Source organism: Silurus meridionalis, chromosome 22 (assembly GCF_014805685.1).
Source record: "Silurus meridionalis isolate SWU-2019-XX chromosome 22, ASM1480568v1, whole genome shotgun sequence".
Taxonomy (NCBI): Eukaryota; Metazoa; Chordata; class Actinopteri; order Siluriformes; family Siluridae; genus Silurus; species Silurus meridionalis.
Window position 1 is genome coordinate 3,508,840 of NC_060905.1, and position 134,206 is coordinate 3,643,045.

General features: G+C 39.5%; 1 protein-coding gene across 5 annotated transcripts; it reads right to left on the bottom strand.

The window, feature by feature from the left end:
* Positions 1-29,324: 29,324 nt before the first annotated feature.
* On the bottom strand, positions 29,325-104,606 carry gcgra (glucagon receptor a). 5 transcript variants are annotated; one of them, XM_046835487.1, is made up of 15 exons: positions 76,639-76,657; positions 47,916-48,068; positions 47,418-47,689; positions 45,711-45,807; positions 44,925-45,032; positions 44,652-44,755; positions 44,434-44,540; positions 43,579-43,738; positions 41,297-41,465; positions 40,707-40,767; positions 35,766-35,835; positions 34,195-34,283; positions 33,309-33,456; positions 30,590-30,631; positions 29,325-30,366 (listed from the first exon to the last, which is right to left on the bottom strand). In XM_046835487.1, the coding sequence occupies exons 4-15, from the start codon at positions 45,787-45,789 to the stop codon at positions 30,034-30,036; spliced, it is 1,470 nt and encodes a 489-aa protein (XP_046691443.1). In that variant the 5' UTR covers positions 45,790-45,807; positions 47,418-47,689; positions 47,916-48,068; positions 76,639-76,657; the 3' UTR covers positions 29,325-30,033. The 5 variants fall into 5 exon arrangements, with proteins under 5 accessions (XP_046691443.1, XP_046691442.1, XP_046691438.1 ...); XM_046835486.1 differs by lacking the exons at positions 47,418-47,689; positions 76,639-76,657 and adding an exon at positions 104,228-104,606 and having other exon boundaries at positions 47,916-48,063; XM_046835482.1 differs by lacking the exons at positions 47,418-47,689; positions 76,639-76,657 and adding an exon at positions 104,228-104,606.
* Positions 104,607-134,206: the final 29,600 nt, after the last annotated feature.

The window sequence follows — 134,206 nt, forward strand, 5'->3', positions numbered from 1 at the left end:
ATGGTTTCATACCAAGGAAGAGCACCACAGACGCATTATTTGCTTTGAGAATGTTGATGGAGAAGTATAGAGAAGGTCAGAAGGAGTTGCACTGAGTGTTTATGGATTAAGAGAAAGTGTATGACAGGGTGCAGAGAGAGAAGTTGTGGTATTGTATGAGGAAGTCAGGTGTGTCAGAGAAGTATGTGAGAGTGATGCAGGACATGTATGAGGACAGTGTGAGAGTAGAAATGACAGACTGGTTCAAGGTGGAGGTTGAATTGCATCAAGGATCGCCTCTAAACCCTTTCCTGTTTGCAGTGGTGATGGACAGGTTGATGGACGAGGTCAGACAGGAGTCTCTGTGGACTATGATGTTTGCGGATGATATTGTGATTTGTGGTAAGAGTAGGGAGCAGGTTGAGAAGAAGCCTGGAGAGGTGGAGGTACATGCTAAAGAGAAGGGGAATGAAAGTCAGTAGGAGTAAGACAGAGTACATGTGTGTGAATGAGAGGGAGGGCAGTGGAGTGCTGCAGTTGCAGGGAGAAGAGGTGGAGAAGGTGGAGGAGTTCAGGTACCTGGGGTCAATAGTGCAAAGTAATGGAGAGTGTGTAATAGAATTGAAGAAAAGAGTGCAGGCAGGGTGGAGTGGGTGGAGAAGAGTGATAGCAGGAGTGATTTGTGATAGAAGAGTATCTGTGAGAGTGAAAGGGAAAGTTTATAGGACTGTGGTGAGACCTGAGATGTTGTATGGTTTAGAGACAGTGGCATTGAGTAAAAGGCAGGAGGTGGAGCTGGAGGTAGCAGAGCTGAAGATGTTGAGGTTTTCGTTGGGAGTGACAACGATGGACAGAATTAAAAATGAGTTTATTAGAGGGACAGCGCATGTGTTTTGGAGACAAGGTGAGGGAGGTGAGATTGAGATGGTTTGGACATGTGCAGAGGAGGGACATGGGGTATATCAGTAGGAGGATGCTGAGGATGGAGACACCAGGAAGGAGGAAAAGAGGAAGACCAAGGAGGAGGTTTATGGATGTGGTGAGGGAAGACATGCAGGTAGTTAGGGTGAAAGAGGCAGATGTAGCGGACAGGGTGGTATGGAGACTGATGATTCGCTGTGGTGCCCCCTAATGGGAGCAGCTGAAAGAAGAAGAAGAAGATTTCAAACTAAGTTTCAGATTGTTAAACCTATACATGCTCGAGTCAAGTTAAAATAATTTATGTTTTATTAGCAGATAATTATGGTCATTTCAGTCATACAGACAGACAGACAGACAGACAGACGGACGGACGGACGGACGGACGGACGGACAGACGGACAGACAGACGGACAGACAGGCAGACAAAAAATTTCAGTCTTGTTCGGATCATTTTAGAGATTATTTTAGAGAAAGAAGGACAATTTTTCTGCCAGTAGAATCAGAAAATTACATCCTGAATATAAACGATGAACAGTGTCTATAAATGAGTTGAATAATCCTATAAATTGTTTATTCTAATAGGAAATGCTTCATCTATTTTGACTATATGACCATATTTTTTTATATCATTACTTTTTTCCCCAGTGTATAGGACATGTTATATTAATAGAGATTGATTGTGTATGAAGTATGAATGTGCATGTTGGTAAAGGATGGAAATTTGGAGTCATGGAGCACTAAGAATACATTCCCTCCTCCGGCTCACATGCTCTGCCGCCTTGAAACTCATGATTCATTACTCTTCTTCAAAGCAGAACCATCATGCCTTTAATTCACTTCTGCCTCTTGATGAGGATGCACACATGAATGCAAACACACACACAAAACAGGACTCCATCTTCAAAGTGAAAAGGAATAAAATGCCCACTTTCTTGTAATCAGAGGGAAATGTTTCCCTCCCTTTATACCACAGAATATTGGCAACCATTACCTTTATGAATTTATATTATACAGTGACACACTTTTACATTTTATTCCTTAAAGTTACATTGAATTTTTATGGCCACCTTCGCATTATTACTACATTATAACAGTATGAGTGGTGAAATGAATAACACTTTGGATTTGAGTGAGTTTGACAAATAGTGATGTCTAGACGTCTGGGTCAGAGCATCTCCAAAACTGCAGCTCTTGTGGGATGTTCCTGGTCTGCAGTGGTCAGAATCTATCAAAGGTGCTCCAAGGAAGAAACAGTAGTAAACCGACGACAGGGACAGGTTGAATAGCGAAGGCTGATCCGTGTAGTTCGATCCAACAAACAAGCTCCTGTAGCTCAAACTGCTGGAGAAGTTCATGATGTTAATGATCAATGGGTCAGAACTGTTTCGGCAGCAAAAAGGGGAGCAAACACAATATTGGGCAGGTGATCATAATCTTATTCCTGATTGGTGCAATCACTCACATGGACCAAAATCCATCTGTGACGTGATGTTTCTTAATTCCTTCCCCTTTATATCCGTGTTTGTGTAAGAACAATTCAGTGTGTTTCTTCCTCAGTTGCTCGACTCTCCTGCTTTTTGAACGATTTTTACAGAATATCAGAAGATGCAGCGACCCTAAGATACACTATCTAAACAAACGTTTGTGAACAACGGACCATAAGTTTGGTATGAATATTTTTGGAACGTCCTATTTCTACAATTGCTGTTAAAATAATCTATATTTCTCTGAGAAGATGTTTCACTAGATTTTGTGGAGATGTGTTTAGCTACAAGGGTGTTAGTAAAGTCAGGTGCTGATGTAGGTGAGGTGAGGAGGCCTGGGGTGCAGTTAATATGTAGCTCTAAAGCAGGAGATCTTCCACTTCAAACCATGGATATATGGAATATTTTCATGTTGGAAGAGGTTTGGGTCTCCTATTTCAAGTAAGAGGGAAACTTTCATGCTAGCACATACAAAGGCGTCCTATACATTTGCTGTCCATCTTTGTGTTTGGCTGGAAAAGCCAGGTGTCCCAATTCATTTGCATATATGACTAACTGACAGACGTCTCAATTAGTTCCTGCTCATGTGAAAGAAATATCAAACTCAATTAAGGTTTTATGGCTCTTTTAATCATATTCAAATTTCATTGCCTAGCATTAGCCTAGCTTATTTCTTCCTCAAGTCATTGTTGATTCTTGGTAGTTTTTCCCATTTAATAATTCTTCATTTGTCTCTGCTTAAACATTAATATTAAAAAACGCCTATAAAACAAATGAGTTCCTGGTCTCAATTGCGCTACAGCAATATAAACAGCCGTTCCTTTGCCAGCCTTCCTCTGCTTTTTTCTCAAACACTGCAGCTTAAGAGCTAGCATTGTGTAATAGCGGTCATGCTATCTCAGTCAGCCTCTTCTGATAACACACTCGCTGTTGATTTTCCTGTGTCAAAGGTTGATTCCAGCTGAAAGCTGTAAAGGGCGTCTCATTAATCTCTCCGAGGTCAGAATACTGCGAGGGGGCTCTAGCCAGAGTCTGACACATTTTATTTCACAGTGCTCCATCAACCCGGCTTACTGCGGCTCAGCAAACGTTTTAGAGCATTGTCTAGTTTTCCAATTTAATCACCAGTAGCAATGAGAAACTTTAAAAGTCTCAATGATGCTCAAGAGTGACTCCTTTATGTCAGAATTATGGTCAAGAACCTGTTAGTCACTGCACCTCACAGGACCAGGTCACATGTTCGCCTGAGTTTCATTTACAAAAAATAGCACTTACATAAAGACCTTTCGCTCACCACACTTCATCATTCACGTTGTTTGGGTTTTGTGTGTTTATTTTAATTTTTTCCATGTAAGTATAGTTCATGTCTGCACTTTGAATGGAATTTTCTAGGCATTTGCAGCAACTTCCTGAATATTACTTGACTCTTCACACCATAAACCTGTCATGGCCTCTCTATTACAGTTTTTCTCAGCTGCTTTGGAGCATTTCTCAAATCAGCCTTAATATTTGTAAACCAGTCTCAAAACCATGTGTACAAACAGCACAATACATTGGATTTTTGCAAAGTCTGAACTTTTCTCAAAATCCTCAGTTCCTCTCTCAATAGTAAGTATTTGTGTCAATGAACATCTCATTCCCATCAGAATGAAAAGTCACTTTGTCATTGTTTACAAACAAAATCATCAAAATGTTTAGTCGTGTTGTCAGTATGATGCACAAGTTCAGGATTTCTTGATATAAACTACGGTTTGGATCACAGTGATTAAAAATGCACAAAATGTGACTTTCTTTTGTTTGGCATCTATAAACAACAGCAGCACAAATTCATTTATTTGGTGTATATTTGATTTATACTGATTGCATGAGACCAGACAGGATTACAGTTTTTTGTTTTTTGGAACATTTCTCGAATCATCCTTAAGATTTGCAAATCAGTAAGTGCATTCTCAAAACAATGTGAACAAACAGCACAATACATTGGATTTCTTGCAAAAGCCTGTTTTTTACCATCAAAATACCAAGTTCTTTTATCATTGTTTATGAACAAGATAGTCAGAATGTTTAGTCATTTTTTCAATATAACAATGCTTTATTTTAGTATTTCTTGATGTAAACTCTGTTTTGGATTACAAGTATTGAAAATGCATGAGGCTGAATTGGCAACTATGAATTTAAACAGCACAAATTTACACATTACTGTATGTGGGATATTGATTGTAAGAGACTGGACAGGATTCACACTTTTTTATTTTTCTTTACTAGTGGACTGACAAAAAAATGACAATATAATGTCATTGTGATAGAAAATAAAAAGACACAAATTAAAATTCCAAAAAGTAAACATATTAAACACTTCTTAGGCAGAACTGCACATGCTGCACTATACAGTGCAATCACTCTCTACCCCCTGACGTCCCAGTCTGTCAGGCCACAGATTTTCATCCACATCAAAACAGATATCATCCATTGCAATACCATTGTAAGGCCATGATTGACAACATGGTCCACAATAGTGGCTCTAATTTCATCTGAAACGTATCTATGTCTCTGGCCTCTTCTTCCTCTTCCTCTATTTTGCCTCCTGACCCTTCCAGCATGCATCCTTATTTTTGGCTCTTGACCATGTTCATTTCCTAGTTGTTTATCCGTTTTTACCTATTGTAAATTTGGTTTGCTCTTTTATATACACTCGCCGATTACAGTAAAGGTTCGCGAGATTCAGCCTTGACCTATTTTAGAGAACTAGTTGATTATTGGTTGATCTAAAAGTAAACATGCCCCTTAATTAGTGACATTCAAGGTTCATCTGCACAATTCATCAATTCAAGACACATTCACCAGTTTAATAGATCTGTGAAGAAGAAGAGCTTGACAAATTTTGACATCTGGTTTAACCATTCTGCATTCATTGACTTATGCAATGAACTGATGCCTAAATGTTTTGAGGGTTAAGACCATTTAGGTGAAACTAGTATAATACATTTTGATCAACATGACATAAACAACTGATAATGTAGGAAACAACAGACACTTGTACACAATCGATTGAATGATGTACAAAAGCATTCGCAATTTGATCAGAGTAATGAGAAATGTTCTTATGAAGAGCACAAATGACTAAATGATGTGGAGTTTGAACAAGTAGTTTTGAGAATTTCATTACTGATCTGAGAATTGCTCCAAAGCGACTAAGAAAAACTGTAACACTTCATGACTCTCTGCTCTCCCCTTCAGCCACTGCTCGTAACCTTGGGGTAACTATGGACAATGAACTGCCCTTCTTCCCACATGTCGCTAATGTGTCTCGTTCTTGTCGATTTCTTCTCTACAACATCCGAAGGATTTGACCATTTCTGTCCACACAGGCTGCTCAGGTGCTTGTTCAGTCTCTTGTCATTTCAAGACTTGACTACTGCAACTCTCTGCTGGCAGGTCTTCCCCTGAACGCTATTCATCCACTGCAAATGATCCAAAACACAGCTGCACGACTTGTGTTCAATCTGCCCAAGTTCTCCCACACCACCCCACTGCTGCGCTCCCTTCACTGGCTTCCGGTAGCTGCACGTATCAGATTCAAAACACTGATGCTTGCCTACAAGGCCAAAAATGGACCAGCACCATCTTACCTCAGTGACCTCATCACATCTCGCACTGCACCACGCTGTCTGAGATCCTCCAGCACTGCTCGACTGGTACCTCCTTCTCTCAGAATGAGAGGTAAGTACACTTAAGGCTCTTCCCTGTTCTGGCACCGAGGTGGTGGAATGAACTTCCCCTAGATGTCCGTACAGCAGAGTCCCTGACTATCTTCAAGCGACGACTGAAGTCCTACATCTTCCTGAAACACTTAAATTAGCACTTTTCAAGTTTGTAGAATTGAAGAGTTATATTTATATTAATTTTGTAATCTTGTGTACCAGTGTAGATTTATTCATTACTAGAGACTCAAAGCACTTTTGTACGTCGCTCTGGATAAGAGGTAAATGGCGCAAATGTAAATGTACTGTACTGTACACATGTTCGTTTGTTTCTTAGATGTTCATCCATTTTTAGAATGTATAATTCTGTTTTGTCTGTATTTACTCTCCAATTGAAGGTCACCAGATTCACCTTTGACCTGTTTTAAAGAACTAGTTGATCATTGGTTGATCTGATGTCGTTCACTCGCCTTCATTAGTGACATTCAAGATTCATCTGCACAATTCATCAATTCAACACATTTACAAAAAAAACAGTTTAATAGAAATTTTAGACGACTAAACTTCTGACAACTGGTTTAACTATTTTTCATAGAATGACGTACACAGTGAACTGATGCTGAGATGTTTTGGGGGTAAAACTATTCAGGTGAAACCAGTATAATATATTTTGATCAATATGAACATAAACAACTGATAATGTAGGAAACAGCAGACACTCGTACACAATCTAATCAATGAATGTACAAAAGCATTCGCAATTTGATCAAAGCAACAAGAAATGTTCTCATGAATTGCACAAGTGACTACAAGAGGTGAAGGTTGAACAAGTCATTTTGAGAATTTCATTTCTGATCTGAGAAACGTTTCGAAGCATCTGAGAAAAACTGTAAGAACTCTGTGTAATTGACTGTAACTTATACAGCTTTAATGTTAAAGTGTCTTTTTTTGTGTTATTGTTTATTCTGCATTATTCTGTTTATAATGCATTAAATGTATATGTATATTTTGAGCTTTGCCTGGGAATTTGTACTTTTCCCCAATAAAGCATGATTACATACACTTTTTAGTGACAATGTCCATAATTTAAAGCATTATATACAAATAAATAAAGCCCATAAAACTATAGTCATTTATCAGTTAAAGGACGAGATTAAGTTGTAACCAAGAGACCGAGAGTAATCAAACCCAATGAAATCCCATGCTAATGAAATCCCAACTGGAGGCTTAATCTAACTATTTGTTCTTGGCATGAAACAGTCAGTATGGCAGAAATCCAACACTTATGATGCAAGGCACTGCATCATGTCAACAAATAGCAATTAGCCTCCTAAAACTGAGCAGGAAATTTGCTCATTCTTCACTTCGAAATTGCACGTTTATTACGCCATTGCTGCTGCGACTCACACAGTGTGAAGAGTGTGTGTGTGTGTGTGTGTACTGCACGCTTCTGCAATGTAATTATAACCTTTTATATATAATTTTCCCCTATAATTAGTATTTCGTTATCACAAATAATAATACAAGTAATTATTGCTTTACACCACATTTACTCGTTAATCATTTGGCTCTTTCAGGTTCCGAAAAACAAAACAAAGGAGTGTTTTTTGTTGGGAACAGTCACGTCCTTAAAAAGACAAAGGTTTGTGGACACCTGATCATAAGATTTGGAGGTCCAGTTTGAACATTTAGTCTCCATTTGCTGGTATAATGACCTCCACTCTTCTGGAAAAATGTTCAACTAGCTTTTGTGAGGTTGGAGCTCTAGCTATAACAGGAGATCTTCCAACCCATGCAAAGCAGATCTTCATGGAGCTGGCTTTGTGATCTGAGGCATTGTCATGCTGGAACAGGTATGGGTTTCCTTGTTCTGAGAGAAAAATGTAATGTTAGTTTATTCATATACAATTGTGCACTTTTTACTTGAATGAATTCAAGGCTGAAAAAAAAACAGGTGTCCCAATACTTTTGTCTGTATCAGAATTTGAATCAGAATCAGGTTTATTGGCACACAAGGAATTTGGTTCCCACTGTTGGTGACTCTCAAATGTACAGATATAAATAACATCCTACATTTAAACAGTTTTTGCACAGACTCTTTTCTTGAATTTACCTTTAAATTTTTAGTATTTAGTATTTTGTTGTATTTATTGCATGCCTTATTGCCTATGTTTGTGGATACTGCTGGAAGCTGTGCATTTCCTATTGGGATGAATAAAGTGTCTGTCTGTCTCTCTGTCTGTCTGTATGTCTGTCCATCAGTTCGTCCGTCCGTCTGCCCGCCAGGCCATCCATCCGTCCGTCCATCTATCTACCTTATAGCTTATATGTACCTGTTTATTTTCCTGGCGGTTTTGGTGTATAAAGTTTCTTTTGCACCTGCCATTAGGGAGTATAGTACAAGACCTGGAGATTGGACAGGAGAGCAACAGTTTTTTTGTTGTTTCTGTTTTTACTGTTTGCTGCAGTCTGTTCCTGTTCTGTATTGTTGTTGTCCAAACCAGATGGTGATGTATGTGCAGAGGACTGATTCAATGCAATGTAGAACTGCATCAATAGCTCCTGTGGCAGACCATACTTCCCTAATTGGCATAGAAAATACATCCTCTGCTGACCCTTTTTATGCATGGAGTTTATGTTTAACTCCTATCTCAGGTCCTGGAAAATGGTATTTCCCAGAAACGTGAAGGTCTCCACAGATGACACAGGGCTGTTGGATATTGTGAGGGGGGAGTAGTGTTGAGGGGTGTTTCCTAAAGTCCACTATCATCTATACAGTTTTGAGCATGTTTAGCTCTAGGTTCTGATTGCACTATAGCACCAGATCCTTCACCTAGTGCTGATGTGCAGTCTAGTCCCTATCTCAGATGAATATCAATCAATAAGCGTAGTGTCATCTGCAAATTTAAGGTTTTTAACAGTTGGGTCAATGGATGTGCAGTCATTAGTACAGAGGGTGAATAGCAGTGGGGAGAGGACACATCCCTGAGGAGTGCCAGTGATGACTGAATACTGGAGGCAACCCCGTCCAGCCTCACCTGTTGTTTCCTGCCTGTCATTAAGCTGGTGATCCACTGACATATGGCAGGTAATTTCCGGAATTATTGTATTAAAAGCCGAACTGAAGTCGACAAACAGAATCCAGGCCAATGTCCCTGAGCAGTCAAGGTGCTGCAGAATGTAGTGCAGCCCATGAGTGCAGCCCCCATGTTAACTGCATCAACTGATCCATTTGCTCGGTAGGCAAACTGTAGGGGATCCAGAGCTGTTCTGGATGATTCAGGTGGGCCAATACCAGCTGCTCAAATGTCTCTACGACGACGGATGTCAGAGCAACAGGCCTGTAGTCATTCAGTCCTGTGATTTAGGGCTTCTTGGGGCCTGGGATGATGGTAGAGAGTTTAAAGCAGGATCAGACTTCACACAGCTCCAATGATCTTTTAAAGATATGGGTAAAGATATGAGCCAGTTGGTCAGCACATGCTTTGATACAGGAGGGGAAGACACCGTCTGGCTGGGGTGCTTTCCCGGTATTCTCTCTCTGGAAGAGCTGATTCACATCCTTTTCACGAATTATAAGTGCAACTTGAGGGCTGGGTGGAATTGTTAGAAGGGTTCAAAGAAGTTTGATGGGAGCAGTCATTGAGCTGGGGTGGATGGGAGGTGTGAAGATATTGTTCTTAAACTGCAGTAAAAGATGTTGAGGTTGTCAGGCAAGTCTTTGTTTGCTTTAGTGGCAAGGGTCTCCTGTCTTGCAGGCCTTTCCAAACTTATCCGGGATCGTTAGCCGAAAACCTGCTTTTCAGCTTTTCAGAGTAACTTTTTTTTTGGCTATTCTGATCTCCTTTGTCAGTAGCTTCCTGGCCTGCTTATACAGGCCTTTGTCCTCCCCTCTGAAGGCATCCGCCTTGGCATGTCAAAGTTGTTTAGGTTTGTCTGTGAACCATAGCTTGTTGTGACTGAATGTGCAGAAGGTTTTGGTTGGCACACACACGTCTTCACAACAACTGATGTAAGACTGTCAGTTTCAGCTTCAAAGACACTCCAATCAGTGCAGTCAACGCAGTCTTGTAGTTCCTGCTTTGCCTCACTAGTCCATCTCTTCACTGTTTTGACTACAGGTTTAGCAGATTTTAGTTTCTGCCTGTATGTTGGAATAAGATGAACCAAGCAGTGATTGGAGTTCCCCAAGGCTGCCTGGGGTACAGAGTGATATGCATTCTTAAGAATTGTGTAGCAGTGATCCAGCGTGTTATTTTCTCTGGTGGGACAATTAATACGCTGCCTCTATTTTGAAAGTTCAAGTGTTAGTTTTGCTCTGTTAAAGTCTCCAAGGATAATAAAAAGAGAATCCGGATTTTTTGCTCCAAGCCGAATATTTGATTTGCCAGGTTTTGCAGTGCATCACTCACGTTGGCCTGCAGGGGCATGTGAACTCCTGTCAGAACGATTGAGGAAAATTCCCACTATGAATAAAAAGGTTTATGAACAGTGTTTCCATGTTTGGGCTGCAGCATGTATTTAACACTGTGACATCTGTAACATTCGTTAATGAAGAAGCAGATTCTTCCGCGGCTTTTTATTTTACACAATAGTTCAGTTACACAATTTTTTTGGTGTAAGCGGAAGCCCAAAAGTCGTAATCCGCTGTCCGTGATTGAATGACTGAGCCAAGTTTCGGTAAAACAGAAAACAGCGGAGCATGCAAAGTCTTTGTTTGTTCCGTTAAGAAGAAGCACTTCATCCTTTCAGTTCGGCAATGAGCAGAGATTCGCCAGGTGAATCTTAATCCCTACTTCAATCCTGTAGCTTTATTAGCAGACTTCTTATATATAGTGCATTTCTATTCTTGTGGGGACGTTTGCTTGCCGTCAAGATACAAGAACAAACACACTGATAAATACATCACTAATTAAAATGCTAATTGACATCCAGGCCTCAATCAAAGCAAGCTTTAATTGCCCCTAAAATGACATCAGTAGCAGACTGATTGTGTATGTGTGGATGTGTCTGTTTGTTTATGTATGTAAGATCTCAGTTCATCAGTCGTTTGAGACTCTGATGCTGCTTCGATCCTCTCAGTAATTGAGCAGTCTGTAAACTCCTGTATGCAAAACACACAGAGTGTATCTATGATGAAGACTGCCGGAATCCGCTAAAGTAAATGGACAGCAAGCTCGTATATCCCATTATGTACACATAAAACGTACATTAATAGTTTTTCTTAAGTAGTCACTCATTCTGCATAAACGTGTACGACAAAGAAGTCAGTGTAAATGGAAAGAAATAGCAGCTGTTGTCTTGTAGGCTAACATTAGACTAAGTATTATTTCTACTTCAAGAAAACATTTTAAGCACTTAAATATTTGGTATATAACGTTATTGATAGTGTATCTTGTAATTATAATAATGTATTACACTTCCATGCAGTATAATGCTGTGACAAACAACAATGAAGAGAGTCTAATCTGATCTATCTTTGGCTGCATTCACATTTGGCATGTATAATGTATTTTATGTTCCTTTATTTTGAAATAATTTCAAATACACAGTGAATATATTCAGCTACGGAACTTAATGATGAATTTTTAAGGGTTTTAATACACATTTAGAGAAAAACACTTGACTATGATTTTGGGGTGATACCATGACGGCTGTTTCTGTTTCTGTTTTTGCTGGAAACAGAGACATAGTGGGCAAGTAAAAGAATGGATGCTCTTTAAACGAATACATCGACTTCATGTGTCGCAGAGAAGAGCGAGCTTTCACCTAATAGTGAATAGTAACATTTTAGAATTTTTTAGAAATATTTCTGACCCAGTTTTGGCCAACTAGTAGTCCTATAATGCTCTCCAGTCTAAGCTGTAGAACGGACAGAGATACAGTGGAAGCGCCGGCCTTAAATAGGAGATGATCTGTCAGGTGCGGGTAGTTAGTACGATAGAGAATCACTGGGAGTGATAGGTGGTTCTAGGGAAGGTGTGGCTGGTGGATCCCTGACAGTGCCATATCAAAAAGTTTTGTGACTAGTTCTGCAACAGGCCAAATGAGGGCAGCACAAGGCTGCATGCACAGCCACAGGAAGCACCAAACTTCATAAGTCAGTGTGCCAAAAGACATGGTTGTGTGTACATCAGGAGCTGTGCAACTTGTGCTAATCTGACCACATGCGTTACCATGTCTATGATTTCATCATGGACAACAAGTTAGAACAAAGAGCAAACATAAAATGTTGCATGAAACTGAGCAAATCTGCCACAGAGATGTTTAACATGACTTGGATAGTTAACGGTGATGCTGCAATGTGTCATTCGAGGTGTTTCATATGGCATGCGCACTTGGCAAGAAAACCACCGAAAATGTCGAAACCATTCGCCAACTTGTGCACGATGATCGTCGGAGACCAATCCACAACATTGCTGCCATTGTTAGTGTAGCATATGAAACAGTCCAGGCAATCTTCACGTGCGATTTGAACGTGTGCCGTGTTGCCGGGTTTGTCCCAGGCTTCTGCCCCAGGAGTAGAATTGCATCAAAGTCATTAGCGGGTTCTACCACCAGGTTAGGGTAGGACATTAAGTGAAAAAGACAAAGCTAGAACAGAACTTCTCAAACCCTTTTGATATTACCTTATATGTTGTCTTCCTTCAAATCAAGTCAAGTCAAGAAGCTCAGGTTGTAGTTCAGGTTGTAACAGTTCAGTAAAACACAGTTGAGTGTGTATGTGTGTGTGTGTGTGTGTGTGTATGTGAGTTTAGTTCAGTTCTGTGTTGAGGAACCTGATGGCTTGAGGGAAGAAACTGTTGCACAGTCTGGATGTGTGGTCCAAATGCTGATGGTATTCTGGTGGTAAGAGAGTGAAAAGTGTGTGTGAGGTGGGTGTGTGGTCGTCCACACTGCTGTTGGCTTTGCGGATACAGTGTTTGGTGTAATTGTTCATGGAGGTGAGAGAGACTCTGAAGATCTTTTCGCCTGTCCTCACTATCCTCTGTATGGTCTTGCGATCTGAGACGGTGCAGTTCCCAAACCGGGCATTGATGTAGCTGCTCAGGAAAATTCTTCTTCTTTAGAACATGGTTAGGGTGGGGGAGGAAGATGGGCTTTCCTGGCCTTCTCAGGAAGTAAATGCGCTGCTGGGCTTTCTTAGTGATTGAGCTGGTGTTGAGTGACCAGGTGAAGTTCTCCGCCAGATGAACAGCAAGAAATTTGGTGCTCTTGACGATCTCCAAGGAGGACCCATCGATGATCAGTGGAGAATGGCCGCTCTGTGCTCTTCTGAAGTCGGTTGTTGGCTCTACACGGGGCTGTTAACTGTTTCACCTCCTCTTTGTATGCTGACTTGTCGTTCTTGCTAAAAAAGACCCACCACGGTCGTGTCATCGCCAAACTTAATGATGTGTTTTGAGCTACACATTGCTACACAGTCATGAGTGAGTAGAGTAAACAGCAGTAGGCTGAGCACACAGCCCTGAGGGGCCCCAGTGCTCAGTGTGGTGGTGCTGGAGATACTGTTCCCGATATGGACTGACGGAGGTCTTCCACTCAGGAAGTGCAGAATCCAGTTGCAGAGGGAGGTGTTCAGGCCCAGTAGGCTCAGCTTCTCAATCAGGTGCTGAGGGACGATTGTGTTGAATAGAAGACTATGAACAGCGTATGTATGTGTGTATCCTTCCTTCCTTTCTTCCTTCCTTCCTTCCTTCCTTCCACAGATATATGTATGTATTCTTCCTTCTGAGTGAATCTGATATCAGACAATGGTCCAGTCTGTACAAGTCAACTACAACCTGTTCTTATTAGAAATATGAATAGAAGAAGCTTCTGCATTATTAACTGGATATTCATTCATCTATTCGGTCATCAAGTAAGCATTTTACTCCGGTTGTGATGGTGGTGGAGTCGGAGTCTTTCTCTGTCATGCTGGGTGTAAAGTGGAATAAACCAGGGATGAGACACGTTTTCATCTCAGGGCACAATTCTAAAACACATTTAAACACTTAAACACACCTAATAAAAATGACTACTGATGCAAGGAAAACCATACACAAACATTAACCCGAGTTTAGAAATGACGTGGGAGCTGGGAGATTTTAACACTACTGGATTTAACTCTATACTGCCCGGATACGACTGATTTCCAATAATTCCCATAATAATTAACCAAACAACGGTGTCTTGAGTTCCTCCAGATCTCCAGTTTTTCAGAATGCATTTTGGCTAGACAACAAGAATGCTTCAGAACCGAAACAAGGATTTTAGAAGGCAGCGTAAGAAAGAAAGTAAGAAAAAAAGAGAGATGAGGTATGCGCTACTTCATGTCCTAAGACGTGCAATTCCACCTTTTTCCCCAACTTTTAAAGTTAGCTCATGGCTGCTGTTTTTCAGCTCGCTGACTCAAAAGCGCACCCGTGAACTTTGACTCAGCTTTCCCGAATTGTTCTTCTTATCTGTCCCAGACCACCCAGTATGCTACACTTTCTGTGGAACCCTGGTGACTCGCCCAGCTGCTGTGTGCAACTCCACAGCCAAATGCGTCCTCCCACACAGCGCTGCAGATAATGAGGTCAGTCTGTTTAACAAGCACATTCATTCAAGCTTCATTTAGCCTTAGACCCACTCTATTTCACTGGACAGCCTGGAAAAAAAACAGGTCAATCATTAAGCTGAAAATATCTTTCTAAAAAGTGTCTATTCATGTCATTGATGGATTTGGTTGGTTTCAAGTGATTACCGTAATTTCCGGACTATTAAGCGCACCCAAATATAAGCCACACCCACTGAATTTGACAAAGACGTTTATTTTGAACATAAATGTCTACACTGAAACTAATGAACTTTACACAGGCTTTAATGAAAGACAGTGTCTGTTACATGGCTTGTATCTAAACAGTAGCCTACCAAGAAAGTCATTGTTCACTGTCTTCCTCCTTCCTTTCACAACTATTTCTCTCGGGAGTTTATCTTTTGACATCGTCGTGCGTTTAAAAATCACCATCGGTGAAGCTTTTCTCCCGATGCCGTGCAGCTCAGAACACAGGTGAAGTGTGTTTTCATGCCTGGTTGTTTTCAGTGTGACGAATGATTCTCATTTCCTGTAGACAGTCCGAGTGAGCGGCAGGTCAAACGTCAGAGTAACATCATCCATATTTATGATGTAGTGCGGCCCGATTCAGTGGGAGCGCATCTGATTTAATATTAAGAGTTTCATTGGTTCACCTGAACCCGTTCGTTAATTTCATTGGTCTGATGTTATGGGGCTCAGTTTTTTGGCTTGAAGTTTGTGAAACTGGGAAAAACCCAGGAAAAATCCATAAATTAGCCGATTCATTGTTTAAGCCGCGGGGTTCAAAGTGTGGGAAAAAAGTAGCGGCTTATAGTCGCTACGCTACATGGAACCGGCATGGTTTAGCTTACTACTGCGAAACTGAGAGCTGACCTCCAAACAAAAAGGAACAAGGGGGTATCTTTAGAAATGGCTCAGTTTGCGGAAGAATAATGGAGTAACATGATGCAACATGATATCTATCTATCTGTATCTGCTCATTATGAAGGAGTTCCTCTTTTTTCATGATCACGACTTAACAGAGTCGATGACAGAACTTGTTTTTTCTCGTGATCTCGCCATCACAAAAGTAATTTTTCTTGTTATCACGATTACATTTTCTCGTGATCTTGACATATTGAGTCATTTTCTCGTGATCACCACTTAATTTTCTCACCATAACAAACATTTTTTTCTCATAATCTCGACATAACGAGTCATTTTCTTGTGATCACGACTTCCATCACCACATCCATAAACCTCCTCCTTGGCCTTCCTCTTTTCCTCCTACATGGTGCCTCCATTATTCTTCTTGATCTTTCTGTGTTTGCTCACTCTCTTGCCTTCTGGATTTGTTTGTTGTTATAATCAAAGCTCTGAACTGCACTTGCACCTGCCTGTCTTCCTATTAAATGGCCCCTATATCTGTATTTGTATCTGTTCAGACAACATTCTAAATAACACATTTGTATTCATAACTTGTTACACCCCGATGGCAGAATGAGCAAGACGTTCACCCCGTATCATCGCGTTAATCAGGACCTTCGTACACGCTTAATAGTAAACGCAAATCGTACCAATTCTTCAGCGATGAGTAATGAGATTTTGTTTTAAAAACCCATTATAGTGTTTATCGTTCCCTTATTATGATGCACAGAACATTATAATCAATCAAGTTTGAAAAATGACGTGAGAGTAATTCGAGTTCGATTCAAGCCTTACACATGTAATTATATTGTATTATTAGGATTTTATTTTCACTATGAGATCTGACACATGAAATAACACAGCTGTCAAAGCCTAGAGCTCTCAACCTTTCTCTACCTTTTCCAATTATCTGGAGAAAATCCTGCATTTGACTTCTTTTCCGCCCGAAAAACACCGATCTGTGTCACTGTCCATTATTAGATAAGTATGACCTTCATAAGAGGCAGCAGGAGTCATAGTCATATATTCACATTAAGTGGTGAAATCTTTCCGAGCATTTTAACACAGTGTTTAACATAAAAACAATTTCATCTTATTGTTGTATAATTTGACTTAGCATTTTACTCCATTGTAACATTCTGTAATGTCGAGTGAGCATTAAAGATAAAACGACGTATGAGATTAGAGGTTTTGATTAACCGCTTTGGGCAGCACGCCTTCGAAAAAAACCCGAATGAGTCAGGCTGAGAGGGAGTGTTTGTGTGTGTGTGTGTGTGTGTGTGTGTGTGTGCTAGATGAGATATGACAGAATGGACACCAGCACACACACACACACACACACACACACAAACACATTCATTTCATTCCTGCATGACTCGGGTATCATGCTGCGTATCAGCTGCAAAACATTTATGATTTTTTTTGTGTGAGTCAAAGATGCTTTCATTTTCATTGACCAGTTTGAAAAGGACAAAGTTTTTAAGATTGGGATGCAGGTGTTTCAGTATTTTCCAGCTAATTTTCATTAATTTAGTTTAGATAGACTGAGCCACTTTTGTATATTTATTAAAATATGATGTATATTACTTATATTAATGAAATGTTTTAGAGATACTCAGGTTGTTGTCATTAATTAACTGAATAATCAAAAAATATTTTATAAAACGTTTACTGATGCGCCAAGTCTCAAATCGAGCACCTAAATCTGCCATGGTGCGCACATCTGGCAATTAAAACCGTCCATGGAAACACGGCAAAATTTCTGTTTAGTGTCCTGATGATTTACATCATTTAAAATACCATAATTATTTAAAACCATTTACAAGAATATTCTGTCTTCGTGCTCGAGGTTGAGTTTGGTTTTACTAGTAATAAACATACATTTGCATAAAGCATCAATATTTGATTAGAATATTTAAAAAACTATTAAAAGTTTGAATTTAAGGTACATTTAGTAGCAATTAAATCGATTAATTGCAACTTATTATTTGCAATTAAATATTTTAATCGAATGATAGCCCTAATATATATGTATTTATATATATTCTTCTTTTCCCATTAGGGGGCGCCACAGAGGATCATCCGTCTCCATACCTCCCTGTCCTCTACATCTGCCTCTTTTACACCAACTACCTGCATGTCTTCCCTCACCACATCCATAAACCTTCTTGGTCTTCCTCTTTTCTTCCTTCCTGGTAGCTCCATCCTCAGTATTCTCCTACAGATATACACCATGTCCCTCCTCTGCACATGTCCAAACCATCTCAATCCTTCCTCCATCACCTTGTCTTTAAAATGTTCTACATGCGCTGTCCCTCTAATAAACTCATTTCTAATCCTGTCCATCGTCACTCCCAATGAACATCTCAACATCTTCAGCATTGCATCTAGAGATGTACCAGTGCCAATTGGATCCCACTTCATGTGGAGTTTGGACATTGGACCTCTTTGAGTGTTTAAAGGCTCTGGCATGGAGAAGCTGGTGTTGGATCTGTGATGATCACAAATGTTGAGCTATTTTATGAGTTGCTCAGTAGCTCCTGGTTGCATAATCTCAAAAGACTGTATAAGACTGTAGAAAAAACATTACTCATTATCACACACTCCAGTGCTCATGTTAGTTCTCACTCTCCAGTGTTCAGTATTGATTAAAGACTATAATCAAACTCTTGATGTCACCCAAATGAGGATGAGTTCCCCTTTTGAGTCTGGTTCCTCTCAAGGTTTCTTCCTCATAACATCTAAGAGAGTTTTTCCTTGCCACAGTCGCCATGGCTGCTCATCAGGGATAAATACACGTTGTTCACCTTGACTGTTAAATTCTGTAAAGCTGCTTTGAGACAATGTCTGTTGTGAAAAGCGCTATACAAATAACCTTGACTTGACTTATTATTAGTATTAGCAGTAAATATGGCTGGGAAAATGAGGTGTCCCAATACTTTCGCACATATAGTGTAAAACAGCAAACCATCCTTGAAATATGGAACTGGAAAATATGCATCATGTATTCCTGTGAGGTTAGTATACAAGGTATATGAATTCCCTATTGGTTAAACATAATCGAGCTGATGTGTGGGTGCCAAACATTCCAGCAGAGTCAGAGCACTACACAGCGAAGTCTCTCCCTGCTGTAAAACACCTGTTTCGACTCACACGGGACGTGCTAATTACCTCGTGAGTCTAAACAGGCTTGTTGGAGGGGAAACGGTAAACTGTGTAGCGCTGTGGCCCTGCAGGAATGCAGCCTGACAGATGTGCTGTACACTTTGTATATAACAGAGCTTCTGTGGGGAGACTGACATTTGTGTCCGTAGGTTTTTATTTTGCTCTTAAACTCATTTACTCTCTCACTACGCTCATTAATTATCCACAATTCACAAAGCTATATATCAGTAATCCTTTGACCCTCCCCTCCTGGCTACTACAGAGCCTTTAAAAGGCTTTTTCTTCTAAGGAATGTGGTTGGAATCAATGGAATGTGCCATTCCTGTATACATGATGCATTTGACAATAATAAAATTAAACTAAGGGACTCAGATAATAAGAATGTTGATTAATACAACGTACAGTATAACACCCATGAGTGTCTTCTTCAAAAGTGGCTTTATATCATTGGCCTTCTCTGCTGGCCTAAACACTATCAGAAGCACTGAACTACATTTACAACCTAAATTCTAATATTTGTTCCATGAAATTGTATTAATTTATTCTCAACAGTTTATTCTCTTCATTTCGTAGCGTTTCTCTTGGCCTCACTGCTTCCAGTACGTGTATGTGGACGTTAGATTTTTTGTCCAATCAGATTTCAGCCTCTTTGTGCTGCCATGTGAATCTAATCTGCCCAGGACCGGAATATTACCAACAGGTCTGTTTCTTTAACCAATCAGATTTTATATTCTCCTCACAGGGCAGCTAGCTGGCCCAGAATAGTGTCAGCATTTTTCCGTCCCCTGATTGGTTGGTCAGAGGGAAACTGTTACAGCCAAGTTTGACTGGTAAAACACGTCTGTAGCGCTGCACACATTATTACATCTGAGTTAGACTTTTTTATACCTACAGAGGAAGAGAAATTTATTTGGTCTCAGACATACTTAAAAATCCATTTTCAAGTAAAGCTAGACATGGTGAGAAGGTCAGCCAACCCTGAAGATAGCTAGCGTGTCTCAGCCCAGGAAAGGGTTTGTTCTCCACTTCCAGACCAGTGAATACGAGCGGTACCACTGGATTACAGCCTCTGAGGAGCAGCGCACATTATGAGTCTGCATCTCATAACTTGATTCTGAACTGCTCCAGATGATGTAGGTGCACAGTTGAGGTTGTAGTGTAGAGGTTCGGAGTCTTAACTGGGTTTTTTTGCTTTAGTAAATAGTGGTGGTATTAGGAGGTGGATTAAGTCGGGTAAATCCCCACTGAAGGCCCAGGTACCAAATGAACGGCCCGCCACTGCTTTGTATATGTATATATAATAAATACAGTGCATCCGGAACGTTTTCACAGCGCATCACTTTTTTCACATTTTATTATGTTACAGCCTCATACCAAAATGAATTAAATTCATTATTTTTCTCAGCTGCTAAGATATATTTCAAAACAATACCCCATTATGGCAACATGAAATACGTTTGTTTGAAATCTTTTCACCGATCATCCTTAAGATGTTTCTACAAATTGATTGGAGACCACCTGTGGTAAATTCAGTTGATTGGACATGATTTGGAAAGACATACACCTGTCTAAAAGAGGTCCCACAGTTAACAGTGCATGTCAGAGCACAAACCAAGCTGTGATGTCCAGGGAATTGCTCGAAGACCTCTGAGACAGGATTGTATTGAGGCACAGATCTAAGGAAGTGGCCAGAAACATTTCTGCAGCATTGAAGATCAAAATTAGCTCAGTGGCCTCCATCATCCGCAAATGGAAGAAGTTTCCGACCACCAGGACTCTTTCTAGAGCAGGGCGTCCGGCCAAACTGAGCAATCGGAGGAGAAGGCCCTAACTGAGGGAGGTAACCAAGGACCCTATGGTCACTCTGAAAGAGCTCCAGTGTTTCTCTGTGGAGAGAGGTGAACCTTCTAGAAGAAAAACTCAATCAGGCCTGTATGGTAGAGTGGCCAGACAGAAGCCACTCCTCAGTAAAAGGCACATGACAGCCACCTGGAGAGAAAACTAAATTCTCTGGTCTGATGAAACAAAGATTGAACTCTTTGGCCTGAATGCCAATCGTCGTGTCTGGAGGAAACCAGGCAATGCTCATCATCTGGCCAATACCATCCCTACAGTGAAGCATGGTGGTGACAGCATCATGCTGTGGGGATGTTTTTTAGCAGCAGGAACTGGGAGACTGGTCAGGATTGAGGGAAAGATGAATGTAGCAATGCACAGAGACATCCTTGATGAAAACCAGCTCCAGAGCGCTCTGGACCTCAGACTAGGGTGATGGTTATGGGACGACTCTGTAAATGTCCTTGAGTAGCCCAGCCAGAGCCCAGACTTGAACCCAATTGAACATCTCTAGAAAAGATCTGAAAATGGCTGTGCACCAACGCTCCCCATCCAACCTAATGGAGCTTAAGAGGTTCTGCTATGAAGAATGAGAAAAACTGCCCAAAAGTAGGTGTGCCAAGTTTGTTGCATCAAACTCAAAAAGACTTGAGGATGTAATTGGTGCAAAAGGAGCTTCAGCAATGTATTGAGCAAAAGCTGTGAATACTTTTGTCAATGTGATTTTTCATTTGTTATTCCTAATAAATGTTCAAGGATTTCACGAAGGCATTATGGGGTTTTGTTGGTAGAAATTTGAGGAAAATAATGAATTTAATCCATTTTGGAATAACGCTGTAACATAACAAAATGTGAAAAAAGTGCAGGTAGGACGTTTTGGTAACAAATTTGATCGAGATGGTTTGGTCAAGTGCAGAGGAGGGACATGGAGTACATAAATCAGTAGAAGAATGCTGAGATTGAAGCCGCCAGTCAGGAGGAAAAGAGCAAGGTTAAGGAGAAGGTTTATGAATGTATTGAGAGAAAACATGCAGGTGGTTGGTTTGTAAGAGGCAGATGTCCATCCTCATTACTCCCAATGAAAATCAATGACACACTATTGGCAAAAATCCATTGAGTTTCTGAATCTGACTTGCATCATATGTAGATGTTGAGTTTGAACAGTTGTATGAGATGTGATCTTATGCAGGCCTTGAGTTTGAAACATGTGCTCTAGAGCCCAGTCTTTTCTTTGTGGCAGTGTTTAGATTTGAGCTCGCTTCTGCTTATTGGTGCTTTTACTATTTACCTGCTGGTGTGTATGTTGGCTCTGGTAAAATTGCTCCTAGGTGTAAATAAGTATCTAAATCTGTATCTGTTCTAATCCTGAATACCTTTCAGATGTTTTTTGGAAACACTGGCTCCGAACGAGGATTATCAATTACTCACAAATGCAGCAGGTGCCCAGACTACTTGCTTATTTACTTTATGACAGGAGGCCTACTGTCACAGGATTGAGTGTGAGGAAAACTGAATTATTTATGTCAGCTATCTCAGGGCCATTTTCCCTCTGATGAACACATTAAACAGAGAAAATTTCCACCACTTAGATTAATTTATGGCCTTTTATCCACAGGAGCATTCCACACTAGCATGAAATTTGTCTTAAATCAGTGTGGTATGGTGTAATAATAAGAACAAACATAACACAATAAAAGAAAGAGCCTGAGTCACTGAACATAATGCCCATTGCAGGTAAAGCCTCTCTCGGTCATATCGCATCAAGAACGAATCCATTAAGCCCTAATGGGTCCGGCTAGAAAAACCTGCACGGAAGCAATAGAGCAATTATTAGAAATATTTAGGCCGGTAACGGATGTAAAATTGCCTCCTGACGTCACCATCATTATGTGATTTCGAATCCATTAAATCTGGACGTCACTGAGGAGACGTAGCAAACGTGGCATTGTTGTTCTCCGGTTGAATTTTATTGTACAACCCCAGTTCCAGAAAAGTTAGGAGGCTGTGTAAAATGTAAATCAAAAAAGAATGCAATGATTTTCAAATCTTATAAACCTAAATTTAATTCACATTAGAACACATTAAAACAAATCAAATGTTGAAACTGAGGAAATGTATTTTAAATTTGATGGCTGCAACACGTCTCAAAACAGTTGGTATGGGGCAACAAAAGTCTGGAAAAGTAAATGTTACTACAGTTTACAGAAACAGTTTGAGGAACATTTTGCAACTAAATCAGTTCATTGGCAACAAGCCAGTAACATGACCTCATACCTTATTGACAGAGTCTCAGAATAAAAATTGGCAGAGCTTTAACAAACTGCAAAAAACTGTCTACAAATTGTGGAACACTTTCAAAAAAATGTTCCTTGACAATTGGTAAGACTGAATATTTTATCATCTACCGTACATAAAATAATTAAAAGGTTCTGCCAGTGGTGGGCGGTCAGGTCCAGCAAAGCCTTCTTTGTTGGCCTAAACACTATCAGTATCACTGACCTACATTTACATCCCAAATTCTAATATTTGTTTTAGTAAAAAGTATTAATTTATTCCCAACAGTTTATTCTCTTTATTTCATAGCGTTTCTCCTGGCTGCACTGCTTCCAGTACGTGTATGTGGATATTAGATTTTTTGTCCAATCAGATTTCAGCCTCTATGTGCTGCCATGTCAATCTAATCTGCCCAGGGCGTTCAGAATCAGTAGTGCTGGCCGATGTACCTTAGACTATATTAGCAATGGGTCTGTTTCTTTAACCAATTAGATTTCAATATTTGCCTCACAGCTAGCTGGCCCAGAATAGCGTCAGCATTTTTCCGTCCTCTGATTGGTTGGTCAGAGGGAAACTGTTACAGCCAAGTTTGACTAGCAAAACACGTATTGATGGTTTCTATAATTGCAACGTGATAGTGGTGGTATTTAGAGGTGGATTAAGCCGTGTAAGTCCCCACTGAAGGCTCGGATACCAAATGCATGGCTCGCCACTAAAAAATCTGGCAAAATATTTGTGCACATGGACAAGGACAAAAATCAATATTGGATGTTTTCGAGAATGAAAAACAGGCAAGATTCTGTTTCTCTGCATTGGCTCAGAAACACCTCCAAAAATCATTTCCTGTGAACACAGTTTGCAGTGTTATCTACAAATGCAGGTTAAAGCTCCATCATGCAGGAAAGAAGCCATATGTGAACATGATCCAGAAAGGCCATCATCTTCTCTAGGCCAAAGCTCATTTAAAATGTGCAGAGACAAAGTGAAAAACTGTTCCATTGTCAGACAAATAAAATTTTTGAATTCTTTTCGGAAACCATAGATCCTGCATCCCCCGGATTAAAGAGGAGAGGGACCATCCAGCCTGTTACCAGCATTCAGTTCAAAAGCCTGCATCTCTGATGAAAGCCAATGCCAATGTGCATAAAGCCAGCTTCATGAAGATATGCTTTAGATGGGTTGGAGTGGAAGATCTTGAGTGGCCTGGACGTTTCCTAAAGACTATTACACTTTTACGCACATGCCACTTCTTTGCTCCACTGTCATAGTTCAGAATATTAAATATTTTGTTTTTCTTGTTTGTGTTTACACTATATTCCATAAAATAAATTGCTTCCTGAATCCTTGTATTGATTATTACATGATGAAACCAAACTGCAATGGCAAATTTATCAGTTCATAAGGAACTAATTGAAAGTGCCTGGACTATGGAGCTGTTCTATTTGAATGAGCATTAAAATGATAATTGTGATGGTAAATTAGGCCTGCGCTGTCATGGTGATTAAAATGTGACCCACAAGGTATTTATGAAGATATTACGTCTGATTGCAGGCAACATTTTAGTCACATGGCAGACAAGTATTCAGTATTATTCAGTCAGCGTGATTCAGTATCATCAACCCGAAGCAGGCTGTAGCAGGAGGTTTAATTAATTCCCTAGGCTCAGAGAAGCTGAGTAACTAAATCTGTCGCCCTTCTCTGCCCAACTGTCTGTTATGAAAGAAATGATTCAGCCTCATGATATGCTTTTTATAGAGGCCAAGTCTTTTTTTATAAAGGCCAGGTCATTGACTTTGACAATGACTGCCTATCAAATCTGTAGAGCAAAAGACACTATAAGGACAAAAGCCATATGTGGTTCTTTCCCTAACTGTTATCACAAAGCAATTGTACAGGGTGTCTTTGGATGTACTAGCATAAAATCTTAACTTGAACTTGGAGACCCAAACCTGTTCCAGCATGCCAATGCCCCTTTGCACAACTCAATGAAGATCTGCTTTACATGGATTGGAGTTGAACAAAAATATCTACCCAAAAGTTATCAAATGTGTTGCACAGCATCAGAGAGAACGTCAATAGGATACGTATGTAACCCTAGTTCTCTGAGGGATAAGACGCTGCGTCGAAACCCTTAGAGAATGCACCTGACTGTTCACGCTCTGAAATAATGTGTGTAATCAGTCAAAAATTGGACGCTGGCCGTCACCGGTGAGCAGGTGTATAAAACGCATATGAGTGAGGGCAGCGGCAGCTTCTGTAAGGGAGAAGCGCTGCAGGGTCGCCGGAGGTGTGGCATAGAGATGCAGCATCTCGTTCCCTCAGGGAACAAGGGTCACCTAGAGACGTTCCCTTTCAGGAACTAGAGCTGCGTTGAAATGCTTTGGGAACAAGAGTCCAATCACGCCACACTGACCAAAAGCGTTCCCAAAGCGTTTAGACGCAGCTTGAGTTCCTGAAAGGGAACTGAATGCACCTGAGAGCAAGTGCAGGAAAACACAGCTTGGTTCTGATCTCCCATGAAACCTTACTCTGCTATGCAGGTTTCGATGTGACTGCTGCTAAGACCTTCTACAACAAAGAAACCTGATGTCTCTGCACATGATCCTCATAATCGCCACATTATTGTTCTTTGCTTGTTTTGAGCCTGCTGCCTCTTCCTTCCTTGTCCTCTGTCACATCCCCGGCACCTTATAAGACATCCACCCCTACTTCTCTTCTATATTTAATGACTCCACATTGGATATCTCAATCATCAGCACATTGTTGCTTCTGTCATTTCTTTCTAATATCCACGAGTACACTGTCTTCAAATATCTCTCACTTTTTCACCCAGTAAACCTCCATTCTCTAAGATCCTTTTCTAGTCTAGCTTCAAGGCAGCACACTTGTGGCCTTTACTGAGATGCTTCCCGCTGGTAGGTCAGTCAAACTGTCATCCCTACTTATTTTCCTCTACCTTCAAACAGCCTATGACATTTAGTCAGAAGACTGTCTAAAACCATCAGTTGTGGAACTCATGACACAGCATGATAGTAGACGGACGGTCTTATCAGACCGCTAAACTGACACGATTGTGCAGGTTTCTTCTGTACAACAATAAAAGGATGTTATTTCAAGACTGCAACTGGCTCCTGGGATGTCTGTCTCGACACACTATCTGACCTATTCAGAAGAAAAGCTCCATTACTTGTTTTCAACCTCCCCAGGTTCTCCTCCATAATCCTATTGCTTTCCTCCTTGCACTGGTGTTCTGTAGCTGCTCGCATGAAACGCGCATCAAACGCTGATGCCTGCCTACAAAGCCAAAAATGGCCTCCAAAGAACTCATCACAAATCGCTTTGCACCACTGAAACCTGCTCCAGTACACCCACTATCTCTCACGGTACAGGAAAGGATCTAGGAATGCACTCTCCCAGGCTGTCTGAACAGCTGAATCGCTGGCCGTCTTGAAACAAAGTCCAAGCAGATATTTTTTAAATCATGTTTTGTATTTCAGAAGAGTTCACCAGGATATAAGTGATCAGTTGTATTAAGTTGCTACTGATTCTTCTCACAAAAGGGACACGCAAACAAGCCGTCACATTTGTCTCTTTCGAAAGTGTAGTAATCACTTTTCATGATTGTACATGGGTGTGAACCATCGACCATTTTATTCCCTTCCAATTAAAAACAGCCAAAATTGTACAAATTATACAGCCCATTATACAATGAATGGAAATAACTTTTTTTTTATTTCGATTGGATTTCCATGATGCATCCTAGGACTCATATAAGCTCCATTGGCAGGTCAGTGAAGAAAGCTGACCGCCAGATGTGTAGATTCTACTACTGGTCTAAAAAACTTTCCTTCGACTTTCTCTACACATTTATTGTACGTTTGTATATACAATACATATACAATTTCACACAATTCTCCAAATCAATTGGGAATTAAGTGCAGGAAAGAGCTAAACTTGGAACTGAAGAAAAATCACACAATATAATAATAAATTAGATCTAATAACTTAAGTCAGTTTGGATTTGTCTGTCACCTAATTTGCTAATTTAGTAAGAAATCCAAAGAAGACCTATAATTGGCTGACAGTCGTTTCAGTATTGTTCTGAAATTGTGGCTCTGTATAGCAAATCACGAGTTTTCAGCAACAACCTACTTAAATTTACATTTGCGGCATTTGGTAGACGCCCTTATCCAGAGCGACTTACAACTGAGCAGGGGAGGGTTTTTAGGGCTTTGCTCAAGGGCCCAGCAGTGGCAGCTTGGTGGTGGTGGGATTTGAACCTGTGATCTTCTGAGCCAAAGCCCAATGCCTTAACCACTGAGCTACCACCTCCTCCTACTTACGGGTTTTCCATTAATTCGTCACCTGTCTCTAAATTAGTTACTATACAGACAATAATACAAACATTTTCGTAATAAAATAGCACCGGATCTTAAGATGGTATTATGGCTGAAGGTTCTGGTAGAATTTCAGAGGCCTTGAAAATTCCAGTTAAGTCTAAGAGGTAAAGAACATGCATGATTTATTCCCCCTCACGCCCTGCTAACTAAAATGGCGGAAATACATTTCATCCGCTTTTGATCTCCCGAAGGCATTAAAGATGTTCCCTGTTTTCCTGATTTTGCAATGTGTATATTGTGTGCATATGCTGGAAAATTCTCCACCCACACGGTTCATGAAATCTCGAAAAGAAAAATACACGGTTTCTTTAAATGTTTACTAGCGCACAATATAAATCTTTTCCTAAACACATCTGACACAAAGGTAAGCTCAAAAAAAAAAAAAAAATGGCAGCCTGTCCTTGTGGAGGCCCACACAGGTACAAAACACCCCACATGCATTGTGCAGAGAACAGACACAGACTTACACACATGCAAGAAATTTACATCTCAAGCAGGATGTTCAGATATCTACAATTTATCTTATTTTTCTTTTTAGCAATTATAAATTAACATTGTGCAAACAGCCTGAGAGGATCATCCTGCTCTTTATTCTCACTTCACACAACATGGAGTCGCGGCTGCAAGCTTTTCACGTTAAAACACACTAACACACATTTAATTCTATAGCGAGTTGACGTGTACTGTATATAACTGCAGGAAGCTTTTGAGAAGCAGGATAACGTCCGTCCCTGATAGCTGAAAGCGACAAAAAGTTTTGATCAAGTTGTATAGTTTGTTCAGGAGTTTAATAGCTGGTGAGCTTTCATGGCTTTGCAGTGAACCCATATTGGAAATCCAAGGACTTTATTGACGCTAAGCACCATGCTCTGCTAACAAGCGAGACGAAGGAGTCTCGTTCTGAATTTCTTTTTTAACCCGCGTGTGCACTAAAGTCAAGCTATTTTTATTTTTCACCGTTTCCTCGGTCGTGAAAGCTGCTCACGGCTCGCTGTAAAGATTCACGGTAATGCGCTAAGATAACAGTGCGTCTGGAGTTTTAGACTGTGCCCTTGTTAATGTGTGAGTAATCGGAGGACTAGCATTTGCGCTAGCAGATGTAATTTTTTCGCAACGGACTTCTTTTTATGCATGGCACACTTTCATACCTACTCTGTAGCCCGTTATAAAGGAACAGATGGAGCACATCATTTTCAACTAACTGTTAGCACAAACCTGGAGGCACACAATTGTATAGGATTTGAATTTTCCCTTCACTTGAACTAGGAGATTCAAACCTGTTCCACCATGAGTGCACAAACTCACCTCCATGAAGATACTGGAGTGAAAGATCTCCTGCTATAAAGCTATAAACCCTATTGGGGAATGAATTTTTCACACTGACTGCTCTCCAAGCCTCCGCACCTCACCTACATCAGTTGACTAACACTCTTGTGGCTGAAGGAATCTCACACAGATCTCCAGAAGATCTAGTGAATAATCTTTCCAGAATAGTAGAAGTTATTCTAACAGTAAACGTGGAATGGGATGTTAAAAAAAGACCAAACGTATGGTCAGGTGTCCACAAACTCCAGATAATCTTTTGGAAAATCAGGAGATTTATAAGTACATTATATGGGTTATTATCATCTGGGGCAAAAAAGGCAAACCTGCTTGATTAGATCATTGAACTGATCTTTGTCTGATTGACACCTTATATAATATATAACTATATGGACAAAATTATTGGGACACCAGACTTTTCCAGCAAAATGTGGTTCTTCCTCAAAATCTTACCACAAAGTTTGAGGCACACAATCGTGTATGATGTCATCATTAACTTTAGGAGACCCAAACCTGTTCATGCACAACAATAGCTCAATGCCAGCTCCATGAAGATCTGCTTTTACATTGGTTGAAGTGGAAATTTTTAAGCAGCCTGTTTTTGAGCTCTAAACCCTACTGAACACTTTCAGGATGAATTGGAACTTTGACTGCACCCCAGATCTCCTCACCTACATCACTTTACTAACATCCTTGTGTCTGAACGAATCTCACACAAATCTCCACAAAATCTTGAAGAACATCTTCTCAGAAGAGTGTGAGGGAATTATAAGAGCAAATTGGGACTAATTGTGGAATGCGATGCTCAAAAAGCACATATCACACTTATGACCAGGTGTCCACAGACTTTTGGCAATATAATGTATATATTAAAAAAAAAAACAACAGCAATAATTAAACCTGACAAGTTACAGTGCACAAATAACTAAAAGCGGCTTTCGGAAAAAATAAAAATGTACCCCAAGACATCGTTAAAGAATTTAGAGACAGTCATTAGATTTTTTAGGTTCTTGGTCACAAATAAATTTTCTTTAACTTATTTTCATTATTGTGATTTGGCTTTCACGATCATTGCACTGTCAGAATGGACCCTGAAAAGGTTGAGGACTTGGCGATCCACAGGCATCCGAACTGTCGACCCCTTTACAGAGATAAAAGGTATGCTCCAGGTTCCTGTGTCCATCTGAGGTTCATGTTGTTGAAGTCTTTTTTTCAGCATGTCTTCATTCAGGTCCGTGCGCTGAGGGTGCAGTGGTGGTGTGATGATGTGCCGTGTGAACATGTTACAACCACTTGTTTTCTTTTTTTCCCCACATGAGATGGAAAGCTCACATGACTGAGGTGCTCAAACACTCGTCCACATGACATGCGCACACACACACACACACACACACACACACACACACACACATCTTGGTGCTGCTCGCTCGGACTGCGGGCTCGTGTGCCTACAGCGCATCTCTGACACACGTGTCCTCACGTGTTCACATGTTCATCTCGATGCTCCCTCGTGGATCCTGATGGCACACCATCGGCTCCTCGGCTGGCGTGCTGTTGCTGCTGCTGGTTCCCTCGGGCGATTTAGAAGTCGTATGCGTGCCGACCGTGCCGTTGTGGCAGCCGAGCGCTAGGAGCTGCTTCTCCTCGGAGCAGCAGACGGCCGAACTCATGCACGTGACGTCCCGCAGCTTGAGCTTGCTGGAAGCGACGGGTTTGTTGTTGGTCACCTGGGCCGTGTTGCTGTATGTGTGACGGTAGTCCTCGTCGATATCCTTCCCCCTCCAGCGCTTCCAGAACTTCAGGATCTCGGACTGAACCTGGAGGAGAAAATGGACAAACGGTGACGTGTGCAGATATTTTTTATGTCGCACATGTCGCAGCCATCGTTGTTTATACTAATAATTAAAATATACAAAAATTGCCCAAAATTCTGTTTTGCACCCCCCTGAAACCGTTAATGGTGTCCCCAGGCGGTATGATGATTTGGGAGCACTAGCTAGCTAGGAGTGAGACTAGTTAGGAGAAAGGTGTTATTCTCACCTCTTTGTTGACAAAGCAGTACAGGATGGCCACCAGCAGCCCCTGCAAACACAACACACCACTGATTAGTGGCTAAATGCTGCATTGGGATGAGCCAAAGTAAACATTTATGAAACAATGAGAATGCTTAACAATCTTTTGTCTCCCTCCCTGAAGACCACTCCATACTGCTGTAGATGGTTCCACCTCAACAGCCTAAAGATCCCTAAAGTTACTGAGCCACTCAAGAACTTTGAGAAAGGATTTAGACTGTAATGCAATCAACAGTCTACTAAAATGGCGCTGGACCACAGGTTGTATGAACAGTTTTGCATTAAAGCGCCCATCACTGCACAGCAATATTGGAAACATTGAATAGAGATTCGGTGTTAAGGATGAGGACAGGTTTCTTTTAAATCTGCTTCCTCTTCTTCCTCATGCCAACTCAGGGAGTTTTTCCTCAGCACTGGCTCACTCATTAGGGACAAACTTTTCATTATAAGGAAAAAACATATACATTGTTTTATACAACTTTATAACTGCTTTATCTCTGTAAAGCTACTTTGAGACAATGTCCACTGTTAAACACGCTCTATAAAGAAAATGTATTTAAAATGAAATCTCAAGGATAATTCAATATACAGGTAGTCCCTGAGTTTGACATTTTGATCATACGATGACGATTCGACAAAATTGTAAAAAATGTTTTGTGCGACAGGCAAACATAAGAGCGTATACGCGGTACGATACATTGGGACGCTGCCAGGATGTACACATCTACTGCCTTGTGAGATGCCTTACTCTTACCAGTGACAATCGACAGAGTTCAGTCTCTATGCTATTTTTTTTTTCCATTAAAAAAAAAACTTTTTAAACAGGGCGTGTCTGACTCCGCCCTCCACTCTCGATTCGTAATTTTCGGACTATTAAGCGCACCGAAATATAAGCCGCACCCACTGAATTGTACAAAGATGTTTATTTTGAACATAAATAAGCCGCACCTGTCTATAAGCCGTGTCTACACTGAAACTAATGAACTTTACACAGGCTTTAACAAAAGACAGTGTCTATTACACGGCTTGTATCTAAACAGTAGCCTACCAAGAAAGTCATTGTTCACTGTCTTCTGTCATTGTTCACTGTCTTCTGTCATTGTTCACTGTCTTCTGTCATTGTTCACTTTTCTCCCGATGCCGTGCAGCTCAGAACACAGGTGAAGTGCGGTTTTTCATGCCCGGTTGTTTTCAGTGTGACGAATGATTCTCATTTCCTGTAGACAGTCCGAGTGAGCGGCAGGTCAAACGTCAGAGGAACCTCATCCATATTTATGATGTGGTGCGGCCCGATTCAGTGGGAGCGCATCTGATTTAATATAAAGAGTTTCATTGGTTCACCTGAACCCGTTCTGCAATTTCATTGGTCTAATGTTATGGGCTTATAGTCCGGAAAATACGGTACTGTAATTTGATTAACAAAGACAAATGACAGTATACTACCCCATACTGATCAGCATTCTAGGTTATGCCATGTCTCGACTTGTGATATTTTCAAGTTACAATGGTTTCATCGGAAACGCAATAATTTATCTAATCGTCCACAAGAGAAACCCCTCTCTACGTCATGCCCTCATCCGATTTGTCCGACGACCCAAGCTTTGTTAGGACGATGTGGCTTCGACAGGGCCGACAGCTGCACTCCATGTGAGTGTTACGCTCAGTTTATCACAAGGTGAATCACCACGACTGTGACGCCTCCAAAACGCACTGTTTTCCCCAGTATTAAAGACTGTTTTTTTAGTTCAATCTGAACACACCTAATAATCCCAAACGGCCTTATTTTGTTTTGTGAAACAGGAAGTATCCGGGGGAGGGTAATCAAAACGTGCGCTATGAGACTAAATATAGCAAGTAGCAGCAGACAAACATTATTTATCTGCATAGAAAATCAGTGACATGAATCCAGACAGGGCTAATGTGATCAGCAAGTTTGGTGAAAAAACGGTACGCAAATTAGCCTGTAGTTTCCTTTAAAGGACAAAAAAAAATAACAGCGGATGCAAAAAAAAAAAAAAAAAAAGAGTCGCACCTGGAAATTTTTGAATGGATCCCGGACCTCATGCAAATGTATTACTGACGGGATAAAGCTTTCAATTTGTTGTTTTTTTGTTTTTCTTCCTATGCCGATGCGACGCGTAGAATTTATGTCGCACTCAAATGGATTTTCGTCCAAAACATGAATCTGTGTGTAAAATATTACTATGTGGATAAATGTTTGTGATAAGCAAACGTTTGCTTCTGTTTTGAACCTTCTTGCTCCACATTTGCTGTTCTGGGAAGATGTTCCACAAGAGTCTGTGGAGACTTGTGTGAGATTCATTCAGCCATAAGGGTTTTAGTAAAGTCGGTGAAAAATTCATCCCAATAGGGTTGAGGTCAGAGCTCTCTAGCAGGAGATCTTCCACTCACTTCCACTGGTTTGGGTCTCTTAGTTCAATAAAGGAACATTTCTAGCAAAAATATCCTGTCCAAAATTGTCTGAGGAAGAGTCACATAGGTTGGAAAAGTCAGGTGTTCCAATACTTTTGCCCTAATAGTGCGCTCAGGTTCTTACTGCACCAGAAAAAGTGGATAATTGAAACATATCTGATGAGCATCCAGTAGTCCAGAAATACAACATGGTCTGAAGTTAATATCTTGTTACATCCTCTGTCTTGTGTGGGAACATGTCAATCCCGGCTCACCTGGATGGAGTTGAAGACGAGGTCGATGAAGAGTTTGGTGAGCCGCAGGGTGATGGCACCGTTTGAGGTAGACTCATCAGTGACGAAGGAAAACAGGACCAGATGACACCCGAGCAGAGGGATGAGGGTGAGGGTGGACTTTGCAAGCCTGAGTGACAAAACACAGCGAGTTACACAGGAAGAAAGCAGTACTTTCCTGAGAAATATGTTCACAGTGTGAAATACTTTTTTAATATTCCATTACATTTACCACATTTCCTCATAGGAATATGAACTCATGACCTCTGGCTCCAAAGGCCAATGCCTTAACTACTAAGCTACCACATCCCCCAAGATATTAGAAATTTGATCTACTGAAATTTTAGACTTATAATATTAAATGTTGAATTCTTTTTATTTATATTATTTAAATTGATAACAGCATTTTGCCTGTTAATTTGAGCAATAGAGCTTTAAAAGATCAAACAGGATCAAAAACTAAATTGCAGATCAAATTTGAGACCAGTTGAAATCACGGTTATGTTTTTTGTCAATTTCTTGGAGCATGGTGTTAAAATACGGCATGAGATCCATGTTGGTTCAGGATTCCTTTCCAACCTTCCCTGCTCCAAAACAACTCCAAACCATTAAGCTTCTACCTCCAAGTGTGATGGTGGGGGTGAGGAAGTCTGATCACATCTTCTCTCCTGTTCTTCAGAAGTAAAAAATGTCTTCACAGAACTTTCACTGTCCAATTATATTGTGTTTTTGCCTCTTACCAAGTTTGTTTGCATTGAAACAAAAGGAACATGTATGTGTTTCACAGTACATACAAAATGACAAAATAAAAAACTGAATAAAAAAAAACAACAACATGGACTCAGTTTTGGTAGACGTGGACACCCACCGGAATTTGTAATCCGAGTATCTCATTTGGTGAGCCCTCAGCTTGGACACCAGGATCTTAATGATGCGTATAAAGATGAAGAAGTTGATCTGAGTACAGGAGAAAGCAGACAAGTGGTTAAACATCGCCCCGGACCTACTCAGCACCATTATGTCACGTTAAGACAACGCAAGCGTGACGTGTGTTTGCTCAGACGGCGCGTGCGATCGTTCACACGGGTTAAGCCGCGCGAGCCTGACACGGACGTCTGCGACGGTTTGTTTAATGTCTGAAAACAAAACATCGCTACATTATTGCAAACGCTTAAGCACAGCCGCTTCTGTCAGAATCTGAGGCGGAGACACAACAGCTGTGCACGAGAAGAAATTGAGATTAGAGTTCAAAACCTTTGGCATGAGAATTGCTTGCCACTCAGGAAAGCCTTTTCGTCAAAGTATAACAAATCGTTGAGTTTCTTGGCGGCTGAATAATGATGAATACCTGTACGAATTTCGGGTATCAGTCTGACACTGTGATGCTACGTGACGTAGCTTAGTGTACACTGTTATGCTAGCAAACAGACGGCGGAATCCTCTAATCCGCTTATGACATCTGGGCATACGTAATCCTCAATTAATGAAGCGTTCAATGCAAAGTCTTCTCTAAAAATATACACTATTTGGACAAAAGTTTGTGAACACCTGACCATAAGATTTCTATGTGCTACTTTTTGAACGTCCCATTCCACATCCCTATTTGCTGCTATAACACGCTCCACTCTTCTTGGAAGATGTTTCACTGGAATTGGTTTAGATTGTGGAGATACATTCATCCACAAGGGTGGTGGTAATATCAGATACTGATGTAGGTGAGATGAGGAGGCCTGGGTTGTTCAATAGGGTGGAGGTCAGAGCTCTATAGCTGGAGATCGTCCACTCCAACCCTTAAAAGTATATCTTCAAAGATCAGGCTTTTTAGGTTGGGGACTCCTAGTTCAAATAAGAGGTGAATAAGACATCTTAGACATTTGTGCGCCCCTAACTTTGCGCTAACGGTTTAAAGAGGAACCATATTGCTGGGAAAGTCAGGTGCTGCAAAAGTATTGGAACAGCTGAGCAATCTTCACACAATCTATCAAAAAAAATGGTTAAATTGCCAAAACAAATTGAATGCAAAACCTAAATTAAGGGGGCTCATGGCTAGCAATAGACAGCAGCAAACATCATGTACAGATTCAAGATAACAAACTGACTGATTAATAATAAGTAGGCAACTCATTTAATTATCAAAATCAACCAAACGTATGCACTTGTATTTAAAACAAAAATGCATTGATGTGTCAATAATAAAGACAATCAGTGAATGGATTAGACGTAATGGACTAAACGCTAGTAGTCCATTAAATAAGGGCCAGGACGACATAATGGCACGTTTCCTGCGGTGACCCTTTTATGTGCAGTCGCTTCACATGATAATCATGTTTGAGCGACTTTCTATTCAAAATCAACAGGTTTGATCTTCACATGACACTCAGAAAGCAAAAGACTGCGAGCTAATAAAAAAGAATGTGACAGAGGCAGACGAAATCTCACCAAAACTGCCAGGAGGATGGGAGAACGGATAATCCACCAGTACCCCATGTTGATGTTCTGTTCCCAGCAACTGATGAAGAGAGAAAACATTATACACATTAGACACATAAACAGTACACACTGTAAAGACAAAAAAAAAGGGTGGACACCAGACCATACGATTGGTATGTGCTTTTTGAATATCCTATTCCGCATTTAGTCTCCAATTATTGCTATAATAAGCTCCACTCTTCTGAGAAAGTGTTCCACTCGATTTTATGAAGGTTATGGAAAGTGAGATTTATTCAAAGGTGTTAGTGAAGTCCGGTGGTGATGTAGGTGATGTGAGGAGGCCTGGGGTTAAGTCAGTGTTCCAATTTATTCCTGTTAAATATATAGCAGGAGATCTTCCACTCCAACCAATGTAAAGCAGATCTTCAGAGAGATGGTTTTGTGCACATGGGTATTCGTCACGGTGGAAAAGTCAAAGTTGTTCAACGTGTCACTGAATTCTGTATTTTTCATTTGCGATTTCTCTCATTATCATAAATGATTAGTGTTTTGAAAAAGTGTTCATTCAATTAAAAACAACTACCGTAATTTTCGGACTATAAAGCGCACCCATATATAACCATATATGAATTTGACAAAGATTTTTTTATTTTGAAAATAAATAAGCCGCACCTGTGTATAAGCCGCAGTCTACACAACCTAATGAACTGTACACAGGCTTTAATGAAAGACAGTGTCTGTTACACGGTGTAACGGGTGAAATATGTTGTGGCTCCTTTAAGACCAGAGCGGCATTTTGGGAATAGCCTGCCACCGCATTTTTTCCGGTATTACTGCATGTGTGCAACACCGAGGAATATGTCCTTATTATTTTCTGGTGCTCAGTTCTAAGTTTCTTTGACTAACCTGTAACGCTGTTGCCAAGAAAAATAAAAAAGCACAAGTTTTTGGATACCTGTCTGTGCTTATATGATTTCTGTTGCAACTGGAGTTAGTGAATGAGCGGCAGGTCAAACGTCAGAGGAACATCATCCATATTTACGATGTGGTGAGGTCCGATTCAGTGGGAGCACGTCTGATTTAATATAAAGAGTTTCATTGGTTCACCTGAACCCGTTCCGCAATTTCATTGGTCTAATGTTATGTCGCTCAGTTTTTTGTCGTTGAAGTTTGTGAAACTGGGAAAAACCCAGGAAAAATCCATAAATTAGCCGATTCGTTGTTTAAGCCACGGGGTTCAAAGCGTGGGAAAATAGTCCGGAAAATACGGTAGTTTGAGATTTATATTGCCTTGTCCTTTTTGACCTACATTAGAACCCCCCAGCCCACCCCCATGCTGTTAAAAAAACTTTAAAAAACTTTACTTGTACTTGAACAACTCAGTTACAAGTACAACAACTTTGGTTTCAGTTGCTCAGAAAGTGAATAGGAGCCATGTTATAATGCTAACATGCTGAAAACTAACTGTAGGAAGAAGAAAGAACCGAAGGCAGCATCATATAATTCGCTTTAATTGATGATATCCAGAGGTCAGGATCGAACTGGAGGCTGTGAAGCCCCTAATGCACCCCCCCATGCTGCTTAATACTGAGTTTCTGTTTCTCAACGATCGTTTTTAGTCCCAGTGTTTATTTTTAACGGTAGTCATGTAAAAAAAAATACTCTGTGCATCTTGAGTGGTTGCAGGCCCCGGTCCTGTGGACAAGCCCCTTCATCAGTTTATAGTTTCTGATAAGCAGGAATTTTTAGTGCTGGAAATTAGTTGAGCGCTAAGTTTGTGGTGAAGTAACAACGAAGACAAATCATAATCCCATGCCCAACCGAGTGCATCCTATCCCTAGGACATTCTTTATCTGCAAAGGTGACTTTGCCAGAATGAACCTGCACCACCCCATCCTTGATAGAAGGTCTTTTTTTTTTTTGGAAAGACCAAGCTGAAAGTGCACCACGGCCGGTCTCATCCCCACAGGGACAACGTTATTAAAACAGCAGGTTCTGAAAGCAGGGAACACGAGCGGTGCCACATGCCAGCTCGTCGTCGTCCGCACGAGAACAGATCACGGAGAAGCACAGAGACGAACCGCGGCCGAGAGAGAATCCCCCTTGACATTTACAGAACTTACATAACAGCTGAATACACTCCAAAACTACTTCCAGTGAGCTTTTCTTTTTTTAAATTTTATAGCGACAGATGAGATTCGGGCTCATTTTCCAGTAATGATGATTACCATGCAGACCAGGACTTTTATACTTCTGGAGCCAGGGACATGCTTGAGATGTAAAAACCTCCCTGAATTTCCAAGAACCACTTAAGAGAATAGAACAGATTTATTTATTTATCTAAATGGCTGTATTGAATGAATTAGATTGTGTGTCAAAAGTTTGGAAACACAGAGTCTTTTATGGTTTTTGAGACATGCATGTGTGTTCCTTTTGTTTCTATGCAACAAACTCAGTGAAAAGGCAAAAACACACAAGAATCAAACTCTTAATGACTAAAAGAAAATTCTGTGGAGTCTTATTCCAGAAAGTGAAGGAAACCAACATGGCTCCTATTCCACGCTTCAACACCATGCGACTCCATCTGGACTGCGGCTTATTGGAAGCGACATTGCCGAAGCAATAAACACGTCCGAGTTCTGTAAGCGTTATTTCGAGAGTAAACAGTCGTCTGGAGAAATATCAATCATGGAACGTCCTGCCCAGTCACTGCCCCCAAATCCTATTGAACTGCTCTGGGATGAACAAGAACTCTCCAAATTATAAAGAACATCTTGAGAAACATTTCCAAGAGCAAAGTATTTCAGATGAATGTTTATGAAATTATCTGTCTCTATAAAAGTCTAGGTGCCTCCATACTTTTGACAGGCTCTGTACTTTAAGAAGAACAATATGCCGGGACTATAAAGGATGAATAAACTGTGATCCTTTTGACCAGGCCACCACAAATTACTGTACCAGTGCAAGCTGTATCCGGATCAGTGGCACTTTTATATTACATCATAAAATAACAGACAGATCCTTATTTATACGGCTAATAAGTAAGCGAAGCGCATCGGCCATGGAGTGTAATTTACTTCTGAAAGCCGTCCAGAGCATAAGAGGCACTGTGTAATATATGTGCTTAGCTGCAGAAACTGTGAGAACGCAACACACTTTTTCCCAGCGAGTCCTTCAGAAGACAAGAAGCTCATCTGCGCAGCATCACTGTCACGGCCCGAGTAGTTGCCATGGCGTAGCTCACATTCCTGTACCTTGTACATCTCTTGTGTTTTTGTTTTGTTATAGCAGCTGCTTGTGAGGCGGAGTGACGGTCCTCTGACTTTGGGCTGGATCCAGACACAAAATCACACTGGATGGAGTTTTCAACATTCAACAGAGCTAATTCACCTGCAGAAGAACTGTTTACATATATACACTATTCAGGCAAAAATTTGTGGACACCTGACCATAAAAGATTGTGCTTTTTGTACATCCTATTCCATGTTTTGTCCCCATTTGCTGTTATAAAAACCTTCACCCTTCTGGGAAGATGTTTGAGTAGATTTCGGAGTGTGTGTGGAGATTTCTTCTCATTCAGACACAAGGGTGTTTGTAAAGCCAGGTACTTATGTAGATGAAATAAGGAGGCCTAGGAGGGCCAATTAATTCAAATAGGGTTGAGGGTCAGAGCTCTATAGCAGGAGATCTTCCACCCTAAAGCTTGTCTTGATGGACCAAACTTTGTGCACAGGGGCATTGTCATGCTGGAATAAGTTTGGTTCTCCCCAAACTCAAGTGAAGGGAAAATTAAATGCTACAGCATCCAGACACGTCCTATACAACATTGTGTGCCTTCCAGTTTGAAATTCCGAATCTTATTTTCCTCAAAGATTTATGTTTGTTTTTCTGAAATAGAGGGTTCATCTGTCCTAAACATTTCCCCTTATAGAAAAACATTGGTAGTGTGAGTGCACACATTATATATATAAATCATTAAAAAAAAGAAGAAAATCTTATGCGGCAGGCAAACGCAGCAGCGTACGCTCCACCGTCCACTCACGAACCGGCGCGAACCGTGATATAGTTTATATATTACAATAGTAATGAGAATTACAATTGCTCTGTTTGACTGAATTTAATTAATAACAGTATACTACCCCATACTTTCTTTAAGACTCCTAGGTAGGTTTATTCATGTCTCAACTTTTAAGATTGTCAAGTTACGATTAGCTCATCGGAAAACATGCAATCACAGATCACTATTTCTTAAAATGACTTATCACTGATCAATATTGCTTACAACAACCAATCACTGGTCACTATTGTTTATAACAACCCATCACTGATCAATATTGTTTATAACGACCAATCACTGGTCACTATTGTTTATAAAGACCAATCACTGATCACTGTTGTTTATAACGACCAATCACTGATCACTGTCGTTTATACCAACCAATAAATGATCACTATTGTTTATAATCACAAATCACTATTTCTTAAAAACGACCAATCACTGATCAATATTGCTTACAACAACCAATTACTGATCACTACTGCTTATAACAACTAATCGATGATCACTATTGTTTATAACGACTAATCGCTGATCACTGTAGTTTATAAAGACCAATCATTGATCAATATTGCTTACAACAACCAATCACTGGTCACTATTGTTTATAACGACCAATCACTGGTCACTATTTTTTATAACGACCAAGCACTGATCACTGTTGTTTATAACGACCAATCACTGATCACTGTCGTTTATACCAACCAATAAATGATCACTATTGTTTATAATCACATATTCACTATTTCTTAAAAACGACCAATCACTGATCAATATTGCTTACAACAACCAATTACTGATCACTACTGCTTATAACGACTAATCAATGATCAACATTGTTTTGTCTCACATAAGTTTTAAAATAATTTTTCGAATACCTATTAAAAACCTACTTCTCGTTCTCGTAGATATACTTCACGATGATCCAGGGCAGAACAAAGATCAGCGGTGCTCCTGTAACCAAACAGAACACAAAACTCATTTGAATATTTTACACTTGAAGCGAGGAAACATTATTTCTGGACAGAGGGATAACATTATTTATTATTGAAAAAATGTACACTAGGGGTGTAAGTGTATATGAATACATTATTAAAATGTGCCAGATGCAGGTTTTTTCTTTTGTCAGCTTGGTTTCCTGGAGAAAAGTCACTGAAGGTGGTTTTATTTTTCATATGAAAATAAGGAAATGACCTGCAGACGTGTAGTTTGTCTAAATTTCGGGAACAAATTAATTTATTAGCAAATATCTCAGGCGTGTACTGACGTAATTATTCAAAATGGTCCCAAAAAACACTTTAGTTGAGAGGAATTATGAACTGGAATGATGTAGCTGAGGTTGAGGAACTGTCACAGGCAGAATTCTCAAATACTGCTGAACCTGAATAGCGATTTATTTGGAGCAGGAATGGCAAGGCTTCTAATTCAAGATCTGTCCATGTGTTAAAGTTGTGTTTTTGTTGTACAATAGTGAAGGCCTCACCCCAGCCGATGCACAGGTAGATGCTGAAGTGGTTCCCCTCAGTCAGCACAGTGACTGCTAGCAGGTTGTGCAGATAGATCCCTTCCACCAGCAGCCAGTGGCTGTTTGCTATGATACTGTACTGCATCATCACTACAGCAATCCTGCAGCCAACATCTGGCTGTAAAACCTGCAGGACACAAGAGATTAAACTAAAAGTACTTTTTACGTGTCATATGTACATTAAAGCAGAGTGAAATTCTTTCTTCGCATATTCTAGCAATGCCAGGAAACTGGGGTTAAATGATGCAGCCCCCCTGGAGCAGAGAGGGTTAAGGGCCTTGCTCAAGGGCCCAAGAGTGGCAGCTTGGCAATACTGAAACTTGATCTGTCGCCCTTCCAATCAGTAACCCAGAGCCCTTATCTCTTAGCTACCACTTCCCTTACTACTGATTCCACTAAGTGGTAGGTCATAGTTGTTGGACGTCTACTCAGACTGACGTGAGTTCCCAGCACCACCAAGCTGCCATTGTTGGGCCCTTGAGCAAGGCTCTTAACATTTAATTAATCAGTTGCATAAATAAAATAATTGTAAGTCACTCTGGATAGAGGCATGTCATAAATGTATAAGTTAGATATAAATGCTGTGTTTCTTAAAGGACTTGACAAGGTTCTGGAAAGAAAACAATTCATATTATGGCTACGTCCAAACTAATCTGGATCAATTTGAAAAACGGCGTTCTTGTCTAAAAACGCTCCGCACCCACATCGTATTTACTATCCCGGCTCTTAGAAACGTCGCAGCAATGACTACAAATTCGCCACCGTTTTTCTAAAACCTCCTTTTTCACAGTTCAGACTGCGATTTTGAGGGTTTTTTTAAAAAAAGCTTTTGTATGTCATTTTAGTTGACTGAAAACGCTGCCTTGGTGTGGACAAAAGGCCAAAAACGGAACTTACTTACTGGAGTCACACGGCTAAATTCTGTAACAGACTGTGTAATAATGTCTCCTCTATGCCAGAATACTCAGTGAAGGTCCTTCAGTAATTGTCTCAATGTTTGGCTAACATCATCAACATCATTGTTGTATTTGTTCATACAGAAAACACAAAACGAGGTAATAAGGGCTTTTTACTGTTAATTAGCATGTTTTATCCACTTCCACCAATTTTCACCAATGTACCTTCAGCTAGTTTGCCTTAATCCAGTGTCATTCTATCTTTGATTGCAATGGCAAGAATTTAACTACTAAAGCGCATTTATTATTTGTTTTATCCAATCACGAATTCAACATTTTCTGTGGTTCGTTATAACTATAAAAGGGAAAGTGAGGCTCAGTGGTTAGTGTTGGACCTCTGCTAGAAAAATAGTGAGTTTAAACACCAGCACTATCAAGCTGCTACTGATGGGCCCTGAAGCAAGGCCCCTAGCTGTCAACTGCTCAGTTTAACAAATGAGATAAATCAGATCGAGAAGTGGTATCTCACTGTAATGTAGATGAAGGAATTTTTTTGTCTGTAATAATTAACAAAGACTGTGAAAAAGTATTTGCCCCCTTCCTGATTTTTTAAAGTGTTTTCATATTTGACGTACTTTTTAACATTACATAAAGATAAAAAGATAAAGATAAAAAATGAAGAAAAAAGCTCTCCAAACCTGCCTGTCTCTATGTGAAAAAGTAATTGCCCCTAAACCTAATAACCGGTCGTGCCACCATTGCAGCAAGAACTGCTATCAAAAATTTGCCATAACTGGCAATGAGGCTTTCACATCTCTGTGGAGGAATTGTTTTATTTTAGTTACTCTGGAGGATTTTTGCCCATGAACAGCCTGTTTAAGGCCATGCCACAGCATCTCGACCGGATTTAAGTCCGCACTTTTACTACAAAACCTTAATTTTAATTAAAAATCATGAAGGTGACAAATATTTTTTTCACAGCACTGCATAGAGAAAAGTTTCTTTCCCCAATTAATCTTCTCACAATGTGACTAACAATTAAAGCCAATTATCCAGGACTACAAAAGATGTTGTTTTGACCTCTCCCTCAGACCAAGACAGGCTAATTATGACAAATTAAATGGATTAGGCAGCTAAAATGGTGGTAGGAAATCAGGGGACATACAGTTACAGTGTCTAGAAATACAGATTAAACAGCCATAACCCCTTAGCGCCATGCATGTAATGTTATAAAATATTTAGATGATGTGACTCTTTAAACCCAAAAGATTAAAAATTTTGACTGTATGATCGTATTGACATGGGACATGGTACTGTAAAGAACCAAAGTGAGTGATTTCTGACTTCGTTCTTGACGAACAGGTCCATCTCGAGGTCCGTGGTGGTGCCGGGGTTGATGTTGGGTTTCTCCAGCAATGCATCTTTGATAAAAATGGCTGCAGCTCGCAGGATGAAGGAGGCAAACAGGTTCATGTGAATGTTGTTCCTCATACAGTGCAGCTTCCTGAAAATATCACAGCACCATGGATAATAAACAAATTGACACACATCGATTTGTTCACCTGAATTTAACCCTGGTGCATTTTAGCTTTTGGTTAGTTCTCTATTGAGTTGTGAACCCCCACAAGGTAACAAGTTCAAATCCCAGGACCACCAAGCTGCCACTGCTGGGTCCTTGAGCAAGGCCCTTAACCCTCAATTGCTCAATTGTAAGTCGCTCTGGATAAGGGCATTTACCAAATGCCATGAATGTAAATGTACACGTGGACCTTCTAAATAACTCCAGCTTGCTTTGTTTACAGTGAGAAGAAAATTTGACTCTGAATCAACTGAATTGCAGGAAACGGTCATGCATGCCATGAGTTTTGAGTTGTAGATTTCTAGTCAATGAGATGCTAAACTAAGCTGTAAGGCACAACTAAGCCAAAGGAGCTCCAGAAATGCCTAATTAAAAGCCTGATTTGGACTGATAAAAACAAAAAAAATGAACTGAAGTTGTCTATAGAATTGTGCAATGTAGCACAGGAACCATCTGGTGATTTTGTCACATTTAATTTTATTATCACAGGTGATAGTCAATTAAGGGCATGTAAAAGACACTAAGAGTGGGCCTTCTTTGCTGATATTTGGGGAATATCACAGCGTAGTATAGCTGCCTGTTTGCTTTATATAATAAATAGGCTTGGTTGTAGGACTTACCTGAAGGCCACCAGGATACCAAGTGCCAGCACCAGTGCTCCCAGTGAGAGGGAATATCCGACAGTGTATATGACCCTGAATTTACTAAGGATCTTGAAATAGTATTGCTGAAAAACATCGAATCAGAGATCCCCACACACATATAAATCAGTATTTCTTGTTTGTCCACAGCACAATGATGTTGTGAATTCACTTTTAGAGCTGTACAAGACAAGTACCGTTTCAATCTGTTCCAGGTCATTTCTTTCACATTCACTCGCGTTCTTCTGTTTGGCCCACTGGCCATCAGCTTTGCACTCCAGATAAACCAGGCCATTTTGGACTGTAATGGACAAATTATTATACACACACTGTTTTTGTTTGATGAAATTGGTTGCCTGTAGAATAACCTGTAGTATAGGTTTATAAAATGCTATTCTAAAATGTTCTACAAATGACCTTGACCTTCCCATTTTCGTAAACACAAAAAAGTGATGTGTATAGACTCTTACCTTTTGTGTGCCAGGGCAGGTACTTGGGGCAGGGGACGCTCACCGTGGTGTTTGGCAAACCATCTGGCCAACAGGCATATTTATCGAACGTCCTATTACACATAAGACCTGCATAACAGAGTCATGTATAGTCAGAAGAGTCATTGATAAATTATGGTTCTCATAAAAAACTCAGATTCAGTCCCTTTACATAATAAAACTCAACTACTGGAATCCACTAATGGCTGATGGGAGTCTTTGAAGCTCCTCAGTGGCTCACTTCCAGATGGGTCACTCTTGGCTGGTCATCTTGCACATGCTTTTACCTCCTAGGAACTAAGTGCAGAGCCTTGGCAATGGTCAAATTAGTCAAATTAGCTCAAAATGAACTTTTAAGATGGCCAACCAGCTTTGAAACAGATAGACAGCCATCAAGTCTAAATAAAAAATTTGAAGATTTTAATATTTAGGATATTCCTTGTTTTAAAAAATTTAACTTTAAGAAATTCCTAAATATTTTGTTTATTTTTATTTTTTTATATTTTTGTTTATGTTATTCTGACTTTTGACCAGCTGGTATATTTTAGCCAAAGTATATGAGCTAAGGACTTGCCTCTCTAGAAGTTGCTTTAAAAAAATCTGTTCTTCAATAGAGTCTGATCTCTAATCAGTGAGTGCTTTTATGGTGGTACAAAATACTAGTGGATAATATGTACCTTAAACAAGGTTAATGAGGCTTTGATCTATCTGATCAGCACTCCGGTTATACGAAGCTCTAATAAGAAAACACAGAAAAGAGAAGCTCACCCGTGGTTTGTGGTTCTCTGCTGTTATTCTTGAGACATTCATCTTCATAGTTCATCCACTCTCTCATTAAAAGTTTCATGGACAAGGCAGAGGACACCTGTGAGATAAACAGTAATAATAAAGCACTGATTTAAATGAGAAAAATTTAATTAAAATTGAAATAAATGTTTTTCTTTGTGTGGTTACAGAAAATGTTCTTCAGTAAGGGTTTTATAAAATTAAACTACAAGCAATACTTTGTCTCTTTAACCTAATACAATCTAGTGTACCCAGTCCAAAAATCCATACCACCTAAATCATTAGTTAGTAGGTGGTTGTAAGACATCATGAGGTTTGACAACTGTTGCCTTCCCCTGACTGGCTCACTCCTAATTTGCTGAGTTCTAGCTGGCTCACTTGATTCTAAATGATTCCTGGCGTTGTTCAATCCTAAATTACTGATTTCTGGTTGGCTCACTTGAGGCTGAACAACTCCTGGCTGGCTCACTTCTAAATTGCTGATTCCAGGCTGACTCAATTGAGTCTGAATTGTGTGTGTACATTTTTCTATATCTATATATACCTTACTGTACATCCTGCCTATTATTTCACATCCATGTATATTTAGTGTACTTGTTTATTTAGCTTGCACATTCTTCAATGTAAAAGCCTTATAACCTTTTTACTTGTGGTACCTTTACAACAGTGTCAGCACATTTTTTTACTGCCGTATCCTTATAACCATTGACTTGTACAAACAACAATGTTTACACATCTCCTTACTGCTATTGCCTTTATATTTATTCACTGTACATATGTTTACACACACATACGTATGTATACTTACATAGTTGATACTATTTGCACTTCTGTTAGATGCTAAACTGCAACTGTCTGTCTGTCTGTCTGTCTGTCTGTCTGTCTGTCTGTCTATCTATCTATCTATCTATCTATCTATCTATTCATTCATTTCTTGCCTGCTCACTCCTAACTTTCCTGGCTGGCTCAGTCTTAACTTACTGACTCCTGGGTGGCTCACTTTCGGAAGAATAATTCCTTGCTGGCTCACTTGACACTCAATAACTCTGGTTGCTCAACCTGCACATTCTATTATGTCCATGCTACTAATAATTTTCTATGGATTGCAAGGTTGACTTTGTACAAAGTAAGAGGTTTTGTTAATAAGAGTTAAAAAAAACTTTCACATGACTACAACATGCTTAGCTTGTTAGCTAAGATGAGATTTGATTGGTCCAGTAGTTCTGATTGCAAGGCAAATCATAGGCTTATATATAATCCACTAACTCTTACTCATGTTATTTAACAAAGACAAACCTCTGATAATTGACATGGTGATGCTTTCTGTAAGAAAAAATGCTTTTAACAGACTGTGATAAAAGAGTAAGATCGGTTTATACTTTTATTGTTTTGCCTTATTAAAGACAAAAAAGAAGGAAAAGGGAGGTTGGTGATGTATTGACTGTGGATAGCTGCTATAACGTAAGTGATAGCAGAACCTGGCTTGTTTTGCAGATGCTCCAAATGAGCAAAAAGAGGAATGTGCAATTATTGAATAAACAGAATATATTTTAACTGTTAACATAAACACTTCAGGGTTCTCTGCTGTAGGATAAATAAACACTTCAGGGTTCGCTGCTATAGGATAAATAAACACTTCAGGGTGGTAACAGTAAGGTTTTGCTGGTAAATAAAACTCCACAAGCGTACCAAGCGTTCCTCTTATTACCCAGGCAGAGCTGGCTTTGTTCAGACTGCTGTGAATGCTCTTTAAATACCTCAGCAGGAACTCACAGGACATCTCATATATAATTCGACTTATATGTGTGTGTGTGTGTGTGTGTGTGTGTGTGTGTGTGTGTGTGTGTGTGTGTGTGTGTGTGTGTGTGTGTGTGTGTGTGTGTGTGTGTGTTTTATTCCTTTTATTAATAATTCATTCGATTTCTCTGTTAACTGAATCTGTTGTTGGTGTGCAGGAACACCTAAAAAATGAGAAGATGATGGTCTCAGGAGAGCTTCCAGTGCTGGTTAATAAAAGACACATAAAAGATGAAGGAGAGAGAGAGAGAGAGAGAGAGAGAGAGAGAGAGAGAGAGAGAGAGAGAGAGAGAGAGAGAGAGAGAGAGAGAGAGAGAGAGAGAGAGAGAGAGAGAGAGAGAGAGAGAGAGAGAGAGAGAGAGACAGAGAGAGAGAGATGTGTGAGCTGACCTGGGTGCAGGAGAAGAAAATGATCAGGCTCAGAAGAAATGCTTGTGACATCCCTTTGTCGTGCTGCTGCTGACGTTAGGTGGGGGGGCCTGAGGGTGGCTAAGGTGGGGATCACCTCATAGGAGTCCTTGAAGGGTCACCACACTGCCTAAGCTTAACACACACACACACACACACACACACACACAGTATTACCTCACGTTCTGCTTACTGTTTTCAAGAAGCATACATTTTATAGAAACGCCTATCTATCTATCTATCTATCTATCTATCTATCTATCTATCTATCTATCTATCTATCTATCTATCTATCTATCTATCTATCTATCTATCTATCTATCTATCTATCTATCTATCTATATATCTATCGCATTTTAGTAGGATTTTAATAAAATAAAGATTTAGGTTTAAGTTTTTCCAAAGATAGCATTTATTTTTTCTTATATATTTTGAAATAACAGGTATGAAGCTCAGACAGGTTCATTGGTTTGTTTTCCAGGTGATCTTAGTTAAAAAGGAAACCTACTTAAAGAGGTTCTTCCACATTATTAAGCAAGTTACAGTTCTGATGCAATATGGAGAAGAAGAAAGATCTTTCTGCAGATAAAAAACGTGAAATAGTGCAATGTCTTGCCAAAGGCATGCAAACACTTGAAATATCTCAGAAACTGAACAGAGACCATCAAAATATCAAAAGATTTGTGAGTGACACAGCACAGAAGAATGTGATGTGATGAGATAAGGGCTTACTAAGCAAGATTTCTGTCAGACAAATGAATAGTATTAAAAGAGTGACTATAAAAAAGCCACTATTGAGCTATTGTTTTGTTGGTGAATGGTGTGCTAAACTGGATGGTACAGAAGGATGGAGCTCTGGATGGCCACCCTGCTCCAACAAGACTGGGACGTCAGCAAGGAGGTCTTGGAGTGATGATATGGGCTGGAATATTGGGAATTGAGATGGTAGGACCCTTTAGGACCCTTTCACTTTCTGCAGGACAACGCATCATCACACCCTTCAATAAAACACCATTGAATTTTTAATTGCTATGGGCATAAAAAGAGAAACAAGTTATGGTGTATGGCCACCATCATCCACTGACTTCAATCCTATTGAGAACCCAACTGAGAACCTTTCCTCAAAGGGAAGCTCAGTATTGCATGCAGTATTGCTCTGAACAACAGTTCTGGGAGGAAATTCTGGCATCCTCAAATGAAATACAGGCAGAAACTATACATGGACTTACAATTATAATGCAAGAGAGTTGTTAAAGTCATCTCAAAGAAGGGTTTGTGTTATTTAATTGTGTAATTTGTATGAAAAATTTTCTGTCAATGCACCGTATGTGACCGAGTTCGAGTTTTGACATCACAATAACCTTCTAAATGGTTTCAAAGTGTATTTTTTTCAAAGCGAATTTATCACCAGCTAAAATTGCTTAAAAATGTAAAAAAACAGACTCCAACAAACCACCAATTCCACTGAAACTAAAAGAGAGCAACCAAATTTCTGCTTTGCTAAAATACAGTACATATGTATATTCATCCCACACACAACCATCCTATTCAGGGTGAGCAATAGATCCTGATGCTTCTCAGCAAAACACACAGCTTTTATTATAATCAAGGGAAGTCAATATCAGTTTGCTTTGCTTATGTTATAAAAAACTTTCCAATTATCCCATAATTGAGCTAGTTAGCAATTTCGCAGCATGGTAGGTTTTGCTGTCCTGCTGCTTGTGTATGTAGGTTTTTTGGTGCATTCATTTGTCAGTATCAATGAAAATCTAATAATCTTACTGAAGCAAAACTGTTTTGGAGCATTATCTCCTTCATATTGTTAGTTTCTACATTAGTTGAGCAGAGAAAGTCTACTGTATTTCATCAAAATGATCATTTGGAAGAAAAAAAGAAGAAATTAAACTGAGCTAAAGTCGCACCACCCAGAGTTAATTCTGTAATAAGAACGACGTCCTTTCTGAGGAACATCAGGCGTAAATCCAGGCGAGAATCTCTCTCTCTCTCTCTCTCTCTCTCTCTCTCTCTCTCTATATATATATATAGAGAGAGAGAGAAAATCTTGTGTATATATATATATATATATATATACAATATTCTCTCTCTCTCTCTCTCTCTCTCTCTCTCTCTCTCTATATATATATATATAGAGAGAGAAAATCTTGTGTATATATATATATATATATATATAATATTCTCTCTCTCTCTCGCTCTATAAATATATATATATATATATATATATATATATATATATATATATATATATATATATATATATATATATAGAAAGATAGAGAGAGAGAGAGAGAGAGAGAGAGAGATTTTATTATTATTAAATTTTATTTTCATTATTATAATTATCATTTATTGCTTTTTTCCCTTCTTTTTTATGTTGTTAATTTTACACAACACACGCTTACTTTGATCAACTTTATAAAAAATATAATTAAATAAATAATAAAAACTATATATATATATATATATATATATATATATATATATATATATATATATATATATATATATATATATATAGTTATTCATTTCGTTTGTTAGTTGGTTCTTTAGTTAACTCCATCGACCGTTCATATACGGACAGGCCGACATGTATGTGTGCAGCTAATGAAGTGGGCACTCACTCACCTGCAGTCGGAGAACCTCCGAGGTTGGAGAACAGAACGAAATCTGAAACGTTTCTGCAAAAATCACCTTTACCGTGGAAACATTTTTAGCTAAAACGTTTCAAATTCCATTCTGTTCCAGTCTGTGGGCGGAGTCAGGCTGTGTGCTGCTGCTGCTCAAATTACTGCACACATGCAGGTTTCGTTTTTTTATAAAGCAAATAAAAATCGAACAAAACAAGGCTATTGGTTCGAAGCTTATCTGAGGTTTATGTGGCGGTCACATTTGTATAAAGGCTCTTAGATTCGCAGCGCTGCAATGTGCTTGATCCCAATCATGCTTGTGTGCGGTTATTATTTATTTTCTTTGCAAGCAGTGAAACCATGGCCTAGTTTTGAAGCCCCAACACCACCAGGAAGCCATGATTTCTTACAGTGTACCTGTTTCAGATCTAACGCCTATATAAACCACAGTAAAAATCAGATACAAGGGAAAAAACTCTGCATGTACTACACGTGTAATGTAAACAAAACCAGACAGTGCAACCTGAAAACCACGGCAGGAAATGCAGCTTGGGAAACAGCAACAATCTGCATCTAACTAATATCACTGCACCACATCTACAGGGTATGTGTGATTATCACTGACAAGCATCAAAAACATTTCCATGACCTGAGAAAACAAGTCAAAACCTCCTCCTGACTTGTTATGTAACAGCAAACATTTAAAATGTGTTTATTTATTTATAAATGTATTTAATTATATTAGGGTACACTTACAACAACATTGTCTTAAGTGCTTGTTCATCTTATGGATGCACAATTAGGCCAAAAAAAAAAAAATGTTTTATATATATATATACAATATTCTCTCTCTCTCTCTCTCTCTCTCTCTCTCTCTCTCTATATATATATATAGTCATGAAAATAAAGAAAACTCTTTGAATGAGAAGGTGTGTCCAAACTTTTGGTCTGTACTGTATATATATATATATATATATATACAATATTCTCTCTCTCTCTCTCTCTCTCTCTCTCTCTCTCTCTATATATATATATATATATATATATATATATATATATATATATATATATATATACAATATTCTCTCTCTCTCTCGCTCTATAAATATATATATATATATATATATATATATATATATATATATATATATATATATATATATATATATATATATATATATAGAAAGATAGAGAGAGAGAGAGAGAGATTTTATTATTATTAAATTTTATTTTCATTATTATAATTATCATTTATTGCTTTTTTCCTTCTTTTTATGTTGTTAATTTTACACAACACACGCTTACTTTGATCAACTTTATAAAAAATATAATTAAATAAATAATAAAAACTATATATATATATATATATATATATATATATATATATATATATATATATATATATATATATATATATAGTTATTCATTTCGTTTGTTAGTTGGTTCTTTAGTTAACTCCATCGACCGTTCATATACGGACAGGCCGACATGTATGTGTGCAGCTAATGAAGTGGGCACTCACTCACCTGCAGTCGGAGAACCTCCGAGGTTGGAGAACAGAACGAAATCTGAAACGTTTCTGCAAAAATCACCTTTACCGTGGAAACATTTTTAGCTAAAACGTTTCAAATTCCATTCTGTTCCAGTCTGTGGGCGGAGTCAGGCTGTGTGCTGCTGCTCAAATTACTGCACACATGCAGGTTTCGTTTTTTTATAAAGCAAATAAAAATCGAACAAAACAAGGCTATTGGTTCGGAAGCTTATCTGAGGTTTATGTGGCGGTCACATTTGTATAAAGGCTCTTAGATTCGCAGCGCTGCAATGTGCTTGATCCCAATCATGCTTGTGTGCGGTTATTATTTATTTTCTTTGCAAGCAGTGAAACCATGGCCTAGTTTTGAAGCCCCAACACCACCAGGAAGCCATGATTTCTTACAGTGTACCTGTTTCAGATCTAACGCCTATATAAACCACAGTAAAAATCAGATACAAGGGAAAAAACTCTGCATGTACTACACGTGTAATGTAAACAAAACCAGACAGTGCAACCTGAAAACCACGGCAGGAAATGCAGCTTGGGAAACAGCAACAATCTGCATCTAACTAATATCACTGCACCACATCTACAGGGTATGTGTGATTATCACTGACAAGCATCAAAAACATTTCCATGACCTGAGAAAACAAGTCAAAACCTCCTCCTGACTTGTTATGTAACAGCAAACATTTAAAATGTGTTTATTTATTTATAAATGTATTTAATTATATTAGGGTACACTTACAACAACATTGTCTTAAGTGCTTGTTCATCTTATGGATGCACAATTAGGCCAAAAAAAAAAAATGTTTTATATATATATATATATATATATATATATATATATAAAATTTATTTATTTATTTTATTTTCCCCAGTTTTATCTCAAATTCAACAGCTGCTTCTGCATTTCTAACATCAAAGATGAATTTCCAAGTAAATTATTGTATATAGACAAAAGTTTGTGGACACCTGAGCAAAAGATTCATGTTTTCTGAGCATCCCATACCACAGTGAATCCTTATTAGCTGTTATAATAACCTCTACTCTTCTGAGAAGACGTTCTACTAGATTTTGTAGAAATTTCTGTGAGATTCATTTAGCCACAAAAGGTTTTCTGTAGGGTTAAGGGTCAGAGCTCTATAATAATAAATAAACAATTTGGTTGGAATATGGTTGGATATATAATAATGTAGTTTTATATATATATATATATATATATATATATATATATATATATATATATATATATATATATATATAGTCATGAAAATAAAGAAAACTCTTTGAATGAGAAGGTGTGTCCAAACTTTTGGTCTGTACTGTATATATATATATATATAGACATGGACTGAATCTGAAAGAAAAGATTTGAAGAACAACAGAAAGCTTGTTTTAATAGTAAAACAGAGCCCTAACAATGTTACTGATAAAAATGGATTAATGTGAATTATCTCTTAGGTACACATTTGACATAATCCCTAATCACTTAAAAACACTGTAGAGTAAAAGATGAATTTACTAGCATACACGTGATTCTGTAGCACGTGATATTGTAATGCAGCGCAGTAATCATATTAAAAGTTGTTTACAAGTCAGCCTGTTCTTCCTCCAAGACAAGTCGCTAGTCGCTTGCATGAACGAGGTCAGGAATGCTTACAAAGCTGAAACTGGGACTGTAAATAAAGCTAATCAGTTATTATCTGTAATGAGCTCATTATGAGATTTAAGCATGCATGTGCTCTATATAAACCCCAAACAGCTCTACAAGTATTAAGTGTTTAAATAAAAAAAATGAGAATGATGGATTACTCTGCTCCAAAATCATGCAATAGGGAAATATGTTTTATCAATTGATGTCCACGGTATGGGAAAAAGTATTGGGACACCTGGCATTTCTCCTAGCTGGCATTACTAGCAGATGTTCACTCAGTCTCAACAAATTTGAGTTCTGAGCTGATTAGCTGGATAAATAACTGAGTAAAATATAATAATAATAACTCATGTTTTTCCCCACCGTGATTAGAGAAGCCTTATAAAAAGAAGTATTAGGAGTGTCATGATCGTTGACTCATGCCTGAGACAGGATGCGCATTCTGCAAGGTGATGGAAAGTTCATCGTAGACAATCTGAGAACTTCCTCCATGTAGACCGCATGCTAAACTGGGTCACATCTCTCATGCGGCTGCTGCTTCTATCTGGTCGTCCATCCTGTGATTAGTAGTTGTCAGCTGCAGATACTTTTTAAAAATATATATAATTTTTTTTTACTCCACTGGCTTTTTTGCTCAAAGGAACTGAAGTTGTTCTGGTCTCTCTCACACACACACACACACACACACACACACACACACACACACACACACACACACACACTTATTCTGTAAGTGTGTACCTTAATTTAGCTTGCTTAAGCAGCTTCTTCCCAAAGCAGACAAAACAAAAGCAATGTTTAACCCAAAAACAGAGCATTGCCTACAGTCTGTGCTGATCACAACATTTCTAACCACAACCAAAGAAACAGTAGGTCAAGTGTGTTATTTTCTTACTGTAACTGAGATGTACAGCTTACTACAGCTAAAATATGGTGACTCTATGGCTCTATGGGCAGATTATAAATGAGAAAATCAGACACTATATAGATTAAAGTTTTGGGACACCTGACTTTTGCAGCCATGTGTGGTTCTTCCACAAACTGTTCTCACAAATCAAAACAAAACAATTGTATTGGACGTCTTTGAAAGCGCTAACATTCATTCATTCACTTGAATTAGGAAACCCAAACCTGTTAAAGCATGACACAAAGAGCACAAATGCCAGCTCCATGAAGATATAGATGGTGTGGAGTGGAAGATCTCCTGCTATCCCTACTGAAGAACTTTGGGATGAATTTTTCACACTGACTGCACCCTCAATCTTCCTCAGCAACCTGACTTTACTAACACCCTCGTGGCTAAATGAATGTCACCAAACAACACAGAATCTAGTAGAACATCTTCTAGTGGAACATCTTCCCAGAAAAGTTCAAAAAAACATACATAGGAATCTTACGCTGCGGTGTCCACAAATTTTTTGCCCCCCATTATATGGTCGATGGAGCGTTCTTAGAGATGAAAGTGTGCTCACGATGTTTTCACGTGGCATATGATTTTCATTTCGTTTCCTTCTCTGTTGAATGCTTCAGCATTAATAGGTCACATGACCAAGCCTATGCTAGGAACTTAATAAGTAAACACCAGTGAGCACTCCATGAAGTCTTTATCCTTATAAAAAAAAAGAGCAAATTGATTATTTTACCCTGATATAACCGAATCTTTATCAATATTTTAATTTACAGGTGTATTTATTACCTGTGGTTATTTCTATTCGTTGTTTTCTAGCAGGTCCAATGACGGCATAATGTCTGGAAACATGGTTACTAAGGAAATACTGACACGGTGGATTCAGAAATATGTCAGTAGTTTTTGCAGTATTTACATAATTGTTATGTAGATAAAATATTTTATGCAAAAATGCCTTCCCATGTATTAGCACACCCATATGCAAGTACGCAAATGCAAACGGGTTCCTATTCTACTGATTAACCCGGAGATGATAAGAGATTAGAATAATAATCTACACCTCATTTCTATATATGAGATTATCAGCTCCGTCGATACAATGTGTATACATGAGGCACAAACCATGGAGCGAGAAAGTGAAGAGATGGAGAAAGAGGAGAAGGTCCGTCAGGTTCAGCACCCAGAACACTAACGCACAGCCGATTCAATCCAATCTAATTAGATAATTTCTGAAACAAGCTCGTCGGAATTGGGCAACTGGTTCACCGAGCTCCTTTTCGAAAAGTGGATCAGACTCCCACTCTCGAATGGTGCTGATTTAGATCAGATCTCTTTCTGCATCGGACTAGAAACTGTTCCTTCTATACGTTTACATTAATGGTAAATATGGTTGGTAAATTCGGACCCCCACATCCAGACTGCGTCACGGTTTCTATCCAGAAAACGTTCGACTCCACAATATCGTGGACTCTCACACGTGTACTCCCATTTAGACAAATAACTGCTGCTGAACCACCACATGTTCACGTGTTTATTACTACATGACGATTTATTTGCACTAACACATCTCGCGTACTCTCAACACAGGTTACGCTTGTGTTCTTTTCATGTTTCAGCTTTAAAGGGCGAAGGCATGTTTCCTCCTGACATAAGTGATGTATTGATGTACACGTTGAAATGTACTAAAGCAAAAGTTTCCCAATTTGAAATAGATTTTTCTCTATTATATCATGATGCAAGGTTGCTTCCAGGCACAAGGAAGAACGATTACATCTCGCAAGTCTCGTTTCACTTCATCGTCTCCCAGTGAAGTTTTAAAGCTCTTTTATTTGTCTTTTTAAACTTTTAATGGTTTCTTTATATGGTTACTATTAACTTTGATTGTATTATATATTGTGCATTACAAAGCCATGACTGCAGGGGCTCTTAAGCCTGCTGGGAGGAATAAATCATATAATTGTAAGTCACTCTGAATAAAAGAGTCTGCAAATGCTGTATATACATACATTATATATGACTGTGCTCAATATCTGGCTGTGTTGTTTGCACTGAAATATGTTTGCACACTTTATGTAGTTTGCATCATCTTGTTAATTCATGTAGTTTGTTTTGTTTTACTGTGCACTGTACTGTATATGGTGGATACTTCCATTGTCATTATGGGGTTTTAGATTAGATTCGATTAGATTCAACTTTATTGTCATTACACATGTACAGGTACAAGGTAACGAAATGCAGTTTGGGTCTAAACAGAGTGCAACACCAGCAAGTGCAGGATATATACTGTTTTACATGATTTACATAAGTTAAATAGAATGGTAATATAGGACTATAAACAGTAATTTTCAGATGTTTATGTACTTTGAATATAATATACAGATGAATATATATGTACTATGAACATGATAATTACAAAATTAACTAATAATAATAATAATTTTGTTTGTAGAATTCTACGGAAAATAAGGAATTTAATCCATTTTGAAATAAGGCTGTAACATAACAAAATGTGGAAAAAGCTCTATGGATGGGGCGGAGTCAGCCTCAAAGAGACCACACCCATCCCATGATGATAGGAAGATGATCAGTCAGAGGGCATTTTGTATTGATTCTAGTGAAGATCAGATCAGATCATTTTAGTGACTTGGTTGTTTGAACGAATCTTTTTTTTTTTGACTCATTTGGTTCATTTCATACCTGCAATCAAAAAAATGTTACATTTCAAATAAGCAGATCCCACAACACATCTACATACACAAACTTTGGCTATAGTTTCATGGAAATATGACGATGCAGCTAAATGTCATGTCGTCTGTTCGTGTCGTTGATTCTTTTATCGTGTAACTCCCGTAATTATTGTAACAATAATGTCAAGATTCGGTAGTAAAAAAAAAAAAAGATCTATTGCATTGTGCGGCGTCTACGGAAATCACGTGATAAAAGAACAAACGACTCGGATCAGAGGACTCATGAGATTAACTAATCCATACTGTTTCCTGTTTCCTTACAGAGATTTTGTGATTTTTTCCTCTTTGAGACGACTCTCGCTTCTGAGTCACATCAAAGACTCGTTCGTAATGAATGAATCATTCATGAACGAAGCATCATTAATTGATTGGCAGTGATACTTCTAGCAAAGGGGATGAGTGAAACCAAGCATTAAGCATTCTTGAGAATGTAGTGAGGGATGACTCAGTAGAAAAGCGCCTGTGTGATTTATCTCCATCGGTGAAGCAGCAGAGGGTGGGGGTGGTGTTTGGGGATAAAATACCCCGGCGCTCCTTCTAAACAGGCTGGAATTTGTAAATTTGTGCAGTAAACTCCAGACTGGATTCTTCTTTAACGCAACACAGTGTCACTGATAAAGCCCAGAATGCTGTTTACAGACTCCCAAGCCACCGTGCTTTGCTACCAGTGGGAAATTAGCCATGTGTGTTTTTGGCAAGTGCTACACTTCTGTGTCTGAAACCTGATGTTCTGATAAACCTCAACTTCTACACCTACCTGCAAACTTTTTTTTTTTCTGAGTGTAGCATTCGTCTATCTAACGCTTGCCTTTTCATCAACATTTATATCCTGAATTGATGGATTTCCATGAAGATACTTGGTGGCAATGCAGGACGCAATAATTATGTACCTCAAAAGAATGTACGCAGTGATGAGTACTTTACTTTACCCTGTGAGAGCAGGGTGATGGTCGTTGACTACATTCATTCAAGGGCTCTCTTTTCCTTTATAGCCCTGAAGAGTAAATGAACTCAGAGTGGAAAACAAAGCTCTTCGCTTTGAGCACATTTATCGACTTATAAATGACAGCCATTAATATAGTCCTGCTATGAGTGGCCTTTAGTTGCGCTAATAACGGGTGAAAAATGCAAACTTCACTTCATCACACATGTTTGGTATAATGTTTGGTATAATGTTTGAGATCATGACATGCGTAGAATATACAAATCGAATGGTTTAAAACGTGTTATAGGGCTGTGTATCAGCAGGTATCCGGCTAGACGATACGGATCACGATACAGGGGGTTACAATATTTTGCAAAACGTTGAATACGGTAAGCAAAGTGATATATTAGGATAATTTTGGAATAGGATATTATTTTAGAAAAGCTGTCATTAAGAACACACCACCATGTGCAAATCTTAGCAAAAACTTTTTTGTTTTCAATCTTAAATGACACTGCTAACCCAGGATCAAAAAAAAAAACACTGAGTATTGAGAAATATTTTTGTTTACAAATTATTGCCCTGTTCGCTTTTCTAAAATATATACAGTCAACCAATAGGTTCCCTGGTGGTCTAGTGGTTAGGATGCGGCGCTCTCACCGCTGCGGCCCAGGTTCGATCCCCGGTCAGGGAACCGACCCCAGCCATTAGGGTTGCACAAGCCTTAGTGCCGGTCCCAAGCCCGGGTAAATGGGGAGGGTTGCGTTAGGAAGGGCATCCAGCGTAAAAACATGTGCCAAATCAAACATGCGAATGGTCCGCTGTGGCGCCCCTAATGGGAGAAGCCGAAAGATTATACAGTCAACCAATGATCATTCGTGGCTCGGAAAAATCGCGGGTTCTCAACATTCGCTGGAATCTGCAGCGGGAACGAATGTTCAGGAACGTTAGGAATAGCATTTTAAACTGTTTTCACTGAGAAATTCATAAAAAAAAAAAAAAAATCTTGTATTTAAGTGACAAATATCTAAGGTACCATAAGGACTGCGGGGTGCGTCCATAATTTTCTGAACTCGTAGGGGGTCTTAGAACGTAACCCCGCGAGTTCAGGGGGACCACTGTTATTACATTTTTTTAAAATATAATATATATGTACAGTATATATAGCATAATATAACAAAGGCAATTTTTACACTTATCCGGATACATTATAAAACGGTGTTTTTGTCTAAAAACTTTCCACCTTCACACTTTTGTTTTCAATCGTTTCCCAAAAGTTGCTTCTCCACGCTGAAAGGTCTGAAAACACTTACGTCGCTGTACTGCACACGAGCAAAACGATTCGACCCGCATCATTTCCGCCTGCTGTTTATTTACTTCGGCTCTTTGAAATGTCGCCACCAATGACTCAAAATGTGTCATTGTTTTCGAATGCTTCCATTTTCACAGTCTACACTGCAGTGCAAAAACGTTTTCAAAAAGTGGCACTTTCACTGACTAAAAAACGGCGGCTCAGTGCGAACTGAAGACCAGAACGGAGAGAAAAATATGCGTTTTCAAATGAAAACGTATCAGTGTGGACTCGGCCTAAAGGTGTTTTTTTTAAGAGTTAGGAGCAGACTCTTAGCGCTGCCAGAAGATCGCTGCTAGACCGGATCTGCACAGCTGTGATTGGTTGTTATGTTGTGAGGCAATAGTTGACATGACAGTACAGCGCCCCCTATTGTGCAACTAAACACATTGAAAAACACGTAAGAGATTCTGACTCTGACATTCATCAGAGATTGTAACGTAACACAGTTTAAATTTAAAATCATATATGTTAAATATGCTCTTAAAATTTTTCAGCAAGTCTGCATATTTGAGTCTGGAAAGGTATGGAAATTTAAAATGAAATATGTATAGGAATCCTGTAACCCTAACCCTTTAAACCTACTCATAACATGAAACCTGTGCCAGCCTTACCTGTATCACACCTCAGTGGCATCAAGTGTATAGACTTGACTATTATTTCTTCTGTAAAGGTGCAGAATGTGATTAGGCAACGGAAGACAGGCTGTAAGTATGTGGCAGCTGTGTGGTTTTATGTGTGTGGCAGCGTGAGTGCAAAAAAAAAGAGTGCAACAGCAATTTTTTTATATAATTTTAACATATTTCCCGCCTTATATATTAACTATAAACTATATATTATAATAAATACTGCATTCGGCACAAGTCAGTCAACGCAAAACAGCAGCACCCGAGGAAACAGGTGGACGTTAACGCTAACGCTAAGTTTAGAGATAAGTAGACTGCTATCTATTTAGCAGTCAGGATATACGGTCAAAATAAAACAACTGCCATTAATCTTGTAAAAGTTTTTTTTAAACATCGTTATTGCGTTTTTGGGAATCGATACAGTATCGCCAAACAAAATATAGCATTACTCACGTGTTTCGATATTGTTTTACACCTCTACTACATGTTATGTACATGTTATACCGCACATCTGGTCGATTTGTATATCAAAGAACTGCTTTGATGAATCATAAACTTGAGAATCGCTTTCTCAAACTCCCGCACCTGAAATTTGAGAGAAAAACAACCGTCCCTGAGGCTGATAACGTGAATGGTGTGCTGACCTCACTGCTCGTGCAGCCCATGATCTAATAAGGGGGTGAAGCAGAGTTCAGAGATGTTGAGCTGCCTGTTCCAGCATGCCAGCCGAGCACCTCTGAACGCTACAGAAAATAAATGACGACTCGCCTGAGGTAAACTGACTCAGGATCAGCGTCTTCCACACACTGAAAACAAGCCACGGCATGTGTCTGAACTGGGCGACGGTTAAAAAATGTTTTTATCTCCCTTACACATAACTATTTCGTCACAAAAACCTGTTCTAATTGCATGAAGATAATGCTGACCAGTGATATCTATAGTATAGCATCGCTTCTTGCAACATTACAACACCAAAATACAAAAACTTGATCTTACATCGCTTACACTTACATTTCTAAACAGTTCCTCAGCTAAATACAGCTACCTGATAATATACCATGTGTAGAAAGAAGTATTGGGACACCAGATTTTTCAGATATGTAGTTCTGCAACATTTAACAAGCCGCGTAATATTTAACCTCATACATTTTTTTACATAAACCATCTGAAAAAAGTTTTCCTGATTCAGGAAATTCTTAGCTAGCATTAGTGGAACCCAATGTGGCCTCCAACTGTATTTTATCTGTCTTTTATGCATTCTGAGTTCCTTTTCTGTCATATAAAGTGGTTATTTATGTTACCATAAACTTCTGGGTCACTCTTTTCTGACCTCTCTCCTCAGCAAGGAGTTTCTGCTCACAGACCTACCATACACCAAATGTTTGTATATGTTATTTTCACATAGCAGAAGCATTTTTAACTGGACTGATGCAACCAAAATTGAACAGTTTGGCCTCAATTCTAAATGTTATGTCTGGAGGAAACCAGGCAGTCCCTCATCACCTGCCTAAAACCATTTCAAAAGTGAAGCGTGATGGTGGCGTCCCATCTGAATAGGGTTATCAGATATTGCTATTTTATATGTCATAATCTGTAGACTTACAAACCCAAGACCTCACACAAACTTGTGCTTAATTACATAGATCGTGCCATAGACTTATGTATTAAGTGATTCTCATTTGAACTTTGCGAAGTTTGTCCTAATTCATCTGTCGATACTGAGTCTGTTTATTCTCTGATTGCTGGTCTGGTTCTGGCATTTTTTTCTTTATTGATGTCATGTATTAATTATCCTGTTTGCTGAAGTCCTGACCTCTGAGCCTGTTACTGATTCTGATTAGTGAGCCTGAATCATGTTTTGGAGTTGTTTGCCCTTTATTTATTGAAGCTGAAAAAATTATTCACAAAACTGTAAGTCATTTCCTAATTGTCTCATCAACACACTACAGTGTGTAGGCCTCCGTCGCTGCTCCACACTCTGAAACACTCAAAATGAACCAGTGCATGATTAAAAACAGGAAGCAACTCTCAGAGCTTTAGTCATGCCCGGCTTCTAAAGGTCCTTGAGCCAGGCTTAGGATTGCACATTGAGGACACTTGGAAGTTCACTGAACCGCACTTTGATTGTTATTGGTACATTAAGTCACATACAAATCGATCATTGGCAATATTGAAATCCCCCATTGGACATCAACATTTCTGAGAATTCTGTCAGTTCTTAGCCAGCTGGGAAGTCCAGTTCCAGCATCCACCACAAAAGGCAAATATGGCTGTCATAAATATAAATTCCAGCTGCACACCACACCACACCACACCACACCACACCACACACTTTGCCAACGCTAATTAAACACATTCTCACTATTATATGTCTGTTGGGCAAGTAAAATCTTACAGTGACTTCACCAAGCCTAATTACTTTTATCCCTGATCTGTTTTTGTTATTGTCTTCAATCTCATTTTGCCCTTTTAAAGTCTGCTTCAACATCACATGAACATAGACTGGTTCTTACCCACGCTATGCCCTCATCATTTGGATTTGTTTGTTGCTTTATTAAAGACCCTGAACTGCAGTTGTATTTACCTTCCTTAGTATTACATGACAGATTTCATATACTGTAGAATTATCTAGAGCAACCTTACGTCCAATTCACAGCCTTATGTCCAATTTACAGCCTTACTGTATGTCCAATTCACAGCCTTACATCCAATTTACAGCCTTACAACAAACCTAATAGTGGAGTTGTAAGCGACTCTATTTAAATAATCAACAAAAGAAGTCTCTAATGCTGGCTATTTCTGCAATCGTGATTAACAAAACACACAAATAATGTTTTTAACTGCTCGCATTACTTCCTGTTTTAAAACCATATACCCTTCCACAAGACTGCACATCACTATAGATTACCTGTTACTAACATGTATGCAAGTATCTGCTTTGGGCATAACCAATGCTGGACCGTAATGAAGTACATGTAATTTTTGCTGTACTTAAGTAGCTGTTTTAAATGTCTGTACTTTACTGAAGTATTTCCAAATATCTTTATATATATATATAATATTACATTTTTGCTTAACTACATTTTGCGAAACCGCGAGTGGCTAAAACGTAGCAAACACACAGCAAATCACCAATCAGGTTTGAGCGCACGCTCTGTTTCGAACATAGCTATAATAAATCATAGTACTTTGAATACTAAAAGACAATTGAAGTTGAATAATTTTGTGCACTTACTCATGTAAAAGTTTACAGGGAGCACTTTTACTTTTACTGGAATATAATTTTTCTCGAGTGTATCTCTTCTTTACCTACATGGTACTTCATCCACCACTGTACATAACCAATGGCCTCTTTGAAAGGGCTTTCCCAGCATCATGTTATAAATGTTGTAAATGACATGTTGTAAATAACTGGATAAGTAGATAAAAGTCTAACAGACAGAAAGTCTGACACGATTACTTTATGACCGCTGTGTAACAACAAGTGATCTCCCTCAAGGGTTCCCTCGAGATCTGAGTGTGTATCAATCAATCTAAAGTGAAAAAAAAAATGTCCTGAAAAAGTGCCATAACCATGTAGTTATCTTTCTAAAAACCTTTTTACTGGAGCTTTTGTACCTCAGCATGTTGAGACAGAATGAACACGATTGTCTCAGCGAGAAAATTAGGGTCGGAATGGTATGAAATTTTTGCATTTGGCTGCAACTACACCTGGCAGCTATTTGGGGTCATTTCATGCCACAGAATTTTAGTTCTCAGTGTGTTTTTAAAATTTTTTTTAGACACATGGCTGGATCATTAAGTCGAGCTGAATTCCAGAGTAGAAGAGCTGACGTTCAAGGGCAGACCCTTTTTGTTTCCGCATAATTACCCAAGTGTTTAAAGAAATTTTCTTGGCTTGTTAAATGAACTTGTTTATAAACAAGCTTTCATATTTTTCCACTCGGCTGATCGACAAAGACAAAATGGATGACTGAACACCCAGGACTGATTGAAGAACTCAGAATGCCCGGCTTATCATTTTCCTACGTTAAAAAAAAGTCTGTGTTGTTAAAAAGAAAGTGAAGAGTTTGACCGGAGAGCCAGTGTTTACCTTCATTAGCATATATAGAGACTGTGAAGACTTGCAGAAACATTACGGTGGAAATGTAACAGGCAAGGTATATGCGGACGAATGACGCAACTGGTTTGTTTCAACAGTAACGATCTCAGTAAGGTAAGCTGACATCCTGGACGGAAATAAATGTACTCTCAGGATAATAAGGTCACGCCGGCAACCTGGTTTACGTTTGATGTAAAGAGACATCATGACAGAATCCATTATAACAGCTCGACTGAATGCTGTCATAGCTGTAAGCACCACTCATTGCAAATCAATACGCAAGTCCTACAAAGCTACACTTGCACTATACGGAAAAACGAATTGGGACTCTTCACCTGCCCAGATGTGTTTGGGTCTTTGCCAATCTACCACACAATTGTATAGGAGATGAGATGCGCTAGCATGAGATTTTCCCTTTTGAATTTTATTTGAATTAGGGGAAAGTAGAAGTAGAAGGTCAGATACTCATGTTTTAAAAGACTCTGGGTAAAGTTGAAGTTCTGACTGCACTTTTTCACTCAAGTTAAAGTAAAGAAGTTTGGGCTCTGACATGAACTTAAGTAAAGGTTAACCATTACAACTACCTGTTTTTAAACCGCGGTAAAGCAGGGGATTACTGTATGTATGTATATATTATATATAAAAATGTGTGTGGACTAAAGTTTGTGGACACCCAAGCATAAAATCATGTGTTTTTTTAACATCTGATTTACATTTAGTCCCATTTGCAGTTATTATTGTTGATATTCTCCACTCTTCTGGAAAGATGTTCCACTAGATTTTTCTGGATTGTTGTGCTAGTTTAGCTACAAGGGTGTTAAGTGTAAAAAAGTGCAGCAATGATGAAATTTGTTTGAAATTCATTTAGCCACAAGAGCTTCAGCAAAGTCAGGAGGTTCAAGTTTATTTCTATAGCACTTTTCACTTTGGACATTGTCTCAAAGCAGCTTTGCAGAATGTTATTAGTAAAAAACAACAACAGCAAAAAATTATTTATATAAAAGAGAATTATGTGTATTTATTCCTCATTAAACCTGGAGTGACTAAGGTAAAGAAAAACTCCCTTAGATGGTATGAGGAAGAAACCTTGAAAGGAACCAGACTTAATAGAGGAACCCATCCTCATTTGGCTGATATCAAGAGTGTGATTATAAATCATTAAAACAATAAAAAACCTCAGAGGGGAGAAAAACCAAGAGCACGGGAGTGTGTGATGAGTAATACGTAATGAGTAATGTACAGAAATGTCATTTCTACAGTCTTTTACAGTCAATTGAAGTTGTGGAACCAGGAGCTCCTAAGTAGATGAGGTCAACTCATCAATTAATCAACTCAAAAGTGTTCGATAGGGCTGAGGATCAGAGCATCTCAAGCAGGAGATCTTCCATTCCAAACCATGTAAAGCATATCTTCATGGAGCTGGCTTTGTGCACAGGGGCTTTGTCATGCTGGAACAGGTTTAGGGTCTACTTGATCAATTGAAAGGGAAATTTCATACCAACAAATCCAGAGATGTCCTGTACAATTGTGTGGCTCCAACTGTTTGCTAGCAGTTTTGGGGAAGAACCAAAACAAATACAGTAGCAGGACACATTAAGCAGGTGTCCCAATACTTTTGTCTATAAATTATATATTGGAAGCTGGTTATTATCTCTAAAATCCTGTCAAGCTCTAGAGTTGTTTTCTAGCCTGTAACCATGTTAGCATGTGAGCGTGCTAGTCCAGGGTTCGTCCCACTGCTATAATGTCTCACTCTTACACAAGACGCGAAGCCTCCAGGGATTCCAGGGACCAAATCTTTCTCATTAAAGTTCTCCCCACACTCTTAACACTGTTAGCATGTTTTAAACCTAGTTAAACTAGCACACAAACAATCAATATTCTCTTGCTGTTTTTTTTTTTCTTTAAGGTTTAGTGCATATTAAAGGAACTCCATGCACTTAAAAAAAAAGAAGAAAAAAGCGTCTGGAGTTTACTCAGTCCGTATTCGTTTATCAACATTCGTGTTGGTCTTTCCATTAACCTCATTAAATCCTCGCTCTTCTTAAAGGTAAATTATGAACAACGGGCCTAGCGTGGATTAATTACATGAGCCAGTGTGTTTATGTGACAGTGAGCAAGCAACGAGCTGCAGAGCGACAGGGACTGAGAGGGGAACGTATTGTCTAAGCATGAATAAATATCACCTGCAAAACCTCCGAGCCAAGTGCAAAGCAAACCACGGCTGTTTATTCTCATCGTGCGGAGCGGCCTCGCTCAATATCCAGGTGCTCGAAAGTTAGTGCTCCTGTAGAGGCTGTCAAAAGTCATATCGTTTTGCCAAGCTTTTTTCAGGGGGAAAGTAGCTAATGTATGCGTTTTATATATATATATACATTTGAACTAGGAAACTCAAAACTGTTCCAGCATGACAACGCTTCTATACCCTGTACTTGGTTTAAAGTAGAAGGCCTGCTATAAAGCTTTGATCTCAACTCATTGGAATGAACTGTAGAACAATTGACCCCTCACCTCACCTACACCAATACCTGGAACATCTTCCCAGAAGGGTGGAGGTTATTATAACAGCAAATTGAGATTAATGTTGAATGGGATGTTTATAAAGGACATCTCATAGTCTGGTGTCCACATAATGTTTTTATTTATATAGTATTTCTTTCTTTTTTTAAGTTTACTACAAAAGAAATCACAAAGGTTGGATGTTTATTGAATGTTGATGATCATTTGCATGTGAAGATCTGGAGAATATGGAGTTTTGTTTCAATACCTTGAAAAGTTGAGAGATTTTTCACCATTTCAGCATCAAAACTGTTTCTTGACATGTTTAAGCTTTGCTAATAAACCTGAAAACATTGTTCAGTTTAACGCTGATAAGCTACTAAGAGCTGATGAGTACTTAGAATCATTATAAAGTGATCTTTGTGTACATCCGTGAATTTCCCGTTACTAGCTTTTCTCAGGAAAGAAAATTCTCAGGAGTCCATTTGTTTCAAAAGCTCATTTTTAAAACATTGATTGTTAATTCTTAGGAATGTACACAAAATTCAATCATTTCGATACAGAACTTCAGCAAAAATGAAGCAGAGGTACTGAAGAGTTGGAGAATAGACCAAGGAAACAGTTATGTGTGGGAAAACTCGCAGTTACTGTATTAGAGAAAATATGATCAAGAAATTATTTTAAAACAAGGAGCAAACAATCATGTGAGACAAAACAATAGTGATCATCGATTAGTCATTATAAGCAATAGTGATCAGTGACTGTTTGTTGTAAGCAATAGTGTTGAGTGATTGGTTGTTATAAACGATAGTGACCAGTGATTGGTTGTTGTAAGCAATTTTGATCAGTGATTGGTCGTTTTTAAGGAATAGTGATTTGTGATTGGTGATTATAAACAATAGTGATCATTTATTGGTTGTTATAAACGACAGTGATCAGCGATTGGTTGTTATAAACAATAGTGACTAGTGATTGGTTGTTGTAAGCAATATTGATCAGTGATTGGTCGTTTTTAAGAAATAGTGATTTGTGATTGGTGATTATAAACAATAGTGATCATTTATTGGTTGTTATAAACGACAGTGATCAGTGATTGGTTGTTATAAACAATAGTGACTAGTGGTTGGTTGTTGTAAGCAATATTGATCAGTGACTGGTCTTTATAAGCAATAGTGGTTGGTCGTTATAAACTACAGTGATCAGCAATTGGTCGTTATAAAAAATATTGATCAGTGATGGGTTGTTATAAACAATAGTGATCAGTGATTGGTTGTTGTAAGCAATATTGATCAGTGATTGGTCGCATTAAGAAATAGTGATCTGTGATTGGTCTTTATAAGCAATAGTGGTTGGTCGTTATAAACAATAGTGATCAGTGATTGGTTGTTGTAAGCAATAATGATCAGTGATTGGTCATTATAAGCAATTAGCAATAGTGATCTGTGATTGGTGATTATAAACAATAGTGATAATTTATTGGTTGTTGTAAACTACAGTGATCAGTGATTGGTCGTTAAAAAGCAATAATAATCAGTGATAAAGTGTTAAGAACAAAGGTGGCTAATGACAGTATGGAAAGAAATCTATGCAGGGTTTCCAAAACTACTGCTTTATAAATCTCTCTCTCTCTCTCTCTCTCTCTCTCTCTCTCTCTCACTCTCTGTCCACATGTCTTTGATGTGTTGTGATTTGCAGCTGAGAGGACAGGCCTGCTGTCTTTGCTCCACCGCACCACATCATTACGTTCGAGTGGCTCTCCTCCTGTTTCAGCCCTGGGAACTGAAAATAAGGCAGCCGCTTTGTGCCCAGAGGTGACGGTGATTACAGCGGTTCATCGTTTCATCATAACACTCAAATGAGAGAGACTGAGCATTTTTGTAGCATCGATAAAATCGTTGAAGTGCCGAAAAACCTCAAGAAAACTCCGTTTTGTAATATATCCATGATACAGGTGTCACTTGGATCTTAGTTTGAGGTTTTTTTATTTGCTATAAATGTAGCCGTTTCCTTATAAAGCCAGGTGCACACACTGTGCACAGTGTTTCTGCAGCGTCTTAAAATGTCTGACATTTAAAAATAAAATAAAATGAACTTTAAACAGGTCTTAATTTTCCAATGTCCCTGCAACGCTGCCTCTAATGCTCACAGAAATGATCCCACTGCCCTTTAGAATGTTTTTGTTTGTTAGTTTCCGTGGTGTTGTAGTTTTCACTTTCACAAGTCCAAATATAATTTGCTGTATTACGACTACAAACGAGACCAACATGCAACAGCCAATCAGCCTTCTGTTATTGGAGAGAATCTCTCTTGGATCGTACCACAGACATGAAAGGGATTTATTTTTCAGCTATGTGGAAGTGCAAGGTTAGTAATACCTAGCTTGAAAAAAATAGACTTAGGGCTCGGGTAAGGCCGGTTGCTAACAACGTATTTGTGTGTTTTTAATGTTGTGACATATATCTTACATTTCATTCTTAATGGTCGGATTTAATTCATGATATCGATCCTAAAAGATTCATAGAATCCAAGGCTAAAATCTGTAGTCTTTGATCACTGGTTTGTTTACCGACATCCGATTAACGCACATCGCTAGTATTCTCTTTCCTCCGATTAAATCCTGCCAAGTTTCAGACTCTTTCCCGCAGTGTGACTCCTCCTGCGACAACCGTCAAACCGAGAATCAACAGGAGCGCCGATCCTGATGAGGCGATTAGCGCGCTAACTTCAAACCAATTCAGGGAAAATGTGGAAATGAATCAGTACAGCAAGAAGAGAAACTTAATTATGGAGGGAGTTATGGAGAGAAAAGTAGTGTTTGTATGATGTATTTATAATTAGAGCATATGATTAACAACATTATTAATGCGACGTTCATTTATGCTATTACGCTGTTTTCTGCTAGCTACTTTGGACGAGATTTTTTTCTTGCATGCATCTGTTTTTTGACTGTTGTACAGTCTGACATTTTGACGACTGACATCCTACAGTGTCACACGGCAATCATGTTTGTACACTCTGACAAGCAAAAATCGCAAATGACTATTAAAAATCGCACAGTGTGCACCCGGAATTAGGACCAAAGTGGCTTAGCTCCGCCTTCTTTTACATTACATAAAGCATTAATTGTACAGTATGTACCCAGATTATAGAGGTTTTTCTTTTTCTTTTTGAATGTAAGAGGATAAACAGAGGCCAACATGATGCATGATGGGTAGCAGGCAACTTAGCTGGTTTTCTCCTCTATTTTATAAAACCTCCAATAGGCAAATACACATACGCTGCCTCCGGGACAGTAATGTTTTTTCCGTTTTGTTTTGTTTTGTTTTGTTTTTATTAAGCACATCTTTCTTTAGTTCTCTGAATTCCTCATCCTGTTTCCTTGGAGGCAGAAGGTACCTTATCTTTCGAGACAGGACACTGCCTGGTTATTCATGCGTAACAACAAAGTCTGCTAATGAAAAGTGAAAGGCGAAAGAGACGAGACCTGAGAACCGGAGAAACTGAGAGAACTCTCCGTTTCTAATCAGAGACAGACACCGAGTACGCGACAGCTGTTCATGACGTGTCGAGAGCCGGCGCGCATTAACAGTAAGTACAGGTTGGTGCACGTGAGGCAGCTCCTCTCCGAAGAAGTGATTGAAAACGCACCTGCTGTCACCTCTGGGATTTACTGATGTGCAGGGTGCAGTGTGTGCTGATCAGCGGTCTCTCATGTAACACCATATTGTATGACGTGACAGTCACCGTTAACACGTGAATTTAGGGTGCAGGCTGATTTAAAGTCTTAGCCTCCTTTTGCGATTGCTAGTCTGAGTGTTTTGTTTATTTCATACTACACAATGGTAAATTCAACAACAACAAAAAAACCTTATATACTACGTAGCCAGCGATAGAACGCATCCAAATTCATTATGTAACCAGCAAACTGAGGTTTTTGGATAAAATTTTTGCCCATAAAATCTGCAAACTACATCAGGTTTTCACTCTCGGGGCACTTTCAGGACTAGATCAGATCTTCAGTCTCAGGGTATATTTGGTGTAGACAAAACTGGTACATGAGCGATAAAGCAGATCCTCTACCTCAGAACAACTAAGGGCTAGAGAAGATCTCCAGGCTTGTGGTTCATCAGGGCAAGGTAGGATCTTTAACCTTAGAAAAATCAGATCCTCAACCTCAGAACAACTGAGGGCTAGAGCAGATCTCCAGGCTTGTGCTGCATGTGTGGGGATCTTCAACCTTAGAAGAACCACATCAGGATTTTAACCCCAGTGTACTTAAAGACTAGATCAGATCTTCAAACTCAGGATATTCTAAGGATATAGATCAGACATGTAACCTCAGGATGCCTGATAGCCCAGATATGATTTAGCCCCGAATTTTAGTGCATCATATGAAGCAAAATAACAAATGTTTACCTTTCAGAGACGCCCAACAAATGTGTTCACAGGAACTTTACCAGAGTGCATTTGATAGTGGTGGCTTTTAATCAAGCCCTCAGGGTATTAACACACACACACACACACGTGACACGTTATAATTATTATCGATTGATGAATTCAATGAACGTAATTATACTGTATTACATGGCTCAGGCATGCCAAAGCCTGGAGACGCCCATTGCACCGCATGAGCGGATTTTGCAAACCCCAGGCGGCACGAGGAATACAGAGGAATACATCACGGCTCAGCGTATGTTATTGGGTTTTTTAATGAAGGTCAGCAAGTCAACAGTGTAAATGGGCTTCCATCAACAAGGCTGCTCGTGAAGCAGCCGATCGTTTAAATCAGCTTTGGAATGTGCTGGAAAGCAGCTCGAGGACACGTTAATTACAAAATGACTCGAGGCAACGCTGGAGGACTTGTACTTCTCGACATGTTTCTGTAAAGGCTTCGCTTTTAAGGCAAAGAGAAAGCATACGTTCATAAAATGCCCTGAAAGGTGCAAAACGGCTTTCTTAGATAAATTCTATTCATTTTCAGACAGTTGGATAGGAGTGTCAGTATTAACAAGTGCCAAAAAACATAGGTTTATAGTCAGTTTGAATATAACTTTGAACCCCAGATCAGCACAGCTAAAGGCTAAATCAGATACCTAACCTCAAGACACTTGTGGACCACATCAGCTTTGAAGGCTAGGTCAGATCCTTAATCTCAGGGTACATTTTAGGTAGACCAGACTTTCACTTTGTGATACATGACTGATCAGATTTGCAACCTTCAGGGAACTTCAGGTATAGATTAGATTTTTAACTCTGAACACATGAATGATAGATCTTTATTCTTAGGGCTACTTGAGGGATAGATAAGATATGCAGCTGAATGATATATTTATTAGCCAGCCAACTGTGCATCTGAGAGCTTCATGACTTCTTCCATGTTTTTGTTTTTTTGCGCCAAACCTTAACTCACGATCTCCAGCTTTCCTCAAAAAGAAGAATGACTGATTCGTTCATTATTTCCTGGACGTGCATGAGCAAAGCATCGCAAATTTTCTGTAGGTCATTCACAGGAAACAGACCTGATTAGTTTACCTCTCGACTCTTCTCATCACTAGTATGCGGGCGAATAGCACTTCGTGAACTGAGACCTTCTCTTTTCTGAATAAAGCTTTTGATGGATGCACATCATGTTTGCGACCCGAACAAAAAGTCACCAAATCAGGGACCACAAAGTTACCGAATTACACGGAACAAGAAGTTCCTGAGGTGATTGACGATTGCATCGCCTCATCAGTCCGAGACAAAAAACTAGATTACATTTGGAAGAACAGAAGAAGTAGTAGTCCTGGTGGAAAAGGCTCATGTAGTGGTCTGAATTTGCAAGTAAGACATCACACTGAGTGTGTGTGTGTGTGAAAGCAAATGTCACAGTAATCCCTTACTCTACAGCACACAAGAAACGTGAAGTAAATCAAACCAGCACCTGCTGCTGGGAAGCCCTCGGCTGGGGCCCACTGTCCCAGTTCTTATTCGCGTACCTAGAACCCTACACAGCAGGAAAGTACGAAAGGCCAAAACAAATCAACTACAACAGCAACGAACTCTGAATCGAACAAAAAAAATCACTTTATAAGACACAGGGAAGCAAAGTGAGATGTGAAGAACGTACAAAAAACAGACATCTCTCGTCCCATTAGCTGAGATAATTTTAGATATCAGGTCATGTAATGGAGGCAGCTCGTATACAAACGAGCAGCATTTTTTTATCAATCGGATTAAGAAAAAAAGCAGGGGCTTCACTTGTCCCAAAACAAAACGGGACATTATGTTGATAAACAAGATGGTCTGACGAGGAAATCAATACAAGACTAGAGTTACCTCAGACAGTTGCTAAAAAACGTAAATATTTTTTATTGATAGTGTGCTTCTGATACGTCTTTTAGGCTTGTGTTTAGGATTTACAGCAAGGACACTAGAAGAGTTACAGCTTATATAATCCTACACAACACTGAAAGACTATTTTTAACCTACACTAGCTAGACTGGTCAACATATCATGATAAACTTGAGAGCGTGAAAACGAGCTGCGGTTATTTATTTATCTGCTTTTACAATATCACCAGATCTGGAGAATCTGAGGGTTGAGAATTTACATACGCCGTCCCCGTGTGCCATAACAGTCCTCTAATGCAAATCAGCCAGGACACTATATACAAAAGAGTATTAGTACTAATAAACTGCACCAGTGGTGTTGTTGAATTCTCTATTCTGATTGGTCAGAAGATGCTGATTCACAATGACTACACTAAAATTTGAAAAACCCAAAAGTTGCTCATACACACTGAAAGGTCTAAAAACGCTCATGACGCTGTACTGCGCATGAACAAAATGTAAGACGTTTACATTCTGGCTCTTTGAAACGTCGTGGCAATGACTAAAAATGCGGCATCGTTTTCGGAAGCCTCTTTTTTCACAGTCCACACCGCGACGTGAAAACTGTTTTTATATCTACCCACTTTGGAAAGCGTTCAAAAAAAAGCTACGTTTTCGTTGCTTAAAACAAAAAGCAAAAATAAAATGCGTTTTTTTTTCTTATACAGTACATATTTTTCAAAGCGACTTACAATTATTAGTTGAGGGTTAAGGGCCTTTCTCAAGGGCCCAGCAGTGGCAGGATTAACGGTGGTGGGATTTTAACTCGCAACCTTCTTATCAGAAGTCCAACATCCGAACCACTGAGCTACTTCTACTCCTTCAATCTAATACAGTATTATTAATAGAAGGCAAACCCATGTTTTATATGAATTTGGAGCTTATAGTTTCTATAGTAACAGCTGAATCGCAGGAACGTGTATGGCGGATGTACATAACATTAGCAACGTGTTCTCATTAACACAAATTGGTGCTGTGGTGAGATTACGTACAGGGATTGCGTTTATTTAATAAGGCTTCTGTAATCTCCAGTGATATAATAATAGTCAGTAGGTTTTCCACCACAGAAAAAAGTCCTCAAGAGAGTTATTTTGTTGCATGTTATGCTTTTTTTTTTTTTGCCATAATTCCAACAATATAACAAGTTTCCATATATTGTTCATCAAATGTAACTGAAAACTGATAAAAAGTGCTGCACACTGATCAGATTTAGCAAATAAATCCAGTATAATAAACAATACAATAAAACACTTCAAAATCATGAACTTTTCCAATGACCAAATTTGATCCATTTATTGTTACATTTACTCTCATGGACTGTCTGTGAAACAAGTTATTACATATATACACCGTATTTTTCGGACTATAAGCCGCTACTCTTTTCCCACGTTTTGAACCCCGCGGCTTAAACAACGAAGCGGCTAATTTATGAATTTTTCCTGGGGTTTTCCCGGTTTCACAAACTTCAAGAAAAAAACTGAGCCCCATAACATTAGACCAATGAAATTTCCGAACGGAAACGAAAAAACGCACCTCACCTGTGTTCTGAGCTGCACGGCATCGGGAGAAAAACTTCCATCAGGTGATTTTTAAACGTATGACGATGCCAAAAGATAAACTCCCGAGAGAAATAGTTGTAAAAGGAAGGAGGAAGACAGTGAACAATGACTTTCTTGGTAGGCTACTGTTTAGATATAAGCCGCTGTAACGCGTTGAGTCTGGGTGAAGGGAGAGCTCGCTAACTCCACTTGCAACAGAAATCATATAAGCACAGACAGGTTTCCAAAACTCGTGCTTTTTTATTTTTCTTGGCAACAGCGTTACGGGTTAGTCAAAGAAACTTAGAAATGAACATCAGAAAATAATAAGGACATAATCCTCATCTTGAACACATGGAGTAATAGCGGAAAAATGCTGTGCCAGGCTATTCCCAAAATACCGCTATGCTCCTAAAGGAAGCGCAACATATTTCACCCGTTACACCGTGTGTAACGTGTCTTTCATTAAAGCCTGTGTAAAGTACATGAGTGTAGACACCTGCGGCTTATAGGCAGGTGCAGCTTATTTATGTTAAAAAAAAATATTTGTAAAATTCAGTTTATATATGGGTGCGCTTTATAGTCCGGAAATTACGGTATATAAACAAAAGATCGTGGACACATGAACGTAAGATTGCTATGTGCATTTTGAATATTCCATTCCTTATTTAATCCCCATTTGCTATTAATGATGAATAATAAATAATAAACTCCACTATTCTGGGAAGGTGTTTCAAAAGACCTTTTAGAGATTGGTGCTCATTTAGCCACAAAGATGTTGGGAAAGTCAGGTACTGAGGAAGGCGAGGTGAGGAGGCCTGGGAGGAATGATTCCATATTCACTCAAAAGGTGTTCACTAGGGTTGGAGCGCTATAGCAGGAGATCTTCCACTCCAAAGCAAAACGGTCACTCCCTCATCAACCTTCTTCTCCCGTGTTCATTAATGTTCGACAAAAGATCTCCTTAAAGGATACTGATAGAAATTATAACAGCAGGCCAATGCTAACAGTAGTTATGCTAGCATTGGATAAAGGAAATTAACCACCCCCTTGTGACCAATCAAAATTGTTCTTTTTGTTCTTCAGTTTCCTGAAACCAGGCTTCAACCAACCAGGGTCACTTTGTGTGTTTACAGCAGCCCAAGACTAATCGAGTCGCTTCATAAACAGACCTTTACAGCTGTGGCATGTTTATCGTATGCTTCTAGCCTGACACAACACACACACCACATGCAACACCGAGGCCATGCCTTCGACCTTGATCTTGCAGTTGGAGAAGCGGAGGACGAGCCGCCAGAGCAGCTTGCAGCACCCTGATCCAAAGCAGAGCATTCATGCGTGAGCCACAGGAACATTGAGCTTAATAGCTCACGAGCCGTTTGTTTTATTACGCAGGGACACACACATGAGCGTTGCCTCACGGCCTGAGAGACAGGGACATGGGGGGAAGACAAAAAAAGATGTAGAGAGGAAAAGTAAAGGATGATCAAACCATGAAAAACAGATGTGAAGGAAATGGAAAGCGATGAGACACGAGGAATGAGTGAGAAAAAAGTGAGAGGGGAAGAGGACAATTTAGACATGAGAGGTAGAGAGAAATATGAAGAGATAGACAGAGGCAGGAAAAAGGAAGGGACACAGTGAGAAAGTTTTACGAATCCAGAGAGGGAGAGAGAGAAAAACAGAATGAAGTTGGGAAAAGAAGCAGAGAGTGATAGAGTGGGTAAAAAAAAAAGAAGGAAGCAGGCAGCTCCAGCACTGTTTCAGAATCCACTGTGACTTTTCCAAGTGCACACGATTTACCTGGGTCTAGTTCGGCCAAGCAGGGCCTCTCCCGCTCCGGTTCAACCAAGCAAGGCTTCTCCCGCTCCAGTTCAACCAAGCAAGGCTTCTCCCGCTCCGGTTTGGCCGAGCAAGGCTTCTCCCGCTCCGGTTCGTCTGAGCAAGACTTCTCCCGGTCTCGTTAGGCCGAGCAAGGCTTCTCCCAGTCTGGTTCGGCCGAACAAGGCTTCTCCCGGTCCGGTTCAACCGAGCAAGGCTTCTCCCGGTCCGGTTTGGTCGAGCAATGCTTCTCCTGCGCCGGTTCGGCCGAGCAAGGCTTCTCCCGGTCTCTTTCGGCCGAGCAAGGCTTCTCCCGGTCCGGTTTGGCCAAACCTGGGCTTCTGTGTGGTGGGTCTGTCACTAGTGGAGCTCTGGGCTGCAGGCTGAGCTTGGGGCTCAAACTCCCTGGCAGGCCGAGCTGAAGCCGCAGGGGGAATGACTCCAGCAGGTTCAGCTGCTTCCTGCCCTGGTCGCTTGGAAACACCGGGGTCACTCTGTCTTTCGGGACAGGCGTGCACAAGATGCCCTAACTGACCACATTTAAAACATTTTATTTCTGAATCGGTAGAAACAAAGATGTTGTAGTCAAACAGTCCTTAACTTAAAGACCACGTCTAATTCCACAACACCTTTTTTCAAAACCATAAAAAACACCCTCCTAAAAGACACCAAGTTCTTAACTACTGGGGACTTATAGCCGAGGGGGATTTTCTTCGTTGGGGAGACGGTTTGTCCGTACCTAGACAGCTCTTTCAGAATCGCCTTATCACTAATAAAAGGAGGAACATTTGACAGCAATACCTTTTTTGCGGGAGAACTGAGGGGAGACACCAGTATACACTCATTATTAACAACAAGCCTTGCGTTCGGAGACGCCATGCTGAACACTCACTCACACTCACCCACACACACGCTTGCATGCACGCACAGGCACGCTAGTACACAAACACAAACACACACACACCACACACACACTAGATTGTTCCTAGATGTTTAAAGGAAAAAAAATATTGGCCAACCGCTCTCGCACTCTACACGCTATGCTCAACCTTCCCCCACGCATGCGCAGAAAGAGAGAGAGAGAGAGAGAAAGAGAGAGAGAGAGAGAGAGAGAGAGAGAGAGAGAGAGAGAGAGAGAGAGAGAGAGAGAGAGAGAGAAAGAGAAAGAGGAGAAGGAAGATTAAAGGAAGGTACAGACCAGGAGAAGAAAGAGGACATTAAATATGGGAATAGGATGATGGAGAAAGAAAGAAAGAAAGAAAGAAAGAAAGAAAGAAAGAAAGAAAGAAAGAAAGAAAGAAAGAAAGAAAGAAAGAAAGAAACACAGAAAAACAAAAGGAAAAACAGAGTAAAACAGTTAAAAGTATAGAAAAGAGAACGTGAGAGAGGCAGAAAGGAAGGAAGTAGAAAAGGAAGAAAAGGAGTGGTATAAAGAAAGAGAAAATGAGGAAAGTACAGAGAACCCGAATAGGACAAAATCGACAGAAGGACAGAACTAAAAAAAAGAAGGTTATAAGAAATAATAATTAAGTGAGAAAGAATGGAAAGAGAGGAGGAGAGGAAGATGGAAGGAAGGTACAGATGGAAAAGTAGAAAATTTGTGTGATGGCCAAAGAAACGGATAGAAGAATGGGATAAGAAATTGAACAGGGGAGAGGGGAGGGAGAGAGAGAAAGAGAGAGGAGAGAGAAAAAGGGAGAGAAATGACAGAGAGAGAGAGAGAGAGAGAGAGAGAGAGAGAGAGAGAGAGAGAGAAAGAGGAGCTATAGATGAAGGGAAGGTAGAAGAAAAGAGATGAGAAACACAGGGCCAGTGGAAAGAGTAAGAAAGTATAAAGAATGGATGGAGAGAAGCAGGGAGGTGCGAAAAAAGAGAACAGAAGTGTGTATGAAAGAGAAAGAGACAGATTTCCTGCACTCTTTTGTTCTTCTCCCTGTTTTCCAGACGCTTTTAGATTTTGCTGAATACAATCATAACATTTGTGTTTTTATAAATGAATTAGCCAGAGAGAGAAAAAAAAGATTGAGAGAGAAAGAGAGAGAGAGAGATGTGAAGAGACGGATGAAGGAGGTATCTCTGAATCCGTTTATTTAAGTCAGGAACAGCTCTGACTTAAAAAAAAAAAAAAACAACCCACGGAACAAGCGTGTTAAATCGCACTGTAGGGAAACGGCCCCAGTCTTCATTCTTGGCTTGAGCTTCTCAGCACAGCCATCTCACACATGCACAATGTCACAGGAGACGTTCTAAACCTCGAGTGGGTTCTCACTGGGTAATGTACACTGTGTAGTCTCACGTCTCCGCCCAGCTGCTCCGATCTGATCCCATCTTCTCTCTGAAGCTACAGAGAGCTCACAGTTCCTGCTTTAGATGTTCAAAAGAGCAGAAAAACACCTCCATCTGCACTCACTGCCTGAGAGATAAAAATGGTATTCCTGACGTGATTCACACGTTTCACGTGAATAAAATGTTAAAGACACTATTGGGACTTTTCCAGCCATATGTGGTTCTTCCCTAAACTGTCACAGAAAAGCTGGAGGCACTGTACAGGGTGTCTATCGATGCATGAATTTTTTTTCCTTTCACTTGAACTTGGAGACTCAAACCTGTTCCAATCAGAGGTCGACCGAGTGATCAAGACAATATTTGGCATTTTTTTAATTAATCGGCCGACTGTGCTGCAATCAGGCAGATTATTAGGAAGTCGCATCTGACACTCCAAACCACGCGTGTATGTTCTACGCTTGCATGAGAGAACATAACTCTCTTTTACCAGGAGGTGGCAGTACTCTCTATTTAGCATCCAAACAGAAAAACCCGAAAAGCCCTAAGCAAGCAGCTTTAATACTTGCCGCGATCATTAATAACACATTCGGCATCGCCCAGAGAAAACCATGTCGGTAGACCCTACAATGATGACGCCCCTGTGCACAAAGCCAGTTCCATGAAGATCTGCTTTACATGGGTTGGAGTGGAAGATCTCCTGCTATAGAGCTCCAACCCTTTTGAACCTGGTGGCAAACCTCCAGAAGCTCACTCTGAACAAACTAAAGACTCTTTGGAGATATGAAGTATGCAATACTACTCTATAGGTACTCATGATTAACATGAGATTGGTCGAAGAGGTGTGTGTGTGATGCCCCATTTAAAATGGTTGAATCTCTGATCAGTGTCCGGACTGTTGAACTATTGCATGGGTCCTCAACCTGGGGGGGTCCGCGATGCTGAATCACAATCACAACATAGTTCTAATTGTTTTAATGTAATATAACTGTCGTAATATGATTGGTTTCTATTAATATCAGTGGATACGTTTGACACATTTTGTATCAGGGGGTCCCTGCCCCATGTCTCTATCATCTAAGGGGTGTTTAGGTGAAAAAGTTTGAAGACCCCTGAACTAGGGAGCGGATTGAGATCCCTTTTTATCTCACGTTGTCAAACAGAGAACAGGACAATGAGGAAGAGCAAAAACTGCATCCAATCATTTCCCCTGAATTACATGAATGAACTTTTAATACAATGTTACTGACATTTATCACACAATCTACACTGTCATGGCGCAGGATTATAATCACATGCCCACTGTATTTCAAAAACAACAAGAACACATTCCCCCTTTTCCCCTCTGCTGGCGCTCCGTTATCGTGTCACGGAGGCGGCATTTCCCAGCCACAGGCAGGAGTGTGTTAGCGAAGATGAAAGGTTGTGCTGAGGTCGGAGGGAGGGGAAAGGAGGGGGAAGGGCAGCTTGGGGTAATTAAGCAGCTAAAACAGAGGCTATGTCCCATATGGTCTTATTAGCCCCTGTGCACACACACATACACAATTTATCGAAGCGTGACACAAAGAGGACATTAACAGCTCCTCGGAGAATCCCGAGTGCACATCTCAGAAGGTCGAAACCACAACTGCGACAGGCTCATAATGCTTCGCTTTTAGGAAGGGATCAGAATGTACACAGCCTGAGGGGAGAGCTCTAAGCACGGACCCGAGTCTTTCTTAGAAACGTTTTGGTCTGTGACCGCGCCGAGCAAAAAAAAGGCATTCAGCTGACCATGAACGCAGAGGTACTGTTTAATCCACATGGCCGGCGATCCTTAACGGCACTTAAAAGCTGCAAGTGTGGATGTGAAGTTTTTTTCTTCTTCTTGTCTCGCTATGCCATCGAGCCACACTACGTGATTTTACCAAATTGAGTCCGCATTCTAAACTGAGTCCCCATTATGCTGCTATAAAAGGGTGGACATGGACTAATTACATTTACTCCCGTTACTGTAATTGAGTAGTTATTTTGTTGAGTGCTTCTACTTTTTAAAGCAGTTTTTAAAATCTGTAATTTCACTTTTACTTAAGTATTGCGACCATCAGCAGGGTGCGAAAGAACGGCGCCGAGGACGGCACTGCTCAGCACAGCAAACAAGGAGGCGTGGTGTCCTTACAAGACAGACAGATTGGAGCTCAATTGGGGTGTCGGCTCCTCACTGTCTTCAAGCCCGGCGAGGCTTATAAAAGGCAGCCGGGAGGACAGTGAGTTGGAGAACCTTGAATTAATGGCGGCTCTCTTCCTACCGCCGGACCCATGCAATGCTTCCCGAGTGAGGGATGACTCATTGGACACGCGGCAGGAAGACCCTGACCCCTACAAGCCGATGGTGATGTCGGTAGAGTCAGCCCGCCGGTCGGGACCTGAGGCATCGGAGTGCGGCAAGAACGCTCCTTCTCCCGCTCCAGCCACTCCTCACCTCCTTTCCCGGGCACCAGAACACTATTCCTTTTACCCTCACTTCTGGTCCCCAATGAAGACACTATAACCCTGACCTAACTCTCCCGTTTCTGTGTTCAGCCCGACACGGCGGTGAGGCGCCACAGTATATTTAGTTAGAATTTTGTAATCATCCGTTACGGATGATTATAAATACAAATACACACATTTTGCTGCGAAAGTACACAACTTACATTAGACTCAAGTCACACATTTGATGGTGCTGCACTTTCTATTATATATAATATTTTTATATTTCCGTGTCCTTTTTGAACTACACTAGAATTCCTCAATTCCTCAGATCATTTTATATGAGCTACTTTTTACTTCTACTTCAGTAGATTTTTAGACTGGCAATGCTACTTGTACTTAAGTAAAATTTCAATGAAGCATTCTTGAGTAGAATATTTTATTACTCTTTCCACGTCTGCTGCTATAATAAGCTCCACTCTTCTGGGAAAAAGTTTCTCCAGATTCTGTGGAGTTTTGTGTAAGATTCATTCAGCCACGAGGCTGTGTGTTTGTAAAGTCAGGTACCGATGTAGGTGACACGAGGTGAGGAAGTCTGGGGTGCAGCCAGCATAAACAAAATGTATCCCAAAGGTGTTCAGTAGGTTTTATTATCTCTACAGGAGGAGATCTTCCACCCAAACCCATGTAAAGCAGATCTTGGAGCTGAACTGCCACACTGGAACAGGTTTAGGTCTCAAATGAAGGGAGAAATTTCCATTTCTATTTGGTCAAGATTGTTTTTTGTTTCCCGCCTTCGTTCCCCACTCGCAGCATGTTTTCTGATCTCTTGGAGTTTAGAGTTCAGGGTTCAGGGTTCAGGCAGTGGCAGCAGATGAAGTTCTACACAAGGTTACGTCCCGCTGTTTGTTTACACAGCAATGTGACTTGCGGGGCCAAAGTTGCCCTGACATCCAGCGCTCGCTCGTTGTGATGACGCAAACCGGCGCAGCCGAGCACTCATGGAAACTCGATTTGGTGAAATGAGCGTTCGTGTTTTGTTGACAGCAGCGGCTAAAGAGCTAATTGGGCACGTTTAATGTCTAGGAACAGCCGTCCTTTGTGTAATTCACTGCAAATTCAGGAACAAAACCCCAGGTTCAGTCATGCTGCAGGAGCATGATGTTATAACAGAAGAGGTGTCGGGGTGTATTATGTGGAATTTTAGCGAAGGTTTTTTTTAAATAGCTCGCGCTCCTCTTTATGTTACGCGCAGTTATTCATTTTAGTAAAAAAAAAAAACATATAATATATGATATAAATATTATATATTTGGCAAATTTATTTAAGGGATTAATTTTATTTATTTAATTAAAATTTAATAATAATTTTAGTTTTTTGATTCATTTTGTCATAAAATGATAAGACTATGATTCACATTTATGGCATTTGGTAGACGCCCTTATCCAAAGTGATCTACATTGGTCTCATTAATACAACTAAGCAGCTATGGGTTTAAGGGCCTTGCTCAGGGGCCCAGGAGGGGCAGCTTAGTGTTGGTAGGATTTGAACTCGCAAACTTCAGATCCAAAGTCCAATGTTTTAACCACTATCCGCTAGCCACCTTGATTTATCACTTATACGGTATCTACAATAAGGACAAAAGTTTGCGGACACCTGACTATAAGATTGGTATGTGCTTCTTTTTGAACATCCCATTCCACATTTAGTCCCCATTTGTTCTTATAACAAGCTCCACTCTTCTGGGAAGATGTTCCATTGGATTTTATGTGAGATTCATTCAGACACAAGGATGTTAGTAAACTCAGGATCTAAAGTAGGTGAGGTGAGGTGAGGTGAGGAGGGGTTCAATTGGTTTTAAAGCTCCATAGCAAAAGATCTTTCACTCCAACCCTTGGAAATCAGATCTTCATGAAACTGGCATTGTGCACAGAGCATTGTCAGTTTGGAACAGGTTTGGGTCTCTTAGATTAAGTGAAGGAAAATGTACTGCTACTGCATCCAAAGAACAATTGTGCACCTCCAAATTTGTAGTGTTTGGGAAAGAACTACATACTGTATGGCTGGAAAAATCAGGTGTCCTAATAATTCTGTCCAAATAGTGTACATGGACATTAAGCAGATATTTTCAGATGCTGTAAGATATTGAAATGTTATTGCTCACATGTATAATTTAAAAAACACATATCATCAGTATAATCACACAGGGACGTGTAGCTGTGCATGTACTCTGCTTCCGCCTCCGGAGCTTTTGTGAGTAAAGCAGCTGTTACAGCAGGAATGAAAGCGCACTCCGAGTGCCGTGCCTGTGATCTGGGCTTTCAGGTTTCCTCGTCGAGAGACTGCTGTAGAGGACCACTTAACACCCAACAAACACCACTTCATTCTGGCACACGCACAAATGGCCTCCGAGTGCTCCAGTTCAAACCAGCGTGCTGGCAGAACACAGGGAAAGCACTGATTTGGCCTAATGTGTGTGTGTGTGTGTGTGTGTGTAGGGGGGATCTCATTTTTTCTTTTTTTTAAACACATAAAGAGTTTGGAACACTTCAAACAGCACAACAATGCTTTCCATTGCCTTCAAAAACAAATAACAGATTTTTATTGTCTATTCCGTGTCCACTGCATTCGTGTGTTAAATGTATGTTCAAAAATTGATAAATAAAAAAAACATATTTGCATTTCGAAAGTTCATTCCAAAGGGCAAGTATTAAATTAGCATTAAAATGTATTAGGTTTATATTTAATAGATTTGATCGAAAAAGTGTATTCTATGCTTAAACATTTTAAGAAATACAATAAATTGTAATTTTAAGTGATCGATATGTTATTTCAAGTGACCGAAGGGCAAGTATTAAATTAGTGTGAAATATGGGATCTAAACTGTTTGGTTAGAAAAATAATAAAGAAAAAAATATATACAATTTTGATTTTAAGTCCATAAAAATGCCACACCAGCCTGAACATTTATAACCTTATTTACTGATGGAAACATTAATGCAAAATGATAACATTTTTGATCTTTTCTATCAGTATCACCAGTATCACCATTTTACTCCAGATCGCAAATACTGTTCAATATATACTATACGACAAAATTGGGACACCTGACTTTTTCAGCCATATGTGATTCCTCCCCAGACTCCTAACATAAAGTTGTATTGGCAAATTTTCTCTTCACTTGAACTCCAGCATGATTCCAGCATGACAATGCACAAATCAGCTCAATGAAGATACACTTTACATGGGTTGGAGTGGAAGATCTCCTGAATTAGAGCTCTGAACCTCAACCCTATTATAAGAGGCAATGCATTATAATATTTCTTTCTCTCATTTTCTCGCAACGTGAAAACCCGCTTTCTCATGACATAATTGTATCGCGAGATCTCGTGTATATATTTTTGGTGTCTACATCGAGTCCACATTAGCGTCTGAATTAGTCCCTGATCAAAGTAAAAGCGAATGCGATCATCCTTGATGCTGCCTCTAGAACATGTAAAAATTCAATAATGGTCACGAGGAAACAACCTTTTCTTATGTTTTTTTTATGAGAAAACAAGAAGGGAAAAAAATTATAATGCATTTCCTTATAAGACTCATAATATTGAAACCTTTGGGATTCATTTTTTCTCGCTGACTGCACCCCAGGCCTCCAAACTTTAGTCTATACATCATGTATTTCAGTATCGATTTTGCATCATCATATCAGCCAGACGTATTTGAAACTGCAGTGGGTTTTTGTACTCTTTGTATTCTGCACATCTCTACAATGATCACATCTCTGCTGACATGCTTATAATCCAGAGCGAAGGTCAGACACACGACATGATCATGACTGACAAATCCATAGTATTGTTCTGGTAAACATGCAGACGGAAAAAAACAAGAGGACTAGAAAAAGCTGCTGACGCCTCACAAACCAGACTTTGGCTATTGTTAAAGTGTCTGATACATTTTGACACTAAATGCAGCAAGGACTTATGGACGATTGTAAGAATTTCGCTGATGTGGCAAATGACGAACAATGAAAGTGTTCTATTTACTATAACTGGCTCTGATAAGCAGACTCACTGCTTATAAATTTAGAGTACAGAAAGTCTCAATACAGACAATACTAAATATTTAGAGAGAGAGTGTGTGTGTGTGTGTGTGTGTGTGTGTGTGTGTGTGTGTGTGTGTAAAATTTTTTGCAAACTTGATAAAAATTGTAAGCTGTTTCATTATCAGGATTGACAGAGGATTTATTATAATTCTTTTACAACACTATTTGGCCTGTTCCTTGTGAATATGCACTGAAAGTGTAAAATAGAAGATGGAGTCAATGCGAACGCATGCGTTTATCAGTCACTGTGTGATTTCCAGTCATGTATTTGCAACGGTGATTGTTAAAATGCCCTAGGTATATCCGTACATTCGATCTAAAACGTCCATTCTGGGTAAAAGATTCTTTGTCACATGCAAACAATATATGGACAAGTACTGAGAGACCTGAATTAAATATGTGGTCCTTTCCCTTCACTTGAACTATGTGACAACATGACAATGCCTCTGTGCACAAAACAAAATCCATGAAGATACACTTGGGTTGGAGTGGAAGATCTCCTGCTATAGAGATCTCACCTCAACCCTATTCCCCTCCAGACCTCCTCACCTCACCTACATCAGTACCTGACTTTACTAACACTTTTGTGGCTGAATGAATCTCACACAAATCTCCACACAATAAAGAAGAGTGGAGGTTATATATATATATATATATATATATATATATATATATATATATATATTCGAGATCCGCTTGTTCAATTTAGCACATGTTTTACGCTGGATGCCCTTTCTAACGCAACCCTCCCCATTTTTCCTGGCTTGGGACCTACACTAAGAGTGCACTGGCTTGTGCAACCATAATGGCTGGGGTCGGTTCCCTGACCAGGGCTTGAACCCGGGCCGCGGCGGTGAGAGCGCCGCATCCTAACCATTAGACCACCAGGGAACCCAATACACAGGCATAACACCTGCCTAATAATGTGTTGGTCCCCCTTTTTGCTGCTGAAACAGTCCCGACCCCCGAGCATCAACGGCAAGAACTTCTTCAGCAATTTGAGCTACAGGAGCTCGTCTGTTGGATCGGAATTTTTTTCTGATCCAACAGTATTAATTCATGTATTAATGTGGACATGGCCACTGTCACATTCCCGATCCAGGAACCATCAGTCCAGATATTACCTCACCTGATCTCTAACACAAATGCTGCCTGCCAATTTCTATGTATATTTTATACACAGAAAATGTATTTTATAACCTACACTTTTAAGCACGTCTTTGCAAGGAGGTGGTTTTTCGCCCATGATACACACTGTCTGTGCCTTTGCCTGAAAATCTGGATTGTTCTACATCCTCTATGTCCCCTTCATCCTCCTGACTCATGACACTGATGCACCATATTGTAGCTGTCAGTCGCACAAAGCTGTGCGACAAATGAAGAAATAAAGCGATCGTTCTGATTTCGGATGAACCCATTAGGCTCGCAATATTTGCTTACAGGAAATATTTTGACATTTGACATCAAAGCCTGTCGGTGACAAGTTAATGCACTCCAACTTTTCCATTAAGCCTGTGAACGTGACCTCTCGCTTGTACCGAGTGGGAAAACGTGGAAAATCTCCCCAAAAAATACTAATGAAGTCAAAACTTGAGATCTAAACAGTGTAGATATTATACAAGATATTTTACAAAAAACAATAAAACATGATCAATGTCATTTTCATGAACAAATTCGAGGGAAATGTTTGGATATAGAAAATCCTCTGGACTGCAGCATTACAGTTGTGATTGTTATATAAATGAAGTGCGCTTAATAAAAGGCATAGCCCTGACAGATGTCATGTGACCTTGCACTGGTGTGGATGTGGTGTGGATTTGCATCACTTCCAGGTGCTCGCATCGATTTCACATTCTGAGCTTATGCACTAAGCGCTGGTGATGGAGGTGGCTCAAAGGAAACGCTGCTACGCTATCGATCCGAACAGACAGTGTTAACTTTCCTAACGGTGTCCCACTCTGTAGGGTCCTCGAGCAAAAAACCTTAATGCTTTAGTGCTCCTGTAATGCCGGTCCACTGGACTGATCCTGTGCAAATAACTGAACGGATTTTCAGCTTTTCTGGAAATCCGTAAGAAATGTGTTTAATGTCTACAGCAGCACTTCAAGCTTTAATGTTCAAAAAATGTTGAAGTATGGACAGATCTCTCAGCACTGATCGCTTATGGGGGTTCCTGTCTTTAGTTTAACACTGATTGGATCACCAAGCCAGTGTGATATTCACACTAATAAGCATATTTGAAAGTGCATATTTTTTTCTCTGTCCACACTGAGACGGCATTTTCAAGCGAGGAAAATAAAGCTTTTCGGAAACGCTCTCGAAAGTGGATGAATTTGAAATCATTGTGAATCACTGAAATTCTAGTATGACTGCTCACTTGGGTCCGGTCTCAATTGCACATCACTTATGATATTAAAATGAGCCACTCAATGTTTAAGGTTCTTGGTTACTGATCGGAAAACCTGCAAACAGCTAATCCGCATCTAACATCTAATTCTATATTTAGACACCATTTGCTGTTATAATAAGCTCCACTCTACTGGGAAGATTTTGTGGAGATTCAGCCATAAGGGTATTAGTAAAGTCAGGTACTGATGTAGATGAGGTGAGGAGGCCTGGGGTACAGCCATCATGAAAAACTCATCTCAAAATAATGAAGAAAATATTTCATAGTGTTGGAGCTCTATTGCAGGAGATCTTTCACTCCAACACATGTAAAGCAGATCTTCATGGAGCTGGTTTTGGGCACATGCTGTAACAGGTTTTGGTCTCTAGTTGCTTCAGCATCCAAAGAGGTCCAACCACATGTGGTTGGAAGAGTCAGGTGTCCCAATACTTTTATTCTGTAGTCTGATGGTTTGGTGGTTTACCGAGACGATTAGTTTTTTTCTCGAACCCTTGATCCGATTGAGACTCGGTCATGTTATGAAACTGATATTACATAATTGTTGGAAACTGGGATGAGTTGTGGTTGTTTATAAGAGTGTTTATATAAAGCCCATGTTGTTTACTGCAGGAAATGTACGACTGTGATCATTAAACTTAAAGGGGGTAAAACAATCTGAACATTTGGAGACCTCAGAACCTGGAAGAAAAGCGTACAGAGGAGTAGGAGGAGTAGGAGGAGTGCTTCAAACCAGCTAGCTCTGTGCATAAATAAGCAATGAAGAGTTGTGTTAGGATGGAAAACTGGGCTTAGTCAGGGAAGTGACAGAAGCGATTTGACTCATTCTGACATGCAGGGCGACTCGAGAAGCTCCAAAAATAACCCACCTACTGTAGTCACTTCAGGTTACACAACCTCCCTATGCAGGAATGCATTTTTTTACAGTTATATCTTTTTATTAGAGCTTGAGAGGAAAGTGTGGATAAAACAAGCAACCCTAAGAAGTATAAAGTACATATATTCTATATGTTTCCCCTGAAGCTGCAAAATTCTCGATTCTGATTGGCCAGAAGTTGTTAAAAGATTTTTTTACAATAAAAATAAGAGTTTCAAGTCTAGTTTTGTAACATGCGAATAGATGGCAGTACAAGGCTGCACGCACAGTCACAGGAAGCACCGACCTTCATAAGTCGGTGTGCCAAAAGACATCATCCTGAGTACATCAGGAGCTGTGAAACAGGTGCTAAACTCTTAAATATATATATATATTACCACGTGCGCTCGCTGTCACCGAGCTCCTCCTCACACGTGAGTTTCTTGCCAGAAACAACACGATCTCACTTCCACATGAAACCCTACTCGCCAGATTTGATTCCTGTGGACTTCGCCCTCCTCCCAAAATATGAAAATTGTTAGTGCAAACAGATAATCCGCAACTTGCTGTTAGTTAGGTTCCAAATGAGAACAGTCAAATTTTCCAAAACAGTTGTTATGTTTCTTAATGAACCATTTCTACATTTGCGTTTTCTTTCCTGTAGTAAAAAAAAAAAAACACACAATTTGCCTTTGTTTTAAATCCCCAGAAAAACCCGTAATGCAGAGAAAAAGTGCACAGAAAACCCAGGGTCATTTTCTGAGGTTAATATCGATGCCTTTGCTAGAGATGATGTATGCAGGAGGTGCAGTTGTGGCTACAGTGAAAGGAGATGTGTTGAATTGTGTACATTGGGTTTCTTGCTATGGCATTTATTCTCGCTCTGTGAGATTCCTGTCTGTGATGCAGCGCTCTGTTATACTGGGTTTCTCTATAATACTGATGGTTTCTATAGATGTTTAGTCATAATGATGGAATTAGGAGAAAGGATGGGAAAGAAGAAGGAAGGAAGGATGGAAGGAAGGAAGGAAGGAAGGAAGGAAGGAAGGATAATTCAGGTAGGACACCACTGAAGGTGTGAAATGCACAGCTTACTATTGGTACCTACAGTTCAACACAAAAATGTTTGTATAGAAATTATATGAATTGTAATATAGCATATTGTTGGTGATGGTCAGATTTTTTTCTGATGGTTCTGGTGGTCTCACTAAACACTTCACAAGCTCTCTTTATTCCCTTCTCCGGCTCTGCTAAAACTCAATATTTTCCCTCTTTGGGCCTTTTAGTCTTTTTTGATATTCCCATTGACTCTTGACTCAATTCACTGAAGACCTGACAGCCTTGAAGGTATTTTATTTTCATTTTTTTCGATTCTTTTAAAAATTTAAATAAATACTTAATGTAAAAATGGTTTGCAGCGTTTAAATATTTAGACTTTTTAGAAGCACGACTGTACGGCAAAAAAAACCTGCTGATTTCGACTCAAGGATTGGCCGGAGTCTGACGAGAGACATACATTACACTTGTAATCAGCCACATGCACCTGATTTAGCAGATCTTTCTTATAATTAGCAAATAATTTATTCATTCTTATAATTAGCATATAATAATATAATTTCACTTTGAATCACACACATTATCGCACGTTTGTCGTCTTTCATGTTTCTAATTCTCGTTCCACTGTTCCGTTTCTTCGTGTCATCGTTATCAGCTTCCTGCCTTCTTAAATGGCACGGACTACGGTTCGAATTACGGGTTCATGTTCTTGAATGTAACATTCCTTATCGCCAGAGAAATCAGAAACCCTGAGCAACTTCATCGCGACTCCTTTAGAAAATCGCACACGGACGACATTCTCTCAAAGGGGAATCATTCACACGATCCGATGTGCTGTCTGTCTGAACTCGTGTGCTTTTCCGTCGTTATGGCCAGGTTGATGCGTGACCCCACCGCATGCACATGTGTAACTCCGGATCGGTAACTCACATGAACTCGGTTGACATGGCATATACATGAGACGTTTAGAAAATGGTTTCTTCCTGTCCGACTCATACAGAGGCCACGTGCTGACCAACAGGACAAACAGGACTCTATGCTAATATCGTTTATAGGCAGGTAAGAGGGATTTATTAACACATCTGACACCGGGACCTACGTGCACCCGCTCGCCTTTGTGCACTTAGACAGATTTAATCAGGCCTCCGCTAATCCGTTTAGCACAGAGTGTAAAGAAAACAGGGAGCGTAATTGCCTATAAAGCTGAAGCTGGTAAAAACAGACGAGCCGATACTAACCAAATAAACGTCCGTTAACTGTTTCCTATAGATTCTCGCCTGAGCTCATGCTGCTACTGATCACACACGCGCGCACACACCTAGCATGCACAGGCCTGATTATCTGTCAGAGTGTGAGAGCTAGCACACGTGTGGGTGTCATAAATCTGTCGTAAAAAGCATGTGGCATTGAGTTTGTGTTTACATTTCATCACACATATTAGTAAAGCTACGTATAAAATGCTGACATGCAATAAAATACAGGATGTAAGCCAAAAAGGCTGATACAAAAGTTTGTGTGTGTGTGCTTGTGTGCCAGAGAGAGAGAGAGGATTTATCTACATATTTATAGGGATTAAAAGCGTTATTCTCTTATTGTAATTGAAAGTAATACTTCCCTGAATTAGCCGTCTGACAGAATAAATCCCCTGCTTTTTTATGAGTATTGGGCTTTTCCAGCCATGTGAGTTTTTTTCCCACAAACACCACAAAGTTGGAGGCACACAATTGTATCAGACACCTCTGGGTGTAGTAGCATTTAATATTCCCTACTAGGAACTAGGAGACACAAACATGTTCCAGCATGACAAGACCCCTGTGCACAAATCCAGCTCCATAAAGATCTGCTTTCCATGAGTGGAAGATCTCCTGCTACAGACCCTGTTAAACACCGTACTGCATCAGTACCTGACTTTACTAATTATGAAAATAATTGTGTGTAGATAGATAGATAGATAGATAGATAGATAGATAGATAGATAGATAGATAGACAGACAGACAGACAGACAGACAGACAGACAGACAGACAGACAGACAGACAGACAGACAGATAGATAGATAGATAGATAGATAGATAGATAGATAAGATTGCCATCTTATTTTTGTGACTTTTTATTATTTGGGTTTGTGGGACTCTTAAGAAACATGGATGTAAAGAAAGGATCAATCATCAGTGCATAATCCAACATTCTGGCTTTGCTTCTACAAGTTCATATGTGCGTTCCAAAACAGCAAAATAGTGACAGGAAATGGGAGTCTGACACATGACCTCTTCTTAGAATGTTATGCAGTGCACAACACACTTACACACTCATTGCAGAAAAACACTGACCCACACCACCCACAAACCGCCCACCCCGCCCAACCCTGCCCACCCCGCCTAACCTGCCCCACCCTGTCTTACACCATGCTCTATTAGATAATCTGTGACCACTAAATATGTTGCTCTGGTTTATTCAATATATTAATCATTGATTTTGGATTAGATGTATAATTGGACATTGGATTGGATCTTAGATTGGATGTTGGGTTGATTGTAGGATTGGATGTTGGATTGGAAATACTACTCACTTTTGAGTATCTCACTTTGTGAGATTATGATATTTTCTCTATTGATTGTGTGTGTGTGTGTGTGTGTGTGTGTGTGTGTGTGTGTGTGTGTGTGTGTGTCGCAATTCACAATTGCTTTTCAATTGAAAAATCAAAATTTTACAATTATAAACCACTAACAACAAATAATCAACTGCAGAAATTATAATTTTTGTATAATAAAGGTTATTATAATCATTTTTTTTATTTTTATAAATACCCACTGACGCTCAAAATACCAACATTTTAGACTCAGAAACACTCTCGCAAGTAACTCTAAGACTGAGATACATTTTTTAAAAGGATCTGACCTCCTGGTGTGTGTGTGTGTGTGTGTGTGGCATGTCCCCATGGTATGTCTACTTTAGCAAAGCTGCAGCTATTGATAAAAAGTTATTCTTAGCGCGTATGTGTCGGCTACGTGCGGCATTCCGGGTCCTGACCCCCGGCTTCTGCACTTCCTGTGGTGAGACGGCTCTGACACAACATCATAGCACTCACATGATCAAATTATTTATACTGCGCTTCCATCTTATTATACTCATCTCACCCCCCTACACCCAACACACACAACTACCTCAATAGCTACTTTTAGACCAAAAAAAACCATATCGGACATTCTAATGTGTTGCTCCTACTTAGAGCCCTCTACAGAATCTTAGACAAGGTTCCAAGTAGAACTCTTTTGAAGAACCTATTGGGAAACCCTTTTTCCTTCTTTGTTCACTATGTTAAAATCACTTTATAGTAAACATTGAGCTCAGTCACTTGTTCGCTCACTCACTCACTTTGAAAAACCTTATAAAAATGAATCCAGAGTCTGTCACAGGAGTCAGATGGAATCAGGTGGGACCCCTCTGTTGTCGCAGGGAGGTGGGAGCTTAGTGGTAAAGGCATTGGATTTTGGGTTTAGGATTCCTCAGGGTTGTTCGGGGTGTGGCAGAGGGGGCGTGGTCGAGAGCCGGTTTGTGAATGGATGGAGTTGGAGGAAGCGAGTGGCAAAGATCAAACACCTGTGTGTAATTTCCATTAATGAGCAGCAGAAAGTAAAAAAGATGAAAGGAGAGAGAGACAGAGTGAAAGAATCATATGCATCATATGCAGCAGTGTGTGTGTGTGTGTGTGTGTGTGTGTGTGTGTGTGTGTGTGTGTGTGTGTGTGTGCCCTTGCCCGTATGTATGTGAGTGTTTAAAGACTGAGAAGTGCAACATGGAAACCTGACTGTGGCATAATAAAGCTGATTCTTTAAGTGTCCCACTAAACCAGCGAGCTCTTTACAATGGTGCCAAAACACGAGAATAAAAATAACACACAGGTGTTTGATCCTTACCATCCACATCTGGTTTCCATTCACCCCCAAACAAAAAAAAATACATTCCTAATTCCCAGATTTCCCAGGATAGACTCCGGACCCACCCTTACCCGTCCCAAAATAACTAACTCCAGCTAAATAATACATATTAATCTATTTATTGTCTTAGTTTATTAGCTCATATTTTGTTATCTTTCCCTTTAACATCAAGTTTAATAGTAACATTTTCTGGTTTTGGCTTCTCTCATTACATTTAAGCCTCTTTTTTACCTCAGAACTTCATGCTCTATCTTCGTTCCCTGAGCTCGTTTAGATACCTCAGCCAAGCCGCTGCAATAAATATAACACCCACATCTACGCGTGTCTGTTCCTGAGCACTGCTACCATGTCCAGCTACTGAACACACACACACACACACACACACACACACACACACACACACACACACAAACACACACAGGCCTAATGACTGCTGAAGATCTTCCAGGACCGATAAGAAACACTCAGAGTCTCTGTGTGGGTGGGAGCGGCATACAGGGCGAGATAGTGCACCTTTCTGTTGCTTTTTTTTCTTGAGTAAAGAGTCAATGCAAGTGGAAATACGCCAGAAAACACGTCCCCTGTCTTATCTTCAGACGGAAAAAAGCACACTCAAGGAAATTCAGGTATAGATAATGTTTGAAGAAAATACAGCAAGTAGCAACGAGGACACCCAAAAGACCACGAGGAAACGATAGACACGCTATTACCTAGGTTTGGGATAGGTTATTTTCATGGAGCGAGTTTGAGCTGAAACGAGCCGATTGAAAGCATGAGGTCTGCGTCGCTGCTTGACAGGCCAAGAATTTCAAATATGACTTCGTTTACATCTGATGGAAGCTGATAAAGTCGTCAAGGGAAATATCCAAGTTTAATCCCGCGAGAAGAATTCCTTCAGTATGCTTTCATGCGCAGTTTTTCAGAAATGTTTGTAAGCGCATATTTTACATAGTGGATCAAATCGAGCGAGAGTCACTTGCAGGGTTCAGGTCACATGATTAAACGATGATTAATGCATTGGTGTAAGTGTGTTTTCACACCTGGTTCGATCGCAGAAGCGAAATTGCCTTTGTAAAGTGGTGTTTTTCTTTCGTTTGGTTTTACTGGTATCATGTTTCAAGCACACCTAATTGTTCACACATGTGGAACTGGTCAGGAATTTGGAGGCCATGCTTGGTTGGTCATTTGTTGTTGATTGACATAGAGGTCATTTTACCTTTGGAAGTCAAAGCAGTGAAAGATTTATGTGGCAGAAAATCTTACATTACAGAATTACAAAAAAAAGATACAAAAATGACAGAATTGTACTTGAAAATCTAAAATAATATAACTTCCCAAAAACCTTTTAGTAAAGAATCAAAACTCCAGGAGGAGGAGCCAGACCTAATCCAGCTCCACCTTCCTGTGAGCCTCTACACCTTGCACTTATTTTACTTATTTGAATCCCTCAGCTATGCATTTAACCATGGATTCCAACACCACCCTTCAATTTGAAAGTTAAAACCAAATTCTTAGAGGAGGAGTCAGACCTGATCTCCTCCTACCTAGCTCCTCCAACCTAGATGGATGTTAATAAAGAACCTCTGACTGAAGAGTCAGAACCTCAGCTCCTCCTACTTAGGTAGAAGATAAAACAAAACTTTTTATCATAATGGGGAAAGTGGTAGCTTATTGGGTAACGGAATGGACTTTGGACCAGAAGGTCTTAAATTCATATCCCAGCTGCACCAAACCAATATTTATTAAAAAATAAATAAATAAATAAACCCTTTTCGTTTTAACATAACTTTCTTTGCAAATAATATTTAACCTTTTTTATTTTTATTTTATTTTTTATTTTATTTAAAATTACAGTCAATACCATGCTTATTTAATATTTAAATATACAGTAAAGCTAAATTAGCATAGAATATTTTATTAAACTAATTTCTCTGATAATTATTTCTATAAAATAATTCAATTTAATAAAAAAAAAAAATACAAAAAAAAGGTATAATTTTTGATAAAGAATACATTTTTGGGGCTATATGTTGAATTTTACCAGTTGGCGTTGCATCAATCATTATTCATTTGAACTCTTATCAGTCTCAATTTCAACAGAACAATTAGAACAATATTAGAACAATAAAGAAAAACAAAGGACTGTGAAAAATCCTTCCTGATGTCATTTGGTGCAGAAATTTCAAAACTAACACTAACAGTAGACAAGCCAAAGTCAAGGCCATAATTACTAACAAGAGTAGAATCAATCCCCCATGTTTCCTTTGAGTCATAATTCTCCATCATTAAACTGTCCATTCTACAGATTACAGGCACTGTTGCAATAATAGAACTGTAATAAAGCTAAACGCGATATGATAATACGCTATCAATATTGTGATAAATTACAAAAAAAGGGCACGTTTCTCAGAATATTGTGGCTATACATCTTTTATTTTATCTCACAGTCTCGAACATCTAGGGGCGACTCAAACTAGAGACCATAAGGACAATTTGAAAGTTATTCCTAGTATTTTTCTGAAATATCATGAAATTTTGACACAAAATATAATAAATGGATACGAATTACAGACTGACTGGAAGTCGCTGATTTGATGTTACTCATTATTTTGGGTGAAATTGAATTGTAAAAATTATAAAACTGATTCGTTTTATAATTTTTATTTAAGACTTGTGACTAAGCTACATATATATTGTGATACGCATCGTGTAGCATAGAAACGCTTATATATACAGTATATACTTGACATTAGATTATATGTACGATAAACTTCATTATATGTAGTTGATTCTTCAGTTCTTCAGTTGATTATAGCTGACTAACTTAGTAGAGCTGCGAATCTGGCGATATGATATGTATCAAAATACAGGGGTTACGATATTTTGCGATACATTGCGATACTGTGATCAAGACGATATATTGGGATATTTCTTGTTTTAGGAATAAGATATAATTTTAGGAAATCCGTCATTAAGAACACACCACCGTACGCAAACAAAGTGGGATCTGCGTTTGCATTAATTACATCTACAGCTACAAATATCTAGCGGTCAGAAAATAAACTTAAAATGAAACAACTGCACTGAATCTTGTATTTTTTTTATTTTTGTATATCGAATAATGCGTTTTTTGAGAATCGATACAGTATCGGCAAACAAACTATCGCAGTTCTCACGTGTAGCGATATTTTCGTACACCCCTATAACTGACCGCAAACTGCTTTCAACTTCCAGTCAATCAGGTTCAGGGGTCTGAACCAGTATTCAGTCTGACCGTGGTATAAATGGAATAAAACACTTTGGTTCTATGTCAGAAATCAACACTGAACTGCATTACCCATGAGCCCCAGCACAACATATGACCATGTCCCACTTATCACTCACACCAGTTCTGCGTTACACATAAGAAGCACCACTACTCAGGTTCAAGTCTTTATTAAGCGTTTATTATCAAGCTACATCCTGGTTCAGAGTCTGCATGTACTTGTATATATAGACAACACATTTGCACAGCTGAAAAAAATACACTGTATGGCCAAAAGTATTGGGACACCGGACTTTTCCAAATATATGTGGTTCTGTCCCAGATTCCCAGATTGTTACCACAAAGTTGCGCTTTACTTGAACTAGGAGACGCAAACTTGTTTCAGCAAGACGATCCTCCTGTGCGCAAAGTCAGCTCCGTGAAGAAATGGTTTCCATGGGCTGAAGTAAAAGATCTCCTGCTATAGAGCTTTAAACCATATTGAACAAGTTTAGAATTAATTTGTCACGCTTAGCACCTTTAGAATGAATTTTTCCTCACCTCATCTACATCAGTACTTTATTTTACTATCATCCTAGTGGATGAATGAATCTCCACAAATCTCCACAAAAATCTAGTGGAACATCTTCCCAGAAGAGTGGAGGTTACTATATCTGCAGATGGGGAACAAGTGTAAATGGGGCGTTCACAAACTTTTGCCCATACACTTGAGCCCCTTAGACATCACACACCTTTATAAGGGTAACAGAATGTCATCTAAAGTTGCATGGATATTCACACATTGTTGTGCTGAAGGAAAAAGAAAGAGCTTTGTGGGTTTTTATTCAGCAGGAGCCTACGCTTGTATTTCATTACCACTTTGATGGATGCTTGTTTTGTCGGGCTTCACAATGCATCCAGATTTCACAAACCTGAACGAACATCTAAATCAGGATTTCTCAGGGCTGTCAGAGAGGCGTGGACCATTTCACTTATGACAAATAGACAATCGTGTTCAGAATCAAGAACTTTGGAAACAACAGTGTGTTAGCATACAGGAAAGAAATGTCAGGAGTTAGCAAACCACGTAGCTTCATTCACATCGTTTTAACAAAAGCATCGCTCACTAACTACACCGCTACGTGAAACATCTGTGCGTTGACATTTCTGAGAGATTTCTACTACTTTTTCCTTTTTTTTTTTAAGAAAAGAGTGTTCTGAGGTCTATTAAAAGCCGAAAAACATCCAAAGTCGATGCTTCGGTTGGCATTAAATCAATTGAAAGACCCAAAGTATGTGCACTTAAGTCGGACGTTAAACAGAGTTCAGGACGGCTGTCTCTTTTTAATGTCAGCAGCACATCAGTACTTAAATGTGCGTGCCTGGCTGCGTCCTAAACCACATTAGCGTCATGTTAAGTGAGTCAAAAAAAAAGAAAATATTACAATTCTTATCTTAACACAATTCCATATAAGGACAGTTTCGATTCTGTGGCCTTGCATGAAAGAGATATTGTGGCCAATCGGCGTAGAGATGTTGTACCACATGACCTCACAGTAGAAAATGAAGAAGAACCACCAATCAAGAAAAAGAAACAACAATGGAAAGCTGGGAGTGATTTTTAAATTATTATTAAATATTACATTACCAAACCAGCAATGACTAAATGCAAGGAATGGTGGCCACACCAACTCCAATTTTCAGAGTCGTTTTTCGTGGAAATTGAACCAAATCTTTTGAAAAACTAATCCTGTTCTCGACATATTTTTGGTCATGTGACAACAAGAAATGAAACAAATAAAAAACGTTTTCTTCTACCCATATCGCCGACTCCACCTCTTTATGTGTCCGATTAAAATGCTTTTCCTTGACATCGCCTCATCGATTCAGAGAGACAGAGGGTGAATAAATTGCTGACGAAAATAAAACAGGTCGTATGTAAAAGCATTTTTAACCAATATACTAAATACCGTAATTTCCGGACTATAAAGCGCACCCATATATAAGCCGCACCCACTGAATTTTACAAATATTTTTATTTTTAACAAAAATAAGCTGCACCTGTCTATAAGCCGCAGGTGTCTACACTAATGTACTTTACACAGGCTTTAATGAAAGACACGTTACACACGGTGTAACGGGTGAAATATGTTGCGCTTCCTTTAGGAGCATAGCGGTATTTTGGGAATAGCCTGGCACAGCATTTTTCCGCTATTACTCCATGTGTTCAAGATGAGGATTATGTCATTATTATTTTCTGATGCTCATTTCTAAGTTTCTTTGACTAACCCGTAACACTGTTGCCAAAAAAAATTAAAAAGCACGAGTTTTGGAAATCTGTCTGTGCTTATATGATTTCTGTTGTAACTGGAGTTAGTGAGCTCTCCCATGACCCTGATACAACACGTTGCAACAGCTTGTATCTAAACAGTAGCCTACCAAGAAAGTCATTGTTCACTGTCTTCCTCCTTCCTTTTACAACTACTGTATTTCTCTCTAGAGTTTATCTTTTGGCACCGTCGTGCGTTTAAAAATCACCACCGGTGGAAGTTTTTCTCCCGATGCCGTGCAGCTCAGAACACAAAAGTGCGTTTTTTCGTTTCCTTTCGGAAATTGGATTGGTCTAATGTTATGGGGTTCAGTTTTTTGGCTTGAAGTTTGTGAAACCGGGAAAAACCCAGGAAAAATCCATAAATTAGCCGCTTCAGTGTTTAAGCCGCGGAGTTCAAAACGTGGGAAAAAAGTAGCGGCTTATAGTCCGAAAAATACGGTATACAATATGTCTCCTTACAAAACAGGTTTTGGGACCATGGTCTCAATTCTAAGCCTGAAAAACATGCAGAATCACGCAGAAGTACACTGTTTCTGTACATGAGTACACAAAGCACTAATCCATGCTTAACTATGACACTAGTAACAGTAAAGCTCCTGCTTTTACATTCCTACTTGAGTAAAAGCACCAAAGTCCTTGCTTTGTGAATGTATTTAAGTATGGAACATAACAGAGATGTATAAAAATTTCCTATGCGTAATGGATGCAGGTCATTGTTCCATTCTCCTGTATTTTACACCTTTATTTAGACTCTCTACGAGTTCTCTACGGGTTCCCCCAGAACCATGTTACACCTCAACAATGATGGAACTGGAATGAATGGATGTTCGGTGGCATGGATTCCCTTTTAAGTTTGGTTCCTCACAAAGTTTCTTCCTCATAATATATCAGAAATGTTTTACTTGCTATAGTCACCACTGGATAACCCATTAGAGATAAACTCATAGGGAACAAACTTAGAGGCACTAAATGTATACATTCCAATGTCATACCAGTTAATCCCAGTAGAAGTGCTTTGGGAGAATTTCCCATACAGATAAAGCTGAATTGAATTGAATCCAATGGAAGTGAATTGGGGTTACACTTATGCTCTCGCCACAGGTTCTCATATAACGCATGATTTTCTGAAATGTAGTGACATAAAAAACAATTACACAAATACAATGAAAGAAAAGTACTCCTACTTAAAAAATGAACTTTTATAGAGAAACAACGTAAAAGATTATTCTGTAATGTAAGATTCTGTAATTCACACCGAATTAATAAGTCCCCTGCACCTTGGGGTGGTTTTTAATTATCATTGTAGATATTTAAAGCTAAATTCTTTTAGTAGAAAGAACTTTAGAGGAACAATGATGTCAAGGCAGTGATGTATCCAATTATTCTGCACCAAGGAACAAATCAGATATTCCACCAAATCCGAGGTTTGTATTACGGTAACAGTTTGTGGAGGAACCACATACGTAATAAACCTTATCAGGTGATGTTTATATGGTTGATTTGGTTTTCTTTTCTTCTTTTTTTAGAAATGTCTTTTAAGGAGAGGAATGTGGAAGAGCAGATGGTGGTAGATTTTGTTTAAAATATCAAACACTTATTTCAAGAAGAAGGAGGATCATAGGGTGGCATATAAGAGTGGAGGAAGGTGCACACAGGTGGACTATGTTCTATGCAGGAGATGCAACCTGAAGGAGATTGGAGACTGTAAGGTGTTAGCGGGGGATAGTATAGCGAGACAGATGGAGAAGTTTGGATGGTGTGGAGTTGGTGAAGCAGGAGGTGGTAGGATTAGTAAGGAGGAAGTGAGAGCAGCGATTAAGAGGATGAAAAATGGAAAGTCGGTTGGACCAGATGACATACTGGTAGAAGCATGGAGATGTTTAGGAGAGATGCAGTGGAGTTTTTAAACAGATTGTTTAACAAGATTCTGGAAGGTGAGAGGACGCCTGAGGAATGGAGGAGGAGTTTGCTGGTACTGATCTTTAAGAATAAGGGAGATGTGCAGACCTGCAGTAACTTCATAGTAACATGAAGTTATGGGAAAGAGTAGTGAAAGCCAGGCTGATAGAAGAGGTGACCATCTGTGAGCAGCAGTATTTGCTTTGAGAATGTTGATGGAGAAATATAGAGAAGGTCAGAAGGAGTTGCATTGTGTGTTTGTGGATTTAGAGAAAGCGTGGAGAGAGGAGTTGTAGTATTGTATGAGGAAGTCTGGTGTGTCAGAAGTATGTGAGGGTGGTGCAGGACATGTATGAGGACAGTGTGACAGCAGTAAAGTGTGCAGTAGGAACAACAGACTGGTTTAAGGAGGAGGTGTGACTGCATTAAGGATCTGAGCCCTTTCCTGTTTGCAGTGCTAATGGACAGGTTGACGGACGAGGTCAGACAGGCGTCTCTGTGGACTATGATGTTTGTGGATGATATTGTGATTTGTGGTGAGAGTAGGGAGCAGGTGGAGAAGAGCCTGGAGAGGTGGAGGTACATGCTGGAGAGAAGAGGAATAAAAGTCAGTAGGAGTAAGACAGAGTACATGTGTGTGAATGAGAGGGAGGGCAGTGGAGGGGTGCGGTTGCAGGGAGAAGAGGTGGAGAAGGTGGAGGAGTTCAGGTACCTGGGGTCAACAGTGTAAAGTAATGGAGAGTGTGTTAGAGAAGTGTGTTAGAGACTGTGGTGAGACCTGAGATGTTGTATGGATTAGAGACAGTGGCATTGAGTAAAAGACAGGAGGTAGAGCTGGAGGTAGCCAAAAAAAGAAGAAAAATATATTTGCATTTACATCATCAGTGCATCACTATCTGCTACAAAAACACTAAGCATTTTCATCCTATTTGCATAAAGTAGTCCTTATAAGTTTATCACTAATGAGTGAGCTAATGATGACATTATTGAGGGAAAAATACCCTGAGATAACATCGAAACTGTCCACTGATTGAGACCTAAGTAGGAACCTGTTCGTTGTAACTGTAGACCTGAACCATTGTAGCAAACTATATTAATTGCAGTACAAACCATCTCAATGGTTCTCTTGCATATAACCATCTACAATCATCTCATGTATCTCATATTCATTCAGAGAACATCCTTAGCAGTAATGAGCAGTTTACAACCGATAAGCGCTCCATTAGGGTATCAGAATGGATGCAGAGCACAGGATCACTGGTACCTCAGGAGCTCTCAGCAACCCGAACTGTGTCAATGTATTGTGATTGAAACCACCGACTTCACTAAATCCCATTAAGGATAATCTCTTTTTGATAGCTCACAAACTTGTCCTGCTTTCATGTGTTACATCTGATTAGAGTTCCTGGTTTTACCGTGAACTGGTCAATTATTACAATGCAATCAGACCGGAGGAAAACGATCCAACCTGGCAACCTGACTCTGGACGCGTGACTCCTCAGAGCTGAATGAATAACATGCATTTAATCAACACTTATGAGGTTTCATTTATCTCCTTCTAATAGTCTTTATGAATCCTGTAGGATGTGTTTACTGGCCAGGGCAGGAGTTAGTAGCTGAACACACTGAACTGCACTTTGTGCTCTAGAAACTGCACATTTTAAGAAGTTTCTGTCAATAAATAAAATATTAGGTGGTTTTGTGCCTTATTTAATGACCTTTCCAACCATTTAGCACCATACTGACATCATTTCTGTTTGATTGTATTTTCATTTCTTATATGATTTTTTTATTTCTTATAGAATTAAGCTATAAATTAAAGCTATTTAATTCCATACAATGCAAGGAAAGAAAGACTTCATGCCTTATGATCGGATTATAACTAGAAAACGAAATGAATATGATATTGTCCTAATGCTAATTCAAATTAGACATTTTGTTTAAGCCATGTTTTTGTACTGGTATTTTTTTAAGTGCATCATCTAGAAATAAAAAAACTTTGCCACCCAGTCTTACTTCAGAACATCCATAAAGATGGGACCTAATCTAGAGTTAGAAGAAAACTAAATAAATGATGCAAGAACGCCCTATGCTGAACAAACAGCTAGATTACAGAGTTGCTACAATCACAAATCAGGCAGGAATCAGTGATAAACCCTGGCTATCATGTGGGAAGAGAAAGATACTTCACACTTTCATCTACATGCGTTTGATCGGCCTCACTAGGAGATGTTTACAGATGACATACTGGCTTTTAAAAACATTTGATCCAAAAAATAAATGCAAAGTTTATCCACTTAAATATTCTGGATAATGGCAAGTTAGGAGTGTTAATAAAGGACTTGTTCATACAAAGTATATATAAATACATTGTTTAAGAATTTAAAGGAACACAGGACTAGTGTTTGTATGTTCCTTGTTTTCCTTTTGGTACCTATAAAGCTTTACACACACCTACGCACACACACAGATATATATATATATATATAAAAAATGATATATACTGTAGATAGATAGATAGATAGATAGATAGATAGATAGATAGATAGATAGATAGATAGATAGATAGATAGATCAGGGTTGTAGTTGTAGTTGTACATCATTAATTTTTAGTCTAGATGTGAACTCTACATGTGCCAAGAATCTTCCTACATTTGAATTTTGCTCCTGCCTGATACAGCTTTCTATAAAACAGATGTTTTCTATAAAACAGATGTTTGTGCAAAAAACAACAACAACTGGACTGTACTTTATGTGCACCTTTTCCTGGAACGGTGCATGCAGTGACGATTTGTTTGATAGGTAAAAGTGCACTCTGGACATTTCAAGGTGAAACATGCACAAGAAAAAACCCTGCTGTCAGATCAGTACTTAACCAGAGCCACTGCTGAATTCGAGTTTTACTTATCAGAAATACTGACATGTTAGTATTTAATCCAGCCAGGTTTCCACAAGAAATAAAAAAAAACATAAAAAGCTGAAGGAATTAAACACGCAAAGTCGGTACCTCCGTGTTGTTCGGGTTTCTTCCCCAATTTTTTTTTCTTTTTTTTTGAGGGTTCACTACTCCGCGCGCGCGTCCAGGGTCTCTGCGTCGCACGCGCTCATTTCCCGAAAAACTTCATCGCCGCAGCGCGCGCTCCTAAATCCACTCCTGGGCACCACCGATACGCGCGCGCGCGAGAGAGAGAGATCCGCTCCTCGTGCTGTTCGGCGTCGGTGCTGATAATGAAGATTATGTCGTTGCGGTTGCTGCTGTTTCCACTTCACTCTATGGATTTTATGCGTGGAGTCGCCTTGAAGCGCGCAACTGGCTGACATACACGCACGCGCGCACGCGCGCACACAATCGCGCACGCACGCACACACACGCGCATACACACACGCTCTCGCCCTCTCTCTCTCTCTCTCTCTCTCTCTCGCGCTGTCTCTCGCTCTCCCCCACACACACATACACACACACCCACACACACCTGAGCGCGCTGGTGGATCAAAGTGAGGCTCGAGCGCGAGAGAAGGTCTTTTTGGATCATCCAACCAAATATTGCATCAAACCAAACTTCTAAGCTTAGACCTAAGGGACATTGCAATGCATTTTTAACACACACACACACACACACACACACACACACACACACACACACACACACACGCGCGCGTGCTCCTCCTGCTGTTGCTGCTGGGTGCCATCCCTTGGTGGCACTCTTATTACACAGTTTGTTGGAATCTTTATCATAATGCATTCAGCCAATCAGCAGAGCGTTTCATGAACATAAACTCCTCAGAGCTCAGAGATCCTGACCACGGCATGATGTCAGAACACTGGTCAAATCCGGTGTCCTCTGTAATCAGGTTATGATTAGATCATGGGCTTCTGCTAAAAGTCTGAGATGCTTTTCTGCTCTCTGTGGATGTACAGAGTGGTTACTGGAGTTAATGTAGGCTTCCTGTCAGCTTTAAACCGTCCGTCCATTCTCCTCTGACCTCTCTCACCAGCGAGAAGTTTCACCCCATAGATCCTGCTCTGATCGAAAGCTCTCGCTGGATACCGACAGAGGTGGGAAGCAACGCCGTTTTCAGCCCATCAACCTGTTTCTTTTCATTGCGTAGTTTTTTTAATCATTTCCTGACTCTCACACACCACAGACGTAGACTTATTTATGAAGATAATAACGAGCAGGCAGAAGGCAACAAGAAGTCTGGGGTTAACATGGAGACAGAGGGAGTCAGTGATGGAAACATGACTGAGAATAGACACATTCCTGATCACCTGATCATCATCTTTTCTCTGCTTGTGTTCTATATGGTGGATGTTCAGCCTGGGTACATTCATTTGCAATTCGTTTGTATTATATATTAATATAATGTGGTCCAGTTTCCAGAGTGACACTAAAGCTGGTAGTTGTGATAATTACTTTTTACTTAAGTACATGTCAGAGCCTACTTTAACTTGAGTGAAAATATTTAGTCAATGCTTCAACTTTTAAAACATGAGTATCTGTACGTCTAGTTGAGTGAAGAACGTGTGTAGTTTTGCCATCGCTGGATGCTGATTGGATAAAAAAGGCTGATTGGTTTTACTGGTTTAAATGACAATTACAATGAACACTATAGGCGCCACTTTGCTCGAAGCTGTTGCTTTACCCAATCAAATTGCAAGGTGGAGTCTCCGAGGCTATCGAGCAGGCATCCGATAACGTCTGCATTTTCACGTCCTTCCATTGGATGCTCAATGAGCGCGCTAGTCAGAGCTCGCACACCGCATCTGTAGCACGAGCTACGAATGTGTCCGTGTGGATTTAATCACAGAAGAAGAAATCGATTTGGTTGCAAATACACTTACAAGGACATTTACAAGACGGACTTCGCAAGAAAAGCTGGACATCGTGAGGAAAAGTCGAGTCAAACAGATCAAAACAGTTGTTACGTTGTTTCATAAACCATTTATCCTTTTCAACGTGCATGAATAAATCCAATGCTTTGTGACAGATTCAAGTTTCACTTTCCACACCGACACAGGAGCATCTTGGAGGGCAGGGATTTAAATATTGAACAATGTCAGAACGATCTATATATTCTGTTTTAATTCTATTCTGTAAATTAATGAAACTTGTTTTTCGGTGCATCGACGTTGCGATTAAGCCCACATATGAAATGCAAATCCTGTCTGCCGTGTGCCCTTTCTGCAGTTATTTAATTTTTTTTTTATTGATTCTTCTATATCTTTGTGTGATGTTCTGTAGATCGTGGCTTTAAAATGTTATGAGGAATCACAGTCAAGACCCCCCACCCCCCCTTCGCCCGACACACACGTATCTATAGTGAACTGTACACAAAAAATTAAAGCTGACCCTTCAGAAACTACCGACATCTGGACCCCGACATCTAGACCTCACCGACAATCACTGCTATTTTATCATCCCTACATGCACAATAAATCATCTTCTCTTCTTCCCATCTATCTGTGAAAATGGAGCGGTACTGATTCAGATTGCATTTGAAACTGAGATGAACAAAATAACACACACTGCGCATGAAAAAGTTGAAGTTTCTCATTAAATTTGTGACCGATGTGGTAAGAGTGCTGCTTGAAATACTGCTGAACCACTAATAAAAGCAACACACACACACACACACACACACACACACACACACACACACACACACACACACACACACACACACACAGTAGTGGTCCATTTTGTCAGCCCGGCTGACAGATGGGCTACATTCAGAAAATGACCTTCTGTGTGTGTGTGTGTGTGTGTGTGTGTGTGTGTGTGTGTGTTGGAGTGGGGGGTGCAAATTTATAAGCATGAGAAATATTGTGATGAGAGTAGATGGGAACATGTGTTCATCAGATTCACACAACAGACTTTGACACACACACACACACACACACACACACACACACACACACACACACACACACACGGCCTATAAAGTAAACTGGATGGCGCAGTGTCACAGCAGGTAGCATTGCCGCCTGGCAGCTCCAGGTTCCTTCTTCGATCCTGTGCTCAGTTTATTGCACTATTTCGCATCTTTCTAAACTGTGGGTTTTCTCTGGGTTCTCTAGTTTCCTCCAAATGTCCACAATCATGCATGTTAGCAGGTTATTTATATTGCCCCTAAGTGTGTATTTGTATATGCGTGCATGCATAGTAGCGTCTCATCCAGGGTGCATTCTCAATACATGGCAATGTTCCTCGGGTTGTTTCTGGATTCATTCAAGGACAAAAAATAATAATAAAAAAAAAAACTAGCAGGATGAAGGAAAAAAAAACCTTGTTCGAAGTTGAATCTTTAAATGGGAACAGGAAGTGCAGTCGTGGAGGTCCTTAGGGGTTGCATTTAGTGGCAACAAAAGATCTGGTCGCTCACTTGCAGAAATTTGGTGTGTAAAGTTATTTGTAACAATTTTATATATATAAATATATACATGAAGTGGAATAAAACATTTCAAGACTAGTTTTGTTACACACCAACAGATGGCAGCACGAGGCTGCACGCACAGTCTTAAGGAGCACCCAAGCACCCACCTTCATAAGTCAGTCTGCCAAAACGCATTGTCCTGTTTACGTCGGCAGCTGCGCAACTGATGCTATTCTAAACACGTGTGCACTCTATCAGCTCTCCTCACACGTGAGTTTCTCGCTTGAAACAACATGATCTCACTTCCGCACCCACCCTTCTCACAAGATTTGGCTTCGGCGGCCTTCGCCCTCCTCCCAAAGAAGAAGATGCAGATCAAAGGTCACCGTTTTGGCAACTTTGCAGTCTTCACCCGTCGTTTCAAGATAGCCAGTGACTCATATATAATATATATATGTAATTCTATTATAATAATTTAATATATATTTTTGTCCAATACTTGGACAAAAATATTTGGACACCAGGAGAGTTACCACAAAGTAATAATACGTCTCTGAATGTGTTAGCATAGACTTTTCTCTTCATCCAAACCTGTTCCACAATGACACAAAGTGAAAAAAAGCCATCTCCATAAAGATCTGCTGCTTTCCAATGGAAGATCTACTGCTATAGAGCTCCAACCCTAACAAACACCTCTTGGATGAATTTGTCATGCTGACTGCACCCCAGGCCTCCTCACCTCACATTCAACAAGTCTTTACTAACACCTTTGTGGCTGAATTAATCTTACACAAATCTCCACACAAAATCTAGTGGAACATCTTCCTAGAGGAGTTGAGGTTATTCTAAAGGCAAATACACCTAATGTGGAATTGGATGTTTAAAAAGCACACAGATGTTTGTACATGTAGTGTAGCTTGGTGGGCCTGATTAACATGTGTGTATGTAAAAATGGTTGTGAGGTCCAGCACTCCACGAAACATGCCATACAGATGGAATGTGTTGCTACTGGAACCTCAAGGTTAACAAATAGGTCTGACTGTAGTGTTATCTTTTCAGGTATACATACAGCTTTAGATGTTAGGAGAACTTGCAAGAAGATTTCTGCTCATGATTTGTTGCATACCTGAATGACTGGATGGTCCAACTATTTCGCACACAATGAATAAAAGGTTAAGGCAAAGATGATACAAAACAGCGCTCTTGAATTCTCGATTCTGTTTGGTCAAAAGGCATTGATACAGTTTTTATACAGTGGCTATGAGAAGTTTGGAAACACTGAGTCTGAGATTGACTCAGTCCAAACAAATCTATAAATGGCCAGATGTTCCACTTGATTTTCAATCCTCCCTTAGCATGAAAAAAAATTTCAGCTTAGCTTGTAAAATTTGCCTGAGATGTTCTTCATTAGATTTTCAAATTCATCCCAGAGCAATTCGATAGGATTTAGGTGCGGTGACTGGGCAGGTCGTTCCATGATAGATATCACTCCAGATGACTGTTTGATCTCTAAATAACATTTACAGAGCTCAGAAGTGTTTATCGCTTCGACTCATCGTCTTGTGCAGTGAAGTTGGTTCAGATGAGCCGCAGTCCAGACAGAATCGCATGGTGTTGAAGTATGGAAAGGTTGCCATGTTGGTTCCTTTAACTCTTTGGAATAAGTCTCCAAGCTTCCCTGCTCCAAAACAACCCAAACCATTACATTTCCACCTCCATGTGTGAGTGTGGGGGTGAGGGAGTCTGATCACATCTTCTCTCCTGTTCTCCATCTCACACATGTTCTTCTGTTAGAGACACAAATGTCGAATTTGGACTCCACAGAACTTTCTTCCGGTCATTCACTGTCCAAATGCCTTTTAACTGGTTTGTTGCATTGAAACAGAAGGAACATGATGATCCATGTTAGCCTGAAAATGCTAGCATGGGGTTTACATAATGTGTTGTGTTCCTCCTTCACAAATCACAAATGCAGTTTGTTTGGTTTTTTTAATCATCTCCAAAGTTTAGTGTGCCAGAAGATTAAGTTGTTTTGACTCCTCATACCTAGTTTAATTCCTGAAAACATGCTTCCACTGTCTAGCGAACTCTGTCCATACACACCAAAGTCTGCATGCAGCAGTCCCACAGGTATTGTCTGTGTGTGTAAGTGTGTGTTTGTGTACTGGGTGGGTTACACAAGTTAAACACCAGGCATCTGTGACTGCTTATGAAATACCAAGTTGACATAAATACTGAACTACAGGAGCAATGGGTCACTGTCTGATGTGTTCACTACCACGGCCTCCTGTAAAAAACATCCACACACACACACACACACACACACACACACACACACACACACACACACACGCGTACACGTTAGCTCTTCCAAGCATCCTGCATGTCTTCCACATGCACTTCTACAGGACTTCTTAAACCTGAGGTAAAATATATGAGCGCAGGGAAAGTTCAAAGAATAACCCCCCCCCTTTACCTGTGAACTTTGTCCCACGGTGAGGTTCAGTGGCCCCTTGCGCCGATAAGCCAGTGTGAGTCAATACAAGACACCAATATTTTAGCTTTCCTCGAAACAGCTGCCTCGTCCCATGAAGAGAACCTGCAAGGACGTATTTCTCTAGCGTCTCTTTCTCAGATTGTCGGATATCAACTTCTGCCTGTACTCAGTGATGCATCTCTGTAAGCAGATGGATTTGACCATTAGTGGAATTTCAAATGTGTTCCGAATGTTGTTCATATACAAATACTACATTTAATCTGAAAGATCAGGCATGTCAACTGGACTTTACTACTCATCCGAGGAGCTTCTTCAGTCCAGACTGAAGATCTAACCACATAGAAGTCAACTTGACGTCACAGTTTGTTTAGTTTAACTCTGTCAATAAAGACTTCAGGATGATCTGTAAATGGAAATTAATCAGAAATAGGAAAGTGGTCCCTCAGTGGATAAATTGGATTTCTGATCAGAAGGTCATGGGTTTAATCCCAGCACCACCAAACTGCACCAAAGGGCCTTGCTGGGCCCTTGAGCAAGGCCCTTAACCCTTAATTGCTCAGCTGTATAACTGTAAGCAGGAAAAATTGTTGCATTCTATTTTTTGTTATTAAAAGTATGACATATCATACCTACACTATATCGCCAAACGTTTTGGTTCACCTGACCTTTCCGTGCTATAATAAAATTTTGCATTCACATGAATTTAGTAACCCAAACCTGCTTCAGCATGGCGATGCCCCTGTGCACAAAGTGGAAGAGAAAGATCTCCTGCTATAGAGCTCTGATCTCATCCCTACTGAACACCTTTGGGATAAATGTGAACGCTGACTGCACCCCAGGTCTCCTCACCTACATCAGTACCTGCCTTTCATAACATCCTTGTGGCTGATGAACACAAATATCCATAATCTTCCCAGAAGAGTGGAGGCAATTATAAGAGCAATTTGGGACTAAACGTGGAATGCGATGCGATATAATGTGTCTGTTTATAGTTCTCATTCTTATTTACTGTACGTTTACATTTACAGCATTTGGTAGACTCTCTTATCCAGAGTGACCTCATTTATACAACTGAATGGACCCTTTTGAGACTGGTTCCTCTCAATGTTTTCCTTGCCACTGTCACCAATGGCTCAGGGTAAACTGCCTCTGTTCTTCTTTCTTCCTCTTCTCCTTACTTTTTTTTCTAAAAAATACAAATCACAATGCTGTCCATCCTAAAGACTGGAAAGTCAATCAAAAAATCTTGACAGTCATAAAATTCACATGCAATTGCATAGAGATGATAATGGACGAGGTGCCAGTGGTAACTCAGTAATTAAGGCGTTGGACTGTTGATTGGAAGATCGTCAGTTCAAATCCCTAAATCTGCCCAACTGCCACTGCTGGGCCCTTAAACCTCACTTGTAAGAATGGGATAATTGTGATCCCTACATGCACTATAAGGCACTATACATGCATTATAAGACTAAAAAGTCAATGAAATGGGTTTGTGAATGAGGACTCTTTCTGTGTGTGTGTGTGTGTGTGTGTGTGTGTGTGTGTGTGTGTGTGTGTGTGTGTGTGTGTGTGTGTGTGTGTGTGTGTTTGTACTGTATGTGTGCAATTGAGCACATCTGTTCTTAGTCAGTAGCTTGGGGATGCAGAACTGGCATGTGTGTGTGTGTGTGTGTGTGTGTGTGTGTGTGTGTGTGTGTGTGTGTATGTGTGTGTGTGTGTGTTTGTGTGTGTGTGTGTGTGTGTTTTGGCAGTCAGGTTGCAGCTGCCATATTTAGAGGTTGCAATAGATGTTGGCATCTGGAGTCCCCAACTAGCTGTGATCTGACACTGTTACAAAGCACTGGCAAATCAACCAAAAAATAAGCCATCATCATTAAATTAAACTAAAAATCATTATTTGAAATGTGAAAGTGAAATGCTCCATGGCTTCAATTGTTTATCAAAGTAGAACTGACATTTCTGTTTTTTTTAAAGCAAGTAATTATGTTAAAGGTTTTGCAATGTGTGTTTGTGGATTTAGAGAAAGCGTACAACAGAGTGCCAAGAGAAGAGTTGTGATATTGTATGCTGAAGTCAGGTGTGTCAGAGAAGTATGTGAGGGTGGTGCAGGACATGTATGAGGACAGTGTGACAGCAGTGAAGTGTGCAGTAGGAATGACAGACTGGTTAAAGGAGTAGGTTGGACTGCAGCAAGGATCGGCTCTGAGCCCTTTCCTGTTTGCAATGGTGATGGACAGGTTGACGGACCAGGTCAGATGTTTGCGGATGATATTGTTATTTGTGGTGAGAGTAGGGAGCAGGTGGAGAAGAGCCTGGAGAGGTGGAGGTACGTGCTAGAGAGAAGGGGAATGAAAGTCAGTAGGAGTAAGACAGAGTACATGTGTGTGAATGAGAGGGAGGGCAGTGGAGGGTGCGGTTGCAGGAGAAGAGGTGGAGAAGGTGGAGGAGTTCAGGTACCTGGGGTCAACAGTGCAAAGTAATGGAGTGTATGTTAGAGAAGTGAAGAAAAGAGTGCAGGCATGGTGGAGTGGGTGGAGAAGAGTGATAGCAGGAGTGATTTGTGATAGAAGAGTATCTGTGAGAGTGAAAGGGAAAGTTTAAAGGACTGTGGTGTGACCTGAAATGTTGTATGGTTTAGAGACAGTTGCATTGAGTAAAAGACAGAAGGTGGAGCTGGAGGTAGCAGATCTGAAGATGTTGAGGTTTTTGTTGGGAGTGATGACAATGGACAGGATTAGAAATGAGTTTATTAGAGGGACAGCGCATGTAGGACTTTTTGGAGACAAAGTGAGAGAGGCCCGACTGAGATGTTTTGGACATGTTCAGAGGAGGGACATGGGGTATATCGGTAGGAGAATGCTGAGGATGGAGCCACCAGGAAGGAGGAAAAAAAAAGACCAAGGAGGAGGTTTATGGATGTGGTGAAGGAAGACATGCAGGTAGTTGGTTTGAAAGAGGCAGATGTTAAGGACAGAGTAGTATGGAGACGAATGATCTGCTGTGGCGACCCCTAATGGGAGCAGCTGAAAGGAGAAGAAGAAGTTACATTGTTAAAAGTTTAGTTTTGCACCAGGTCCACAAATGATCTTTATTCAAGGCCAGTTATTGAGAATAAAGTTGAACTCAGCGCCAATTCAACTGTCTCAACTCCCAAAACAGTGTGATCAGATCAGCACATCGATGTCAGACGGTCATGTTTTTAGAATAAAACCCTAATATCAATCAACCTCTTCCATTGATTAATGCTGAGAGGAATCACTTGCATATATTGTCTGCAAGTGCTGTAGATCACCTGATTACAATTACTCAGAAGGAACTGGCAACCTGGGTTGCTTTACACTATCTACCTTGAGCAAATATTGTACAAGGGATTTGTTTTCCAACCTGAAGCTACTGTTTGGTGTATATGTGAATGTTTATTATAAGCTGGAGACTCGTTTGTGTAAACTTTGCTTTAAGCAAAAGCCCTTAAGCAAGTTAGATTAGTCACTTTATGATCAATTTGGCTTATTAATTGTTTAGAAAATGCAGGTGTGCTTTTCAAATAATTGCACGCAGAAGCAAGGTTGTACACAACAAAGCGCTCTAATAATTTAAACATTAAAACAATATCCGTATGTCTGTATGAACTCGCAACCCAAAACCTCCAGATAAAACACTCCAAGCATCTCCAGATGTATTTGCCAAAATAAGTTACAGCCAGGAATAGGTCACTGACAGCTGCAGCATGGAATGAAGGTAGATGAGATGGAAAGATATAATAATCTGTGAAGAACCTAAATAAGCTACTGTAGGACCGCTGAAGAGACTAGTTAGCTTCTCAGCTGGACAAACCAAGTATATATTCAAGATATATATATATATATATATATCCTAAAAATCCAGCAGTGAAAATCAGAGGCTCAGAAAGATCTGGCAGCAGTCAAGGTTGCCATTTATGAGGAAGAGGTGAAGTTTTGTGTTGGCCATAGAAAGTAATTATCACAATAGGATCCCAGAAAACAAAAACAGTTCAGCAGAACAAAATATATGAACCTGTCAAAACTGTCCAGGGATCAGGACTTGTTGTATTAACTTGTCAAAACTGTGCAGAAACAGGGCTCACTGTAGTACTCTGACCAAACTGCTCAGAGACAGGGCTAATTGTATTAATGAAAACTATCCAGGGATCAGGACTTACTGTACTGTAGTAACCTGTCAAAACCGTCAGAAAAGCAGGACTAACTCTATTGACCTATAAAAAACTGTTTCAGGTTGATGTTTATTGGTAAAAGAGCCACACAAATAGAAACTGAATGGAATTTAATTGACGGTCCAGGAATCAGGTCTCACTGTAGTAAAATATTAAAACTGTCTAGGCATCAGGACTCACTGTATTAACATGTCAAAACTGTCAGGAAACTAAGACCCACTGTTGTAGCGTATTAAAACTGTTCAGGGATCAGGAGTCACTGTAGTAACCTGTCACAACTGTCCAGACATCAGGACCCATAGTAGTACGCTGTGAAAACTGTCTGAGGATCAGGATTTACTATAGTAACCTGTTAAAACTGTTCAGGGATCAGGAGTCACTGTAGTAACCTGTCAGGAAATCAGGGTTCGCTGTATTGAGGATGAGGATGGGTTCACTTTTGTTCTTGTTTGTTTTTGTTTAGTTTGTAAGTCTGGTTCCTCTCTTTAGATGTCGTTTTTGCCTATATCATCTCAAAGAGGTATTTGTCAGCACCATTACCATCACTGGCTCACCCATTAAGGCTAAACTTGTAGGAATAGATTGATGATTATTAAATGTATGTGCTTGTTTTATTCTTATAAATCTACTTTGAGTTTAATGTTAAAAGTGTTGAATTGGATGCTGCCTTGTAGTTGGGGTCCACTGTAGCTGCGTCTAATGATATAGAGTGGATGTGAAAGCTGAAAAGAGGGAAGATTACTGGGAAGTGGGGATTTGCTGAAAAAGTTCCAGATCCTTAAAGCGAAAAGCAACTTAATGAATTTCTCCTTGGGAGGAATAGATATAAAGTATATACACTGTATTGCCAAAAATATAATCTGGTCATAAGTACGGTATGGTAATTTTGAACATCACATTCCACATCTAGTCCCAATGTGCTCTTTCAATTCCCTCCACTCTTCTGGGAAGATGTTCCACTAGATTTTTGGAGTGTGTTTATTTGTGTTCATCAGTCACAAGGGTGTTATGAAAGGCAGGTACTGATGTAGGTGAGGAGACCTGGGGTGCAGTCAGCGTTCACATTCATCTCAAAGGTGTTCAGTAGGGATGAGATCAGAGCTCTACAGCAGCAAGATCTTCCTCTCCAAAGCATGTAAACCAGATCTTCAAGGAGCTCACTTTGTGCACAGGGGCATCACCATGCTGGAGCAGGTTTTGTGTTTCCAGGTTCAAGTGAATGCAAAATTGTATTAAAGCGCATCTAAAGACGTCCTATAGAATCGAGTGCCTCCAGCTGTGTGGTAACAGTTTAGAAAAGAACCTCATATAGCAGGAAAGGTCAGGTGACCTTTAAACTTTAAACCAGGTGCTTTAAACTGGTTATGAGCACCGACCTCATGTCTACCTAAGAACAACATAAGCAAAAGGCCCCATTTACTCAGTGTTTTAAGTACACACACACAGAGAGAGAGAGAGAGAGAGAGAGAGAGAGAGAGAGAGAGAGAGATAGTACAGATTATTTATCTGTAAGCATATCTGTAGAATATGAAACCTGGAGAAATCTATATACAGTGCCTTGCATAAGTTTTCACCCCTTTCACATTTTGCAACGTTTTTAACAGGGAACTGAAACGGATTTAAGTTGGATTGTCATGAATCTGCACAAAATATCCTATAATGCTGAAGCAGGGGTGGGGGGGGAATCTTTTACAGTTTAAAAAAACATTAAAGTTGCAATTGTGAAACCACTACCAGTTGCCAATTAAAGGGCTCATGATCTTCATGGATTCCTTCAAGAACCCTATGTTGGTTGGAGAACACTCCTCAATGAACAGTGTCATTAAAACCATGAAGAACTGTCAAAAGAGAACTGTCCACGAAAACATTGTGGAAAAGTGTAAATGGTATCTTTAATTCATAAATGTAAGATATATAAATATAATTCTGTGTATGGTTCTTGAAATATAATAAATATAAAAAGACTTTAATGCACACGCAGTGAATATTTTGTCAAGTCATCGTATTTTATTGGATTGATCTCTTTTGTGCTTTTATTTGTGAAGCGAAATTTCAAATGTACAATAGTTTTTTCTTTAAAAGCAACCTTACGCAGTAAACTAACGCTGTTAACCAAATGCAATTACAATCAGAACTGTTGATTTCAGCATTACTATCTGATGTCTCTCCTGTTATTAATCAATTTTGATTATCAAAGACTTCGACCTCTGTTTCAATGAGTTGTATGAATCAGGAAAATCTAATAATTTCTATAATCTGTTGACCACCAGGCTGTGATTGATTAGTTGCTTTGTACAGGACCAAATTCTAAAGACTTAATATGACACAGTTCAAATATACTGCTAAGGTTTTCAATTGCATTATAGACCCTTAAAAACTAGACATACAATTTAACCAAGAAAATTTTTATACTTCAGATTTTTATCTTTTCGTCTTAACACAAGAGCAAGTATGTGTTAGTCTTGGAAATCCTTTTGGATTTGGCCAATTAAATACTTCCATTTACATTTTTAGCATTTGGAAGATACCCTTATCCAGAGCGACAATTATTTTTCTTTTATATATACTGAGCAGTTAAGGGGTTAGGGGCCATGCTCATGGGCCCAACAGTGGCAGTTTGGTGGTGTCTCAAACTCAACATCTTGACCATTGAGCAACTACTACGCTACTTTGATTGCTAGAAATATATTCACCAATATAACATAGAAATTTTTAATTTGCAGTACCATCAAATCACTTTGGTGTTCGCCAGAAAAGATCAGGAAAATACAGCAGGGGGAAAAACAAACATCAGTGGCTATGCGTAATTCTCCTCATAATTTGATCATATTGTTTAAAACAGTCATAAACCTAATAAACCTAATCAGATTTCAGCAGTCAGAATGGATGTGATGCTCCTGTTAAATCCCATAAACATCATCATCATCATAATTATCATCATCATCATCATCATCATCATCATCATCATCATCATCATCATCATCATCATCATCATCATCACCATAATTATCAAACTCAGAGACAAGAAATATCTAAAAGACATAATACAAAGACATTAATAAAAAGAGAAGAGACAGCAAGGTGACTCATTTAAGTTCTTCAAATGCTTTTTTTTCAGATTCAATGTCACCCAAATGGGGACTGATTCCATTTTGAGTTTGGTTGCTTCCAAACTTTGATCCTCATTATCATCTCAGGGAGTTTGTTCCTTACCATTTTATTTGCAGCATTTAGCAGAAGCCCTTATCCAGAGCGACGTACAAAAGTGCTTTGAGTCTCTAGTAATGAATAAATCTACACTGGTACGCAAGATTACAAACTTAATATTAATATAACTCTTGAATTCTACCAACTTGGAAAGTGCTAATTTAAGTGTTTCAGGAAGAGGTTGGTCTTCAGTCATCGCTTGAAGATAGTCAGGGACTGTGCTGTAGAGACATCTAGGAAAGTTTATTCCACCACCTTGGTGCCAGAACAGAGAAGAGCCTTGAAGTGTACTTACTTCTCATTCTGAGAGAAGGTGGTACCAGTCGAGCAGTGCTGGAGGATCTCAGACATAACCTATTTATTTCTGGTCTTTCATTCTTTCTTCTTATATTCATGCTAGTCAGGAAGCTAGGATCAGCCACGATACAGTGCCCCTGAAGCCCAACAGTAGCTTGGCAGTGCTGGAAAGCTGTTTTGTCGCCAGTGTTAAAAATTCTATACAAATACAATTAAACTGAAATTAAACAAAACGGAAATATATTTATCCAAATAAAATCGATATGTTGTAATTTGAAAATTAAAATGGATGGATGAATTAGCAATTATATAAAACTGGCGATAATCTCAGCAGTGCTGTTAGCATGCAGAGAGATCTGTGAATTTAAGGCAATGAGATGATGCGATTCAGCAGAGCCTGATGTGGGTGTTGCTAAAAATTAAATTTAGGACACATTCTCTCTCTCTCTCTCTCTCTCTCTCTCTCTCTCTCTCTCTCTCTCTCTCTCTCTCTCTCTCTCTCTCTCTCTCTCTCTCTTTCTCTCTTTCTCTCTTAATCTTTCCATCAACTTAAACATGGTCCTGAGGTACCAGTGATCCTGTCCCTTTCTTTTTAAGGTTATCTTTAACTGGAGACCACTGTAGCTGAGGATGGTTCCACATGAACAATCTAAAGATCCACAAGATAACTGTGGAGGTTTGAACTCTAAAGCTATAAAGATGGATTTGGACTGTAATAAAAACAGTCTACTGCAATGACTCAGGTCTACCACTGAACCATGAACAGGTTGGCACTCAAATACAATCCATAAATGAACAGTTGATAACTGTACACAATGATGGAAGCAATATGGATGAGGATGATGTTCTATTTTGAGTTTGATTTCTTCCAAGGTTTTTCCCTGTTCCATTTTAGGGAGTTTTTTTAGTTGCCACTGTTGCTACTGAATCGCTTATTAGGGAGAACTAATAGACATTTACTTTAAATTTATAATTACATGCATTTCCACTGCTTTGGGATCATGTCCATTGTTAAAAGTGCTATATGAATAAAATACATTTTTGAGTAAGTTAGAAATGTACAACTAGGTGAAATATCTTTTAGTGATCTCTAAATAAAATCTTTATAATGTAACTTTCTCCCCATTGCATTTAAAGGCATTTACAACACTTGCCAGATGCTCTTATCCAGAGAAACCTTAAATTATCTCACTTCCTTGTTGGTCAGATCTTACTGATGGCACACACCTGTTCTTTGTTACCTAGATCAGTATTTGTGTATAGTATACAGCCTCACACTTCACAGCAATTATTGTCTTTTATTTGTCTTTCAAGCTTCTTGTTGTTGCATGCTAGTCGTTGTCTCCGTTTCCTGGTCCGGCTCATGCTCAGTTTTTGTTCTTTGTTCATTAATGAGTTTATTGTGTATTTTGTTTTTATGGTGTTTGTGTTTTATGTTTGCACAGTAAAAGTATATTCTGCACTTGCATCCTCTTTCACTTCAGTTACTTGACAATAACTTTCAAATGCCTTCATATTTTATCAATTTTTAGATCACTTAGAAGATAACAAAATTCTCCTCTTACACCTGCTGGAAGTTTTGTTTTTACATCAAAACTTTAAAAAGACATTTGGAAAAATGTCCTTGAAAAAGGGACAAAGTCCTCAAACTAGTTATATGTTGGTGGTGTTCATTTTTTTTGTGCTAACTAACACACGAGTATAGTAGAATAGCATCTTGTAGTTTGCTTCTGGGGACTGTTATAATGATCAGCGCTTTTACAGTGGAACTGCCAGATCACTGAAACACTGAAAGACAAGCATTTTTGGACAGACACAGGAATCTGAGTGACAAGTCCTACAGGAGAATTTCTACACAGAGTACGACCAGCATTCTGAAATCCGCTACAAATTTTTCTTCCTTTTCGTCACAAGGTAGAAATTCTCCTCTTGTATCCCCATAGGAGACAGTACTGGTGCTGACGGTGCTGTGAATGAATCTGTGATGAAGTGAAAATGCTTTCTTTATTGCAGACGTTCAGAAGAAGAATGAAGGCCTCCAGATGTCATACTAATTCTGAACAAAGATCCTCTACATGAGGCAAAGTTTTCACCACACTGCAGAGATACTATAGCTTTCTCTCAGTGAACATAGTTTAGCATGTCATCGCTCACAAAGCAAGATTTGTGTCCTGACATTCGTGTGGTTGAAGCTGTTTGTCAGAGAGATACTGACCTTGTAGTTTCATGATGAAGATCTGTGTTATTGTTTTCAAGAATAAAGAAAAACTATTATTTTTTTTTTTTATCTCCAACATTTAACCAACCGAGCAACTACACTATTTTGATAATATTACGAGGGGCGTTCAAGTCAAACCGGGACTTTAAATTGTACATGTATAAAAATGAATGCTAGTGTGGCTGTATTACACACAGTAGTAAGTGGCTAGTGTGTCATATTACTGATAGGTGGTGCACATGTCACGTTAATCAAGATGGCATACATCTGTGTTAGTGCGTGCATGAAACAGCATGTGGTGGTGAAGTTTCTTGTGACCGAAGCCGTAAAACCCGCGGATATCTACAAAACACTTTGAGCACGGTATGGTGTAAAATTTTCAAACATGGCCGTACGTTTGTCATTGTCGTCAATTGTTTACTCATTAGAGATACATTTTTAGGGATGGGGAAAGGTGGTATCTTACGTGAACTTTGGATCAGAAGGTTGCAAGTTCAAATCCCAGCCACACCAAACTGCCACTCCTGGACCCCTCAGCAAGGCCCTTAACCTAATAGATGCTCAGTTGTATAAATAAAAAAAATGGCGCTCTGGATAAAGGTGCCCGGCCAAATGCCATAAATGTAAATTACCTTTATAGATTATTTTATGATGCTAAACTGTATATAATTCTGTAAAGCTGCTTTGAGACAATGTCCATTATTGAAAGTACTATTCAAATAAAACTAGTTGGCATGTTATTACCGTGTACATTTTACAACGTGGATGCAAACAGGGACATCTTAGCTCTCTGGGACTCCTTTAGCCTCACCTTTCCTCTCCTTTTGACTGTATAAAGCACTTCTCTCTGGACTGAGCGTGTTAATAAAGAAGGGTTATATTTCTGTAATCCCTGATTCCTTTACTCTCTAACATGTGAGTGTTGTGTAGTTCAACATAGCAGATGCTCTAGCTGTGGGCCATTTTTCTAGCTGATTTAACCTTTATAGTTTAACAGCTGTTGACTTTAGAGCTTCGTACAACTGTTTTTTGTTTTTTTTTTATAAAAAATTAAAGATCGTGAGAGCATCATGGGAACGCTGCGAGAGCATTGTGAGAACTTTGTAAGAGCGTTATGGCAATTTGCAAGCAGTATATTTGTGGGCAGTTGATGATGAAATGGCAATGCAATGCGCTCAGAGATAAACCATTTAACTGTTTGTTCAGGCAAAATTGCTGAAAGGCTGAAATATGACCCCCCATCCCTTTATTTTCCCCCCCAGTAAATAAAAAAACTGATTTCTTTACTTCAGAGATACATGAAGACGAATGTTCATAGACAAAGACCAAAGTGTGGAGCAATCAAACTGATGTCTCAACCACAGATATCTAACACTAACACACACACACACTTATACACTCACTTTCCCATTGCACAAACCAGAGGAGATTGAAGGTACACCTCAGGTCAAAGGTCTGAAGACAGACTAGATGAAAGCAGGCCTGTGGGTTGTTGCTCCGTCACTATTCATTATAAACTGCTTAGCCTCAGGCATGTGAATGGCTCTGTGAGTAACACTCTCACTTCTTATACCTGAGCTCGCTGATTTAAATCTGCTCCTTCTTTTTCAACTTTCTTGACCGTCTGCTGACCAACAGAGCTAATAATACAAATGTATACCACCCATGCTAAAGCCCTGGAGCTCAGTGGGTTTGTTGTGTGCTTGTGTTGTGTCCTTGATGTTCAGGGTTTGAACTCTGGAGGTTTGTTTTTCTGAAAGTAGAGGTTGCAGAGTCATGGCCTAGGTGAAGTATTCTCGAAATAATCACTCTTGCAAATGAACTAGCTATAACCGCTAATAAAGCACACATTACTACATTTTCCTGCTAATACTTGAATTTAGAAAATTTTAACACAAAAAGATAAAAGAACAAATATCAAGACAAAGGAGTACCTTTGAGTGAATAGAGGAAGACACTAACACACAGTCAGTTTGCATATGTCAGTTCCTGTTACAGGAAGCTATAAGCATCAAACTACATGTGGAGTGTCCAGAATGGTTTAGTGTCAAAGAGTGTAACCGGGAACAGGGGGGAATATCGCAATATCATGGCATCTCACCCGGTTCATAGTAGATTTGCACCTGTAACCTTTAAACTCAGAGGTCATTATCACAAAGCCATCAATCCCTCAACTAACTGAACCATTAGGGGCTGATAGCAGTCAGCAAAAAACATCTCAGGTTCATGTGGATGTGCTCCACATTATGTAAATGCATTGCTTAGATACACCTTCACATCCTGTATTTTGGGGGGGGATTTGCGAGCATATTACAGGAGAACCTTCAAATCTCAAATTTGTTTTATTACATTTTATTCAGACATTTTATCAGGGGATACCATATTTAGGTAAGACACCATATTTAGGTAAAATAATGTGACCATCTGTAAGCAGCAGTATGTTTTCATGTCAAGGAAGAGCACCACAGACTCATTATTTGCTTTGAGGTTGTTGATAAAGAAGTATAGAGAAGGTCAGAAGGACTTGTGTGATTGTTGATTTAGAAAAAAGCGTATGAAACATGTTTTTTTACAAAGAAACGCCACTCTGGGCATCAGTTATCAGCATCACGTAAGAATTTTGGGAAAAAAAAGAAACTCAGAAGATTTATGGCATAAATATACATTTTTTTCCCTCTTTCGTTTAATCAATCATTCCGTCTGCGCTGTCTGTCTTCAAGACATTTTGTCATTACGGTTAAATAATGCAAAAATAAACAGTTCTGACTTTAAAACTGAAACTCCTCGCTGCAAACGCTGAAGACATAAAGACAAATTGTGAAGAAAGCTGTAAATGTTTGTTCACCTGGTGAGATCAGTCACCATGCACCAGAAAGCCAAGCACAGAGAAATGATATGAGGCAGCGGGTGATTAATGTGAACAAAAAAAATAAACCAATTACCATTTATCTGAATGATAGGGATATTAGACTAAAGCCAATCAGCCTTGTTTAGCAAATCATGAGAATCTGTCATGACAAGAGTTATCGTGGCTGAACACGATCAGTCAGGAACCGGCTCATTCTTCAACAAGGTGCAAAGTGCATCAGTGTCACCCTTTAAAAGCATTATCATGGTATGTGTGGTTGATTGCTCACTCTGGGGTCATATAGAATTGCATGCATGCACTGTATTATATGAAAGGTGAGAGACCTGACCTGGTCCTGACTATTATCCAAATGTTAATTATCCAAATGTGTTGGCAGAAATTCACTCAGTGGTCTATAATAAAATTCCAGTGTCCGGTGGTCAGGGACAGCAAAGCTTTCTCTGCTGGCTTAAACACTATTAGAAGCACTGACCTACATTTACAACGTAAATTCTAATATTTGTTTCATGAAATTGTATTAATTTATTCCCAACAGTTTATTATCTTCATTTCGTAGCGTTTCTCTTGGCTGCACTGCTTCCAGTACGTGTATGTGGACGTTAGATTTTTTTTGTCCAATCAGATTTCAGCCTCTATGTGCTGCCATGACAATCTAATCTGCACAGGTTCTTTAAAGTCAGTACTGCTGGCCTTTATATTTTAGAGAATATTAGCAATGCTTTGGGAAGCCATCTGCATTGTCCACGCTCTGAATCGCGTCACAGACAGGGTGAAGCCACGACCAGGTTAAAAAGCACATGGAGTAAAACCAGCGTCAGATTCTGAAAAGGGAAGGAAGCGCTGCAGGGATGCAGGCAGTGTAACATAGAGACGCAGCGTCTTGTTCTCTCAGGGATCCATGGTTACAAACGTAACCGGGAGACGTTTCCCTTCAGGATTCGTGCTTTGTTAGAAACGCTTTGGGAACGAAAGTCCAATCAAGCCAGACTGACCAATCCCTACTTAGTGTGGACAGGCACAGCTAGGGTAAAGGACAAAGGGGCCAGGAGTGGCACTGAGGTCGAATCTTTAGAACCTGACCAAGATCAGTGGGGTGGACCAGCCCCCAGCTTTGCAAATGTCCTAGAGGGAAACTCCAGAGGACAAGGACTTAGAGGCAGCCACACTTCGAGTGGGGTGCGCTCTGACCGTGAAAGGACCAGACCAGAGGACTTACAAGAAGAAGAAATAGCATCCATAATTCATAATCCAAGAAAGAAAAAAACTCTCCAGCCTTTACCCCACAAACACACACAGAGCGCTTACTGAACAACAGAAGCTGGCACTGGTTTCACTCCATGTGCTTTTACGCTTCCTGGTCGTGACGTCACCCCGCAAGTGACGCCACACTTTCCATTGGATTATACACGTGATTCAGAGCGTTTTTGATGGGAACTATAATACCTGTGGGTACTATAAAACCTCTGTGAGCACTAAAATACCTCTATGAGAAGTATAATACCTCTATGAGAACTATACTACCTCTATGAGTGCTGCAATATTTCTATGAGCACTATATAAAACCTCTATGAGCACTATATGACCTCTATGAGCACTATAAAACCTCTATGAGCACTATATAACCTCTATGAGCACTATAAAACCTCTATGAGCACTATATAACCTCTATGAGCCCTATAAAACCTCTATGAGCACTATATAACCTCTATGAGCACTATAAAACCGCTATGAGCACTATATAACCTCTATGAGCACTATATAACCTCTATGAGCACTATAAAACCTCTATGAGCACTATAAAACCTCTATGAGCACTATAAAACCTCTATGAGCACTATAAAACCTCTATGAGCACTATATAACCTCTATGAGCACTATAAAACCTCTATGAGCACTATATAACCTCTATGAGCACTATAAAACCTCTATGAGCACTATATAACCTCTATGAGCACTATATAACCTCTATGAGCACTATAAAACCTCTATGAGCACTATATAACCTCTATGAGCACTATAAAACCTCTATGAGCCCTATATAACCTCTATGAGCACTATAAAACCTCTATGAGCACTATATAACCTCTATGAGCACTATAAAACCTCTATGAGCACTATATAACCTCTATGAGCACTATAAAACCTCTATGAGCACTATATACCCTCTATGAGCCCTATATAACCTCTATGAGCACTATAAAACCTCTATGAGCACTATAAAACCTCTATGAGCACTATATAACCTCTATGAGCACTATAAAACCTCTATGAGCCCTATATAACCTCTATGAGCACTATAAAACCTCTATGAGCACTATATAACCTCTATGAGCACTATAAAACCTCTATGAGCACTATATAACCTCTATGAGCACTATATAACCTCTATGAGCACTATAAAACCTCTATGAGCACTATAAAACCTCTATGAGCCCTATATAACCTCTATGAGCACTATAAAACCTCTATGAGTACTATATAACCTCTATGAGCACTATATAACCTCTATGAGCACTGTAATACATCTATGAGCACTGTAATACATCTATGAACACTATAAAACCTATATGAAAATTATTATACCTCTATGAGATCTATAATAACTTTGTGAGTGCTACAATATTTTTATGAACACCATAAAACTTCTGCACACTATAATATCTCTATGAGCACTTTAAAACCTCTATAGACACTATAATACGGCTACAAATCTCTATACACATACAAGCCCAAAATCTAGTGGCAAAGTGGAGCTTTATATGGCTAATATTATAAATGCAAATGTGGAATGGGATCTTTATAAATCACATACCTCATGGCCAGATGTTCACAAACTCTTGTGCATATAGTGTATGATATGAATAAAAGAATAAAAGAGTGAAACGTGTGTGTGTTAATAAATAATGCATGGAAAGCTTGAATGAAATCACGTGAGATTGCGGCGAATACCCAGTGATGAACAGAATACAAAACACTCCTCCGAGTAAAAGTGTTGCTACTGCAATAATAATCCACTCAAGTAAAAATAATAAAAATAGTGATCATGGAAAATGATTTAGTAAAGAGTGAATAAGGCATTTAGTGATATTGTAAATAAATAATCATGTATCTAGTGATACATAAGTACTGAAATTTACAATAAATCTAAAGATTTTCTTCTTTTCGTATAGCCAGGTGATCTATGCTAAACTGAACATCACCTCCATTATCCATGCTACATAAAGAGAATTTTGCTTATCTCTTAACAATGGCTGTTGCAATTATATTAGCTTGCTAGTTGTAGCTAACTAGCTTATGTTATTAAACTTCTCCAGCCACATGTGGTTCTCCCCCCAACTGGAGGTTATTATAACAGCAAATGGGAACTACATGTAAAATGGCATGTTAAAAAAAATGCAGCAGTCCACAAACGTTTGTCCATATACTTTGTGATATGAATAAAATAATATAGGAGTGCAAGTGTGTGTGTGTGTGTGTGTGTGTGTGTGTGTGTGTTAGATTGTTAATAAATAATTCATAAAAAGCTTGCATCAATGCATGTTAGCGTGCAGAATGGGGTGTTCAGAACGTGCATACTAATCTTATGGTCAGGTGTCCACAAACTTTTGTCCATATAGTGTCAATAAATATTCAATCTCACTAAACTTATTTTAGATCACCCTGATAGATAGATAGATAGATAGATAGATAGATAGATAGATAGATAGATAGATAGATAGATAGATAGATAGATAGATAGACAGACAGACAGACAGACAGACAGACAGACAGACAGACAGACAGACAGACAGACGTGTCCTAGATAGACAGTCTGTGACCTCCTGGACCTTCAGGTTCTTCATGTACAACCATCCTTAGCTGCTGCAGGTGGTCTTGTATTGCAGAGTGCTCCATCTAGAAAGAGGGATAAATCAGACAGGTTTGGAGAGCAGATCACTAGTACATCAGGAGCTTAAGTAGCTCAAGAGAGAATTAAATTAACTGAGTCATTTTATTTTGTACAAGGGCAGTATTTGGGGCTACGGTACTCTGTTTATTTTGTTCATGTAACAAAATAAGAAATCCTCCAAATATCCTGTTACTAAATCATTTTTCACTGAATTTAAACAGACTTACCTCTGTTGGGAAGTGGTAGCTTATTGGTTAAGGCTCAAAGTTACTGATCGGCAGGTCTGTGTTTTAAACCTCAGTATCACCAAGCTGCCACTCTTGGGCCCTTCAGCAAGGCCCTTAACCCTCTGTGCTCCAGGGGCACGGTATTATGGGTGACCCCAGCTTACTAACATCATCAGTATATGCAAAAGAAAAATTTCACTCTCCTGTAAGTTACATATGACAAGTAAAAAGCACCCTTTACCATAGAGGGCTTCTACATTCACCCTTTAACCATCTGTAGCTCAACCCAGGCTTTCCCTTTGGTCTTGACAGGGAATGAAAAGAAAAATGCTAATTTATGCACAGACAGGATTTGCTCAGATGATGCATTGCACCTTGAATTGTCGGTTGCATTGTTGAGAGCCAGAGAGCTGAGGCAGGTAGAAAATAACCCCCAGCTCTGAAGCCCATCAACTGCTAGTCACGCGCTCCCGAACGTGACAAGAGCTCTCGTCTCGTCTCACTCTCGATCTGTCTCATTAACCACTGTGTAAAAAGCCTCCTTTTTTATGAGCATCTCTAGTTTGTTTGAGAGACCACTTTGATGGCCTGAGTATATAATTATCATTTTCGAAGGTTTATTCGTTTTTCTCAAGCTTTTCATTTGGCCCTGTATGAATGCACTATAATACTACAATCTGCATTTTAGAACAGGAAAATAGGATGCTGTGCTTCAGTGACGCTCTTCAGGTACATCCGCGGTGTGTTTCTGTTGCCGCAGGCAGGCGTCTCTAAAGAGCCGGTCAGCGAGCACACTAAAGATTAAATAGAAGGTGGATTTAAGGGTCAGCGAGGCTTGAGAAATGTTTCAGAGGCTTGAAGGTAAACTCCAAGCTGACACACGGGGAAGTTATTGAATCTGTTGCTGATTTGTTGGTTCCTGCTGCATTGTGAGGATATTATTTCTGTGAGATCACAGCTTCACAGCTTCACAAAAATAAGTGATGTCACCATATTCCAGTGAGATCCCAGAAAGCAAAGCATTTTTTTTCATTATTTGTTTATTATTTATATTCTGATATTCCCATCACCAGATCAAAAGTAGAATACATTTATTGTATCTATTTTATTAACAATTATTATTTTTTTATTTCACAGCAAAGTAGAATACTATTTTTTATTTGTTTGTTATAAATACATTTGAATAAACAATCAAAAATTAATGTAGCAAAGTGTAAAGTTTGTTTGTTTGCTCCTTTATTTATACATTTATTATTATTATTATTATTATTATCATCATCATTATTATTATTATTATTATTATTATTATCATTATTATTATTATTATTGCTTCTGAAAATAAGCAAACTTGAATAAATTATTGATTTTTTTTGTCTTTTATCTTTTTCAGTATCAGTGATTTAAAATAAGTCTAGAAAAGTAAAATATTTTTCTTTTTGTATTCCTTGTTTGTTTGTTTTGAATAATTATAGGATAATTATATATAATGAAATAGTGCTCAAAAATAAGCAAATGTAAATAAACATTATTTTTTTATTTGTGTGTTAATTTGTTTCATTTTATTTATTAAATTGTTTTCTTTATTTAATTCATTATCAAATATATATATTAAATAATTATTTGTCTTTGTAGGTGGTTAAAAAAGTGTAGAAAAGCAGCAGAAAATTGCATTGCCTATTTATAATTATTGGTATTATTATTATTTATTTTTTATTGTTTTTTCCTAACTGATTGAAAAACTTTATTTATTTATTTTTATGTTTTTTTTCTGCAATGGTGATTAAAATAAATGGCAGAAAAGCAGAATACTTTTGTTTATTGGTTTGTATTGATTATTTGTTGCTCTAACAGTGATCAAACACTAAGCAGCAGTTTGTCAAAGATGTTTGTTGTACTGATTATTTTTCTTTCTAAAAATGACCAAAAACTTGACTATTTGTTTGTTCATTTGTTTATTTGTCATTATTGCTCATTATTTTCTAATGGTAAACAAAAATATGTGTAGCAAAGTAGAAGATGTTTTTATTTAAAATATTTATATATTTATTTATGGATTCATGTTTTTCTATCAAAACATTTTTGTTTGTTTGACAGAGCTTAAGTACTGTAATTTTAATGATATTTCATGATTCTGTAACGAGAGTGCAGGTTGTTGTTTTTCAGATATCTAAATATCCCTCCGATCTACCTGCTTATTTTAAATAGAATTCATTTCTATATCTCATTATTAGTGATATTTGTGACCATAATTCCTGAGTTTGAAGGCAGTTGTGCTACAGAGCTGCAAGACAACGATGCATTCTTGTAATGTGCAGAAATAAGAACAAACGACCCATAAAGTTTCTCTTAAAAGAAAATATATTAAAGAGGTTCCATCTCATTTAGCACTTTTCCTGACCTTGCTCTTGGCCATGTTCACAAAAAAATAATAAATGGTGTCTCACAGTATCAACTGCAAAACATCCAGTTTCATCCGTTATATCTATGTATTATGGGTTTCCTCATCACTCAGTTGTTACTATAGAAACAATAATGTCTTCGAAAAATAATGCATTAATATGAACCTGCTGTAAACCTCTGCAAGAGAAACCAGTGTTGTTAGAGAGTTGCGTATTGTGGACATTGTGTAACATGAGAGAGTAGAGTGTATTAGGAGAAAACAGTATGTACTCTAAAAGAGCATAATGTATTGATAAGAAAGAATATTGTGTTGGGAGATTGCACTGTGCATCAAGTAAGAGTATACTGTGTTGGGAAAATGTATAGTGTATTAGGAGAGAGTATAGTGTACTGGGAGGGATTATAGTGTATTGGAAGGTATTATGGTCTATTGGGAGGGATTGTTGGGAGGGATATTGGTGTATTGTGAAAGAGTATAATGCAGTAGGAGAGAGTATAGTGTATTAGGAGAGAGTATAGTGTATTAGAGAGTATAGTGTATTAGGAGAGAGTATAGTGTATTAGGAGAGTATAGTGTATTGGGAGAGAGTATAGTATATTAGAGAGAGAATAGTGTATTAGGAGAGTATAGTATATTAGAGAGAGAATAGTGTATTAGGAGAGAGTATAGTATATTAGGAGAGAGAATAGTGTATTAGGAGAGAGTATAGTGTATTAGGAGAGAGAATAGTGTATTAGGAGAGTATAGTGTATTAGGAGAGAGTATAGTGTATTAGGAGAGAGTATAGTGTATTGGGAGAGAGTATAGTATATTAGGAGAGAGAATAGTGTATTAGGAGAGAGTATAGTGTATTAGGAGAGAGAATAGTGTATTAGGAGAGAGTATAGTATATTAGGAGAGAGAATAGTGTATTAGGAGAGAGTATAGTGTATTAGGAGAGAGAATAGTGTATTAGGAGAGTATAGTGTATTGGGAGAGAGAATAGTGTATTAGGAGAGTATAGTGTATTAGAGAGAGAATAGTGTATTGGGAGAGAGTATAGTGTATTAGAGAGAGAATAGTGTATTAGGAGAGAATAGTGTATTGGGAGAGAGAATAGTGTATTGGGAGAGAGTATAGTATATTAGGAGAGCGTATTGTGTATTAGGAGAGAGTATAGTGTATTAGGAGAGAGTATAGTATATTAGGAGAGAGTATAGTGTATTGGGAGAGAGTATAGTATATTAGGAGAGAGTATAGTGTATTAGGAGAGAGTATAGTGTATTGGAGAGAGTATAGTGTATTGGGAGAGAGTATAGTATATTGGGAGGGATTGTGGCATATTAGGAGAGAGTATAGTATATTAGGAGAGAGTATAGTATATTAGGAGAGCGTATAGTGTATTAGGAGAGAGTATAGTATATTAGAGAGTATAGTGTAAAAGGAGAGAGTATAGTGTATTAGGAGAGTATAGTATATTAGAGAGAGTATAGTATTAGGAGAGAGTATAGTATATTAGGAGAGAGTATAGTGTATTAGGAGAGAGTATAGTATATTAGGAGAGAGTATAGTATATTAGGAGAGCGTATAGTGTATTAGGAGAGAGTATAGTATATTAGGAGAGAGTATAGTGTATTAGGAGAGAGTATAGTATATTAGGAGAGAGTATAGTGTATTGGGAGAGAGTATAGTATATTAGGAGAGTATAGTATATTAGGAGAGCGTATAGTGTATTAGGAGAGAGTATAGTATATTAGGAGAGAGTATAGTATATTAGGAAAGAGTATAGCGTATTAGGAGAGAGTATAGTGTATTAGGAGAGAGTATAGTGTATTAGGAGAGAGTATAGTGTATAGTGTAAATTTTATAGGACTGTGGTGAAACCTGTGCTGTTGTATGGATTAGAGACAGTGGCAGTAAGTAAAAGACAGGAGGTGGAGCTGGAGGTAGCAGAGCTGAAGATGTTAAGTTTTTCGTTGGGAGTGCCGACGATGGACAGGATTAGAATTGAGATTATTAGAGGGACAGCACATGTCGGACGTTTTAAAGACAAGGCGAAGGAGGTGTAATTGAGATGGTTTGGATATGTGCAGAGGAGGAACATGGGGTATATCAGTAGGAGAATAGAGCCATCAAGAGGGAGGACAAGGGGAAGGGCATGGAGTAGGTTCATGGATGTGGTGAGGGAAGACATGCAGGTAGTTGAGTTGCAAGAGGCAGATGTAGAGGACAGATGGTATTTACAAGTCAAGTCAAGAAGCTTTTATTGTCATTTGAACCATATATAGCTGATGCAGTACACAGTGAAATGAAACAACGTTCCTCCTGAACCCAGGTGCTACATAAAACAACATAAAACAACAGTCACAGAACAGAAGAACACAGGGCCAGGAACTAAGATCCTCGCCACATAAAGTGCATGTGTGCAACTGGTGCAAACAGTGCAAAAGACAACACAAGACAGTGCAGGACAATACACAATACACAAAATATAAAAATAAAAACAGCAATAGCTCCGCCAGTAAAACCTGTCGTGACAGAATAAGGTGCACAGTAGCAGAAAAATGTAAACAGAGAAATGTAAACAGAATTTAGGGATTCGACAGAATATTGTGCAAAAAAAGCAAGTCCCGGAAGATCAGCAACAAACGGCATGTAAACATTTTGCGATAATGAAAGGTGAATGGTGCTGAAGCCTGGGTGTGCGAAGTGTATGTGTGTTGAGTCCAGTTGTACAGATCAGTCACTCAGTTGTGTGTAAGTGTGTGTGTGAGTGTGTATGTGTGTGAGAGAGAGTTCAGTTCAGATGTTTGTTGAGGAGCCTGATGACTTGCGGGAAAAAACTGTTGCACAGTCTTGATGTGACAGCCCGAATGCTTCGGAACCGTTTCCCTGATGGAAGGAGGGTGAAGTGTGTGTGTGACGGGTGTGTGGTCATCCACAATGCTGTGTGCTTTGCAGATGCAGCGTGTGGTGTAAATGTCCATGATAGAGGGGAGAGAGACTCAGATTATCTTCTCAGCTGTTCTCACTATCCTCTGTAGGGTCTTGCGATCCGAGACGGTGCAGTTCCCAAACCAGGCAGTGATGCAGCTGCTTAAGATGCTCTCGATGGTCCCTCTGTAGAACATGGTCAGGATGGGAGATGAGCTTTCCTCAGCCTTCTCAGGAAGTAGAGACGCTGCTGGGCTTTCTTGGTGATGGAGCTGGTGTTAAGTGACCAGGTGAGGTTGTCCGCCAGATGAACACCAAGGAATTTGGTGCTCTTGATGATCTCCACTGAAGATCCATCGATGATCAGTGGAGAATGGTCACTCTGTGTTCTCCTGAAGTCAACAACCATCTCTTTCGTTTTGTCCACGTTCAGAGACAGGTTGTTAGCTCCACACCAGGCTGTTAACCATTGCGCCTCCTCTCTGTATGCTGACTCGTCGTTCTTGCTGCATCAGCAAACTTAATGATATGATTCGAGCTGTGCGTTGGTGCACAGTCGTGAGTCAGCAGAGTGAACAGCAGTGGACTGAGCACACAGCCCTGAGGGGCGCCAGTGCTCAGTGTGGAGGTGCTGGAGATGCTGTTCCTGATCCGTACTGACTGAGGTCTCTCAGTCAGGAAGTTCAGGATCCAGTTGCAGAGGGAGGTGTTCAGGCCCAGTAGGCTCAGCTTCTCGATCAGGTGCTGAGGAATAATTGTGTTGAATGCTAAACTGAAGTCCATGAACAGCATCCTTACATAAGAGTCCTTGTTATCCAGATGGGTGAGGGCCAGATGGAGGGTTGTGGAGATGGCATCGTCCGTGGAGTGGTTTGGACGATATGCGAACTGCATGGGGTCCAGTGCGGGTGGGGGCTGGGTCTTTATGTGTCTCATGACGAGCCTCTCAAAGCACTTCATCATGATGGGTGTGAGTGCAACGGGACGATAGTCATTGAGGCAGGAGACAGAAGACTTTTTCGGCACAGGAATGATGGTCGTCGTCTTGAGGCATGTAGGAACAGTGGCGCTGCTCAGGGAGATGTTGAAGATGTCAGTGAAGACATCTGCTAGTTGTTCTGCACATTTCCTGAGCACTCTGCCAGGAATGTTGTCAGGTCCAGCAGACTTCTGTGGGTTAACTCTGCATAGAGTTTTCCTTACTTCAGCTGTGGTTAGACAGAGCACCTGGTCACTGGGAGGAGGGATGGTCTTCCTCGCCACCACGTTGTTCTGCACCTCGAACCGGGCGTAGAAGTCGTTCAGCGCATCTGGGAGGGAGGCATCACGGTCACAAGCAGGTGGTGGTGTCTTGTAATTCGTGATCGCCTGGATGCCCTGCCACATGTGCCGGGTGTCTCCGCTGTCCTGGAAGTGGCCATGGATTCTCTTGGCGTGTGCACGCTTCGCCTCTCTGATGGCACGGGACAGTTTGGCCCTTGCTGTTTTTAAGGCCGTCTTGTCCCCTGCTCTGAAGGCAGAGTCTCTTGTTTTTAGCAGCGCACACACCTTGGCGGTCATCCATGGCTTCTGGTTGGAGCGTGTAGTGATGGTCTTGGAGATAGTCACGTCATCAATGCACTTGCCGATGTAGCTGGTCACTGTTGACGTGTACTCCTCCAAGTTGATGAAATCGCCATTGGTTGCAGCTTCCCTGAACATGTCCCAGTCAGTGCATTCAAAACAGTCCTGGAGAGCAGACATGGATCCTGCTGGCCAGGTTCTCAATTGTTTTTGAGCTGGTCTTGAATGCCTGCTGAGTGGTCTGTATGCTGGGATCAACATAACAGAGATGTGGTCTGAGTACCCGAGGTGGGGGCGGGGCTTCGCCAGGTATGCGCCCCGGATGTTTGTGTAAACAA

What these genes read in the sequence shown, in the direction of transcription:
- gcgra (XM_046835486.1), bottom strand. Translation starts at nt 47,966, where the DNA reads ATGTCACAAGCATTTCTTCTGAGCCTGATCATTTTCTTCTCCTGCACC. An exon ending in CAGAGAACCACAAACCACGG is followed by an intron (nt 45,033 to 45,710) that starts GTGAGCTTCTCT and finishes TCTGTTATGCAG; the next exon opens with GTCTTATGTGTAATAGGACG. An exon ending in TATATCTACGAGAACGAGAA is followed by an intron (nt 35,836 to 40,706) that starts GTAGGTTTTTAA and finishes TCTCTTCATCAG; the next exon opens with TTGCTGGGAACAGAACATCA.